Consider the following 136,939-nt stretch of genomic DNA (forward strand, 5'->3'; position numbering starts at 1 on the left):
CCAGGTTGGCTTTGAGCGCGACGCACCCCCTTCAGCCTCCGGGATTACAGGTGTGTCACCAGGCCCGGCCACCCTCCCGTTTTCAAATACAGGTTGTTTAATCATGTCTGCCATGAGGCCCAGCAGGCCTGATCTGACTCAGGAAAGCTTTTGTTATGGGCACACAGAACCAGACACCAGCCTCCTGAGACTGACATGGGACACAGGGGCCTTCCCCCACAGACCTCAGCCTCCTGCTGGCGGCTGGCTCTCGGGTGCTGTGGGCTTGGTGCTGGCGGCTGGCTCTCGGGTGCTGTGGGCTTGGTGCTGGCGGCTGGCTCTCGGGTGCTGTGGGCTTGGTGCTGGCGGCTGGCTCTCGGGTGCTGTGGAGCTGGGGTCGGGCTGATGGCCCCCTCAGGGCCGGCCCTGACCCCACCCTGGCACAGAGCCCCTGGTGCTTGTGTGCTTCTCCACGGCTCTGTGGAGCAGCCATCCTGGGCTGGCGACAGGAGCGCCCCCCCCGGCCCTGTTAGATGTGCTGACGCCAGCCGGGTGCCTACCCCAGCATGTCGGGCCTGGCAGCCGGTGGGCAGCACAGAGCTGGAGGACGACTCCTCGGGTCTGTGGGGCACTGAGGGCCCTCCGTTCCTTTGTCGCTAATTGAAGACGTGGCGTGAATGCTCTGAAAGCCCCTTTGTGTGTGGCTGGGTGGGGGGCGTGCTGGCTGTGGGGGGGAGGGGGCGTGCTGGCCATGGGCGGGGGGATGCTGGTCATGAGGCCGTGGGGGGGTGCTGGCCATGGGCGGGGGGGTGCTGGCCGTGAGCGGGGGAGGGGGGTGCTGGCCGTGAGCGGGGGAGGGGGGTGCTGGCCGTGAGCGGGGGAGGGGGGTGCTGGCCATGAGGCCGTGGGGGGGTGCTGGCCGTGAGCCTGGGGGGTGCTGGCCGTGAGCCTGGGGGGTGCTGGCCGTGAGCCTGGGGGGGTGCTGGCCATGAGGCCGTGGGGGGGTGCTGGCCATGAGGCCGTGGGGGGGTGCTGGCCGTGAGCCTGGGGGGTGCTGGCCGTGAGCCTGGGGGGTGCTGGCCATGAGGCCGTGGGGGGGTGCTGGCCGTGAGCCTGGGGGGTGCTGGCCGTGAGCCTGGGGGGTGCTGGCCGTGAGCCTGGGGGGTGCTGGCCGTGAGCCTGGGGGGTGCTGGCCGTGAGCCTGGGGGGGTGCTGGCCGTGAGGCCGTGAGCGGGGTGGGGGGGTGCTGGCTGTGAGCCTGGGGGGTGCTGGCCGTGAGCCTGGGGGGGTGCTGGCCGTGAGGCCGTGGGGGGGTGCTGGCCGTGAGCCTGGGGGGGTGCTGGCCATGAGGCCGTGGGGGGGTGCTGGCCGTGAGCCTGGGGGGTGCTGGCCGTGAGCCTGGGGGGTGCTGGCCGTGAGGCCGTGAGCGGGGTGGGGGGGTGCTGGCCGTGAGCGGGGTGGGGGGGTGCTGGCCGTGAGCCTGGGGGGGTGCTGGCCGTGAGGCCGTGAGCGGGGTGGGGGGGTGCTGGCCGGCCCTCATGGAGTTCTGGGGACAGCACCCTCCCTTCTCCTGCCATCAGCTCAGGGTCCTGCGATCTGGGTCCCAATCGGGGGAAAGGTCAAGCTGTCTAGACAGGTCTGGGATCGCATTTCTTCTCTGCCTGTGTCCCGGCAACGGGGCTGCAGACCCCGTCCCTCCTTGTGGCCTGGAGTGGGCGCAGAGTGCGGCGGCTGTGTGCAGGGCCACCGCGGGGCCCTGTGGCGAGGGAGCGGGCGGTGACCTCGGGCTGCGGCCGGGTGGCTGGGCCCCCCGGTCCCCTGGACAGGGCCGGCTCCTTCCTTCCATCTGGCTGACCGCCTCCAGGAGGGCCGCCCTCCCCGCTCAGTCTCCCCTTGGCCTGGGTGGTGTGAAGTCACGCAGGCTGGGTGGTGTGAAGTCACATGGGCTGGGTGGTGTGAAGTCACGCGGGCTGGGTGGTGTGAAGTCACATGGGCTGGGTGGTGTAAAGTCACGCGGGCTGGGTGGTGTGAAGTCACACGGGCTGGGTGGTGTGAAGTCACGCAGGCTGGGTGGTGTGAAGTCACAGTCTGGGTGGTGTGAAGTCACACGGGCTGGGTGGTGTGAAGTCACCTGGGCTGGGTGGTGTGAAGTCACGCAGGCTGGGTGGTGTGAAGTCACACGGGCTGGGTGGTGTGAAGTCACCTGGGCTGGGTGGTGTGAAGTCACAGGCTGGGTGGTGTGAAGTCACCGAGGCTGGGTGGTGTGAAGTCACACAGGCTGGGTGGTGTGAAGTCACCGAGGCTGGGTGGTGTGAAGTCACACGGGCTGGGTGGTGTGAAGTCACCGAGGCTGGGTGGTGTGAAGTCACGGGCTGGGTGGTGTGAAGTCACCGATGCTGGGTGGTGTGAAGTCACCGATGCTGGGTGGTGTGAAGTCACACGGGCTGGGTGGTGTGAAGGCACGGGCTGGGAGGTGTGAAGTCACGGGCTGGGTGGTGTGAAGTCACATGGGCTGGGTGGTGTGAAGTCACGGGCTGGGTGGTGTGAAGTCACGGGCTGGGTGGTGTGAAGTCACCGATGCTGGGTGGTGTGAAGTCACCGAGGCTGGGTGGTGTGAAGTCGTGGGGGCTGGGTGGTGTGAAGTCACGTGGGCTGGGTGGTGTGAACTCACAGGCTGGGTTGTGTGAAGTCACTGATGCTGGGTGGTGTAAACTCACGGGGGCTGGGTGTTGTGAAGTCACGCAGGCTGGGTGGTGTGAAGTCACAGTCTGGGTGGTGTGAAGTCACACGGGCTGGGTGGTGTGAAGTCACGCAGGCTGGGTGGTGTGAAGTCACGCAGGCTGGGTGGTGTGAAGTCACACGGGCTGGGTGGTGTGAAGTCACCGAGGCTGGGTGGTGTGAAGTCACGCAGGCTGGGTGGTGTGAAGTCACCGAGGCTGGGTGGTGTGAAGTCACACGGGCTGGGTGGTGTGAAGTCACCGAGGCTGGGTGGTGTGAAGTCACGGGCTGGGTGGTGTGAAGTCACACAGGCTGGGTGGTGTGAAGTCACGCAGGCTGGGTGGTGTGAAGTCACAGTCTGGGTGGTGTGAAGTCACACGGGCTGGGTGGTGTGAAGTCACCTGGGCTGGGTGGTGTGAAGTCACGCAGGCTGGGTGGTGTGAAGTCACACGGGCTGGGTGGTGTGAAGTCACTGAGGCTGGGTGGTGTGAAGTCACGCAGGCTGGGTGGTGTGAAGTCACCGAGGCTGGGTGGTGTGAAGTCACACGGGCTGGGTGGTGTGAAGTCACACGGGCTGGGTGGTGTGAAGTCACCGAGGCTGGGTGGTGTGAAGTCACGGGCTGGGTGGTGTGAAGTCACCGATGCTGGGTGGTGTGAAGTCACCGATGCTGGGTGGTGTGAAGTCACACGGGCTGGGTGGTGTGAAGGCACGGGCTGGGAGGTGTGAAGTCACGGGCTGGGTGGTGTGAAGTCACATGGGCTGGGTGGTGTGAAGTCACGGGCTGGGTGGTGTGAAGTCACGGGCTGGGTGGTGTGAAGTCACCGATGCTGGGTGGTGTGAAGTCACCGAGGCTGGGTGGTGTGAAGTCGTGGGGGCTGGGTGGTGTGAAGTCACGTGGGCTGGGTGGTGTGAACTCACAGGCTGGGTTGTGTGAAGTCACTGATGCTGGGTGGTGTAAACTCACGGGGGCTGGGTGTTGTGAAGTCACGCAGGCTGGGTGGTGTGAAGTCACAGTCTGGGTGGTGTGAAGTCACACGGGCTGGGTGGTGTGAAGTCACGCAGGCTGGGTGGTGTGAAGTCACGCAGGCTGGGTGGTGTGAAGTCACACGGGCTGGGTGGTGTGAAGTCACCGAGGCTGGGTGGTGTGAAGTCACGCAGGCTGGGTGGTGTGAAGTCACCGAGGCTGGGTGGTGTGAAGTCACACGGGCTGGGTGGTGTGAAGTCACCGAGGCTGGGTGGTGTGAAGTCACGGGCTGGGTGGTGTGAAGTCACACAGGCTGGGTGGTGTGAAGTCACGCAGGCTGGGTGGTGTGAAGTCACAGTCTGGGTGGTGTGAAGTCACACGGGCTGGGTGGTGTGAAGTCACCTGGGCTGGGTGGTGTGAAGTCACGCAGGCTGGGTGGTGTGAAGTCACACGGGCTGGGTGGTGTGAAGTCACTGAGGCTGGGTGGTGTGAAGTCACGCAGGCTGGGTGGTGTGAAGTCACCGAGGCTGGGTGGTGTGAAGTCACACGGGCTGGGTGGTGTGAAGTCACCGAGGCTGGGTGGTGTGAAGTCACGGGCTGGGTGGTGTGAAGTCACGCGGGCTGGGTGGTGTGAAGTCACGCGGGCTGGGTGGTGTGAAGTCACGGGCTGGGTGGTGTGAAGTCACGGGCTGGGTGGTGTGAAGTCACAGGCTGGGTGGTGTGAAGTCACGGGCTAGGTGGTGTGAAGTCACGGGCTGGGTGGTGTGAACTCACAGGCTGGGTGGTGTGAAGTCACGGGCTGGGTGGTGTGAAATCACGGGCTGGGTGGTGTGAAGTCACCGATGCTGGGTGGTGTGAAGTCACTGAGGCTGGGTGGTGTGAAGTCACGGGCTGGGTAGTGTGAAGTCACGGGCTGGGTGGTGTGAAGTCACGGGCTGGGTGGTGTGAAGTCACAGGCTGGGTGGTGTGAAGTCACGGGCTAGGTGGTGTGAAGTCACGGGCTGGGTGGTGTGAACTCACAGGCTGGGTGGTGTGAAGTCACGGGCTGGGTGGTGTGAAATCACGGGCTGGGTGGTGTGAAGTCACCGATGCTGGGTGGTGTGAAGTCACTGAGGCTGGGTGGTGTGAAGTCACGGGCTGGGTAGTGTGAAGTCACAGGCTGGGTGGTGTGAACTCACAGGCTGGGTGGTGTGAACTCATGGACTGGGTGGTGTGAACTCACGGGCTGGGTGGCGTGATGCACCGCTGCCCTGGCCGTCCCAGTGCTGGGACAGTGAGGAGACGCTGCCAGAGTGGACAGGGCCCAGCGCGTGAGAACTGCAGAGCCAGTGCTGTGTAACAAGTGGCCCTGCCCTCAGGGCACGGTTCCCGTCGCACGTGGGCCCGGGGCTCCCTGCCTGCTGAGGGCAGCAGGGACTGGACGCCTCCCGGGCCACGTCCTGCGTTCGTCGTGCGTTTCTCGCTCTGGCTTGTGCGGTGGGCGTGGGGGGGTGACGGGAATGAAGACATCAGCCAGGTGTGTGCATCTGCTTCCACGATGGCACTTGGTTTATCTGGGCCTCAAGCTCTTCCCTGGCATCTGTACTCGCTGCGGGCGCACTGCAGGGCTGAGTGGACGGGAGAGGTGGGGGCTGCCTGTGGTGCCCGTGGACGGGACGGGGCTGAGTGGACGGGAGAGGTGGGGCTGCCCGTGGACGGGGCTGAGTGGATGGGAGAGGTGGGGCTGCCCGTGGATGGGGCTGAGTGCATGGGAGAGATGGGGCTGCCCGTGGACGGGGCTGAGTGGACGGGAGAGGTGGGGCTGCCCGTGGACAGGCAGGATAACTCCTGACACCCTTGCAGGGCTGAGCAGGTGAGAGCTGCAGCAGCAGCCTGGACCCTGCTCTGGACCCCTTCCAGTTGTCAGGTGCGTGTTGTAAGGTGCCGAGCAGAAGGTTACCGTCAGGCAGAGTACGTTTCTTTGTGGACGGCGTCACCTCCCTCTCTTTGCTGGTTTTCCCTCCCCGCCCACCCAGGGCCATGTCGTCCGCTCCGGCGCGGTGTCCGGGGAGCTCCAGGCTGCGTGGGCTCGCCGTGGACGTGTTTGCACAGCTATGCGTGTGGGCTGTCTTCCAAACCAGGCCTCCGGGGCATTCATGGGGACCTGGTCACGCCATGTTTGGATGTCGTGATTAATGGCACTTTCTGCTCTGGGTTTTTTTTTTTTTTTTGTCAGCCGTGGGTCTTGAACTCTGGGCTGGGCGCTGTCCCTCAGCTCTTCAGCTCAAGGCGAGCGCTCTACCACTTGAGCCACAGCACCACTTCCGGTTTTCTGGTGGTTTATTGGAGATAGGAGTCTCACGGTCTTTCCTGCCCGGGCTGGCTTTGAACCTCGATCCTCAGATCTCAGCCTCCTGAGTAGCTAGGATTACAGGCGTGAGCCACCAGCGCCTGGCTCTGCTCTGGGGTTTTGATGCTCCTTTGTTATCTCCTCCGTCTGGGAGGCTGGGTGTGGGACCACCCCCAGCTCCCCCCCTCCACAGCCTCAGCCCAGGCCTGCCCTCAGGACGGATGCCCAACCTGTGAGCCTGGGCAGTGCCCGGCTGCCCCTCCTCTACCCCCCACCCTCCTCTGCCCATCCCCCCCGCAGGCCCTCCTCACCCCTGCTCTGCCCATCCCCCCCGCAGGCCCTCCTCACCCCTGCTCTGTCCCCCCCCCGCAGGCCCTCCTCACCCCTGCTCTGCCCATCCCCCCCGCAGGCCCTCCTCACCCCTGCTCTGTCCCCCCCCGCCATCCCCCCCGCAGGCCCTCCTCACCCCTGCTCTGTCCCCCCCCCGCAGGCCCTCCTCACCCCTGCTCTGTCCCCCCCCGCAGGCCCTCCTCACCCCTGCTCTGCCCATCCCCCCCGCAGGCCCTCCTCACCCCTGCTCTGTCCCCCCCCCGCAGGCCCTCCTCACCCCTGCTCTGCCCATCCCCCCCGCAGGCCCTCCTCACCCCTGCTCTGTCCCCCCCCCGCAGGCCCTCCTCACCCCTGCTCTGCCCATCCCCTCCCCGCAGGCCCTCCTCACCCCTGCTCTGTCCCCCCCCCGCCATCCCCCCCGCAGGCCCTCCTCACCCCTGCCCTGCCCATCCATCCCCCCCCGCAGGCCCTCCTCACCCCTGCCCTGCCCATCCCCCCCACAGGCCCTCCTCACCCCTGCTCTGCCCCCCCCTGCCATCCCCCCTGCAGGCCCTCCTCACCCCTGCTCTGTCCCCCCTCCCCGCCATCCCCCCCGCAGGCTCTCCTCACCCCTGCTCTGTCCCCCCCCCGCAGGCTCTCCTCACCCCTGCTGTCCCCCCCTGCAGGCCCTCCTCACCCCTGCTCTGCCCATTCCCCCCGCAGGCCCTCCTCACCCCTGCTCTGTCCCCCCCCTGCAGGCCCTCCTCACCCCTGCTCTGTCCCCCCTCCCCGCCATCCCCCCCGCAGGCCCTCCTCACCCCTGCTCTGTCCCCCCCCGCAGGCCCTCTGCACCCCTGCTCTGTCCCCCCCCCTGCAGGCCCTCCTCACCCCTGCTCTGTCCCCCCTCCCCGCCATCCCCCCCGCAGGCTCTCCTCACCCCTGCTCTGTCCCCCCCCCGCAGGCTCTCCTCACCCCTGCTGTCCCCCCCCCGCAGGCCCTCCTCACCCCTGCTCTGTCCCCCCCCCGCCATCCCCCCTGCAGGCCCTCTCTTGCTCTCAGCTGTTCTGGCCCCTGAGCTCAGCCTCAGCCGGCGTGTTGGGGCAGCGCGGGCAGGCTCCTTCCCGATGGTGGGGCCGGTGTGCTGGTGTCGGTCACGGAGCTGGCCGTCTACACCAGCCTCCTCCCTGGACGGTAGGGCGGGGGCACCGAGCGCCCGGTGCCCGTGCCGTCCTGACCCTCGCGCCACCGTGCTCCCATGCCGCTGCCCCCTCCCCCCAGTCAGCAAGGACGGCAGGAGGAGGCCGGAATGTGCTGGCACCCGGCCCCTCCTGGGCACCGAGCAGGGCTGACTAATGAGGTGACTCACCTCTGTGTCTGGGAGGGAGGCCGGCCCTCGCTCACCCCCTGGGGGGGACGCCCAGGTTCTGCAGAGTGGGAGCCTGCTCAGATCCGCGGGACATCCCTGCCACCCTCCTCCCTGCCCCAACCTCCACTGCGGTCCCAGTGCCCGCCTCACGGCTGTCAGTGCATGCACACGCCCGGCGTCACGGCTGTGTGGTCAGTGCATGCACACGCCCGGTGTCACGGCTGTCAGCGCATCCACACGCCCAGTGTCACGGCTGTCAGCGCATCCACACGCCCAGTGTCACGGCTGTGTGGTCAGTGCATGCACACGCCCGGTGTCACGGCTGTGTGGTCAGTGCATCCACACGCCCAGTGTCACGGCTGTGTGGTCAGCGCATCCACACGCCCAGTGTCACGGCTGTGTGGTCAGTGCATGCACACGCCCGGCGTCACGGCTGTGTGGTCAGTGCATCCACACGCCCGGCGTCACGGCTGTGTGGTCAGTGCATGCACACGCCCGGCGTCACGGCTGTGTGGTCAGTGCATGCACACGCCCAGTGTCACGGCTGTGTGGTCAGTGCATGCACACGCCCGGTGTCACGGCTGTCAGCGCATCCACACGCCCAGTGTCACGGCTGTGTGGTCAGTGCATCCACACGCCCAGTGTCACGGCTGTGTGGTCAGTGCATGCACACGCCCAGTGTCACGGCTGTGTGGTCAGTGCATGCACACGCCCGGCGTCACGGCTGTGTGGTCAGCGCATCCACACGCCCGGTGTCACGGCTGTCAGTGCATCCACACGCCCGGTGTCACGGCTGTGTGGTCAGTGCATGCACACGCCCGGTGTCACGGCTGTGTCAGTGCATCCACACGCCCGGTGTCACGGCTGTGTGGTCAGTGCATGCACACGCCCGGCGTCACGGCTGTGTGGTCAGTGCATGCACACGCCCAGTGTCACGGCTGTGTGGTCAGTGCATGCACACGCCCAGTGTCACGGCTGTGTGGTCAGTGCATGCACACGCCCGGCGTCACGGCTGTGTGGTCAGTGCATGCACACGCCCGGTGTCACGGCTGTGTGGTCAGTGCATGCACACGCCCAGTGTCACGGCTGTGTGGTCAGTGCATCCACACGCCCGGTGTCACGGCTGTGTCAGTGCATCCACACGCCCGGTGTCACGGCTGTGTGGTCAGCGCATCCTGGCTCTGTCCTCAGGCTCTGCCTACATGGTGCTGGCTGGTGATTCCCAGGAGCTCCCTGTGAAACGCCTCTGGCTGGATGGAAGCCTCTCACACCCCACTCGGGTTGGGCCTGGCACACAGCCGCTTCCTTACCCAGCTGTTCTTTCCAGCTGCTCCAGAGCTGCAGCGTCCGAGATCAGCAAGGCCCTGGGCACGGTGCCGCTTGGGCTGCAGGTGGAAGGGGCTCGGGAGGAGGGGGAGGTCTCTGGCCCTGGGTCGGAGCCTGGGGGGGCCTGTGGGAGCCCGTGCCTTGAGCTCGGTCTCTGGAGGGGGCACAGCTCAGGAAAGGGCTGGGTCTGGGAAGATGCCCGGCACTGGCCCGCTCCTTCGTCCACTCATGCGTCCACCGCCAGTGAGCTGAGTCCTGGCGGCTCCGTCTCCGGTCTCCCCCGTACCTGGCCACTCCTGCCCCTCGCCACGGGCCCAGGGGGTGTGGTGGAGACAGCCCTCCCCACACCTAAGCCCCACTTCCCACCCCTGACAGGACTCAGGCGGACGGTCGCAGTGGTCTCACCTTTGTGGAATTGGTAGGTTTGCTTTTTGGGTCCTTATACCCATTGCCTGTGTCCCTCAGAGCCAGGCCCCGGCTCCCTGGGGAGGTGTGTGACAGCGTCCACGGCCCCGGCTCCCTGGGGAGGTGTGTGACAGCGCCCACGGCCCCGGCTCCCTGGGGAGGTGTGTGACAGCGCCCACGGCCCCGGCTCCCTGGGGAGGTGTGTGGCAGCGCCCACGGCCCCGGCTCCCTGGGGAGGTGTGTGACAGCATCCACGGCCCCGGCTCCCTGGGGAGGTGTGTGACAGCGTCCACGGCCCCGGCTCCCTGGGGAGGTGTGTGACAGCGCCCACGGCCCCGGCTCCCTGGGGAGGTGTGTGACAGCGCCCACGGCCCCGGCTCCCTGGGGAGGTGTGTGGCAGCGCCCACGGCCCCGGCTCCCTGGGGAGGTGTGTGACAGCATCCACGGCCCCGGCTCCCTGGGGAGGTGTGTGACAGCGCCCACGGCCCCGGCTCCCTGGGGAGGTGTGTGGCAGCGGCTCCCTGGGGAGGTGTGTGACAGCATCCACGGCCCCGGCTCCCTGGGGAGGTGTGTGACAGCGCCCACGGCCCTGGCTCCCTGGGGAGGTGTGTGACAGCGTCCACGGCCCCGGCTCCCTGGGGAGGTGTGTGACAGCGCCCACGGCCCCGGCTCCCTGGGGAGGTGTGTGACAGCGCCCACGGCCCCGGCTCCCTGGGGAGGTGTGTGGCAGCGGCTCCCTGGGGAGGTGTGTGACAGCATCCACGGCCCTGGCTCCCTGGGGAGGTGTGTGACAGCGTCCACGGCCCCGGCTCCCTGGGGAGGTGTGTGGCAGCGTCCATGGCCATGGCTGCGGCACCCTCAGCCTTCCCGGCCACTCACGGAAGTGTCTGGGCTCTGTCTCAGCACTGGGACGCCCTGGCCCCCGCAGGAGAGCGCCCGCTCTCCCCTTGCTGTGTGGGTCCAGGGCCTTGGGCTTGTGTCCACGGCTCAGGTGTGGATGTAGGGTCAGTGCACACGCCTGCGTGCTGTGTGTGCCAGACTGTCCACGCGGGTGGAGGCCCGCTGGCCCTGGGATGGCTCTGGGCCTCCCGCGGGTGGAGGCCCCTCCCGCCCGGGGGCTCAGCCAGCGGCTTGTTTGCTGAGGGGTGGGCGTCTGAGACGTTTGTCCTGGGCTTCATTCCTCCTGGGCCTGGAGGGGGCTGGGCACAGGGCCCACCCAGGACAGGCTGGGGGTCATCCTCGCTGACCCCGGGTCTCGTTACAAAGGCAGATGGAGAATGTGGGTGGCTGCTTGAGACTCTGGAAGCCCAGGAATGTGGAGAGGGCTCATCCTGGCCTGTCGCTGGGCGGGCGGACCGTGCTTGCTTTTATTTCTAGGCAAAGACCACAGGGAGAGAGCTTTAGAGCCGCGCGGAAGGCTGGGCAGGGCCTGCCCTGCCCCCAGGCCTTGCGCTGAATGACTCTGTCCAGGGCAGGCAGGTCGCTGGGCGGCATGACGGGCCAGAGGCTGAGACACAGCTCATGTAGTAAATGGGCGGCCCTCCATCCCCTCCCCCTTCCCCCTCCCCCACTGCGCTGTGAGCAGGCGGTCCTGCTGGAAGGCTAAGGAAAGGGAAGCTCAGGCCTCTTCCCAGCCCTGGAGATAAGGAAGGTTCCAGCACAGAGCTCAGGAACAAAGCCCTGGCCGCCTCTGTGCCAGGCCAGGGCCCCCTAGGATAGGATGAGGGAGGGCCTTGGGAAGTGGAGCCACAGAGGGCCGGGGCAGCGTGGGGTCCCCGGAGGCTGGCACCGGCGAGTCCTAGGAGGAAGGGGGTTCGAGGTGCTCATAACACTTTGCGGGCCACCCTCTGTGCCTCGTGGCCCTTGGTCCAGTCAAATCACTGTGAGGTTGAAACGGAGCAAATGCTTTTCAGTGGCTCGGTGTGGCCAGAGCTGGCACTCCATCCGAAGCCACTTGCCCTGCCCAGGGTCTGTGAACACTGCCTGTGGCTGTGAACCCCCGCTGCCCTGGGCCTCCGGGAGCCCTGTCCACCTCGACCCCGCCGCCCTGGGCCTCCGGGAGCCCTGTCCACCTCGACCCCGCCGCCCTGGGCCTCCGGGAGCCCTGTCCACCTCGACCCCGCCGCCCTGGGCCTCCGGGAGCCCTGTCCACCTTGACCCCGCCGCCCTGGGCCTCCGGGAGCCCTGTCCACCTCGACCCCGCCGCCCTGGGCCTCCGGGAGCCCTGTCCACCTCGACCCCGCCGCCCTGGGCCTCCGGGAGCCCTGGGGGGAGGGGTCCAGAGCCCCCTGCTGCCCAGACCTGGGACAGTGCCCCCCAGATGCCCGTACTCTGTGAAACTTGACTTAGTAGCTTAGCCAGGAAAATAGCAGCAATGCTTTCATTTAGAAAAACATCCCTCTCCTGTTGGATTTCGTCGGACTTGCCACACTGGGTGAGCTCGTGGTCTGTGCCGAGGAGATAGGAGGTGTGGATGAGGGCGACGTCTGCTTCCAAGTAGGAAATACAAAACCCTTTGTGTTTATAGACCCTAAAATACCAGGTCAGCTGACCTCATCCCAGGGGCTGTGCTGGGCAGGGAGCGTGGCGCTCGTGGGTGACATGCTATGTCTCAGAGCGTGGCCTGGAAGGAGATGTGGCGTGGCGTGTCCTCAGGGAGTGTGGCCCTGGCGGGTGACGTGCCGTGTCCTTAGGGAGTGTGGCCCTGGCAGGTGACGTGCCGTGTCCTCAGGGAGTGTGGCCCTGCCAGGTGACGTGCCGTGTCCTCAGCGTGGCCCTGGCGGGTGACGTGGCATGTCCTCAGGGAGTGTGGCCCTGGCGGATGACCTGGTGTCTGGGGATCTTCCTGGGTGTGATCCCGGGGCCAGGAGCAGAGGCCACCTGGCCCCTTCGCGCTCTGCAGGTGCTGGCCGCCCAGCCAGGCTGGGGTTCTGGGCCACCCCTCTGGCTGCCGTGCCTCCCTGACCCGCGTGTCTTCTCTGACTCAGGTGTCCTGTCCTGCACATGGACCCTGGGAGCAGTGAGTAGGGACAGGGCCGCCAGTCATGGTGTGCACAGGGTCGGCCGTGGAGCAGGTCTGCTGGACGGCGGGGAGCGGCCATCAGCAACGGTGCAGAGTGAGGGCCGCCGGGGGTCAGGGCTGCGGATGAGGGAGCTGAGGGAGCAGGTCTGCTGGACGGTGGGGAGCGGCCATCGGCAACGGTGCAGAGTGAGGGCCGCCGGGGGTCAGGGCTGCGGATGAGGGAGCTGAGGGAGGTCTGCGGCCACCCCAGCCCCTCCGCCCCTAGCCCCTCCACCCCCAGCACCTCTGCCTCAGCCTCAGCCGGGTCGCCGAGGCTCTGCCTCCTGGGACCCCACAGCCCCTCCCTCTCCCCCTGTAAGAAGCGGGGGTGGCTCCCCCCTCCCCTCTCCCCCCTCCATCCCGCCCAGCCCTGGCAGCCAGCCCGCACCGTCGCAGGCCACGCCCAGCCGTCCTGCCCTGCTGAGCTGCGCCCAGCCTCCGGCTCTCCCACCGGGCGGCCAGTGTGCCCTGGGCACGATGTCCTTGCGGAGGACACTGTCCCCTGAAACCCCGCCAGCACAGCCCTCCGCCCCTCCCACCCGCCCCTGGGGCCTGCACAGCCCTCCGCTCCTCCCACCCGCCCCGTGGGGCCTGAGCTCTGGGGCTGATGATGCGGGGAGCTGCGGGGAGAGGTGCTTGGGAAGTGGGGATGGGGGCGGAAGGACACAGCCGGTACCGTCTCACCTTTAACCTGCCCCGGGCGTGCGGCAGGCAGGCGGCCAGGCCTGCCCTGGCCCCGGCTGGACGCACGGAGGGGAGCACACCCCCCACGGGCTGCCTGTGGTGAGGGACCCGTCTGCAGATGGATCCTGACCCCCTCTGACTTCTGAGCCACATTCCTTGTGACGTTGAAGGTCAGCCATTTCCATTTCTACATCGAGCAAGAGTGTGTGTAAATCAGCGGAAAGGTCACCTTTGTTGGGCCGGGCGGCCAGCTCTGAGGGGGCTGCACACAGGAAGGGGCTGTGTGGCCGGGTCACCGTGTCCAGCACCAGACCCCGGGGGGAGCGTGGGACCCGCCGTGCCTGGCCTCCCCGTGGTCTGCACCGCATGGAGCAGGCCTGCTCAAGGCTCTGGGGGAGGACCTATCCTACAGTGCACGCTGGCCCTCACGCGTGCACGCTGGCCCTCACACGTGCACGCTGTTCCCCACGTGTGCACGCTGGCCCCCACGCGTGGACACTTGCCCTCACGCGTGCACGCTGGCCCCCATGTGTGCACGCTGCTCCCCATGTGTGCACGCTGCTCCTCACGCGTGGACACTTGCCCTCACGCGTGCACGCTGGCCCCCATGTGTGCACGCTGCTCCCCATGTGTGCACGCTGCTCCCCACGCGTGGACACTTGCCCTCATGCGTGCACGCTGGCCCCCATGTGTGCACGCTGCTCCTCACGTGTGCACGCTGGCCCCCACGCATGGACACTTGCCCTCATGCGTGCACGCTGGCCCCCATGTGTGCACGCTGGCCCTCACGTGTGCACGCTGCTCCCCACGCGTGCACGCTGGCCCCCACGCGTGGACACTTGCCCTCATGCGTGCACGCTGCTCCTCATGTGTGCACGCTGCTCCTCATGTGTGCACGCTGCTCCTCATGTGTGCACGCTGCTCCTCATGTGTGCACGCTGCTCCTCACGTGTGCACGCTGGCCCCCACGCGGACACTTGCCCTCATGCGTGCACGCTGGCCCCCATGTGTGCACGCTGCTCCTCACGTGTGCACGCTGCTCCCCATGTGTGCACGCTGCTCCCCACGCGTGCACGCTGGCCCCCACGCGTGGACACTTGCCCTCACGCGTGCACGCTGGCCCCCATGTGTGCACGCTGCTCCTCACGTGTGCACGCTGCTCCCCATGTGTGCACGCTGGCCCCCACGCATGGACACTTGCCCTCATGCGTGCACGCTGCTCCTCATGTGTGCACGCTGCTCCTCACGTGTGCACGCTGCTCCCCACGCGTGCACGCTGGCCCCCACGCGTGGACACTTGCCCTCACGCGTGCACGCTGGCCCTCACGTGTGCACGCTGCTCCCCATGTGTGCACGCTGGCCCCCACGCATGGACACTTGCCCTCATGTGTGCACGCTGCTCCTCATGCGTGCACGCTGGCCCTCACGTGTGCACGCTGCTCCCCACGTGTGCACGCTGGCCCCCACGCGGACACTTGCCCTCATGCGTGCACGCTGGCCCTCACGTGTGCACGCTGCTCCCCACGCGTGCACGCTGGCCCCCACGCGTGGACACTTGCCCTCATGCGTGCACGCTGGCCCCCACATGTGCACGGCCATGGTGTCTGTGGAGTCTGGTGTGCACTGGTGTCTCCACCGTCTTCCCTGGCTCTCGTTTCTGTCTTCACTTTGTTCGGAACCGCCCTGGTCCCTCCAGCTGCACCGCTCAGGCCCAGGCTTGGAGCTGTGTGCGCAGCTTCTCCCGGCCCTGGCGGATGTGGCCATGGTGGGATTTTCCCCCATGCTGGGCGCTGGTTACTGTAGGTGTTGGAGGTCTGTTCTGGTGGTCTCTGAGTGGGGCCAGGCCTGGCTCCCTGCATGGTGTGTGAGAGGAAGCAGCCTTTAGTTTCTGCAGTGGGAACAGCTTGTTTATACAATGGCATTAGCAGATTTGCCTGTGGGTCTGTGAGAGTTGGCGGCCGCACATGACACAACCTGCAAAGATGAATCCCAGACCCGAGGCCTGGGGGAGGGGGGTGTCTGCTCTGTGCTCAGGACAGAGTGACGCACTTCTGAACTCCCTTGGCCATGTGCTAGGACCCGCACGTTTTTATTGTGTTTTATGAAAGTATTTGTCAACAGCAGATCAGGGGCAGGACGGGTCCTTCCCACAGTTGGTGGGGCCCCGGCCAGGCGTCCAGATAGGAACAAGGACGCCCTGGACACTCTTGGCTCTTGCTCAGGAGGATGTTTGAGGGCCGGGTGGGGGGAGGGCCTCACAGACAGCAGCTAGAGTGGAGGGATCATGGCATGTGTCTGTCTGTCTGTCTGTCTGTGTTGGCGTGTGTGTTGTTTATGTATTATACCTGTGTGTTGGCAGGTGTGTGTGTGCAGTGTGCATGTTAGGTATGTGTTATCATTCTGTGTTGGCAGGTGTGTGTCCCTGCAATGGAGTGTGCGTGTGTGCGTGTGTGCGTGAGCTCAGTGGAGGTGAGGACAGAAGAGCCCCTGCTAGTGTAGGGAGGACCTTGGTGCTCGCTCCCCCGCCATTCTGTATTATCTACTTGCCTCCCACAGAGAGGACAGTGAAAACAAACTTCTTGAATTCTTGCCCCTGCACGTGGGCGCCTGGTCACAAGTGTTAGGTCTGGGGCCCCCTGGTGGCCGGCGCCGGGCCAGCTTGCGCCGAGGCCACTGCCGCCTGACCCCCGTGGCCACACAGCCTGCTGAGCTCAGGATGCCAGGGCACTTTGTCCTTGCTCAAGTTACGATCACAGTTGTGCTTCAGCTAGACGTGGAGATCAGGCAGAGCAGCTCGAAGTGCCGGCAAAATGACTTCCCAGAAGTTGGAGTCTGCAGGTCCTGGGCAGGGGCAGGGGGGTTGCCAGTCGGAGGCCAGCCTGGCCTCCTCAGTGATTCCCTATGTCAAACAACTGTGACTCAGTAGTAGAGCATTCGCCCAATGTTGGGGGCCTTGACTTCAATCCCTAGCACGGGGTGGGGTAGGGGGTGGGGAATGACTTCCCACAGAGACGCTGGGTGGGACATGCTGGACTGAGAGCAATGGCCAGCCTGCCCTGTGCTGTCCCCTCTCCTGTTGCCAGCAGCTAAGGGAGACACGAAGCCTCTGGAGCTGGAGAGGGAGAGGGAGAGGGAGAGGGGAGATGGAGAGGGAGAGGGAGAAGGGAGTGGGAGATGGAGAGGGAGAGGGAGAGGGAGATGGAGATGGAGAGGGGAGATGGAGAGGGGAGATGGAGAGGGAGATGGAGAGGGGAGATGGAGAGGGAGATGGAGAGGGGAGATGGAGAGGGAGATGGAGAGGGGAGATGGAGAGGGAGATGGAGAGGGAGATGGAGAGGGGAGATGGAGAGGGAAGATGGAGATGGAGATGGAGATGGAGATGGAGAGGGGAGATGGAGAGGGAAGATGGAGATGGAGAGGGAGATGGAGATGGAGAGGGAGATGGAGAGGGAGATGGAGAGGGAGAGGGAGAAGGAAGAGGGAGATGGAGAAGGAAATGGAGGAGGGAGATGGAGAGGGGAGATGGAGAGGGGAGATGGAGAAGGAGAGGGAGAAGGAGAGGGGAGATGGAGAGGGGAGATGGAGAGGGGAGATGGAGAGGGGAGATGGAGAGGGGGATGGAGAGGGAGAGGGGAGATGGAGCTGGAGATAGGAAAGATGGAGAGGGGGGAGAGAGATTGAAAGGGAGACAAGAAGGAGGAAGGAGAGGGGAATAGGGAGGATGAGAGGTGGAGGGAGAGAGGGAGGCGTAGGCTCCAGCAAGGTTGTTGGTTGCATAACTGTGATGGTGCAGTGCTCTGCATTCTGTGGTCCCTAGCGGGAAGTCGTTGCATTTTCTGGGCATGTGCTACTCAACAGCCAGGTGATTAGTGGGGGGGGGGGGACCAGAAGTCAGCCCCCAGTGGCGCGGCCTGGCCTTAGCCTGGCGGCCCCTGAGCCACACCTTGTTGGCAATGCCTCTGGTCACCACCAGGGGGCAGTAAGGCTCTCTGGCTCAGGCCTCCTCCTAGGCGGGAGCCCCGCCTAGTGCTTTTCAGAGCATCTGCCTCAGTGCTGGGAGACCAGAGGTGCTGGGGTCTCGTGTGGGCATGGACACTCCTGGAGTGGGCGCCATCCGTGCCCCCCTCCTCCTCCTGTCCCGCTGCGGCTCTGTCCTGAGGGCCCCGGGTGCGAGAAGTTGGCACCGGCGCAGGCCTTCTTCCTGAGGAGGGGAGACCAGGGGTCTCGGGTTCAGCTGGGATGGCCCACCCACGCCCTCACTCCGGGCAGCACAGGGATCCCCAGCTGCTCAGCCTCCCCAGCCGCCTCCCTGAGCCTCAGGTCTGTGCAGAGTGGCAGCTTTGTCCTGCCCCGCATGCCACGCCCTGCACCGGAGCTGATGGATCCCAAGAGCAGGTTGGCCTGCACGTGCCTGCCCCAGGATGGCCTGGAGTGTGTGTGTGTGTGGGTATGCACATGTGTGTGTGTGCGCGCGCGCGTGTGGTACGTGTGCGTGCATGGCTCACTGGCATAAGAGCTCTAAGGATTCCCTTCCAGGAAAGCAGACGGGGTGGGGAGGAGAGGATTGGGAGCAGGGGCCCTGCACAGTGCCTGTCTGGCCTCCCCTGCCCTGCCTGCGCCCAACCTCTCCCACAGAGCCCAGGAGGGAGGGCGTGGATGCAGAGGCCCAGGCAGGGCCGGAGGAGCTTCTAGGCCTCGGGGGCTCTGTCTGAAGCTACGTCTGGGCCTGCCTGAGCCGCTCTGGCCCCTGTGCCGCATCCTGTGCGTACAGTGGCACAGAGGCAGCGCCTGGCTACGCGGCCATCTCCGCACCCTCACCAGGCGGCTCCTTCCAGCGCCCACCTGGCCACTGCGGGATGGAGCCTGGGCTGACCTCCCGTCCACCTGTGAGAACTTAGTGTCGCTAGCCAGCCCTCCGGCCCTCCATGAAGGGACCCGGTTAATGAACAAGACCGAGCAGGCCTCCTCCTGCTGGAAAGGCTGCCGGCCCCGCAGTGCGGTGTGGTGGGTGAACGTGCCTCCGCCACCCGGGCCCGCACCACGCCGCCCCTCACCCCACGGAGGAGCTCAGGCTTGCCTCCCCTCCACACCTGCGTTCTCCCAGGTCCAGGAAGGCCAAGCAAACACTGGCGGGTGTGTGATTGTGCCCAGGACATGAGCAGAGCTGTGGAGTGTGTCCAGGATGTGGCAGGTGTGGAGTGTGCCCAGGACGTGGCGGGTGTGTGAGTGTGCCCAGGATGTGGCAGGTGTGGAGTGTGCCCAGGACATGGCAGGTGTGTGGAGTATGTCCAGGACGTGGCAGGTGTGAGTGTGCCAGGACATGGCAGGTATGTGAGTGTGCCCAGGATGTGGGTGTGTGTACCAGGACGTGGCGGGTGTGTGCCAGGACGTGGCAGGTGTGTGGGGTGTGTGTGTGTGCCAGGGCGTGGTGTGTGTGTGTGCCCAGGACGTGGCGGGTGTGTGTGTGCCAGGATGTGGAGGGTCTGGAGTGTGCCAGGACGTGGTGGGTGTGTGGGGGTGTGTGTGTGCCAGGACGTGGCAGGTGTGTGGGGTGTGTGTGTGCCAGGACGTGGTGGGTGTGTGAGTGTGCCAGGATGTGGAGGGTCTGGAGTGTGCCAGGACGTGGCGGGTGTGTGGGGTGTGTGTGTGCCAGGACGTGGCAGGTGTGTGGAGTATGTCCAGGACATGGCAGGTGTGTGTGCCAGGACGTGGTGGGTGTGAGTGTGCCAGGACGTGGCGGGTGTGAGTGTGCCAGGATGTGGCAGGTGTGTGTGTGCCAGGACGTGGCGGGTGTGAGTGTGCCCAGGACGTGGCAGGTGTGTGCCAGGATGTGGTGGGTGTGAGTGTGCCAGGACATGGTGGGTGTGTGCCCAGGACATGGCAGGTGTGTGAGTGTGCCCAGGATGTGGGTGTGTGCCAGGACGTGGCGGGTGTGTGAGTGTGCCAGGACGTGGCAGGTGTGAGTGTGCCAGGACGTGGCAGGTGTGAGTGTGCCAGGACGTGGCAGGTGTGTGAGTGTGCCAGGACATGGCAGGTGTGTGAGTGTGCCCAGGATGTGGGTGTGTGTACCAGGACATGGCAGGTGTGTGCCAGGACGTGGCAGGTGTGTGGGGTGTATGTGTGCCAGGACGTGGTGTGTGTGTGTGCCCAGGACGTGGCGGGTGTGTGTGTGCCAGGATGTGGAGGGTCTGGAGTGTGCCAGGACATGGCGGGTGTGTGTGGGGTGTGTGTGCCAGGACGTGGTGGTTGTGTGAGTGTGCCAGGATGTGGCGGGTGTGTGAGTGTGCCAGGACGTGGCGGGTGTGTGAGTGTGCCAGGACGTGGTGGGTGTGGAGTGTGCCCAGGACGTGGCGGGTGTGGAGTGTGCCAGGACGTGGCAGGTGAGTGTGCCAGGACGTGGTGGGTGTGGAGTATGTCCAGGACGTGGCAGGTATGTGGAGTGTGGAGTGTGCCAGGACGTGGCGGGTGTGTGGAGTGTGCCCAGGACATGGCAGGTATGTGAGTGTGCATGCTCTTTCCCCAGCCAGAGGAAGTGCGGGCAGGACGGCCCTGCCCGGCAGGCACCCCCGCATCATCCCGGGCCCTGTGAGTGCGCCGGGCACATAGGAATGCCCTGCGCCAGGCGCGGGGGCCGGTGCCAGCTGGGAGGCCCACCGCTACGGCATGGAGACGGTGCCCTGACCGCTGCCCTGCCGGCCGGACGCACGGACTCTCAGAGCAGGTGTTACCCGTCTAGCTGAAGCCTCCGTGCCTCTCTCCCCAGGGTCGGCTGCTGCCACCAGGCTCTGGCCTGTCCATGAGGGCCGAGGTCACGTGTGGAGAGGTGTGCTCTCCGTCTGCTGGGGACAGCTGCCCAGGCCTGCCGGGGGCCGTGCCTTCCCAGTCCACAGCCTGGTCTGGGCTGGCCACTCCGGGCTTTGTCCTCTCCCACCGGCCTCTGCCCCCTGTGGTGCCTCCCGTCCCCCCTCGCAGGTCACTCTGGGGTGTTTGTCTCAGAGCTGTGTCCACAGGCAGTGGGACTGAGACCTCCCCCTGGACTTAGGACCTGAGCTGGGCTGCACATGGCCTTGTTGCTCAGTACATGTTTGCTGAATGACGAAGGAAAACGTGTGGGGTGGACAGCTAACGCTGCACGGGGCCCGGCTTGTCCCCGCCGGGTGCTGTCGTCTGGGTGGGCCGGCAGGCAGTCTGCTCTGAGGCGTGGCGTGAGCTTCCACAGGGACGCTGGGCGGGCACCGCAGTCTGTAGGTGGACAGTGTTTCTGAAAGATGAACGGCACTGACTGCAGAGATGACTGCCGTTGCCCCGTGTTGCTAAGAGAACGGTAAACACCTCCTTAGAAAATGGGTGTGAAAATTACACAGGAATTTGTAGAAGTATTTTCATCAAAATACACAAAGAAATCAGTCCAATGGTCAAAGAAGTACAAATTAAGCAGCATAAAGGATGTGTGTGGCTTGGAATGTAACCTGCATCTCTTTTCTTAATATAGCATTATGGAGATGCAGTTCATTCAGAGTATACAATTCAGTGGTGTGGGTATGGGTGGGGTGTTAGCATACTCAATGCTGAGTGTAAGTATCATACATTTCATCACCTCAAAACTCAGCTCTCGGGGCTGGGAAGGTGGCTCAGGGGTAAATTGCTTGCCTCACATGCATGAGGTTCGATTCCTCAGCACCACATAAGCAGAAAAAGCCGGAAGTGGCGCTGTGGCTCAAGTGGTAGAGCGCTGGCCTTGAGCTGAAGAGCTGAGGGACAGCGCCCAGGCCCAGAGTTCAAGACCCACGACTGACAAAAAAAAAAAAAAGTTGCTTCTCAAAAAAAAAAAATGGGCTGGGAAGGTGGCTCAGTGGTAGAGCGCTTGTCTTGCACGTGTGAGGCCCTGGGTTCGATTCCTCAGCACCACATAAGCAGGGGAAAAAAAGCCAGAAGTGGCACTGTGGCTCAACTGGTAGAGCGCTAGCCTTGAGCTAAAGAGCTGAGGGACAGCACCCAGGCCCAGAGCTCAGGCCCCACGACCGGCCACCCCCCTGCCCCCCCAGAAACTCAGCTCTCTGCCTGTCACCCGTGCTGCCCCTCCCCCAGCTCCACTCAGCCATGGATGATTTCCTTCCTGCTCGTAGATTTCCCAATTCTGGGTATTTCGTGTGAATGAAGTCATCTGTGGGCTGTGTTCTTCTCCTCCGCATGGTGTGTGTGAGCAGACCTGCTCCTTCACCCATGCAGCGCGTGTGTGCACTGCATCCCTTGTGTGGTGAGTTTGCTCATCCACCCCTCGTCCAGATGTAGTGCTTCTATTAACATTCGTGTGCAAGCATTTGCGTAGGGTGATGACGCTGCGTCACAAACTTCCACACTGTTCTCCAAAGCAGCTGGACTCCCGTGAGCAGGGCTGAGGGTTCTGGCTTCTGAATGTGGTTTTTCTTCCAGCATCTTAATGCTGTGGTTGGTCATTCTGGCCAAGGACACTGAGCGTCTTTTCATTGCTTTTTGGGAGACTATGTGTTCCTTAGAGAAATATCTGTTCAGATTCTTCACTCATTTTAATCCAATGATTAGGCTTTTTATTGATGAGTTATGAGTTCTTACAAAGAACAAGTACTCTAGTATTTTAGCACAAGTGCTTCTATCAAGTATGTGATCTGCAGATATTTTTATCATTCTTGATGTCATTTCATATCATTTCTTGATTGTGTCTCTTGAAGTACAAAAGTTTATACTTCTATGAAGTTCAAAGTAACTTTCCCCCACATGTGTTGCTCAGACTTTTTATGTCTCATCTAAGAAATCTTTCCCAAATTCAGCACATGAACATTTATTACTGTTTGTCTTTTACAAGTTCTATACTTTTTAGCTGTCATTTCTAGGCTTTTGAAGATAGTTTTGATCTATGAGGTGAGGTGAGAATTCAGCATCGTTCTTTCACACATAGCAATCTAGTTGTCCAGAAGGCCCGCTCTTTCTGCACTGAATGGTCTTGGCACTTTTGTCAGATTCTCTGATCTGCATGTCTCTCTTGTCTCAGGACCACACTGCTTGCTTACCACTGTTTTATAAGCGTCAGTTTTGAGATTGAGAAGTGTAAGCCCTCTGACTTATTCTTACCCTGTGCTGTGAGCAACTGTAAACCAACAGAGTAGATGTCCAGTGAAACAAACCTATTCCTAGAAAGATACAAACTAATCAGACAGGATCACTAAGAAATGGAATTTCCTAATAGGTAGATAAAAAGCAAAGAAGTAGAATTAGCGTGATGCAAGTCTGTCCATAAAGAAAGGCCAAGCTAGGGCTTGGTACTGGTGGCTCATGCCTGTAATCCTAGCTACTGAGGAGCCTGAGATCTGAGGACTAAAGTTCAAAGCCAGCCCAGGCAGGAAAGTCTGAGAGACTATCTATCATTAAACACCAAGAAAAAAAAAAAGCCTGAAGTGAGGCTGTGTCTCAAGTGATAGAATGCCTAGCCTTGAACAAAAAAGCTCAGATATGGTGCCCAGGCCCTGAGTTCAAGCCCCAGGACTGGTACACACACAAAAAGAAAAGCCAAACAAGGAACAGTAGCTTAAGCCTGAAATCCCAGGTACTTGGGAAGTAGGAGTGAGGGAATTGTGGTTTGAGGACAGCCTGGCCCCCCCCAAAAAAAAGTGTGTGAAAATCATTTCAACCAATGGAAAAGCACAACAGTGTGCACCTGGAATCTCAGCTACAGGAGAAGTGAAGGTAGGAGGAGCATGACTCAGGTTAGCCCGGTCATAAAACAACAGCCTACCTAAAAAATAACGAGTGAAAAAAGGGGCTGGGCCACAGTTTAAGTGGTAGAGTACCTGCCATGCAAGAATAAGGAACTGAGTTCAATTCCCAGTTATCTCTCCTCCAAAAACCAAAAACAAAAACACCAAAAAATAAAAAACCCAGCTAAGTATCAGAGAAGTTCACAGGTGATTGTACAAACATTTAAAAAGAAGACTTAAAATCCATTCTTCACAAATGAGAATGAGGAAGACTTCTCAATTAATGAAAGCAGAATGACCTGTATGTTAAAATAAGACAAAGGCATCAGAAAACTCCAGATACACTTCTCTTTTGAACCAGAGCACAATGACTCTTAGCATTATATTAGCTAACCAGACCCAGCAGCATTGAAAGGTGTCATATGCCACACTACGTGTCATATGCCACACACCTGGAATGCAAGGTTGGTTCAATATCTGAAAATCGTATGAATAAAATAAAAACAATCACATGATAGTTTGACAAAATCCAGCACCTTCCCTGAAGAAAAAGCTCAACCAATTAGAATAGAGGGAAATTTCATCAACCTGATCAAGAATAGCTAAACAAAACAAAAAACCCAGAGCTAAAGATGGTAATAAAAACACCAGAGCTATCATGACTTAATGGTGAAGGGCTGGGCATTCCCTGAGGTCAGGAACAAGGCATGGCATAAAGCTTAAAAAACAAAGCAGGACATCATTTTGCACTCTGTACTTTGAAGACTACAAAACAATGTTAAAAGAAACAAAGATCTAAGTTAGAAAAAGTCACCCTAACCTGAAGACCTCCCATTCTGGAAGCTGTTCCCCATTATGAGGGGTCAATGCAGACCCCCGGGACTCTACTTGGAAATTCAACAGGCTGACTCCAGTGTTCATAGAGAATAGCCTTGAAAGCGAGCAGTTGTGGGATGTCTTGGGTTTTGAGGGGATGTGTGTCTGTGTGTCTGTATCTGCATCTGCTCTGTTTTGGGGCTGTTCCTGTAATCTGTGGTCAACTCAGAGCAATTTAGGTCTTTCCATTTTGTGTAAGCGAATGTTCGATTGCCATGAGGAGATCTTGAGGACCCTCACCAGCCTAGCCTATCAAGCTTCCCCACTATGGAGTTAATAGAAGACAGAGGGAGCTCCCCTCCCCCACCCCCTCCCCTCCAGCCTCCTCACCCTCCCTTCCCCGCCCACCTCACCCACCTCTCTCAGTTCTCTGCCAGGTGGTTTTGAAGCCTCAGCATTGGGTAACACCCACACTGGGTACTGGGGAAATTGATTAACACCTGAAAAGCCTTTCTTCCCACCCTGTGCTGAGTCAACTTTATGCCCCCCCCATCCCACCCCCAGGTGAAATGAAGGAGTATCTTAAAAGGACATAGGAAAGAACCTCTGTTTTCCTAGCCGACTTTTCCGACTTGCAGTAGACATTCATCCGTGTCTTTCACCTCACTACCTAGTTGGTATTTTCTCCAAGCTTCTTTCTCTTCCATTCATAGTTTCTCCTAGACATACCCATGCACACACCAGCTCACGCATCAAGTAACACATATCCACATACATGCCTATGCATGTACGGGTGTATCCATACACGATGTGTGTGTTCATGCACACATCTGTGTCTGCATGTGGTACACACATAGATGTGTGGCATGGTCTCATGTGCACACTTCTGTGCAACATGAAAATCCATTCATTTGGTGGGACAAGTCATGGTCCCCTGGCCCATTGCCCAGGTCTTGAAGGAATTCCCTGAGAGCACTCTCCTGCAGTGTCACCATTATTCCTTTGAATTTTGCAAGAATTCTGTCCTCTATATTCCAAGTGTCCACTGTTCTAATAATTCCTTCCTTCTGGGCCATCCCAGAATAGCATGTTGGTGTGAGCAACCCTGGAGCCTCTTGCCTCTAGAGTGGCCCCTAGCCTTGTCTTGGTGATGTAGACATGGTGGTGTCTGGTGAGCGTCCCTGTCTGCCATCTCTGCTAAGTCCCTCAACAGTGGTAGCGTGACCAGTGGGACAGGGTGGGAAGGGTGCCCTGGCCTTCCCCACCCTAGTGACCTTCTTCCCTCTGACTACGTTTATAACCACCGAAGATCCTTCTAGACCGTGTCTCTGAGCTGTGCTTCCCTCCGAGGCAGACTTGGTGGGGCTGGTGCCACGCAGGCTCCAGGGTGCCCTCTGGCTCTCCCATTTCTAAAGACCCCTGGACACTCAGAGGGTGAGGACTGCCCACCCACGGGCTGCTGGCTGGTGTTCCGCACGTGCTTAGGAGCTCCAGGGTTCTCTTGTGTCTGGGAGGCCTGGGGGGGGGCTGTGTTTGGGGGAGGGCAGTGGCCTACATACTTTCCAGGCAGCAGGACCCCAGGCCCTGGGGAATGCTAAGGACTTAGCCCAGGCATCCATGGAACCTCCCCTTGGACACAGGGTCTCAACATAGGAGGGAACCTTCTCCATACTCCTGGGGAAGGGTGATCTACAAGACACTTTCCTCCTTCAGGGGCTGAGACGGAAGGAAGATGACGCCAGCTGGTGGTTAAAAGCCTCTGGCTTAGATCTTCAGGCTGTGTGTGTGTGTGCCAGGCTGAGGATGGAACCGGGGCATCTCAGTGTCCCCAGTGGGCAGGGCCCTGGGGACCCGGTCACCAGTGGCCAGCCTCCCAGCGAGAACTTGTGACGGAGAGCGAGGCAGGTGTGCTGGGTTTCTGTGTGTGGAGTCAGGTGCTGCTGCTCTTGGCTGCTCTGAAGTGGGAGGAACTCATTCATTGTCTTCTCAGAGTGACTTGGCGCCCCGAGTGGCCGTCTCTGAGCCCCTTGCTGCTGTACCCCATCTCCCTGGCTGTCAGCAGGCGTGCAGTCCATGCACGCCATGGACACTGGTGGTGAGAGTCCACAGGTCCCGGCTGGCCTGTCCCCTCTGGTTCCAGCTGGTCCATCCCCTGTGGTACCAGCTGACCCGTCCCCTGTGGTGGTGGCTGACCCATCCCCTGTGGTCCCGGCTGACCCATCCCCTGTGGTGGTGGCTAACCCGTCCCCTGTGGTGGTGGCTGACCCGTCTCCTGTGGTGATGGCTGGCCTGTCCCCTGTGGTCCTGGCTGACCCGTCTCCTGTGGTGATGGCTGGCCTGTCCCCTGTGGTCCTGGCTGACCTGTCCCCTGTGGTCCTGGCTGACCCATCCCCTGTGGTCCCGGCTGACCCGTCCCCTGTGGTGGTGGCTGGCCCGTCCCCTGTGGTAGTGGCTGACCCACCCTCTGTGGTGGTGCCTGACCCGTCCCCTGTGGCGGTGGCTGACCCGTCCCCTGTGGTGGTGGCTGACCCATCCCCTGTAGTGGTGGCTGACCCATCCCCTGTGGTGGTGGCTGACCCGTCCTCTGTGGTCCCGGCTGACCCGTCCCCTGTGGTGGTGGCTGGCCCGTCCCCTGTGGTCCTGGCTGACCCGTCCCCTGTGGTGGTGGCTGACCCGTCCCCTGTGGTCCTGGCTGACCCGTCCCCTGTGGTACCAGCTGACCCGTCCCCTGTGGTGGTGGCTGACCCGTCCCCTGTGGTCCTGGCTGACCCGTCCCCTGTGGTACCAGCTGACCCGTCCCCTGTGGTGGTGGCTGACCCGTCCCCTGTGGTGGTGGCTGACCCACCCCCTGTGGTCCCGGCTGACCCGTCCCCTGTGGTCCCGGCTGACCCGTCCCCTGTGGTGGTGGCTGACCCATCCCCTGTGGTCCCGGCTGACCCATCCCCTGTGGTGGTGGCTAACCCGTCCCCTGTGGTGGTGGCTGACCCGTCTCCTGTGGTGATGGCTGGCCTGTCCCCTGTGGTCCTGGCTGACCCATCCCCTGTGGTCCCGGCTGACCCGTCCCCTGTGGTGGTGGCTGGCCCGTCCCCTGTGGTGGTGGCTGGCCCGTCCCCTGTGGTAGTGGCTGACCCACCCTCTGTGGTGGTGCCTGACCCGTCCCCTGTGGTGGTGGCTGACCCATCCCCTGTAATGGTGCCTGACCCGTCCCCTGTGGTGGTGGCTGACCCATCCCCTGTGGTGGTGGCTGACCCATCCCCTGTGGTCCTGGCTGACCCATCCCCTGTGGTCCTGGCTGGCCCGTCCCCTGTGGTGGTGGCTGGCCCGTCCCCTGTGGTCCTGGCTGACCCGTCCCCTGTGGTGGTGGCTGACCCGTCCCCTGTGGTGGTGGCTGACCTGTCCCCTGTGGTGGTGGCTGACCCGTCCCCTGTGGTGGTGGCTGACCCGTCCCCTGTGGTGGTGGCTGGCCCGTCCCCTGTGGTCCTGGCTGGCCTGTCCCCTGTGGTCCTGACCCTTCTCCTGTGGTGGTGGCTGACCCGTCCCCTGTGGTCCCAGCTGACCCATCCCCTGTGGTCCCGGCTGACCCGTCCCCTGTGGTGGTAGCTGACCCGTCCCCTGTGGTGGTGGCTGACCCATCCCCTGTGGTGGTGGCTGGCCCGTCCCCTGTGGTCCTGGCTGACCCGTCCCCTGTGGTGGTGGCTGGCCCGTCCCCTGTGGTCCTGGCTGACCCGTCCCCTGTGGTGGTGGCTGGCCCGTCCCCTGTGGTGGTGGCTGACCCATCCCCTGTGGTGGTGGCTGACCTGTCCCCTGTGGTGGTGGCTGACCCGTCCTCTGTGGTCCCGGCTGACCCGTCCCCTGTGGTCCCGGCTGACCTGTCCCCTGTGGTGGTGGCTGACCCGTCCCCTGTGGTGGTGGCTGACCCGTCCCCTGTGGTGGTGACTGACCCGTCCCCTGTGGTGGTGGCTGACCCGTCCCCTGTGGTGGTGGCTGGCCCGTCCCCTGTGGTCCTGGCTGGCCCGCCCCCTGTGGTCCTGGCTGACTCGTCCCCTGTGGTGGTGGCTGACCCATCCCCTGTGGTGGTGGCTGGCCCGTCCCCTGTGGTGGTGGCTGACCCGTCCCCTGTGGTGGTGACTGACCCGTCCCCTGTGGTCCTGGCTGACCCGCCCCCTGTGGTGGTGGCTGACCCGTCCCCTGTGGTGGTGGCTGGCCCGTCCCTGTGGTGGTGGCTGACCCGTCCCCTGTGGTCCTGGCTGACCCGCCCCCTGTGGTGGTGGCTGACCCGTCCCCTGTGGTCCTGGCCGACCCGCCCGCTGTGGTCCTGTTCAGAGGTGCTATGTGCTGACTTCCATGCTCACGAGGGTGAAGTGGACCTTCCCAGGAGGGGTTCTTGTCCACGTGTGTCCCTGTGGGGAGGCGAGCTTGTGGCATGTGGAGAACACCGGCAGAGGACGGCACCTGCCAGGGCAGGTGCCCGCCGCTCACACCTGCTGCCTGCCTGCCCGCCTCCCGCCAGCGGGTGGCGCTCCCCCAGGAGGCATGGAGACTTCCCCTCGCCACCGTCTCTGTCCTCCACTGAGGTGCTCGAGTGTCAGCTGAGAGCTAGGTGAGTGTCCTCAGCCCGCGGCCTCCCCGGGCACACAGATACCGCCGGGCCTAGCGCGTGTCGGGTCCATCCCAAGGGCCTGAGGCCATTCCTTGCCAGGAGGGAACGGTTCTGCTCTCACTCCACAGCATCTCCCTCCTACCCCAAAGGAGGGAGACACCCCAAAGTCCTGATTGCGCTGCCATGCCCGTCCCTCCAAGTACACAGATGTTGGGATGAGGTGCAGGCAGGACCACTGGATGGGGCGTGGCCTCTTGCTGCGCCAGCATGGATCGGGGGCCCTGTCCACTCCACACTAAGAGAGCACTTGTGTGTATGTGCGTGCATATGTGACTGTGTGTGCAGGAGATCACGTGCACACACATGCACGTTGTGTGAGCAGGTGTGTGCACGTGTGCTTGTCTGTGGGCCAGTGTGCATGTGCTAGAGTGCATACTACGTGTGTGTGTGGATGTATTGTGTACATGTGAAAGTGTGTGAACAGGTGTGTGCATGTGTGTGAGCCAGGTGACTGTGCTGGTGTGTTTAATTGTGTGTGACTGTGAGCACACATGTGTGGGCATGTGTGTGAGCACACACGTGCGCATGTGTGTGAGCCACTGCGTGCCTCATGTGGGGCCTGGTGCTTCCTGGTGGGAGCCATGTCGGGGGCTGGGAACACTGAAGGTGTGATTGTCCTGGGGGGCTTGGGGGGTGGACAGGCAGGGTGGGCCTGGAGCATGGGTGGCTGAGAGGCCGCGCGGCCCGCGAGCTGCTCGGCACGGCACGGCTGCTGCCTTCCCGGGCAGCATGGTCCCGTGAGCAGAGCTTTTCTGTTCCCTTGGTCCCTCAGCCTAGATCTGCCCAAGAGTTCAGCCTGAGTGCCAGCGGCAGGGCTGGCGCAGCCGGCAGAGCCAGGCGGAGCGGTCAGCACACGTAGATGGGGCAGGGGCGGGGACACCCCATCCCGCACCCAGCTGGGCCTCCACAGTGCTGGGGGGAGGGGCAAGGAGGACAGAAGGGGAGAGAGAGCCCTGGAATTTCCGCCCTAGGATCTTCTAGAGACACCTGAGGCATACAATCCTATTAGTGGCAGTGAGTTTCCAGATTGTTCTCTGGGCATTTGAGACCCTTCTGAGCGTCATGGGGATTAATTTGGGGAGCCCAGTCTTGTAAAGACGCAGCTGTTTGCATATGGCCTGCCCTGGCCTGTGAACGGGCGTGGGGTTCAGCTGCTTGGAATGCCGTCTGCTCCTGCGCTGTGCACAGCTGTCCATCGGTGGCCCCTCCGTCCTCTGGGGACAGCGCTTCAGGCCCTCACCACGGCAACGAGGAAGGGTACAGCCCTGGTAACAGTGGCCTCAGGGAAACCGTGAGGAGGGTATGCAGGACGCCGTGTGAGAACTGAGTGTGCGTGTCTGAGTGTGAGAATGTGTGTGACTGCATGTGCACACATGTGTCTGCGTGGAAATGTACATGGCACAGTGTCCGCGCATGTGTGTGCAGATACCCAAGCACCCTTCCATCTCATCTTGAGTGGCCCCTTCAGCCTCAGTTTCCTCATTCTGTAGAACAGACTCATGGGACAGCCGGCGCGAGAGCTCGTGAGCCGTGGTGTGGCTCACACTTTGTATGTAGGACCCCCGTGGTCTAGCAGGGTGGGGTCGCTGGTGGCCCGTGGCCTGGCTGGCTTTGTGGACTGCTCCTGACCAGCCTGGTCCTTTTGTGGATAGGCAAAGGAGGAGGACACCATGAATCAGGCTGTGGAAGGTGAGCTGAGCAGTGATGCCCGGCTGGAAATTGCCCTGCCTGGATTGCCCCCGAGGGCAGGTGCACCTCAGGTGCAGCCAGAGCCCCAGGAGGAGCGCAGAGCCCATGTCAAACACGTGTGTCTCTGTGAATGGCACCCCAGGTAGCTGGCCGGGCAGTGGCCCTTCCTGCCTCTGGCTGCTGGTCGTTGGACACCAGCCTCCAGATTACCCTCTCATTCTCAGGCCTCTGCCTGAGCCCAGGGCTGTGGCTTCTGCAGGCCCCACACCCTTCACCCCCACGGGACCCCAGTTGGTCTGTCTGTCTGCTGCTCTTCCTGGCCTTGGAGCTGCCCTCTCCCTGCTCAGAGTAGGAGCTCAGGGCCCTGTGAACCTTCACCCTGAGAAGAGTCACAGTAGAGCTGGGCATTGAGGGTCTGGAGAGGTCAGAGCAGGAGTTCCCTGCCCCTCAGGAGTGCTGGGCACTCTCCAGGCCTGGAGAGGAAGGGACGTCACCAGCAGGCAGGGAGCTGTTGGCTGCTGGCAGATCCTGACCCTTCCTTCCCTGGCCTTCCTCGGGCGGGAGGGGGTGCACATGGCAGGAGAAGGGGCAGGGGTGAGGCCCCGGGGGACGCCATTTCCTCCCTTCTGTTTGACGCCACATCTTGATTAGTGATGCAGAACTTAGTGGAAATGCAAATCCTGCGAATGGTTAGACTGCCTTGAGTTGGTGTCAGTCTTACATTTGTTGCTTAAAACCTCAAAACGAGCTCGTGGTGCATGCCTGAAATCCTAGCTACTTGGTAGAAGAGACTGGGAGACTCACAGTTCAGGCCAGTCTGGGTAAAAAAAGACATCATTTCAACAGAAAGCATAACTGGGCCTGGGGTGGGTGTCCATCATCCCAGATACAACAGGCAGTGTAATTGGGGGACTGCAGTCCAGGCTGGCCTGGGCAAAAGGTTCTCGAGACCCTGGATGCAGTGCAGTGTCTTGCGTCAGGCCAGGGGTGCTGTCACCCCTCCCGGACCCTGCTACTGCCCAGAGCTCAGGGCCGGGCAGGGGGGCTTCTGGCCTAGGAACCGCTCCCGATCGGAATCAGGGCCGGGCAGGGGGGCTTCTGGCTCAGGAACCGCTCCTGATTGGAATCAGGGCCGGGCAGGGGGGCTTCTGGCCCAGGAACCGCTCCCGATTGGAATCAGGGCCGGGCAGGGGGGCTTCTGGCCCAGGAACCGCTCCTGATTGGAATCAGGGCCGGGCAGGGGGGCTTCTGGCTCAGGAACCGCTCCTGATTGGATGAACCTGGGAAGAGGGCAGGCCTCACCTCTGTGAGGTGCTTGTCACAGGAGCCCACCTGGCGGCGGGAAAAGTGATGGCCTTGCTTGGAGGCTCAGAACCAGCTCAAGTACTGTGACCCAGGGCAGGTGACGCGACAGATGGCGCTATGTGATGGACAGGCGCTATTTGATGGACAGGTGCTACGTGATGGACAGGGCTACTTGATGGACAGGTGTTACGTGATGGACAGGTGCTATTCGATGGACAGGCACTACGTGATGGACAGGCACTACGTGATGGACAGGTGCTACTCAATGGACAGGAGCTACTTGATGGACAGAAGCTACGTGATAGACAGAAGCTATGTGGACAGGTGCTACACTGTAGACAGGCCTGGTGCAGCCCCTTCCTTCCCCAGATGGAATGGAGAATTCTCTGAAGCCGTGTGAAGAGGAAGGACAGCAGGGTGGGAAGCATGCAGCCAGAGACTTCCTAGCAGATGCATGTGCCAACGCCCAGCCACGTTCCATGCTGGCCCCCCTGCCAGCCTCTGCACTCTGCCCCTGAAGGGCACCTGGTAAAGACACCTAAGTGTATCGAGACCCAGGCTCCCACAGCCCTTGTGGCACCAGCTGGGGCAGCCCCTGGGCCTCACTCACGGTGGGCAGGCTCGCTGAGCCATCTTGGAGGACTGGGGTGACCCAGGTGTCCCATAAGCCTCTGAGAAGCCTTGAGCTCTGCATACTGATGAGTGACCCTGTGGGATGGGAGGCAGGACCCCTCCCCCTGCCCTATGACACCCTCAACCCTGATAAGTTCCAGGAATTGTCCTTTGCCATCAAGTTAACGCCCACTGCATGCTGGTTTAGAGCATTGAGAGTAATAGGGAACCAGAGTAGACTTAAGAGTAAAGGGGGTGTGCTTTGTCTACTACATTCTATAGGAGGTGAGGCAGATGGGACTAGGGATCTGGGGACCTGGGGGGGGATGGATGCATAGATGGATGGTGGATAGGTGGATGAGTTGATGGGTGGATGAATGGATGGATAGATGGGTGGTGGGTAAGTGGATGGATGGGTGGGTGGGTGGGTGGGTGGGTGGATAGGTGGGTGGGTGGATAGATAGATGCATGGATGGGTCAGTGGGTGGGTGGATAGGTGGGTGGGTGGATAGATGGATGCATGGATGGATGGATGGATGGGTGGGTGGGTGGGTGCGTGAATGGGTGGGTTGGTGGATGGGTGGGTGGATAGATGTATGGATGGCTAGATGGCTAGATGGATGCATAGGTGGGTGGATGGATGATGGATGGATGGATGAATGGGTTGATGGGTTAGGTGAGTAGGTGGGTGGATAGGTAGATGGGTGGGTGGTTAGATGGATGATGGATGGATGGATGCATGCATGCATGCATGAATGGTTGAGTGGAAGGATGAATGAGTGAGTGAGTGTATAGATGCATGGATGAGTGACTGGATGGATGGGTGGGTCAGTGTGTGAGTGAATAGATATATGGATGGATAGGATAGATGAGTGGATGGGTAGATGGATGGATGGATGGATAGATGGATGGATGGATGGATGGTTGGATAGATGAGTGGAAGTGTGGGTGAGTGGATGGGTTGGTGGGTGGGTGGGTGGATGGATGAGTGGAAGGATGGATGGATGAGTGAGTGGATGGGTGGGTGGGTGGATAGATATATGGATGAATAGGATGGATGGGTGGAAGAATGGAAGGATGAGTGGGTGGGTGGCTGGATGGATTGATAGATGAGTGGGTAGATGGTTGGATGAGTGAAAGAATGGATGAGTGGGTGGATGGGTGGGTGGGTGGATGGGTGGGTGGATAGATGTATGTTTGTATGGATGGATGGGTAGATGGATGGATGGGTGAGTGAATGGGTGAATGGGTGGATGGATGAGTGGAAGAATGGATGAGTGGGTGGATGGGTGGGTGGATAGATGTATGTTTGTATGTATGGATGGGTGGATGGATGGATGGGTGAATGGATGGATGGATGGATGATGGATGGATAGATGGATGGGTGAATGGATAGGTGAATAGATGGATGAGTGGAAGGATGGATGAGGGGGTGGATGGATGGGTGTGTGGATGCGTGGATAGCTTCAAATCTGAGCAGCAAGGAAGGAAATCCCCTCTTCCCTCCTCTCCTCTGTCCAGTGTTTTCATGCTTGGAGGCAACAGTTGCAGCCAGCATTGGAATTGCAACAATCACTTTTTAAAGTTCCAGTTTGACCACAGAACAGTGGCTGGAGGCCAGGACTTCCAGCATTCTCCACTGGGGCTGGGCTGAGGCCTCCATGGGCCCTGGCCTGAAGGCCTGCGCCCACACACCCCAGGCAGACTCAGCAGTTTGGACAGACAGGAGCTCCCCTGGCTGCTCCTCGGAATGCCCTGCCCTGTGGATGTATTGGAAAAATGGGAGGGAAGGAGTTAAATGGAGCATGGAGGTCAGCGGGTCACCTTGGCTCTCAGGACTGGCCCTTCTGCGGGAGTGGAAAAGTAGCAGAAAGCTGCTGGGAGGAAGCAGAGAACTGAGAGTGGGGGTGGGCGGGCTCTGCCCGCAGGCCCCGCCTCCTGGCCCACCGGGCAGCTGCTGCGCTCACAGCCCCGATGGCTCCCGACCCCAGCGGACGCCTCCGCCTGCTGCCGCCGCTGCCGCCGCCGCTGCTGCTGCTGCTGCTGCTGCTGCTGACCTGCCTTCCGCCTGCCGGGGCCAACCTGCTGAGTCTGGAATGGCTGTGGTCCAGTAAGCTCTCCGACTCCCCGGCCACCGTGGTCCCCCGCCCCACACACGCGGGCCCCCGGCATGACCCCACAGAGCCAGCACCGCTCTCGGCCAGCCCCGAGCTGCCTAGGGAACAGCCAGGCCCTGGCCGGCCTGGGGCCTCCGCCCCCCCCACGGCCCCGGCCACCCCGGCCGCGAGCGCCGACACGAAGGAGGAGAACATTGCCGGCGTCGGAGCCAAGATCTTGAATGTCGCTGAGGGCATCCGGAGCTTCGTCCAGCTGTGGGATGATGCCACTCCTACCCCGAACTCGGCTGTGGCGGACCCCCCCACCCACACGGGGCTCTCCAGCAACCCCCAGGAGAGCAGGACTACTCTCTGGCCAAGCAGTGGAGCTCTGGGCTCACCGGACACCCAGAGCCCCGAGGCCAGCACCCTGGCTGCGCCCACCCAGCCGTCTCCCTCTTGGAGCAGGACCCAGGCACCCCAGAGGGGTTCCACAGCACCGCCGGTTCCCACAGGTAGAGCTCCTCCCTCCTCCATGCCAGGCAGAGCGCCCACCTGGCAGCCGGGGCACCTGGACAGGGGAAGACGCTTGCTGGTGGCGGCCGGTCCCAGCCCGTGGCACGGATGCCCCGAAGGACCCGCGGCGCCCATGCTCACGCCACTTCTGCTTCCGCTGGTGGTGGGTCCCCTGGCCACGCACAGCGCCTCCTCCGCGCCTCCCTCTGCCCCCTCCGCCCGCCTGGCTCAGGCGGCAGTGCCAGCACCGCGTGGGGACCGTGGTGCTTGGTTCTCCCACGGGGCTGGCTCCCCGGTGCCTGGTCTCGCTAATAACGCAGCCTTGCTGGGGGCTGCCCCGCAGGCCCCTGCCGGCCGCTGCCTGCCCCTGCCGCCCGGCCTTCCTGTCTGCAGCCGTCTGGGGTTCGGGCACTCCTGGCTGCCCAACCTCCTCCACCACAAGAGCCGCGAGGAGGTGCGGGCTGCGGCGCGGGCGTGGACGGAGCTCCTGCGCACGCACTGCCACCCCTTCCTTGCCTGGTTCTTCTGCCTGCTGCTGGCCCCGCCGTGCGGCCCGGGCCCGGGCCCGCCGCCCGCCCTGCCACCCTGCCGCCAGTTCTGCAAGGCGCTGGAGGACGCCTGCTGGAGCGGCCTGGAGGGGGCCGGGCTGCCCATCCCCTGCGCCTCGCTCCCTGACCAGGAGGAAGGGTACTGTGTGTTCATTGGGCCGGCTGCAGGTAACTGGCTGGCCACCGCCCCTCCTCCCTTTTGCCTTGCCAGATGGAATCAGCCGGGGCTGACTTGACCCCCGGCCCGTCTCTACCCCTCCAGAGCCTGGGGGGGGGGGGAGGGGAGGGCGCAGCCCCTGACTGGGCTCTGAGGTAGGATGGGAGCTGGGCCTGACCCAGGCCTGGGCAGGCAGCCGGTGTCCGGGGTGTCGCCTGCCCCCGGTGATCTCCACTGTGTGTTTGCTCAGTCCTCACAGTAGCTCTCCTGTGTCCATTTTGTCCTGTCACAGGACATAGCCACATCCCTGTTCTCCGACATAGGACGTAGCCTTGTGTCCTGGGTTACGTCTTTGGTCACTGACAGGAAGCTGACAGGTGGAGCCCTGATGTGCGCCTGCGGGGCTGTCATTCCCGCCAGATCCCGCCTCCTCCTGCGCCCAGCGGTTAGGCTGCACATCTCCAGTTCTGTGGCTCCAGCCAGCCACGGGGCGGGTGCAGGCCTGGGCCCCCGCGATGCACCCACGGCCTTGCCATGGGGGGGCCTGGCCCATACCCCGTCACCCTTGCTGCTTGGGGAGAGGGGAACAGCAGGCAGGGACTGGCTCCAGAGCAGAGGCAGTGGAGGCCCGTCTGGCAGCTCCTCCCGTCTGAGCCTCTGAGCCGGGCTCCCCTGCAGCCCTCGGCGCGGCTGTGGTGGAAGGCCTCGGCTGTCTGTCCCCACCTCGTGCCGAGCTGGCCTGACCCTCAGCCCTCAGGCGCGAGCCGGCTCTGTGGGACCCAAGTCGGCGTCTGCAGTCAACATGATGCTGCCCTGCTGACCCCCAGCGAGCCTGGCTACTGCCAGGGGTTCTTCCCCACAAAGGCCCTGGTGGAGGCCTAGGGTGAGGAGGGAGGGCAGTGCTGGCCCTGGGAAGGACATGGGAGCCGTGAGGATGGCCACGCCCCAGCGAGGTGGAGATGAGGAGGGCGGGGTGCGGGGGCAGGCTGGGGGCAGGGGCTCTGGCTGGAGCCTGGGCGGTCACTCGCCGATCATCTGGAGGGTGGCAGGAGCAGCAGCGGGCAGCTGTCCCCCCCGCATCCCACAGCCGCTGTGCCTAGCAGCCCAGAGCCATCCGGCAGGCATGGGGAGGCCCTGTGTCCCCTGCGGGGGCCGTGGCCACACAGGGGCACCCGACCCCCCTGAGCCTTGGGGGCCACGGTGGCACATTGGGGGAGACAGTGGGCTCATCACTGTGACATCCCACGGGTGCCACCTCGCCCTGTGCCCGTGACCCCCCCGGGGACCCCCTCCCGCGGCCCCCGCCCTGTGCCCATGACCCCTGGGGACCCCCCAAGGCCCCCGCCCTGTGCCCAGCCTCATCCCCCATCCCCCGCCCTGTGCCCAGCCTCATCCTCCCTCCTCCCCCCCAGTGGCCCCTGAGGCCCCCGCCCTGTGCCCAGCCTCATCCCCTGTGGCCCCCCGCCCTGTGCCCAGCCTCATCCTCCTCCCCCACAGTGGCCCCTGAGCCCCCCGCCCTGTGCCCAGCCTCATCCCCCATCCCCCACCCTGTGCCCAGCCTCATCCCCTATCCCCTGCCCTGTGCCCAGCCTCATCCCCCATCCCCTGCCCTGTGCCCAGCCTCATCCCCCATCCCCTGCCCTGTGCCCAGCCTCATCCCCTATCCCCTGCCCTGTGCCCAGCCTCATTCCCTATCCCCTGCCCTGTGCCCAGCCTCATCCCCCATCCCCTGCCCTGTGCCCAGCCTCATCCCTCGTCCCCTGCCCTGTGCCCAGCCTCATCCCTCGTCCCCTGCCCTGTGCCCAGCCTCATCCCCCATCCCCTGCCCTGTGCCCAGCCTCATCCCTCATCCCCTGCCCTGTGTCCAGCCTCATTCCCTATCCCCTGCCCTGTGCCCAGCCTCATTCCCCATCCCCTGCCCTGTGCCCAGCCTCATCCCTCATCCCCTGCCCTGTGTCCAGCCTCATTCCCTATCCCCTGCCCTGTGCCCAGCCTCATCCCCCATCCCCTGCCCTGTGCCCAGCCTCATCCCTCATCCCCTGCCCTGGCAGAGCGCAGCAGTGCTCACTGCAGGTTTGCATCTTGCTGCTTTAATCGGAGTAGGACTTAGGGAATGTTACTGTCCTTGACAACGCTTCAGTTAACCTGAGGTTTCTGTTTAACTTTGATTCAGGAAGCGGGCAAGACCGCCTCCGTGGAAAAGTACCTGAACGCTTATCTTTCCCTCCTGGCAATCTGCAAATATTTGTTGTATGGTGCTGACAGAGCTTCCACATGCCGCCAGGCCCTCTGAGGTGTACCAGCCCACCTGCGCTGCCCGCTGCCCGGGGCATCCACCCCCACGGCCTCGCTGGGGCTCAGGGGTCCTGTGTGGTGGTCTGGGAGCCCCTGGCGAGTGTGATTTTATGGACAAACGCATTGCGCATGTGACCACAGTCCAGTGCACTCCGTGTGGATGTGTGCGGTCAGTCCCAGGGCGGGTTGTGAGGTCTGACCGCCGCCCCCTGTGCTCTGTGGGGTTGATCCTCTGCAGCTCCACGCTCTGCTCTCCAGATCACACAGCCATGGTCCTGCGGTGTTGGTCTCTGAGCCTGGTTTCTTAAGATCCACCAGGCTCATCTGTGTCAAAGAGACAAGATTCCCATCGTCTGTAACTGCGTCTGCAACTCCTCCCCAGCTTCCCAGGAGCCCCTGGGCTCAATCCACGGCGTGGCTGCAGTGAACATGTGTGCCTGTCTGTGTGTGTGTCTGTGTGTCTCTGTGTGTGTAGCTGTGTGGATATCAATATAAAACACTTCTTTTCTGCCTTTTCATTTCCTTCTAGTTTGTTCTTTTGTCTGTGAGTCCTTCATTTTGTCTGTTCAGACAGAACAGCAATCCCTGTGGTGTGGGCTGGCCTCCTAGGAGTGTGCACTTTGGTCCCCTAGCTCTGAGTGACCCTGCACACACTTCCATTTGCTCACTGGAAGAGGCGTCAACTCAAGTCCTTTGCCTATTTTTAATTAGGTCATTTGCTTTTTGATTGAACCTAAAGAATTCTCTTAAATTCCAGACATTAATTCCCTCTCAGCACCATGATTCACAGACATTTTCTCCCATTCTGGAGCTGCCTTTTACTCTGTTGTCTTGATGCAATGATGTTTTAAAACTCCAGTTTTCCTACTGTTTCCTACTGTTTCTTTACCGCCTGTGGTGTCATAGCCAACCTTACTTGTCTTAAATTGTTTATTAGTTTTGAGTAGTTGTGTAGAGGGATTTCAATCCAACAGACCTGACTTCTGTTTCCTTCCGCTCACATTCAGTTGTTATGTATGGTACTAAGTCTTTAGGTCTCTGGTAGTATGTGGTGCTGTCTTTAGGTCTCTGGTAGTATGTGGTGTTGTCTTTAGGTCTTGGAAGTATGTGGTGCTAAGTCTTTAGATCTCTGGCAGTATGTGGTGCTGTCTTTAGATCTCTGGCAGTATGTGGTGCTGTCTTTAGATCTCTGGCAGTATGTGGTGCTGTCTTTAGGTCTCTGGTAGTATGTGGTGCTGTCTTTAGGTCTCTGGCAGTATGTGGTGCTAAGTCTTTAGGTCTCTGGCAGTATGTGGTGTTGTCTTTAGGTCTCTGGTAGTATGTGGTGCTGTCTGTCTTTAGGTCTCTGGAAGTATGTGGTGCTAAGTCTTTAGGTCTCTGGTAGTATGTGGTGCTGTCTTTAGGTCTCTGGAAGTATGTGGTGCTAAGTCTTTAGGTCTCTGGCAGTATGTGGTGCTAAGTCTTTAGGTCTCTGGAAGTATGTGGTGCTGTCTTTAGGTCTCTGGTAGTATGTGGTGCTAAGTCTTTAGGTCTCTGGTAGTATGTGGTGCTGTCTTTAGGTCTCTGGCAGTATGTGGTGCTAAGTCTTTAGGTCTCTGGAAGTATGTGGTGCTAAGTCTTTAGGTCTCTGGTAGTATGTGGTGCTAAGTCTTTAGGTCTCTGGAAGTATGTGGTGCTAAGTCTTTAGGTCTCTGGCAGTATGTGGTGCTGTCTGTCTTTAGGTCTCTGGCAGTATGTGGTGCTGTCTGTCTTTAGGTCTCTGGCAGTATGTGGTGCTGTCTGTCTTTAGGTCTCTGGTAGTATGTGGTGCTAAGTCTTTAGGTCTCTGGTAGTATGTGGTGCTGTCTTTAGGTCTCTGGCAGTATGTGGTGCTAAGTCTTTAGGTCTCTGGCAGTATGTGGTGCTGTCTTTAGGTCTCTGGCAGTATGTGGTGCTGTCTTTAGGTCTCTGGTAGTATGTGGTGGCATGTCAGAGCCTACCTCTTTCTTCAGCACTGGGACACCCAGTTATCTCAGCACCATTGGTGTGTGCTGACTTTGTTGGCTGTCACCTGAGAAGCCCCTATCCCAGAAGTCCTGCGTACACTGGTCCCCATCTTTGGGGCTGTCTCTGCAGATGACATAAAAATGGTAACTTCCTAGTACATGAGGAGATCCGACATGACCCTTGAAGTAGAACATTCCGGGAAGGCAGGTGAAAGGCCCAGGGTGGCCTCCTGCCAGAATGGTGCTTGTGTGATCTGTGACGTTGCCGGAGCCAGAGAGAATATCCAGGGACTCCTAAGGCTTGGGGCATTTAGCCAGCCCTTGCTAATTCCTCATTACCTAGAGCCTGCGGTGCATGCGCATGTGCAGGACCCACAGCAAACTGTCTCCTGGCTGGAAACAAGCTTGCCTTCCTGCCGGGCCACACATCCAACACAGATTGTGGCACCAATTGGAGCTGCCGGTGGCTCACGCCTGCAATCCTAGCTCAGGAGGAGGCTGAGATCTAAGGATCATGGTTCAAAGCCAGCCTGGGCAGGAAAATCTGTGAGACTCTTATCTCCAATAAACCAACAGAAAACTGAAAGTAGCGCTATGGCTCAAGTGATAGAGTGCTCGCCACTTCAGCTCGCTGAAGAGCTGAGGGACGGCACCCAGGCCCTGAGTTCAAGCCCTATGACCACCACCAACAACAACAAAAAAGTGACTGGAGGTAGAGCCCCAGCAGGACAGGACCTTGCTATATAGACCAGACTGGCCTCAAACTTCAGACGCTCTTGTCTTAGCCTCCCAAGCTCTGGGATTGCAGGCATGTGCCATTGTGCCTAGTTCTGTGTATCTGTCTGTATCCAGTGCCACACTGCGTTGATGATGGCAGTTTTCTAGGATGTTTGGCAGCTGAGAATTGTGACCCCTCCAGCTTTGTTCTTTTTCAGATTGTTTTGGCTGTTTGAGGTTCCTTGAGATTGTGCATGAGTTCCAGGATGTGCTTCTCTATTTTGGCAAAAACTGTCTTTGCCACATTTTCAGGTCTGCTTTGGGGGTGAGTTTTCCACTCTCAGCATTCTTGATTCTTGGTTGAATGGATGATCATTTTCCTTTCCACCGTTTGAAGATGTTGGCCACGGCCTTCTGGCCTCCAAAGATTCAGGTCAGGAATCCACTAAGATGGTGGTGCGGTGCGGTCCTTTTGTGTGACCAGCTGCTTGCACCGCCGCCTTGCAGTGCCTCCTCTCATCTGACCGCAGTGTGCTTTTCGTTCTTTAGGGTGTCCTTGTGTGTGTCCTTGTGTGTGTGTGTATGTGTGTGTGTGTGTGTGTGTGCGTGCGTGTGCTCCCCTGTGTGTCCCTCCTGTGTGTGTGCTCCCCTGTGTGTCCCTGACACCTCCCAGGTGTCCCCAGGAGGAGGCCTGCTGGCCCCCCTGCCTGCCCGCTTCCCTTTCTGCTTCGTCTTCATCTCGGGTGACTCTGTCACATCCTGCCATCCCCTGCCGCACGGTGCTGTGCGTGCCCGTGCCTGCCATGGCTGGTGCCCTGTGGGGGCCTGGCCTGGGTCTGCAGCCCGGGCTGCGTTCTGCCCACAGGAAGGTACTACCTGTCTCCTCGGGGGACCGCCACCCTCAGACCTCATTGGGCATCACTCTAGGGCATCGCTGACCCCCAGCAGGACAGTCCCGGGCAGGGTGGGGGGGTATCATGCGGTGACAGGGGCAGTGCCAGGCCTCCATCAGGACAGGTGTCTCCTGCTCAGGGTGGTTTTAGTCTTTGTGTCAGGGTTGCTGTGACCCTAGAGATGTTCGTTCTGCAAGTGTTTTCCTTCTGGCATGGGGGGTGATGGTGCTGCTGCCCAGGCCTGTTCTCTGTCATTACTTCTGAGGGACAAATCAGGACTGCGGAGTTTACCATGAACACTGCTTAGGGAAAAGGGGACTGAGCGGGAACCCTAGGCTTTGTCATTGCCAACACTCCCCCCTCCCCCTGCAGAGTCTGGGATCTCGTGGCCAGGGGCACACCTGCGGGCCCTGGCACGCTGTCCCCGCGTCCCCCCGCACTGTCACCCTGACCTCTGTCCCGCTGGCGTCCTGTTGCAATGCTTGCTGTGGAACTGTTTGCCGATGTTTCCCCTTGGCCTGTCAAGGCTGTTTTTGCCGTTTGCTCTTTGCCCCCTGCCTAACGTGGCCCCTGCTTGCCTCGTGCCCCACAGGACAGCTCCGGTGCCTTCTGACTGCCTACCCCACCCTATCATCTTGTGGGTTTGAGTGAGTGATGAATGTTGTGATTTCTGCCTCTCACTTCCGTGAGGATCCTGAACATGTGTGTGTCTTAGAACGGAGGCTGTGGGGCACCCCTGGAGGTGTCACTGAGCCTCCCACCCCAACGTCCTGCGCTATGCCTGGACGGAACCAGACAGACGGGGGGTTAAGACCATGGAGCCCTCCTCAGGCTGAGTCGGGACTCGGGCCCCAGTGCGTCTTACATCTCAGCCCGCTGCCTGGCAGGCGGTACTGTGCTAGGAAGTCTGCTGTGCTCTTGCTCCTGGACTCCTGTGTGTGGTGACACTGGGCTCGGGGTGAGTCCAGCACTGGGGGCTGCCCTGCCCATGTGCACACAGAGTTCTGAACAGACCCCAGGAGTGGGAAATGCTGTGGGACTGCCGTGGTTCCCTATGGGCTTCTCTAGAAGGTCGCACAGAAGTTGTTTGGCGCAGTCCAGTGTCTCAGCCCCGCCTTCTTCTCCTATGCTGAATTATAAGTTTCTGGGCCACTTTGGGCATGCCCCCGGAGGCCCGAAGCAGGATGATGGCTCAGGAGCCAGGCCTAACAGTGGAGAGACCTCCCTGCAGGAGGGGAGACGGGCAAGGGCAAACCCTCAGCAACCCTGCTGCGTGTGGTTACAGCTGGGTGGGCTGGGGGCTGTCTCTGAGCCATGGTCCTGGGAGCCTCTGTGTGGGGCGCTGAGACCTCCCCACCCCACTTGGTGGGGGTCAGGAGTCTGGCTGGGCTGCAGGTCTTGTCCCTGGAGGTGTCCGGTGGCAGCAGGTGTGTCCTCCTATTGCTGGGTGTTTGTGCCTTCTCTTTCCAGGGTCCCTGAGGTAGGGCCTTTTTGTGACATTTGCCATAATCGAGTATTTTCTGGGAGAGCCCTGGCCAAGGCTGGGGCACACGCCTGCCCTCAGTGCCACGCTTGGGCACTGGCTGGGTGAGGATGAGGCTAGTAGTGAAGGCCATGCTTCCGGAAGGGAATAGACTACGTCCCTGACTGCCTCAGGGTAGCCCCCCCCCCCAGGACTGTGCCCCGCAGGGAAGGGCTGTGTTCTCAGCTGTTTGGGGGCACAGGGGAGGGCCTGCTGACCAGGCCTCTCTCCACCATGGGGCAATGCTGGCTGCAGTTAAGGGGGCTTCCAGAGTCTCCGGGGAGGGAGGGTGACGGGATCCTGGGTCTGGGGACAGCCGGAGGGGCTCCATGGGCAGAAAGTCTGTCCTCCTACTCCCAGAAAGGCCTCCCTGGTGCTCTGAGGCCTGATGCAGGCTTTTACCCCTGAGAGAGCATTTGGCCTCCCATCCAAGAGCCCGGGGCCTGCACCCAAGCACGGGAGGCTGTGACCTGCTCCTCTCAGTACCTCAACCACCGGGCAGATCAGGGATCTTAGGGCCCTAGCTTCAGAGGCATAGGGAAGTTCCTGGAAAAGAAATGGGAGCCGCACCCCCGAGGATCTGGGGCCGCTGTGTAACAATGGCGTCTTCCAGCCCGGGCAGCAGCAGTGCTGCGTCCTGAGTTAGGAGGGACCTGGGCCCTGCTGGGTACCACCAAGGCCTGGCCCACGTCGCGGCCAGCTGCACACAGGACCCACAGCAAGCAGCATGATGGGGCCGCAGAGAGCCCCGCCACCAGGCCCGGCGCCCATGCTGCCACATGGCTGTGCTGCTGCGGCCCTGGAGGACGCCGGGTATGGCAATGTCCCTTCTGGCTAGTGTTCTTTGACATGGCCTGATTTGTAAAGTCAGGGCTCAGCATTTCTTCCCTCTCCTCTGTCCTGAGAGCCTATCTACCTGGATCCACAGTGCAGACCTGACATTTGATGCAGTGCATGTGCACACACGGCACACACGCTGATCACTCCTAGTATGTGCACACATGCATTCACAGGCTGGCCCCTCCTGGTATGTGCACACATGCATTCACAGGCTGGCCCCTTCAGCTTTTACAGTCTCTCAGGACACCTGCAGGTTGCTGCCCCTTCCAAGGGAGAGTTCTTGATGCAGGCCTGCTCCCTTCCAGTAGAGTTCTTGACACAGGCCTGCCACAGCCCAGCGTCAACTCCCATGGGACTGTCAGATCTGTTTTTTTTGTTTTTTGTTTTGGTTCTGGTCATGGGGCCTGAACTCTGGGCCTGGGTGCTGTCCCTCAGCTCTTCAGCTCAGAGCTAGCACTCTCACTTGAGTCATAGCACCACTTCTGGCTTTTTTTCTTTTTTGCTTATGTGGTGCTGAGGAATCGAACCCATGGCCTCAAGCAGGCAAGGCAAGTGCTCTACCACTGAGCCACCTTCCCAGCCCTGTCAGACCTGTTGTGAGAAGTCCAGACTCAGACTTTGGGCATGGGGAAGAGGAGCCCTGAGAAAGGCCTGGAGCAGGCCTAGACCAGGCCATGGCACAGGGGCATGTGTGTTAGGGGTGGAGCAGCCCTCCTGGAGTGTTCCTTGCCCATCCTGCGTCCAGCACTGACCATGCTCTCCAGATGTGGTGGGGCTTCTGTCACAGCCCCGTTCCTGAGAGCATTGCAGGGAGGATGTCCTGCGTCCTGCAGTGGCCTCTGGCTTCGCTGGGAAGGACAAGAAGTGAGGGTGAGCACCCAGATGCCAGCAGCAAAGTAACTCTCGTGCGTGTTGCACGGTTGATTCCCTGGAGGACGGGGAAGGCGGGCCTGGGCAGGGGGTGGGCGTCAGTAGCGGCGTGAGTGAACAAGGCAGTCACAGTGACTCGGAGTCCAGACGACCTACCTGTGCAGCCAGGCAGTCTGCCAGGGCTGCTGCTGGGAGCCCCTCCTCCCCGGGCATTACCCATGGCAACCTGTGGGGGCTGCAGAGGGGTTAGGGACCCCTCGCCGCTCAAAGCCTTGTACAGAGACCAGGACCAGCCACTTCCACACCCCGTAAAAGATCCAGGTCTGCACCTCGACTGGCTTGGAGGAGACCTGGGAGGGATTCCTGTGTCAGTGTCAGGTGGAGGCCGCGTGACAGTGGAGACCTGCTAGATGGGACACGGCGTGTCCTGCATCTCTGACCCGCGCTGCGCAGCCTGGAGCTGCAGGCCTTTGATGTGTGCAGCTTAGGCTCTTCCCTCTGCCCTGGCTGCCCCCACTGGGCCTGCAGGCCGGCGGAACAGCCTGCCTCCCAAATGCCGCTGCCGGTGATCACTGGCTAGCAGAGCTCAGAGGGCCAGGTGGAGCAGGGAGGAGGGTCCTGCCCCAGCTGGCTGACTCGCTATCCCTTCCCCCACACCCGACGTGCCCGGGGCTCCACGACCACTCACAGGCATCCTTCTCCTTGCAGAGAGCGCTGTCGAGGAAGTGGGGCTCCTGCAGCTCCTCAGGGAGCCCCTGCCCCCGCAGATCACCCCCATTGAGGACCCCGACGTGGGGCCCGCTTACGACTTTGGACCGGGCGCCAACAGTGGACAGGGTGCACAGAGCCACTTCCCCAGACTCTTCTTCCAAGACTTCTCGCTGCTGTTCCACATCCGGCCGGCCACAGCGGGCCCGGGCGTGCTGCTTGCCATCACGGACGCTGCGCAGGCCCTGGTGTCGCTGGGCGTGAAGCTGTCAGAGGTGCAGGGCGGGTACCAGAACGTCTCCCTGCTCTACACTGAACCAGGCGCTGCGCAGACCCACGTGGCTGCAAGCTTCCGCCTGCCTGCACTTGTCGGCCGGTGGACTCGCTTTGCGCTCAGCGTGGACGGCGGCACCGTGGCTCTCTACTTGGACTGCGACGAGTTTCAGAGGGTGCCATTTGCAAGGTCGTCGCCGGGCCTGGAGCTGGAGCACGGAGCTGGCCTATTCCTGGGTCAGGCTGGAGGAGCAGATGCTGACAAGTTCCAGGTAACCCTGTGCCATCCCACGTGCTGGGCCGGCCTGGGCGGGGTGGGGGAAGGGCCGTCCGCCCAGGATAGAGGATGGCAGGCACCCCCAGCCGTGCTCCATCCTGGGGAGCAGAGCCCCCGGTGCAGGGCATGTGGTCTCTCTGCCCAGGTGGTGTATTTCTCCTGGCACTCTGGCCCCTTTGGAGCCCTGAAAGTCACCCTGTGCTTCTGAGGTTTCTCTGGGGACCCTGGCTCCCCGGAAAAACCCTTCAGCCATCTTATTACTGGGTTTCCAGCCTGCCATGGTCAGCTTGTGCCCCAGTGTGTGCTGTGTTCCATCCAGGCTGCTACTGAGCTGCAAAATGAAGGCTCAGGACCCTGTGAAAACAAGCCAGCAAGCCAGGGGTGGTGGTTAATACCAGTAACCCAGCTCTAGGAGGCTGAGGCAGGAGGATCATAATTTTGAGGCCAGCATGGACTGTCTCAAAAACATAGAAAAACATAAAAACCCAAACCAAAGATATGATTAATAATTTAAAGCCAGCTAACCAAACAAGGCACTTAGGCAGGAACTGCCCACCTGGGGCCAGTCCCTCACACAGTGAGCAGGCCCCAGACAGCCACAGCAGGCTGATGATTGTCTTTAACACAGGCTACAGGGGCACAATGACATGGGACTTGGTCCAGAGCAACCTGGGCTAGTCTTGCCCATGATGGGTGACAGCTGTGTGGCCTCCTGTGCCCCAGGGAAGTTCCTGGTGACCCCCTTACTCTGTAGGCTGTGGGGCCTTTTCCCAGAGCCCCTCGCTGGAGCCCCAGCCTCCTAGGAACAAAGCGTGGGTGCCTGGCCCGCAGTGACTCAGGGCCTGTGAATTCCAGCACACCAGCTGTTGGAGCTGGGGCGCCCGGGTGTGGGGCCAGACAGGGGTCCCTGTGTGTGGTGGCAAGGACGTGTCCGTGGGGGACAGACTGTCAATTGTGACCCAGACAAGGCCTGCTGTGTGGAGTTGTCCCAGCCCTGCTCTCTGTGCTCTGACCTTCCACCTTTGGAGGGAACACATAGCCCTCTGGGTTCAAGAGACACCAAACGGAGCCCCTTTCTGTTTTCCTTTTGATCCTCAAACATGATGGCTGCAATGTCTGAGAGCAACGTCCTCTCTGATGAGGGGTTGGGGCAGCCACCGAGCATCTCCAGTCAATGGAGGAGCCCCGGGGTCTGTGTGTCTCCTGCTGTCATGGGAAACATGAGCCTGGGTTTCTGGGCGTTGGGCCACCAAGTGCCCGGTTGGCCTGATGGTGCAGAGTGTGGGCCTGCGGCCCAGCTGCCTGCGGCCAGGCCGCTGCCCCGGGGCTGGCCGGGGCTGTGTCGGGCAGGCAGCCAGCTGGAGACAGGTAGATGATACCCAGGTGTTTTGATTAGCATTTCAGAAGATAAACTTTCTTTTTCTGTTTGTTAGCTATTTGCATTGATCTATTTATGTTCTTACATAAATGGGCTCAGCCATTTTTTATTGGTATATACAAACTCTGTGTTTGAAAGAAACTGATCTTGGGTTTTGTATACTGAAAATGTTACTTTGCTTAGCCAGACGCCAGTGGCTCACACTTGTAATCCTAGCTACTCTGAGGATCCTAGTTCAAAGCCAGCATAGGCTGGAAAGTCTATAAGACTCTTCATTTCCAGTTTACCACACAAAAACCAGAAGTGGAGCTGTGGCTTAAGGGTAGAGCATCAGCCTTGAGTAGCAAAGAACTAAGGAACAGCACCCAGACACAAAATTTTTATTTCTCAGTTTGTCATTTGCCTTTTTACCTTTTATATTGGGAAGTTTCAAATGTTTATGTGGTTAAATCAGGTTAAAACCCTATGGCTTTAGGTTGGCAGACTCTTTCCCAGGTAGAAAGGTAAGAACGGGGCGTTTCTGGGCCCCGGAGGCATGTCAGGGCCCTGGTCTGGCCAGGCTGGCCCCGGGGCATCTCTGGGGCAGGCTCCATGGCACAGGCTCCCCTTCGGCCAGCTCCAGCAGGCCCTGTGAACTAGAGATCTCAAGAGTTGTCTCCATGGGTCAGATTCCAGCCAGGGGGAAGGAAGTAGGGAGGCATCCTGGTGTCAGAGGAAGAAAACCAATGAAGAGTCACTGGAGAGTTTCCACAGGAGTGGAAGCCCTGGGAGGCAATCACCAGCTGCTGTGATTTGTGAGGCTGGTGCCAGGGGGCCCTGGGCTCCTCCAAGCCCTCCGTGGCTGCATGCCTCTCTGACGACTCCAGTACGTGTTTTTGTTCCCTGCTGTTTAGTTCTTTTCCTGCTTTCCCCTAAGATGCAGCCTGGCCTGGAATTTACAGCTTCTACCTCTGTAATCCCTAATTATGGAGTTACAGGTGTGAGCCACCATGTGTGTGCCTCTAAAGAAAGAAAACTTTGGGTATTGTTGATCTTTTCTGAATTGTTCCTTGGGTATCTCCGAATGCTTTTCAGTCTACTTTGGCTGTCAGTGCTGCCATAAAACATGGATCTCAGAACTCTCCAGAACTCTCCTCTTTTCACGCGCTCTGTACTTGGATCTTTCCACTCTATTGCTCCTGATGGATGTGGCTCCCCTTGTTCCTTCCACCAAACATACCCACCCCAGCCTCCTGTCCCTCCTGCCATGCCAGCCCCCCATACCACCTCCATACCAGCCTCCTGTTCCTCCTGCCACCCCAGCCTCCTACCCCTCCTGACCAGGGCAGGATGTGACATGAGGATCCAGTGCTCTTTGGTGGTCACCTTGCCTCTATGCCCCTGTTTTATTACCAGCACTACAAGCACATTTTATACTGAGCTAAAATGGCCTTCTCTGGGTGCATCCTAGGCACAGTGTCACCACAAGTGTATCATTTTCTTGCTGAAACACATGGATGAGCTGAAGAGTATTGTGTGCAGTGATGTCAGACTGAAGGGAAATGGCGCTGGGGCAGGCACCAGGCAGGAAGCGGTCATTGTGGCTCAGAAATAAGTGTCAGAAGCTGGTCTTAGGTAAGCTGGAGCTGTGCCAGCCATGGGGGCTGAGGACAGAGGAGGGCAGGACTCAGCCTTGAGTGGGAAGGAGAGAGGCAGTCACAGGCAAGCTGGATCCCTGCTGGCCACAGGGGGCTGAGGACAGAGAAGGGTAGGACTCAGCCTCATGTGGGCAGGAGAGAGGCAGTCACAGGGAAGCTGGAGCCGTGACGGCCACAGGGGCTGAAGACAGAGGAGGGCAGGACTCAGCCTTGAGTGTGCAGGAGAGAGGTTGTAACATGGAAGCTGGTGCCCTGATGGCCACGGGGCCTGAGGACTGAGGAGGACAGGGCTCAGCCTCGATTGGGCAGGAGAGAGGCAGTCACAGGGAAGCTGGAGGCCTGCTGACCTCCGGGCCTGAGGACAGAGGAGGGCGGGACTCAGCCTTGAGTGGACAGGAGAGAGGCAGTCAGGGAGAAGCTGGAGGCCTGCCCGCCAAGGGGGTTGAAGATAAAATAGGGTAGGACCAGCCTTGAGTAGGCAGGAGAGAGTCTGTCACAAGGAAGTTGGAGCCCTGCTGGCCATGGGGCCTGAGGACCAAGGACGGCAGGGCTCAGCATCAATTGGGCAGGAGAGAGGCAATCACAGGGAAGCTGGAGCCCTGCTGGCCGCGGGGCCTGAGGACTGAGGAGGGTAGGGCTCAGGCTTGAGTGGACAGGAGAGAGGCAGTCACAGGGAAGCTGCAGCCGTGCGGGCCACAGGGGCTGAGCACAGAGGAGGGCTGGATTCAGCCTTGAGTGGGCAGGAGAGAGGCAGTCACAGGGAAGCTGGAGGCCTGTTGTCCACGGAGCCTGAGAACAGAGGAGGGCAGGACTCAGCCTTGAGTGGACAGGAGAGAGGCAGTCAGGGGGAAGCTGGAGGCCCGCCAGTCATGGAGGGTGAGGACGGAGGAGGGCAGGACTCAGCCTTGAGTGGGATGGAGAGGGGCTGTCACAGGGAAGGTGGAGCCATGCTGGCCACAGGGGCTGAGCACAGAGGAGGGCAGGACTCAGCTTCAAGTGGGCAGGAGAAAGGCACTCACAGGGAAGCTGGAGCTGTGCCGGCCATCGGGGCTGAGGCTGAAGGAGGGCAGTTCTCAGCCTCCAGAGAGGCAGTTAAGGGGAAGCTGGAGCTGTGCCGGCCACAGGAACTGAGGACAGAGGAGGGCAGGACTCAGCCTCAGGTGTGCAGGAGGGAGGAAATCCCAGGGAAACTGGAGCCATGCTGGCCAAGGTTGCTGAGGACGGAGGAGGGCAGGACTCAGCATTGAGTGGGCAGGAGAGAGGCAGTCACAGGGAAGATGGAGTCATGCGGGCCAAAGGGGCTGAGAACGGAGGAGGGCAGGACTCAGCCCAGAGTGGGCAGGAGACAGGCAGTCACAGGGAAGCTGGAGCCCTGCTGGCCTCGGGGGCCTGAGGACAGAGGAGGGCAGGACTCAGCCTCAAGTGGGCAGGAGAGAGGCTGCCAGGGAGAAGCTAGAGCAATGCTGGCCCCAGGGGCTGAGAATGGGGGAGGGTAGGACTCAGCATTGAGTGGGCAGGAGAGAGGCAGTCTCAGGGAAGCTGGAGCCGTGACGGCCAGGTGTGCTGAGGACGGAGCAGGGCAGAACTCAGCCTTGAGAGAGGCTGTAAGGGTGAAGCTGGAGCTGTGCTGGCCACAGAGGCTGAGGACAGAGGAGGGCAGGACGTAGCCTCAAGTGGGCAGGAGAGAGACAGTCATAGGGAAGCTGGAGCCATCACGGCCAGGGGGGCTGAGGCCGGAGGAGGACAGGACTCAGCGTAGAGAGAGGCAGTAAGGGTGAAGCTGGAGCTGTGCTGGCCTCAGGGGACAGAGGATGGTGGAGGGAAGGACTCAGCCTCAAGTGGGCAGGAGAGAGGCTGTCAGGGAGAAGCTAGAACCATGCTGGCCACGGGGGCTGAGAACAGAGGAGGACAGGACTCATCCCAGAGTGGCCAAGAGAGTGGCTGTCACAGGGAATCTGTACCCCTACTGGCCACGGGGCCTGAAGACTGAGGAGGGCAGGGCTGAGCCTGTGGGCTAGAGAGAGGCTGTCAGGGGGAAGCTGGAGCCGTGCCTGCCACAGGGGCTGAGGACAGAGAAGGGCAGGATTCAGCCTCAAGTGGGCTAGAGAGAGGCAGTGCCAGGGAAACTGGAGCCATGCCGGCCACGGTTGCTGTGGACGGAGGAGGGCAGGACTCAGCCTTGATTGGACAGGAGAGAAGCAGTCCCAGGGAAGCTGGAGCTGTGCCGGACACAGGACCTGGGAACGGAGGACGGCAGGACTCAGCCTCCAGTGGGCTGGAGAGAGGCAATCATGGGGTAGCTAGAGCCATGCCAGCCACAGGGGTGAGGATGGAGGAGGGAAGGACTCAGCTTCAAGTGGGCAGGAGAGAGGCAGTCACAGGGAAGCTGGAGGCCTGCTGACCTCCGGGCCTGAGGACAGAGGAGGGTAGGACTCAGCCTTGAGTGGACAGGAGAGAGGCAGTCAGGGAGAAGCTGGAGGCCTGCCTGCCAAGGGGGTTGAAGACGAAATAGGGTAGGACCAGCCTTGAATAGGCAGGAGAGAGTCTGTCACAAGGAAGTTGGAGCCCTGCTGGCCATGGGGCCTGAGGACCAAGGACGGCAGGGCTCAGCATCAATTGGGCAGGAGAGAGGCAGTCACAGGGAAGCTGGAGCCCTGCTGGCCACGGGGCCTGAGGACTGAGGAGGGCAGGGCTTAGGCTTGAGTGGACAGGAGAGAGGCAGTCACAGGGAAGCTGCAGTCGTGACTGCCACGGGGGCTGTCAACAGAGAAGGCCAGGACTCATCCCAGAGTAGGCAGGAGAGAGGCAGTCACAGGGAAGCTGCAGCCGTGCTGGCCACAGGGGCTGAACACAGAGGAGGGCTGGACTCAGCCTTGAGTGGGCAGGAGAGAGGCAGTCACAGGGAAGCTGGAGGCCTGTTGTCCACGGAGCCTGAGAACAGAGGAGGGCAGGACTCAGCCTTGAGTGGACAGGAGAGAGGCAGTCAGGGGGAAGCTGGAGGCCCGCCAGTCATGGAGGGTGAGGACGGAGGAGGGCAGGACTCAGCCTTGAGTGGGATGGAGAGGGGCTGTCACAGGGAAGGTGGAGCCATGCTGGCCACAGGGGCTGAGCACAGAGGAGGGCAGGACTCAGCTTCAAGTGGGCAGGAGAAAGGCACTCACAGGGAAGCTGGAGCTGTGCCGGCCATCGGGGCTGAGGCTGAAGGAGGGCAAGACTCAGCCTCCAGAGAGGCAGTTAAGGGGAAGCTGGAGCCGTGCCAGCCACAGGAACTGAGGACAGAGGAGGGCAGGACTCAGCCTCAAGTGGGCTGGAGGGAGGAAATCCCAGGGAAACTGGAGCCATGCTGGCCAAGGTTGCTGAGGACGGAGGAGGGCAGGACTCAGCATTGAGTGGGCAGGAGAGAGGCAGTCACAGGGAAGGTGGAGTCATGCGGGCCAAAGGGGCTGAGAACGGAAGAGGGCAGGACTCAGCATTGAGTGGGCAGGAGAGAGGCAGTCACAGGGAAGCTGTTGCCGTGACTGCCACGGGGGCTGTCAACAGAGAAGGCCAGGACTCAGCCCAGAGTGGGCAGGAGACAGGTAGTCACAAGGAAGCTGGAGGCCTGTTGGCCACGGGGCCTGAGAACACAGGAGGGCGGGACTCAGTCTTAAGTGGACAGGAGAGAGGCAGTCACAGGGAAGCTAGAGGCCTCTTAGCTACGGGGCCTGTGAACAGAGGAGGGCACGACTTAGCCTTCATTGAAGAGGAGAGAGGCTGTCAGGGGGAAGCTGGAGGCCTGCCCGCCATGGGGAGTGAAGACAAAAGAGGGCAGGACTCAGCCTTGAGTGGGCAGGAGAGAGTCTGTCACAGGGAAACTGGAACACTGCTGGCCATAGGGCCTGAGAACATTGGAGGACAGGACTCAGCCTCAAGTGGGCAGGAGAGAGGCAGTCACAGGTAAGCTGGAGGCCTGTTGGCCATGGGTCCTGAGAACAGAAGAGGGCAGGACTCAGCCTCAAGTGGGCAGGACATAGGCAGTCACAGGGAAGCAGGAGCCCTGCTGGCTCCGGGGCCTGAGGACTGAGGAGGGCAGGACTTAGCCTTGAGTGAACAGCAGAGAGGTTGTCAGGGGGAAGCTGGAGATGTGCCGGCCACAGGGGCTGAGAACGGAGGAGGGCAGGACTCAGCCTCAAGTGGGCAGGATAGAGGCAGTCACAGGGAAGCTGGAGACATGGGGGCTGAGGACTGAGGAGGACAGGACTCAGCCTCAATTGGGCAGGCGAGAGGCCTTCACATTGAAGTTGGAGGCCTGTTGGCCACGGGGCCTGAGAACAGAGGAGGGCAGGACTCAGCCTTGAGTGGACAGGAGAGAGGCAGTCACAGGGAAGCTGGAGCCTGCTGGTCATGGGGGGTGAAAACGAAATTGGGCAGGACTCAGCCTTGAGTGGATAGGAGAGAGTCTGTCACAGGTAAGTTGGAGCCCTGCTGGCCATGGGGCCTGAGGACGATGGAGGGCAGGACTCAGCCTTGAGTGGGCTGGAGAGAGGCTGTCACAGGGAAGCTGTATCCCTGCTGGTCACTGGGCCTGAGGACTGAGGAGGGCCTCAAGTGGGCTGGAGAGAGGCAGTCACATGGAAACTGGAGCCATGCCAGCCAAGGTTGCTGAGGATGGAGGATTGCAGGACTCAGCCTCAAGTGGACAGGGGAGAGGCAGTTCCAGGGAAGCTGGAGCCATGACAGTCACAGGGGCTGAGGATGGAGGAGGGCAGGACTCAGCCTCAAGTGGGCTGGAGAGGCTGAGCCTTGCTGGTAGTGGCATTGCCCAGCTGAGAGGGGAAGGGAAATGACCCACGGGCCACCATGAGCCCCAGGGTTGTTCTGGGGCAGAGGGAGTCCCCGGCCCGCGGGGTCCCATTCCAGGGTCTCAGCACACGGTTTTCACATGAAATGCCCATTCCACAATTAAAATATGTGTCTTTATGCACAATGTATTGCAGGCCTCCACATCTGACGCCCTGTGTTTTGTAACTCCAGGACTGAAGTCCACTGAAAATTTGTGCTGGGTCTCGTTGCTTTTGCACCGCTGACATCTTACCCATTAAACACTGCTGGCAGAGCTCTGGCCTGTGGTGGCTGTGGCAATGGCAGTGTGCTGGGCCTTGCTGCCCTGCATGGGCACTGCTGGCTTGTCTGCGTGGGGGCCTAACTCTCAGGGGACTGGGCTGTCAGGGCGGCTCTGTCTGGCAGGACCCCCCCAGTCCTCTGTCATCACAAATACCCCCAGGGCAGAGCTGCTGTGGGGTGCAGCATCCTGGCACTTGGCTCCTGAGGTTTTTCAAACTTGGGGGTTGAGTCACCATTTGAGGCTCAGCCAGGGCCATGTGTTTGGGAGGCTGACCAGCAGGAAGCCCCCACCCGCCACGTGCCGGGGGGGCAGAGAGGCTCAGCCATGGGCTCAGCCACACAGGGGATAACAGGAGGAGGAGACCCCATGCCCAGTGCCCTGCCCTGGCTGCGCAGTCCCATGTTTGCAGGCTGCTCGCATGCTAAGTAGTTGGGGAAAAATCCAAAGTATGTTTTCTGACATGCAGAAATTATATAAGGGGCTAGAAAGATGGCTTAGTGGTAGACTGCTTGCCTCGCATTCATGAAGCCCTGGGTTTGATTTCTCAGTACCACAGATACAGGAAAAAGCCAGAAGTGGTGCTGTGGCTCAAGAGGTAGAGTGCTCACCTTGAGCAAAAGAAGCTTAGGGACAGCGTCCAGGTCCTGAGTTCAAGCCTCAGGACTGGCGCTATCTACCTATATAAAAGTATGTAAAGCTGGGTCAGCAGCTCATTTGCTGCTCTCTTGTGGTGGGTTTGCCAGCTCCATGAGCAGAGCACTTTGGACAATGCCCTAGGACCTAAGGAGCCTGAGAACATTGCTGGTTCCCTCCCAGACCCTCTATTGAGGCAGTGGCTGAAAGGTCACCCCAACACTGGTGAAACATGGCCTCCATCCAGGAAGCCACAAACTGAGCCCCAGCGGATTAAAATATTAAGTAAAACCAAAACATCATTAAATAAAACTAAGTGTGATACTGCCATGTTCCCATAGAGATGCCTTCCACTGCGATGCCCAGGGCCAGGGCAGCTGGGCTCTTGGCCTGAGGTCCCCTCCTTCAGCCCTCAGCGCAGGGATGCCGTGCCTCGGGCAGCGGCCGACCAACCTGCAGCCTGTCCCCAGGAAACCTGGTCCCAGCATGCTCTCAGGTGCTGCTGTGCCCCTGCCTCGGCCCCAGGGATGGTCACCCGCTAGGAGTGCCCCTCCCGGGTAGCATTCCATGCCATCACCCCTAGGACCGGACATGTGCAGTGCCAGCTCAGGGCTGAGGGGCTGAGACTGACTGTGTGGAAGCAGGAACTGGAAACTTTCCCAGTGCTGTGGGCTCTTTCCTTGTGGTCCTCCACTTGTGGTTTGAGTTGAACACCAGAGGTCTGAGTCGGAGGCCCCTGGGGTCCCCAGCTTGCCCTCCTCTGGCCCCCAAAACCTCCAACCCGGGTACCCCAGACTGAGCCTGCCAGCCTAAGGCCAGAGCTCTTCCGGAGCTTGCCTCGGGAGCGCCAGTGACCTTTTCCCTCCATTTAGGGGGCGATTGCAGAGCTGAGGGTGCGTGGAGACCCCAAGGTGAACCTTGGGCACTGCCTGGATGAAGATGACGATGATGAGGATGGGGTGAGTGGCCCGGGCTGGGCCAGCAGGGCTCAGAGAAGAGCTGTCCACCCCCCGGGACCCCATAGGAGGGAGACAGGGCCTGGAGGAGGGCTCTCCACATCCCAGGACCCCAGATCATGCTCCAGGGAAGGCTTAAAAGATGCCACTGAATCAGGGACACGGACAGCCTTGACGACCTTGTCCTGACCTGTGCAGGCTCCTCTCACCTTCCACATCTGAAAGCAGAGCACAGAGTGAATGTTAGAAACCAGGAACAAGCCACAAATGATAGAGGATCGCCACAGTGAAAGTGTGTGTGTGTGTGTGTGTGTGTGTGTGTGTGTGTGTGTGTGTGTGTGTGTGTGTGTGTGTAATGTGCACATGGCGGGGCCGGTGGTATCTCTAATCTGTGTGTGTCTGTATTGTATGTGGCATGTGTGTAGGATGTGTCTACATGTAATTTGTATCTATAGCTACCTGTGTGTATGCTGGTGTAGTGTGTGTATGTGGTATGTGCATGTGTGTGTTTGTATGTATCTGTGTGCATATACTATGTGTGGTCTATGTCTGTGTTGTAGAGCATCTCTGCTGCAGTGTGCATGTGTGTGTGTCTAGGTGTACCTCTGTATGTGTGCCTGTGTGTCTAGGTGTTTCTGAGTGTGTGTCTAGGTATGTGTGTGCCTGTGTGTCTAGGTGTACCTGCATGTGTGTGTGCGTGTGCATGTGTATGTGCCTGTGTATCTAGGTGTGCCTGCGTGTGTGTATGTGTGCCTGTGTGTCTAGGTGGTTTGGATACAATTACAGGACACAGATGGGAAGTGACACGAGCCACAGAGGCTAGAGGACAGGAGGAAAGTAGCCTTCCCTGGAGACCCCATTCTCTGTGCTGATCCCCAGGGAGACCCTGTCCCCTGCGCTGACCCCTGGAGAGGCCTGGTCCCCCTTCTGCCATTCACCTCCTCAGCTCCACACCTAGGGCGTGTGTGTGTACCTGGCGGTGGGCAGTGCCATCTGTCTCTGCCTGCATGTTCAGCAGTGGTCTGTCCACCTGCATGTTCAGCAGTGGTCTGTCCACCTGCATGTTCAGCAGTGGCGTCTGTCCACCCTCATGTTCAGCAGTAGTCTGTTTGCCTGCATGTTCAGCAGTGGTCTGTCCACCTTCAGCAGTGGTCTGTCCACCTGTATGTTCAGCAGTGGTCTGTCCACCTTCAGCAGTGGTCTGTCCACCTGCATGTTCAGCAGTGGTCTGTCCACCTGCATGTTCAGCAGTGGTCTGTCCACCTGCATGTTCAGCAGTGGCATCTGTCCACCTGTATATTCAGGAGGGACATCAGTCCACCTGCATGTTCAGCAGGTGCCCAAGGCAGCCCCAACTCAGTGTTACACTTGGTGGCTATCCAGTGCAGGGTACCACTGCCCCTCCTGGACTGGCCACCTTCATGCCAGGTCAAGAGTAGGCTTGGATGGTGCTTTTCCAGGAGGCACTACGTTAAAACCACCTTTGTGGAGAGGAGCTCGAGTGTCCAGTCCAGGCGGTGAAGGGCCAGATGCGGCCTTAGGTGCCAGCACTGGGCTCCTGGCTGGGCGGGAGTGGACTCCTGCTGACCAAGCCCTGCAGGCTTTCTTCCTGACTTGCCTCACCTCCCCCAGGCATCTGGAGACTTTGGAAGTGGCCTGGAGGATGGCCATAGGCCCCACGGAGAGGACACGGTGAGTTGCTGGATGAGGCCCAGGCTGCCTCTGGGCCTGGGAGGGTCTACCAGGGCCTACCCGGTAGTGGGGGCCAGCACAGGGCCCATGTGCTCGTGTGGCCATGTGGCGGAGTGGAGACAAATGCCCAGCTGCACGCGGCACTGAGCCGCGAGGTCGCTGGCTCCTCCTGGCTCCCTGTGCCCTTCGCCCTTGGCCCACAGACCCCGATAAAGCAGCTCCCTGGTCTTCGAAGTGATCGTTAACCAGTAGGCCATTGGGAGGGGGCTGTGTCCACGGGCCGTGTCCAGCGAGAGCACAGCCCGTGACTGCACAGCGTTTCTGGGTTCTTACACGTGAAGAGTCCGGCCTGAAGACAGGAGAGACAGAAGCCAGCCGGCAGCCATGCTGGGCTCCATGGAGGACCCTGGCGTGCATGCATGGAGACCCTCTAGGCACGGGACCCCAAGACTCAGGACGATGAAGTCCTGGACAGCTCTGGACTGTTTTTAGTTTTTTTCTTAAATCATGCAAATCGTGTTCAACCCAAGCCTGAGAGCTGTGGCTGCAGCACTGCCCCACCGTCATCCCCGCTCCCCTCCCGCAGGACATACCCCTGCAGCCCGGCCTGCCCCTGCCTTCCCCAGCCTCCCTCCCACCCTTGACCGGAGGGAGCCCCATGGAGAGTTCCAGAACTGAAGAAACAGAGGACGAAATCATGGTGGATTCTTTCGGAGGTGACGCTTCTCGGGTGCCCCTGTGGTGTGTGTGGCGGGTGGCGGGTGAGGGTGGCGGGGGGGGGGGGGAGGGAATCCCCATCTCCACCCACGGCTGCCCTGCCATGCAGTAGGGCCAGGTCCAGACATCTGGGCCCAGCCCCAGGACGTGGCCTCCTTCCTGTGTGTCCCTTCCAATGTTTCTGGCTGGAGCGTGTGGGGACCAGCCTGGGGACCCCCAGGGTGCCGAGAGAAGAGGAGGCCTGGCCTGAGGGAGAGGAGTGTCAGAGCAACGGGCTTTGCCCAGGGTCTGCCACGGGTCAGTGGCCGGAGTCAGGCATGGCCTGGAGAGGTGCGGCTGGGATGGGGCGGGGGGTGGGGGGGACATTCACTGTGATGTTTGTGCCTGTGGGAATCGGCCATCCACTGCTGGACTGCATGCCCACAGACCTACCCCACTTCCCATCTCCTAGCTCCTTGTGGTAGAAGCCAGGCCAGGCCTGTGGGTCGGGGGCGTGCTCGGAGGCTTGGGGACAGCTCAGTTCCTCGTGCCCATCCACCCAGGTGCCTGCCTCCTGCAGGCTTTCAGCATGGAACCACTCAGCTTCTTGGAGACACTTAGCTACTCCGCCCCTGAGTGGACAAAGTGTCCCCTCAGAGGCAGGAGTGGACGCAGCTGGCCGTGGCCTCAGGTCACCCAGCCTCATGCTCATCTGTGCCTGAGGCGGGAGGACAGGATCACGTCCACACCACGGGGCCTCTCCGGCCCCTCGCCGCCCCTCCCGCACCACACTCCTGGCCCCCTTTCTGGCGCCACGAGCAGTAGCCTTTCCTAGGATTTCACCAAACGCATCGCTGGAGGTTGGTTCTGCAGCTCATTTAAGATTCATCCACATCATAGTGGTTCAGCCACATGCCACTGTGTACGCTGACCAGTGTGTCCGTCCTTCCAGCTGACTGGTCTGTCCATTCTTCCCACTGACCAGTATGTTCATCCTCCCCGCTGACCAATGTGTCCATCCTCCCCGCTGACCTGTGTGTCCATCCTCCCCGCTGACCTGTGTGTCCATCCTCCCTGCTGACCAGTATGTCCATCTTCCCAGCTGACCAGTGTGTCTGTCCTTCCAGCTAATCGGTGTGTCCATCCTCCCCACTGACCTGTGTGTCCATCCTCCCTGCTGACCAGTGTGTCTGTCCTCCCAGCTGATTGGTGTGTCCATCCTCCTAGCCGACCAGTGTGTTCATCCTCCCAGCTGACTGGTGTCCATCCTCCTAGCTGACCGGTGTGTCTGTCCTCTCAGCTGTCAGGGCATCTGGGCTGTGTCCAGCTTGCCCTGGGGTTGGAGGACCCAGCTTCCTGGCAGGGCCTGGTGCTGAGGCAAGGGCTCTGCCCAGACAGCTGGTGTTCAGCACCCCTCCCAAGTGGGACCTCAGCTCCTCCACGCCCCACACTGGCCAGCCTCCATTTCTGATGGTCCTCGCAGGTGTGAGATGACTTCTGCTGGTGGCTTGGTGTCCATTTCTGTAATGGACAGTGGTGCCAGGCCCCTTCCTGTATGTCTGTGTCCGTCTGCTTTAGTGAAGTGTCCAGATCTTTGGCTGCTTTTCTAACGGGCTGTGTTTTCCTGTTGTTGGGTTTCAAGAGTTCTTGATGTATTCTGGCGTGAATCCTTTATCGGACTGCGCTTCGCACGTTTCTCAGTCTGCATGTCCTCTCGCTCCAGACGTGGTCCGACTGCCCAGCCCGGCTGGCCTGTCGTGAGATCACCATGCATCTGCCTCCTCCACCAGGCCCAGCCTCCTTGTTTCCCTAACCATATCTTTAGAAAAGCAGCATTTAGCTCTGAAATTCACCACCAACTCACTTCACTAATCTCAAGTTTGATGTCTAAGACTAGTGCCCAGCCCAGAGTCACTAACCTTCAGTCCTGCACTCCCTAGTTTTCACCTACAGGATTTGCATTCAGGTCTATGATCCATTCTGATTCATTGACTTTACTGTTAAATCTTATTTTATTTTTGCTGCTGGGTGCCGGTGGCTCATGCCTCTAATCCTAGCTACTCAGAAGGCTGAGATCTGAGGATCAGGATTCAAGCCAACCCCAGAAGGAAAGCCCATGAGACACTGATTTCCAATACCTAAAGTCCAGAAGCAGTAGAGTGGTAGAGGGCTAGCCTTGAGCATGAAGCATGAGACAGTGCCCAGGCCCTGAGTTCAAGCCCCAACATGTTAAAATTATTCCTATTATTGTTGCTGCTGCTGCTGTTGTTATTTTGCTACATAGGCCAGTTTTTCCTTGCTGCGTATCAGAAAGGTCGCCTTTCTTTGGCCGAGCTGCCTTGTGCCTGTGAAGGTTACTTGTGCACACTGTATCTCTTCCTGGGCTGTTTTCTCTCTAGTGGCTCTGCTGTCTGCATGGCAATGTCACCGACTGCTGTCCTGCACATTTACTACAACCAGGGACTGGGCAGTCTCTTCTTCCAGAACTGTTCTTTGGTGCCCAGGCCCTGTGCACATTCATGGAGAAAGCAGAAGAGCAGAAGCCCAGTGTGAATGGGGGCGTTGACACCTGTGTGGAGTCTCTGGCCTAGAAGAGGCTTTGGTTTTTCTCAGGTGTCTGTAGCTGTGTCTGTGCAGTTTTGCATGGCCTCCAGGCAGGGCTTTGAAATGCACCACCACTCAGGCCTTCTCAGGAGGAGCCTGCTGCCCTCTGCTGGCGGATGCGGCTTGGATGGGGTTGGCCAAGGTGCTGCTGGGCAGGGCAGGGCTGGTGGCAGTGGACTGTCCAGCCCAGCTGTGTGGGGTCTGGCAGTGGTGAGCAGAGGTCAGGGCAGGGCTGGTGGTGATGGGTCCGGTGTTGGTGAGCAGGGGGTCAGGGCAGGGCCCATTGCTCTACAGTGGCCTCAGGCCAGAAGTACATTTGGATTCAGTTGCTTTTGGAAATGGAGGCAAGTGTCTCACAGAGCTCTGAGCACACATGAGAGCTGTGAGCACACCTGAGAGCCGTGCGCACACGCACGTCCATGAGTTCACACGAGAGCCGTGCGCACACGCACGTCCATGAGCTCACACGAGAGCCGTGCACACACGCACGTCCATGAGCTCACACGAGAGCCGTGCGCACACGCACGTCCATGAACTCACGTGAGAGCCATGCGCACACGCACGTCCATGAGCTCACGCGAGAGCCGTGCGCACACGCACGTCCATGAGCTCACACGAGAGCCATGCACACACACGTCCATGAGCTCACGCGAGAGCCGTGCACACACGCATGTCCATGAGCTCGCGCGAGAGCCATGTGCACACGCACAGCCAGGCATGTGGCCTGTGTAGCCCTCCCCCCGCCCCCCTCCCCGTTGGCTGGCACACGTGTTCGGCTAAAAGTCCTCTGACCCCACCAACACGCTCCTCCCAATAGCACCCTGGAATGGGGAGCCCCACAGGTCCCCAGGGATGGTGATACCACCCATCATGTGGTGTCCCGTATCCTGGCGTGGGTGTGCGGGGCAGGGCAGGGCAGGAGGCATCAGGCCTCCCAACCCCGCTCCTCAGCCCACACTCCACGGCCAGGCCCTTGCAGGGAGGAGTGGCCCGTGGGCCTGCCGGGCATCCGCCCTGACCCTGAGCCCTAGATAAGCCGGGGAGGGGTGGCCCGGGTGGGGTCCGCCGCACCCCGCCTCGGCTCTGAGACCTGCTCACCGCTGTAGTCCTCAGCCTTGCCTTGGGTTTACAAATCTGTAAGAGACATGTTAGCTCAGAGGCTGTCTGAAAGCAGGAGACAGCGGAGGGGCCAACACCGGGCCACAGCAGACAGACAGACAGCAGAGGGAGCCGACGCCAGGCCACGGCAGACAGACAGTGGAGGGACCAACGCCGGGCCACGGCAGACAGACAGACAGACAGACAGCAGAGGGACCAACGCCAGGCCACGGCAGACAGACAGACAGCAGAGGGAGCCAACGCTGGGCCACGGCAGACAGACAGACAGACAGCAGAGGGGCCAATGCCAGGCCACAGCAGACAGACAGTGGAGGGACCAACGCCAGGCCACGGCAGACAGACAGACAGACAGACAGCAGAGGGACCAACGCCAGGCCACGGCAGACAGACAGACAGACAGACAGCAGAGGGACCAACGCCAGGCCACGGCAGACAGACAGTGGAGGGACCAACGCCAGGCCACGGCAGACAGACAGACAGACAGCAGAGGGACCAACGCCAGGCCACGGCAGACAGACAGCAGAGGGAGCCAACGCTGGGCCACGGCAGACAGACAGACAGCAGAGGGAGCCGACGCTGGGCCATGGCAGACAGACAGACAGACAGCAGAGGGGCCAATGCCAGGCCACAGCAGACAGACAGTGGAGGGACCAACGCCAGGCCACGGCAGACAGACAGTGGAGGGGCCAACACAGGGTCACGGCAGACAGACAGACAGCAGAGGAAGCTGACACCGGGCCACGGCAGGCAGACAGTGGAGGGACCAACGCCAGGCCACGGCAGACAGACAGACAGCAGAGGGAGCCGACGCTGGGCCACGGCAGACAGACAGACAGCAGAGGAAGCAGACGCCGGGCCACGGCAGGCAGACAGTGGAGGGGCCAACACAGGGTCACGGCAGACAGACAGACAGCTGAGGGAGCTGACACCGGGCCACGGCAGGGCTTGCTCAGCCCAGGAGCACGTGGAAGGAGACAGAACTGAAGCCATGTGTGACCCTGGGGCAGGAGTCCCCAGGGAAGCCCTGGGGACGCCTGGCATGGTGGACGGGGCCCCGTGTTGGTGTCCCTGGGTGTGGCTTTGAGAAGAGGTGGGGTGCACAGGGAGGAGGTCCTTCAGAGGGGAGGGGGGAGGGGGAGAGCCACGAGGTGTGAGGTCGGTGCTGGGCCACAGCCACATCTGGGGTTCGTTCAGCCTGGGGTTTCTGTCCATGTTCAGTGCTCAGATTATATACTGGAAAGGGAAAAGAAGGCATCCTGATCACTTAAGTTCTGTTAAACCCATGAAGAATCTTCTGGAAGGTTTCTGCATCGCTGGCTTGCTTAGGATAACCACAGGGCTGTGTATTAACTTTAAATCTTCTCCACACCTGCCCTGGTCACTGCAGTCACTGCCCCTGCCCAGGGCACTTGGTGGGGGCAGCCCGGGACAGGACAGCATACCCAGAGCAGAGCCTGGGTCACTCGGTGACAAGGGCCCTTCTGTTTGAACAGCTCCAACCCTTCCTGACTCAGAATCAGCTGGGGTGTGGGACAGAGGCGTCCAGAGCCCTGAAGGCAGCCAGGAGACGGTGAGACCTCTCCCCAGCCCCCTCCCCCACCCCCAGCCCACCCCGCCCCCACCCCACTCCTCTCACTGTGACCCCCAGCAAAGCCCCTCAGGCCCTGTCCCCTCCCTGTGCCTGCCAGTCCCTCTGCGTGTCCTCTGCGTGTCCTCCCCACCAGTCCCTCTGCGTGTCCTCTGCGTGTCCTCCCCACCAGTCCCTCTGCGTGTCCTCTGAGTGTTCTCTGCGTGTCCTCTGCATGTTCTCTGCGTGTCCTCCCCACCAGTCCCTCTGCGTGTTCTTCTGTGTGTCCACCCCACCAGTCCCTCTGTGTGTCCTCAGCGTGTCCTCTGCGTGTCCTCCCCACCAGTCCCTCTGCGTGTCCTCTGAGTGTTCTCTGCGTGTCCTCTGCATGTTCTCTGCGTGTCCTCCCCACCAGTCCCTCTGCGTGTCCTTCTGCGTGTCCACCCCACCAGTCCCTCTGTGTGTCCTCAGCGTGTTCTCTGCGTGTCCTCTGCGTGTCCTCCCCACCAGTCCCTCTGCGTGTTCTCTGAGTGTTCTCTGCGTGTCCTCTGCATGTTCTCTGTGTGTCCTCCCCACCAGTCCCTCTGCGTGTCCTCCCCACCAGTCCCTCTGCGTGTCCTCCCCACCAGTCCCTCTGCGTGTTCTCTGAGTGTTCTCTGCGTGTCCTCTGCATGTTCTCTGCGTGTCCTCCCCACCAGTCCCTCTGCGTGTCCTTCTGCGTGTCCACCCCACCAGTCCCTCTGTGTGTCCTCAGCGTGTTCTCTGCGTGTCCTCTGCGTGTCCTCCCCACCAGTCCCTCTGCATGTTCTCTGAGTGTTCTCTGCGTGTCCTCTGCATGCTCTCTGCGTGTCCTCCCCACCAGTCCCTCTGCGTGTCCTTCTGCGTGTCCACCCCACCAGTCCCTCTGCGTGTCCACCCTGCCTGTCCCTCTGTGTGTCCTCTGCACGTCCGCCCCGCCTGTCCCTCGGGGTCAGTGCAGGTAGCAGGAGATGGAGGGGTCACCACAGCGTGTCCTCATTCCCTCCCCCAGGGAGTCCTGAGCAGGCAGAAGGAGGAGTCTGGTGTTCTGAGCCCCGACCCAGTGGTGCAGGGCTCTGACCTTCAACCTGTCCCTGTGGCACAAGGACCCCCAGGACCCCCGGGACCCCCAGGGAAGGATGGCTCCCCAGGACAGGATGGCAAGCCCGTGAGTGCCCCGGTTCCCATGGCGGTCTGGTCCAGTCTGGTGCTGGGGGCCATGGCAGGAGGGGGGGTTGCACTGTGTGTCCCCGTTCTCAGACCCGTTCTCCACCTGGGTGCAGAGCTGGGAGGGCTGGAATGGAGGTGCAGCCCTCTGTGTGGGCTCTGGGGCTTGGGGGCCGGGGTGGGCTGGTCCCCTCTCGGGTGGTCACGGCTAGTTCTCTGCTCTAACAGTTTCTCTTACACATTCCAGGGTGACCCTGGGGAAGACGGAAAGCCTGTAAGTTTGCTTTTCCTTCTGGGCTGGGCTTGTGTTTACTAGGACCACGGGCCCAGGCCCTGGCCAGTGTAGCCCATCCACTAAGAAACTCACGTCCGATGGCTGGGGGGGCGGCTGTGGCTGCATTGGGAGGGTCAGGCGAAGTGCCTGACACCCCCTGGGAGCAGGGGGAGCAGCCAGCGGGAAGCTGGAAGGTCCAGGCGTGCAGGGCAGACAGGGCTCCCCACGCTGGCCACAGTGCCCGCCCGGGGCGATAGGACTTGAAGACAGAGCTGCCCAAAGACAGCATCGAGAGTTCACCAGAGCGTAGTCACTACACAAGTCCACGTGTGTGCGCCGTGAGTGCACCCACGTACAGACACAGGCACACGCTTGAGCCGTAGGCACACACATGCACACGCAGGCAGAGCAGCGCTGTCTGCAGAGAGCTGGGGCCGTGTCATAGCTGAGCTCTGGTGGGGCAGCACACTGGAGCCCTGGGCACGGTTACGCGGACTCGGAGCCCTCCACGGCTGCGTGGCATCTTTCACGCCAGGCCCTGTGGCCGCAGGTCACCTGCCATCCAGACCCCTGTACAGCCTTCTCCCTGTGTCTGCACTGGGGAACCCAGGCTGGGCTGTACCAGGAGAGAGGGGTGCTTCTCCCAGCCTAGCCCCTGCTCTTGTCCTCCAGGGGGACGCGGGGCCACAGGGCTTCCCGGGGACCCCAGGAGATGTCGGCCCCAAGGGTGAGAAGGTGAGTGTGGCTGGTGGTGGGAGGGCCGCCCAGGCCCAGGCAGGCAGCGGGTGCCCATGTGACAGGGCTGTCTGTCCCAGGGAGACCCCGGCGTTGGGCCAAGAGGACCTCCCGGACCCCAAGGACCTCCTGGGCCTCCGGGACCCCCCTTCAGACAGGACAAGCTGGTGAGTCCACCGGCCCCCCCCCCGTTCTGGGACGGACCCTGGGGGGATTCGGGCCTGTGGGGCCCCTCACCCAGCGTCCTTCAGCCCATGCGGGGACACGGGGAGCCCTGCCCCGTGCCTTTACTCTCGTGAGCGCCCAGCACGTGGGGCAGGAGTCAGGGCCCAGCTGGCAGAGCGCCCGGCGCTCGGGGACAGCCAGCGTGCTCCTCACAGCCCCATCTCCCTCCTTAGACGTTCATCGACATGGAGGGCTCCGGCTTCAGCGGGGATCTGGAGCCACTCAGGGTAAGTGGCCACAGCCGCACCCCGGGACGCATGAGGCCTTGGGGGAGGGGCAAAGCGGGTGGGAGGAGGGTCAGTACCGTGTCTCTGTGTCCAGGGTCCCCGAGGCTTCCCAGGACCCCCAGGACCCCCTGGTGTCCCGGGCCTGCCAGGAGAGCCAGGACGCTTTGGAGTCAACAGCTCACACGTGCCAGGACCAGCTGGCCTTCCTGGCGTGCCTGGGAGGGATGGGCACCCCGGGCCCCCCGGCGTCCAGGTGAGTCCTGACCCGGGGTCCTGTGCTGGGTGGGCTGAGCACCATGGGGTCCTGTGCTGGGTGTGGGGTGAGCACCATGGGGTCCTGTGCTGGGCGTGGGCTGAGCATGGGGTCCTGTGCTGGGCGTGGGGTGAGCACCATGGGGTCCTGTGCTGGGCGTGGGGTGAGCATGGGGTCCTGTGCTGGGCGTGGGGTGAGCATGGGGTCCCGTGCTGGGCGTGGGGTGAGCATGGGGTCCCGTGCTGGGTGTGGGGTGAGCATGGGGTCCCGTGCTGGGCGTGGGCTGAGCATGGGGTCCCGTGCTGGGCGTGGGGTGAGCACCATGGGGTCCTGTGCTGGGCGTGGGCTGAACATGGGGTCCTGTGCTGGGCGTGGGGTGAGCACCATGGGGTCCCGTGCTGGGCGTGGGGTGAGCATGGGGTCCTGTGCTGGGCGTGGAGTGAGCACCATGGGGTCCCGTGCTGGGCGTGGGGTGAGCATGGGGTCCTGTGCTGGGCGTGGGGTGAGCATGGGGTCCTGTGCTGGGCGTGGGGTGAGCACCATGGGGTCCTGTGCTGGGCGTGGGGTGAGCATGGGGTCCTGTGCTGAGCATGGGGTCCTGTGCTGGGCGTGGGGTGAGTACGGGGTCCTGTGCTGGGCGTGGGGTGAGCACCATGGGATCCTGTGCTGGGCGTGGGCTGAGCATGGGGTCCCATGCTGGGCGTGGGCTGAGCATGGGGTCCCGTGCTGGGCGTGGGCTGAGCACCATGGGGTCCTGTGCTGGGCGTGGGGTGAGCACCATGGGATCCTGTGCTGGGCGTGGGGTGAGCACCATGGGGTCCCGTGCTGGGCGTGGGGTGAGCACCATGGGATCCTGTGCTGGGCGTGGGCTGAGCATGGGGTCCTGTGCTGGGCGTGGGCTGAGCATGGGGTCCCGTGCTGGGCGTGGGCTGAGCACCATGGGGTCCTGTGCTGGGCGTGGAGTGAGCACCATGGGGTCCCGTGCTGGGTGTGGGCTGAGCATGGGTTCCCGTGCTGGGCGTGGGGTGAGCATGGGGTCCCGTGCTGGGCGTGGGCTGAGCATGGGGTCCTGTGCTGGGCGTGGGCTGAGCATGGGGTCCTGTGCTGGGCGTGGGCTGAGCATGGGGTCCCGTGCTGGGCGTGGGGTGAGCACCATGGGGTCCTGTGCTGGGCGTGGGGTGAGCACCATGGGGTCCTGTGCTGGGCGTGGGGTGAGCACCATGGGGTCCTGTGCTGGGCGTGGGGTGAGCATGGGGTCCCGTGCTGGGCGTGGGGTGAGCACCATGGGGTCCCGTGCTGGGCGTGGGGTGAGCACCATGGGGTCCTGTGCTGGGCGTGGGGTGAGCACCATGGGGTCCTGTGCTGGGCGTGGGGTGAGCACCATGGGGTCCTGTGCTGGGCGTGGGGTGAGCATGGGGTCCTGTACTGGGCGTGGGGTGAGCATGGGGTCCTGTGCTGGGCGTGGGCTGAGCATGGGGTCCTGTGCTGGGCGTGGGGTGAGCACCATGGGGTCCTGTGCTGGGCGTGGGCTGAGCACCATGGGGTCCTGTGCTGGGCGTGGGCTGAGCATGGGGTCCTGTGCTGGGCGTGGGCTGAGCATGGGGTCCTGTGCTGGGCGTGGGGTGAGCATGGGGTCCTGTGCTGGGCGTGGGCTGAGCATGGGGTCCTGTGCTGGGCGTGGGGTGAGCACCATGGGGTCCTGTGCTGGGCGTGGGCTGAGCACCATGGGGTCCTGTGCTGGGCATGGGCTGAGCATGGGGTCCTGTGCTGGGCGTGGGCTGAGCATGGGGTCCTGTGCTGGGCGTGGGGTGAGCACCATGGGGTCCTGTGCTGGGCGTGGGGTGAGCACCATGGGGTCCTGTGCTGGGCGTGGGGTGAGCACCATGGGGTCCTGTGCTGGGCGTGGGGTGAGCATGGGGTCCTGTGCTGGGCGTGGGGTGAGCATGGGGTCCTGTGCTGGGCGTGGGCTGAGCATGGGGTCCTGTGCTGGGCGTGGGGTGAGCACCATGGGGTCCTGTGCTGGGCGTGGGCTGAGCACCATGGGGTCCTGTGCTGGGCGTGGGCTGAGCATGGGGTCCTGTGCTGGGCGTGGGCTGAGCATGGGGTCCTGTGCTGGGCGTGGGGTGAGCACCATGGGGTCCTGTGCTGGGCGTGGGCTGAGCATGGGGTCCCGTGCTGGGCGTGGGCTGAGCATGGGGTCCCGTGCTGGGCGTGGGGTGAGCACCATGGGGTCCCGTGCTGGGCGTGGGCTGAGCCTCTTCCTTTGACACCCACTTCCGAGTGTGGCGTCCTGCAGCTGCTCGTACGCCAGGCCAGGCACCCGGCAGCGGTGGTGTCCACCTTGCCCTCCCCAGTCTGACCAGCAACTCGGAAAGCAACAGAAGGCACCCTGAACGTGGCACCCAGGCTGAGGAGGCCGGGGAGCCTGGGCCTCCTGGAGTCTGGGGAGTGCCGTGTCCCCTCACAGGAGTGAGCGTGCCCACCGTGGCCTGCTCCCCATGGGTCTGTGCGGCGGCCAGGCCCCCTCCAGGCCTCACCCCACGTTCCTCTCCCCAGGGCCCCCCAGGGCCTCCCGGAAGGGAGGGGCCCCCTGGAGCAGCAGGCCAGAAGGGCAGCCTCGTAAGTTGTCTCCTGCATGAGGGTCACCTGATGTGGGGGGCGTGGCTGGGGGCCACTGGGAAGTGACTACACACCCCACCAGGGCAGCGGGCCGTGGCCCCGGGGAGGGGACGGAGGGGGCCCATGGTGGCCTGAGTGTGTTGTTGCCCCTCTCTCTGCCCGCAGGGTGACGTCGGCGCCCCAGGACCTAAGGTACAAGTAGCAGCTGTTCTGGAAGAGCCGGGGCACACGCCTCGGCCCTGGCTGTGACCGGGTTCGAGCTGTCAGTGCGCGTCACGGGGGAGGGCAGTCCGGGCCTCCTGTGCTCTCACCGAGCGCCCGCGCGCGTGCGCGCAGGCTGCTCTGACTCGAAAGATTCCAGCAGCGGCATGGCAGTTTGGACCAGAGAAGTCTCCTGGGGGCTCCATAGAAAGAGCGGGGCTCTCCAGAGCCACCAGGGCCCGGCCCCAACCCCGGCCCCGGCCCCGGCCCCAACCCCGGCCCCGGCCCCGGCCCCGGCCCCGGCCCCGGCCCCGGCCCCAACCCCGGCCCCGGCCCCGGCCCCAACCCCGGCCCCGGCCCCGGCCCCGGCCCCGGCCCCAACCCCGGCCCCGGCCCCAACCCCGGCCCCGGCCCCAACCCCGGCCCCGGCCCCGGCCCCGGCCCCAACCCCGGCCCCAACCCCGGCCCCGGCCCCGGCTCTGGCGGCTCCCAGCTAGCAGCGCCCCCATCCTGGCCCTGCCCACCCACAAGGGAGCAAGGCCATGACACAGACCCAAGCCACGAAAGCAGAGGCTCCCTGGAGGCCTGTGCTTGTCAGAAGCCACCACCCAACCAGGGCTCTGCCTGCCCTGCCCTAGCTGGGCAGCTGGCACACTGACATCCTTGTCTGGGCCAGAGCTCGACCCTGGCATCCCCCACCCAGCCACACGCCGTACCCCAGCCCAGGCAGAAACCGTGGTTGTGTCCGCTTTAGTGAGGAGACCAAGGCGTGCAGCGGCCATGAGCAGTCTCTGGTCCCTCACCAGCCCCTGTCCCCTCGCTTTGGTCCAGGGACCCCAGCAGGTCTGTGCACCTCGGACCTCACCTGGCCGTTTTCGGTGGGTGAAATTGTCTTGTGAAGTCAGGAGAGCACATGTTGGGTGTGCCTGGTTCTGTGGAACGTGGCTTTTCTGAGATTCCAGACTTTGGGGGTGCATCATAAGGAAATGCGTCAGCTGGGGACACGCACAGCCCTGGTTTGCAGCGGTGATGCCGTCTCTCTACCCCTGCAGGGAAGCAAGGGAGACCCCGGCCCCATGGGTGCACCTGGAGAGAGCGGCTCAGCCGGGTCCCCGGGGACACCGGGACCTCGAGGACCTCCGGGCCCCCCTGGGCCCCCGGGACCAGGAGTGCCTGCTGGATTTGTGCGTCTGCTCCGTTCTTCCCCAGGACCTGGGCTTACAGCCACAGCTCCCCTGCCCAGGCCCCTCCCAGGCTGAGCGCCCCTCCCCGGGTGGCCACCCCTGTGGGTGTTTCCTGTCCCCCTGGCACACCCCCCTCCTGAGAGCCCTGAGCAGCTGGCCAGCCGGCCAGGCGCTGGCATGGCCTCGGGGGCAGAGAAGGGGTTTTACGCCCTGTTGCCCGTCACCGTGTCTGCAGCTGGGCACCAGCCCCGCTGCTCCAGGTGCTGGCACTGCTGCATGCACACGCGCAGGTGCATGCTCACCGTCCCCACAGACGGCCCTGTCTAGAGAGGCTGCAGCCCTTTCCCCGTGTGCCCGGGCCTGGAAGCACCTCCTTTAATAGGGGCTGAGACCAGGCATCCTTCCCGTGTCTCCTCCAGGATGACATGGAGGCGTCTGGGATGCTGCTCTGGTCCACCGCTCGAGGTGCCGCTGGCCCACAGGTACTGCCCACCGCGGGGGGTGGGATGGGCCGTGGAGTCCCCAGGGCAGGGACGCCCCGGGACATCCCCCCTCCCTGGAAAGTCACCGAGTCCGGAAGTTCAGGGTGAGAAGCTGGTCCCCGGAGCCGGTCTGTGGGCAGCAAGCATGGGCAGGGGGGCCTAAAGACGCGTGACCCCTTCTGTGGCTCTAATTTTGACAAGTTGTATTTGGCCTGAGCAGGGTTCGAGCCTATGGATGCCCCCCACTTTTCTTCCAGGCATCTGGGTCCTAGTCAGATCTCAGGGTTTGATGAGATAGATGTACAGCACCTAGGACCAGAACCCAGTGCCCTCCTGCCGGGCTCCCTGAGCAGAGCCCCTGCTGCCAGAACCCAGTGCCCTCCTCCGGGCTCCCTGAGCAGAGCCCCTGCTGCCAGAACCCAGTGCCCTCCTGCCGGGCTCCCTGAGCAGAGCCCCTGCTGCCAGAACCCAGTGCCCTCCTGCCGGGCTCCCTGAGCAGAGCCCCTGCTGCCAGCCCTGCGGGTGGCCGGCCGTAAACCCGGCATCCGCCTGGCTTCTCAGACCTACCTGCTGAGAGCACCACACAGTTCTTATCCAGAGCGAAGGCCATGAGGGATTGTGGCTGGCCAAAAGCAAGTTCCGTGGCCAGCTAGAATGGCTTTACTGCTGTTGTAACTTAGTGCTTTTCTTTCTCTTTCCCATCTTTCCGTTTTCCCCCTCCCTCCCTCCCTCCCTCCCTCCCTCCCTCCCTTCTTCCCTCCCTCCCTACTTCCCTCCCTCCCTCCCTCCTTTCCTCCTTCCCTCCCTTTTTTCGAGGCAGCCTCCCTGTGTAGCCTGGTTGGCCTTGTGCTGGGGACCTTACCTCTGCCTCTTTGGTTCAGCTGGACTCTAGTTGTGACCCATGCCCCCAAGGGGCATGCGTTGTCACCAGCCTCAGGCCGGGCGCTGCTGGGCCACCTGGCAGCTATCAGAATCCATCTCCTGTTTAGAATGACGGAACGTGGGTTTATGTGGGTGACAGACAGCAGGACGGGCTTGTGGGGGGATCCCGTGCACCCCAGGCGGGCGCATTCCCCATGGAGAGAGCGTCTCGCGCAGGGCTGGCTGCTCTAATGCTGTGTCTCCTCTGCCCACAGGGCCTGCCTGGTGTGCCAGGACTCCCGGTGAGTGGGGCGGCCTCGGGGCCGTGGGTTTCCGGTCAGGGTTCGTGGGAGTTTCTGCAGAGCACAGCAGAAGCCTAATGGGAAATGGCCATGGCTCCACCTTTCCAGAGCCTTGGGCGATGATGGCTGCGTTCAGCCCGTGTGTTGGCCTGTGGAGGAGCAGCCAGGCTGCCTGCCTCACAGAGCTGCCTCCAGCTTGTGCCGGTGTCCCCGCCTTCCTCAGGCCGGTGTCAGCTCCCCGGGGAAGGGACGGGCCACACCAGGAGTGCGGCCTGCCCGCTGGGGACAGCCCCGGCCTGCTCGCGCCCCATGGGCACCACCTCTCCAGCCGGAGCTGGCTTCAAGGGCAGCTGTAGTTTGTCACGAGACATTTCAGAGGCTTTTGGGCCCCGCGCAGCCGCCCGGTGTCCTGGGACGGGGCAGCTCTGGGCTGGGGGAGGTGGAGCCCTCGCTCACTGAGCCCTCTGTCTGTCTAGGGGGATCCAGGAGCAGCGGGGCCTCCAGGAGCTAAGGTAAGCACTTGGCTCAGACGCGGGCAGCAGGACCAAGGCCAGAGCCCATCCCCACTGCCCTCAGGGTGGGGTCGCTGGGTCCCCTCAAGCAGCAGACCTGGAGGGGAAGGCTCCGGGTGAGACCCCCACGCCCCGCCCTCACCTCCCCGCTGCCTCCTGCTTCCTTGGCCTGCCTGTGCTTCCTAATTCACTACAGGCCTGTCTCAAGGTAACCCCGAGACACCTCCTCCAGACCCCCTTTCCCTGGCATTCTCCAGGCTCTTCTAGTGGTGGTGGAGAGGGACAAGGTTTCCCTGCCCCGCTCTGCCCTCAGAATGCCCACGGCTCTGTGGCCACGCCCACCGGCTCTGACAGCTGGGGGGGTGGGCTGGACCAGCAGATGCTGCTGCGGTCACATCCCCACACTGGGGAAGGGTCTCCACAGACCCTGCCCTCCACGCTGACATGCCAGACCTGCTCTGTTCCAGGGAGAAGCTGGGGCGGATGGAGCCCGAGGATTCCCTGGCCTTCCTGGCAGAGAGGGCTCAGCGGGGCCCCTGGTGAGTGGCTGCGGGGGAGGGGGGGGCGGACACTGGACACCTGAATCCCCTCCAGTTGCTCTGTGACCCAAGAAGCCAAGTGGGACAGTCATCCGGGGTTTGGCACCTTCCCAGCCCCGTGGCCCGAAGCCAAGGACTCTGTGTCTTTATCCCAAGCCCGCCGGGCAGTGTGGTGCCGAACGGCCTCCGCTTCCCTTGGCGATGAACCATGTCCTTCCTTCTCTGCAGGGACCAAAAGGGGACAAAGGGAGCCAGGGAGACAAGGTGAGTGTGGGACCCCAGCTGACGGGCCCGGGGGAGGGGCTGCGCCCGGGGGGCCGGGGCCGGGGCGCTCTCCACGCTGCGCCCGGGGGGCCGGGGCCGGGGCGCTCTCCACGCTGCGCACGGGGGCGGGGCCGGGGCGCTCTCCACGCTGCGCACGGGGGCGGGGCCGGGGCGCTCTCCACGCTGCGCACGGGGGCGGGGCCGGGGCGCTCTCCACGCTGCGCACGGGGGCGGGGCCAGGGCGCTCTCCACGCTGCGCCTGGGGGGGGATGCCGGGACGCTCTGCACGCTGCGCACGGGGGCGGGGCCGGGGCGCTCTCCACGCTGCGCCTGGGGGGCCGGGGCCGGGGCGCTCTCCAGGCTGCGCCTGGGGGGGGTGCCGGGGCGCTCTCCACGCTGCGCCTGGGGGCGGGGGCGGGGCCAGGGCGCTCTCCACGCTGCGCCCGGGGGGGGGGGGATGCCGGGACGCTCTCCACGCTGCGCACGGGGGGGGGGGGGGGAATGCCGGGACGCTCTGCACGCTGCGCCTGGGGGGGGGGTGCCGGGACACTCTCCACGCTGCGCACGGGGGCGGGGGGTGCCCGGGCGCTCTCCACGCTGCGCACGTGGGCAGGGGCGGGGCCAGGGCGCTCTCCAAGCTGCGCCTGGGGCGGGGCCAGGGCGCTCTCCACGCTGCGCCTAGGGGGGGGGCCGGGGCGCTCTCCACGCTGCGCACGGGGGCGGGGCCAGGGCGCTCTCCACGCTGCGCCTGGGGGGGCGGGGCCAGGGCGCTCTCCACGCTGCGCCTGGGGGGGGGTGCCGGGGCGCTCTCCACGCTGCGCCTGGGGGCGGGGGCGGGGCCAGGGCGCTCTCCACGCTGCGCCTGGGGGGGGATGCCGGGACGCTCTGCACGCTGCGCCTGGGGGGGGGTGCCGGGACACTCTCCACGCTGCGCACGGGGGCGGGGGGTGCCCGGGCGCTCTCCACGCTGCGCACGTGGGCAGGGGCGGGGCCAGGGCGCTCTCCAAGCTGCGCCTGGGGCGGGGCCAGGGCGCTCTCCACGCTGCGCCTAGGGGGGGGGGGCCGGGGCGCTCTCCACGCTGCGCACGGGGGCGGGGCCAGGGCGCTCTCCACGCTGCGCCTGGGGGGGCGGGGCCAGGGCGCTCTCCACGCTGCGCACGGGGGCGGGGCCGGGGCGCTCTCCACGCTGCGCACGGGGGCGGGGGCCGGGCCAGGGTGCTCTCCACGCTGCGCACGGGGGCGGGGCCGGGGCGCTCTCCACGCTGCGCACGGGGGCGGGGCCAGGGCGCTCTCCACGCTGCGCACGGGGGCGGGGCCAGGGCGCTCTCCACGCTGCGCCTAGGGGGGGGGGGCCGGGGCGCTCTCCACGCTGCGCACGGGGGCGGGGCCAGGGCGCTCTCCACGCTGCGCCTGGGGGGGCGGGGCCAGGGCGCTCTCCACGCTGCGCACGGGGGGGCGGGGCCGGGGCGCTCTCCACGCTGCGCACGGGGGCGGGGCCGGGGCGCTCTCCACGCTGCGCACGGGGGCGGGGCCGGGGCGCTCTCCACGCTGCGCACGGGGGCGGGGCCGGGGCGCTCTCCACGCTGCGCACGGGGGCGGGGGCCGGGCCAGGGTGCTCTCCACGCTGCGCACGGGGGCGGGGGCCAGGGCGCTCTCCACGCTGCGCCTGGGGGGGCGGGGCCAGGGCGCTCTCCACGCTGCGCACGGGGGGGGCGGGGCCGGGGCGCTCTCCACGCTGCGCACGGGGGCGGGGCCGGGGCGCTCTCCACGCTGCGCACGGGGGCGGGGGCGGGGCCGGGGCGCTCTCCACGCTGCGCACGGGGGCCGGGCCAGGGTGCTCTCCACGCTGCGCACGGGGGCGGGGGCCGGGCCAGGGTGCTCTCCGCGCTGCACCAGCACAGTAAACACCCTCAAGTCAGCGGCACCTGAGGCCGGGTGGCTTCTGGTGAAGGCGCCCGGGCCTGGTCCATGGCCCCTTTGCAGTACGTCCGTGGAGTAGGGGAGCCCCTTGGCGGCTTGGGGGCTCAGTCCCGGACAGTGCAGTGGAGGGGTGGACACTGTGTTCTCTTCCAGGGCGATCCAGGAAAGGACGGAGTCGGGCAGCCGGGCCTTCCTGGACCCCCAGGACCCCCGGGGCCTGTGGTCTACGTGTCGGATCAGGACGTAAGGACCTTGGAGCGTGGGCGCGTCGGGGGCCGGTCCCTCAGGCCCTGGGCTGTTGTGAGCACCGGTACTTTCTATGGTGCCAGTGTCAGCAAATCCGTGGAGATGGGCCCTGCCAGCCCTGCCTCCAAACCCAGCCCCAGGGCCGCCTAGCACCCCCCACCCCCTCACCCCTGGGTGCACGCATGCGTGCACGTACGCGTGCACACATACACACACACGGTGGCCACGGGGACACAGCGCCTTGGGACACAGTCTGGGCCCAGGTAGCTGATTGGCCAGCTGGTTGGTGTGTGTGGCCGTCCCATGGTTAGATCCCTGCTGCCCTGGCCTCTGGGAGGGGCGGCCTGTGCAGGCCAGAGCGGGGATGGGTCTCTAATCCCAGCCCCTGCTGTCCACTAGGGGTCTTGAGCACATCAGCCTCTCTGTGCTCTGTCTGGTGTTCAGGACAGGGAGCATGAGTTTGGGAAGAAGCATAAGAATGGTCCCAGGCCTGGCTGCCAGGTTCCTAGGCACGGCTGACTTTCACACAGGCAAGAGAGATGCGGGGGAGGCCCAGGAGAATGGGGCTGCTGGCAGGGGTCAAGGCCCAGAGGAGCGCCAGGCACCGCTAGCCGGTGGCCACGGGTTGGAGGACGCTGTCAGAGAAAGGCCCCGGGACAGGGCTCCCCTCAGGTCCGGCAGGGCCTGAGAAGTTGGTCTGCAGTGCTGAACGTCATCTTCTGCCTCTGGGACTCCAGAGTGGCACCGGCCCAGGTCCTAGTGCTGCTCGGGGAGGGGCCACTGCTCAGGCTGGGCCCCAGGGGCAGAGGACCCCAGAGGTGAGAGACCCAGGGCGCAGCCTCGTGGCAAAAATAGGGCAGTGGCAATAGTTTTCCTCCCCGGTTTGGATTGCTTTGCTGGTGTATACCAGTCACACGGCAGGAGCTGATTTAACTTTGAAGGGAGCTCTTCTTCCCTTGCTTCTCTTCTGATTTTTGTTTTCTGTTGGCTTAGGGGCAGCCGGCAGTGGCAGGTGTGGCGGGACCTGAGGTACGTGAGGCCTGTGTCTGAGAAGATCAGCTGTGGCCTGGGCGGTGGCCGTGGCCTGGGCGGTGGCCGTGGCCTGGGCGGTGGCCATGGCCTGCGTGGTGGCCGTGGCCTGCGCGGTGGCCGTGGCCTGCGCGGTGGCCGTGGCCTGCGCGGTGGCTGTGGCCAGGTGGTGGCTGGTTCAGTGTGTCCAGTGTCCCCCGAGCCTGGTGTTCCCTGCACTAATGCTCCCCCTCCCTCCGCAGGGCAGGACTGGGCACTCAGGCTTGAGGGTGAGTGATCGCAAGCTTGCCTTGCACCAGCTGTGCGTCAGGGTCTCCTTGTACACTCGGACCCCCCTGGGAGCTAGAGGTCCTTGTTAGGGCTGAGGTTGGGGTGGCTCGGGCACCGTCCCTGAGGTGCGGGGCTGGCACACCACCAGGAGCAGCCCCTGGACAGGGCACGGGCCAGACATCCTCACTCCTGCTTGGTCTCCACTCCAGGGACCCACTGGACCCAAGGGTGACCTGGGCTCCAAAGGCGAGCAAGGCCTCCCGGGCCCCAAGGTGAGCAGCTGCTATGGTGTCCACCGAGCGGGGCTGTCTGTCTGTCTGTCTGTCTGAGACCCTGGGGAGGGGGAGCTGTGCTGCCTTCAGCCACGGCCATGTGGGAGCCTGGCCTGACCCCCCGCCCTGCCCTTCCAGGGGGCGAAGGGGGAGCCGGGTGGCTTCTACGGCGCGGATGGTAGAGCCCTGGGCCCTGCCCAGAAAGGAGCCAAGGTGAGGCGCGTCTCCTTCCGGGTGGGCTCGGGCGTCGGGGTTTCTGGTGACAGCACTACGTGGTTGGCTTCCCGGAAGAGGGGCTCAGATGTCAGAGCCAGGGCGTTGCAGGCCCGACGGCCCCGGGCCTGTGCCCTGGTGCACCACAGTCACACCTTGGGAGGAAGGGGGGCCCACGGGTGACGGTGCCTCTGGTCTTTCATTCAGGGAGAGCCAGGCTTCCGAGGACCCCCGGTGAGTAGCCCCGGCCCTGTGGAGAGCACGTGGGCATGGTGGTTGGGCAGGAAGCTGTCAGCCCGCGTGCAGCCTTGCGAGCTCACCTGCGGCTCGGAAGCCCAGGGATGCCGGGAGAGGCCGCAGGGAGAGCCCCTCGTGGGTGGGGGCCGGGGTCCTGGCCTGGGGGGGGAATCAGCCCCCACTGCAGCCTCAGCTCACTCCTCCTCTCCACAGGGTCCCTATGGGCGGCCTGGACACAAGGGTGAGATCGGCATTCCCGGAAGGCCGGTGAGGACCTGGGGCCAGTGAGGGCCGGTGAGGGCCTCGGGGCCCTGCGGGCGGTGGGCTGGCCCGAGAGGTTGGAGAGGCCCAGCCATGGGGGGACGGGCCTGGGGGTCGTGGTCACTTGCCTTCACACATCCTGACCGGAGCACAGCTCTCCTCTGAGTGTGGTGGGGGTCCCCCGGCCGTGTCCGGGCTGGGGCCTGGGGCGGCAACGCTCCCCGGAGCCTGGTAGGGGAGGAATGGGGGCTCCGGCCCGCAGGAGTTAGGATGGGTGGGTGTGGGAACCATCTCCACCGGAGCCCAGCAGTTCTTCTGCTTTGCTGTGCTCCAGGGTCGGCCCGGGGTGAATGGATTGAAGGGCGAGAAGGGAGAGCCCGGAGACACCAGCCTGGGGCTCGGCATGAGGGTAAGCGCCAGCCAGATAAGGTGACCACGGCCTGCGGCCTGGCACACGGGGCACATGCAGGTACACACGTGCACGCACCCACCACCCAGCCCACCAGGAGCAGAGAAGCCACCTGGTCCTCTGGGGCCGTGCGTGGTGACTGCGCAAAGCCTTCCCTTGAGTCTCCCAACTCCACACTGGGGCAGGCAGCCGCTGGGTCTGGGGTGGAGGCCTAGCCCTGGGTCAGCTGGAGGCCTAGCCCCGGGTCTGGGGTGGAGGCCTAGCCCCGGGTCTGGGGTGGAGGCCTAGCCCCGGGTCAGGTGGAGGGCTAGCCCCGGGTCAGGTGGAGGGCTAGCCCCGGGTCTGGGGTGGAGGGCTAGCCCCAGGTCTGGGGTGGAGGGCTAGCCCCGGGTCTGGGGTGGAGGGCTAGCCCTGGGTCTGGGATGGAGGCCTAGCCCTGGGTCTGGGGTGGAGGCCTAGCCCCGGGTCAGGTGGAGGGCTAGCCCTGGGTCTGGGGTGGAGGGCTAGCCCCGGGTCTGGGGTGGAGGCCTAGCCCCGGGTCAGGTGGAGGCCTAGCCCCGGGTCAGGTGGAGGGCTAGCCCCGGGTCTGGGGTGGAGGGCTAGCCCCGGGTCAGGTGAGGGCTAGCCCCGGGTCAGCTGGAGGCCTAGCCCCGGGTCTGGGGTGGAGGGCTAGCCCCGGGTCTGGGGTGGAGGGCTAGCCCTGGGTCTGGGATGGAGGCCTAGCCCTGGGTCTGGGGTGGAGGCCTAGCCCCGGGTCAGGTGGAGGGCTAGCCCTGGGTCTGGGATGGAGGCCTAGCCCTGGGTCTGGGGTGGAGGGCTAGCCCTGGGTCTGGGGTGGAGGGCTAGCCCTGGGTCTGGGGTGGAGGGCTAGCCCCGGGTCTGGGGTGGAGGGCTAGCCCCGGGTCTGGGGTGGAGGGCTAGCCCCGGGTCTGGGTGGAGGCCTAATCCCGGCTCTGGGGTGGAGCGCTAGCCCGGGTCAGGTGGAGGCCTAATCCCGGGTCAGGTGGAGGCCTAGCCCCGGGTCAGGTGGAGCGCTAGCCCCAGGTCAGGTGGAGGCCTAGCCCCGGGTCAGGTGGAGCGCTAGCCCCGAGTCAGGTGGAGGCCTAGCCCCGAGTCAGGTGGAGGCCTAATCCCGGGTCAGGTGGAGGCCTAATCCCGGGTCAGGTGGAGGCCTCGCCCTCTCTCATTGCTGCCAAGACTCGCCCAAGCTCCCGGCCACTGCCTCCTCCAGACCGCTTCCCTCCCAGCCCTCCACCCGCTCTGCCCGGGCGGGGCACCTGCCGTGGTTCAGAACCTTGGACCGTGAGGCTGTCGGTTCTTTCTTGGGCTTCATTCCTTTTTGTGGATGAAAATTTGGCAGCATCAGCAAAACTCCAGAACCAGCTGCCAGGAGTGCAGCATTCTAGAGGACGGAGGCCGCGGCTGGTCACAGGTCACCCTTGTCAAAGAGAAGCACCGGCCTCTGGTTTTGCCCTTGTTTTGACTTTGCAAAGTCGGTGGCAAGGCTGCTTTCCTCGCGAGGAGGGAGCCTCTTTACGGTGGATGCAGGCAGGCGCGGCCCCTCCGGTGTGGCCTCCGGGAAGCTGCGTCCCCCTCCCTGGGTTGGGATGCCCGCCCCCTCCCTGGCCCAGGAGCTGTCCCGAGGCAGGCAGCCAGGAGGGGAGACCCCTGGCCACACTCCCACATGGCCAGCACGGTGCCGTGTTGCTGTCTTACCACCTTCCTTCCTTAAGCAAGAAACAAACAGAAATCCGGCTTCCCACGTGCTCACCTGGGACGCTCCTGCGCTTCCTCCCCGGAGCTTTGCCGGGGTGGCAGGAGGGTCCGGCCCGCAGTGCACAGACAGACATGCCGACAGGGCCAGTGACCCAGCTCTTCCGGAAGCGGTGTCGGGGCTCTGCCTCAGGACCCCTGTGGTGTCGGGGCTCTGCCTCAGGACCCCGGCGGTGTCGGGGCTCTGCCTCAGGATCCCAGCGGTGTCGGGGCTCTGCCGCAGGACCCCAGGCCAGAGCCAGCTCGCTGCTTTCTCTGTTTAAACCGGTCCTGTCTGTGCCCTCACTGCTCACTGGCTGTGTCGCTGCCCTGGCCACTCCCTGGGTGACATCTGCCTCTCCACAGGGAATGCCTGGGCCACCGGGCCCTCCGGGCCCCCCAGGCCCTCCTGGGGTGCCGGTCTACGACAGCAACGTAAGTCATCTCACACCGCGCTGCGCAGCCCTGCCAGCCGCCCCAGGCTCCAAGGCCACCCCCATCCCAGCCTCCCTCCCCACGCACCCACCCCTCCCCCGGCCTCCGAGTCTGTCCCTGCACATCTTGGGACATGGGGCTGTCTGGTGGCCACATCTGGCAGTGGATAACGTGGGTTCCCTGGGGAAAGCAGGGACAGGGAGGGCAGGATGTGTATGTCTCAGGCCAGCCCTAAGCTGGTCCTGAGTATGGGACCCCAGGTCTGGGGGAAGGGGGCTCCCATTCCACCAGCTCAGCCAGGGGAGTGGCCAGAGGAGCAGGCCTACCACGGCCCAGCTCCCAGCTCCGACAGTCCTGAGGGGAGCGTGTCCGTGTGTCCTCTGGGAGGGGCCGGGACTTGCCGGGATTCCGCACCCTGGGAGAGTGGCTGCCTCAGTTTCCACAGCCTGTCCCTACCCTGTCCCTCAGTAGTCACCTCTGGACTGTTCGTTGCAGGCATTCATGGAGGCTGGCCGCCCTGGGCCCAAAGGACTGCAAGGTGAGCCCCGGGGCTCAGCACGGGCAGCGGTCCCCCAGGGGCGGGTGGCAGTGAGGCCGTACTGAGTGGGCTGCGCTAGCCCCGGGCACCCCGGCCAGGCCTGTCAGTGCCACGTCCTCTCCCAGCTCGGCCTCCAAGAGGGACCCAGCGGAGGCTCAGGTGGCCGAGGCCGCAGCAGAGCCAGGTGTGCACCTAGACCGGGCCCGCCTCACGTCTGGAGCGGGGCACCAACGCCTGTGCGGGGCGTCCCCCCCTCTCCAGCTGTGGCTCTGACCCCATTCACCCATGGCCGGCCCCCGCAAGCCTCAGGAGCGCCGGGGAATGGAGGCCCTGCCCGACTTCCCCTGATGGCCTCTCTTCCTCTAGGGGCACAGGGGCCATCTGGGCCGAAGGGGGACAAAGGAGAAGTGGGTCCCCCGGGACCCCCAGGTGAGCGAGCCCTGTGTGTCTCCTGGCTGTGGAGGCAGCCGGGCTGAGGGACAGGAAGCCAGGTGCAGGTCCCTGGCAGGGCCGGGCCTTGGGGATGCCAGCCCCCACCTTGCCCTCCATGGGGGGGGGAAAGCCTCTTCCCGCCCCCGCAGTCCCGACGGGACCTGGATCTGGGGACCGGAGGGCTGAGGGGATGGGGCTCCAGATAGCTCCTGCCGCCCTCCCGCCCTGTGGAAGAGCTGGAGGCTGGACCCAAGTGGGCACCATCAGGATCCACAGGCCCCTTCCTTCCGGAAGGAGGTTTGGGATGTCAGAGTATCTGTACTAGGCAGGTGCCCTGTCTGAGTTGTATTCCCAGCCCACAAAAGAGCACTGAAAAGGCTCTGTTAGTAGAACGTAAGTATCGTATCGACGGGTGAGGACCAATTACTGACGCGCATGTCATAAACCCTGGCACAAGAGGGGCCTTGGTGGGAGGCACCGGCCCCTTTCCCAGTCTCCACCGCCCTCCGCAGGCCAGTTTCCCTTGGACCTCCTTCACTTGGAAGCTGAAATGAAGGTGAGCGGGGCCGCTGGTCAGGCGGGAAAGGGGGGCCGTCTGAGGGGCAGCCGGCGCCAGGACGCTCCCTGTGTGGTCTGTGCTGGCATGGCGTGTGCCATCTTCTCTGTGTTCCTCCCCGAGCGGGCGTGTTCCCGGGGAGGGGCCCCCTGAGCCGGGGAGGAAGCGGACAGGGCCCTGGAGGGTGGGCTCTGGGGTCGGGAGACCGCACAACGCCGCCCCTTCTCCACGGACACTCACTTCCCGCAGGGGGAGAAGGGAGACCGCGGGGACGCCGGACAGAAGGGCGAGCGGGGCGAACCGGGGCCCAGCGGGGGCTTCTTCGGCTCCAGCGTGCCCGGCCCCCCCGGGCCTCCCGGCCCCCCCGGCTACCCCGGTATTCCGGTGAGCTCAGACCCCCACCAGCTTCCAGTGTCCACACAGCTCCCGCCTGCGTGGAGCTCAGGGCCAATGTGGCCCTGGGGGGACAAGGTGGGGAGGTGTGCGGCCACCGGGTGGTCACGTGAACACAGGCCCTCACGCGTGTCTGCCCTGCCGCTGCCCGCCCGCCCCACACGCAGCTCTGGCCCCCAGAGCACAGGTACCGCTCTCTGAGGGGTGCTGGGCAGCACCTGGGCAGCTCTTGTCCGTGGCCAGGGTCCCGGCACCTGACGCTCAGAGACCCCTCCACACGGGGCGCCCACGCGGATGCAGCCCGGCCTGGGCTAGAACGTGTCTTCTTGTCACAGGGTCCAAAAGGAGAGAGCATCCGGGGCCAGCCCGGCCCGCCCGGACCTCAGGGACCTCCCGGCATTGGCTATGAGGGGCGCCAGGGCCCCCCCGGACCCCCAGGCCCTCCGGGGCCCCCCTCATTCCCCGGCCCTCACAGACAGAGTGAGTCTGGGGAGTAGCCTGGGGCAGGGCCTGTGGAAGGCACCGCACGGCCACCTCCCCGGTCAGGCCTTGCCGCGGCGGTGGTCCAGGCTCACCGGCTTCTCTCCTGCAGCTGTCAGTGTGCCCGGTCCCCCAGGCCCACCCGGTCCCCCGGGGCCCCCTGGAGCCATGGGGGCCTCCTCAGGGGTAAGACGCCTGTGGGACGTCTGGGCTGGGCACGGGGAGGCGGGTGGGCTGTTGGGAAGCTCCCACAGCCACCCACTGGAGGTGCCAGGGCGCACACACCACCTGCGGCCCCTCCACGGGCAGCCAGCGGGCGCCCGGGGACCTCACGGCTAGCTCTCCCAGCCCAAAGCCACGCCCAGCCAGGACGCAGGGTCCTGTCTGCCCTCCCCCTGCTCTTGCGGCCAGCCCCAGGCCCGGGGTGGGGGCAGCGGGACCCACTCGGGCTTGGGACTCCAGCAGGTGAGGATCTGGGCCACGTACCGGACCATGCTGGACAGAGTGCGCGAGGTGCCCGAGGGCTGGCTCATCTTCGTGGCGGAGAGGGAAGAGCTCTACCTCCGGGTCCGAAACGGGTTCCGGAAGGTCCTGGTGCGTTTTCACCTCCAGAGCAGACGGAGTTGGGCACTCACGGGGGTCCACCTCCGGGCAGGGGCGCTGCTGCAGGGGTGGGGATCCCACACCCACCCCGCCACCGCTGGCCCGTGGCCTACAGCAGGAGCTGGCATTCACCAGCTGCTCCTTACGCATGTTGGCTTTAAAATTTCTTCTTGAAATGAACAGACTTGTTTTCTGGGCCGTCTGTGTTGCACAGGCTGCAGGGCCCGGCGCTAGGCCTGGGGCCACAGTTTCTGTGGCCCGTGTGGGGACGGGAGACAACTCGTGTGAAAGCACCACGGTCCCCCGGGCCTGAGGAGCCCTGTAGCCGTTCTTCCCGCCCCGGCCCAGCTCTCCCCTCGGCAGACCTGACGGCCTCTGCCCGCGTGTGCCGGGTGTAGAGTCACTGGGGTGCGGCAGGCCCTGCCACAAGGCCTTCACTTCTGAGGAAGGGGAGCGGGGGGAGGTGCCACGGCCCTGGGCGCTCCGAGCCTTCCGCAGTGAACCCCGCTCTTGCCTTCCAGCTGGGGGCCCAGACGTCACTCCCGCCAGCATCGGTAAGTGGTGTTTTTCCTTTGCGCCATCGCCAGTGTCTGAGAGTCTCGTTTCTGGGCGTGCTCGGTGCTTGGAATCCCCAGAGGGTCCCTGTGGGGAGGGCGTGGGCAGGGCCCGGGCACCGCGGGCAGGCCCCGGGCAGCGCTGTCCACGAGGCCCTGCCTCTTCCTCTGCTCCAGGTGTCCGCCACTCCTTGTCAAACCACATCGTGCCCGTCTTGGAGCGCTGGTGTGGGTGGTGTGGACAGATGGATGTGGATGGATGGGTGGACACATGTCATGTGGTAGATGGATAGGTGGGCAGGTGAATGAATGTAAAGGTGGGTGGGTGACGATCAGACAGATAGGTGGACGGAGCTGGATGCCAGTACAGTGGGAGGAGGCATCTGCACAGCTAGACAAGGCACTCTGTGATCCTGTGGACCTCTGTGGCCCTGGGACCCCCCCTGGGGCCCACCCCGTGGCCCTGTGGATTCCCTGGGACCCACTCCGTGGTCCAGTGGACCCCTGGGACCCACTCCGTGGTCCAGTGGACCCCTGGGACCCACTCCGTGGTCCAGTGGACCCCTGGGACCCACTCCATGGTCCAGTGGACCCCTGGGACCCACTCCATGACCCTGTGGACCCCTGGGACTCACTCTGTGACCCTGGGACCCACTCTGTGACCCTGTGGACCCCTGGGACCCACTCCGTGGCTCTGGCCCCCACACAGGGTAACGAGGTGGCGGCCGTGCAGCCTCCCGTGGTGCAGCTACATGAGGGTGGCCCGTATGCCCGGAGGGAGCACACGCACGCCACAGAGCGGCCCTGGCGGGCAGACGGCGTCCTGGCGGTCCCTCCGCGCCTGCCGGACCCCCAGGCGTACCCTGGCGTCCCACACCACCACCACCACAGCTCCTACGTGCACCTCCGGCCCGCCCACCCCACCAGCTCACCTGCCCACACCCACCAGGACTTCCAGCCGGTGGTGAGTGCCACGCCGGCGGCGCCTGTCCTCGGGGCTGGGTGGGGAGGTGTCCAGGGAGGAAGCCTGGGCAGGGCTACTAGTGGGTTTTTTTTTGTAGTACTGAGACTTGAACTCAGGGCCTCATGCACTCAGCTTGGTTGTTCTGATGGTGCTTTGCCACTTGAGCCACACCTCCAGCTTTTGCTGGTTACTTTGGAGGCGGGGTTTCATGGAGTTCTCTATACTAGCCTCAACCCCGAGGTCTGGACCTCAGTGACTAGGACTACAGAGCCCAGCACAAGTGTGGTGGTGGCCGGCCAGGCCCATTCCGCTGGCCATCATCTAGGCGGAACAGCACTGGACCCAGCAGGCCCTGCCCACGCTCACTGGACAGGGCACTGGAGGCTCCTGGATGGCTGCCACGCGCCAGGCCGGGGTGGGAGAGGTTCTGCTGGGCCAGGGCGTGGGCAGGACTGCGGCGGGTGTCCCTGCCGCCCACACACCGCCAGGCGGCACCCCACATCAGCCCCAGACGCAGTCTCCCCGGTTAACGAGACTCAGGGACCTCGCCGCAGGCTGGACTGCGGGACCTTTTGTGACGTGACATGGCCTCTCTCCCAGCTCCACCTGATCGCGCTCAACAGCCCCCTGCCAGGCGGCATGCGTGGCATCCGAGGGGCCGACCTCCAGTGCTTCCAGCAAGCGCGGGCCGCGGGGCTGCCCGGCACCTTCCGTGCCTTCCTGTCCTCCCGGCTGCAGGACCTGTACAGCATCGTGCGTCGCGCTGACCGCGGGGCAGTGCCCATTGTCAACCTCAAGGTGGGCGCGTGGTCCGGTGGGGCCCAAGGGGGCTGCGCCCGGGGCTCGGGAGACTCCAGCGTTCACAGCCCCTTCCCGGCCCCGAGGCCTGTCCCACCCCTGCCCGGCCGCCGCGTGGGATGGCGCCACACACGGAACGCACCCAGGACCAGGTCCTGAGACACCTCGGTCCCTCTGCTGTGTGCCTCGCTGGGTCTTATGTCCTGCTGCTTCGTGCCAGGGTCTGGGGTTCCCATGGCCTGGGGCTGTAGATGGACCTTCAGAGCTCCCGGGAGGGGAAGTGGCCCCGGATTGTGGGGCCTCCCTGGCACGGGTACCTCGGGCCTAAGGAACCCCCTTCTCGGCAGGACGAAGTGCTGGCCCCCAGCTGGGAGGCCCTGTTCTCGGGCTCCCAGGGCCAGCTGCAGCCTGGGGCCCGCATCTTCTCTTTCGATGGCAGGGATGTTCTGAGACACCCCTCCTGGTAGGTCCTCCAGCATGCCATGCCCCAGCTCCCGGGCAGCCCCGCACGGGAGGCCACGCGTGCCCCAATCGCTCACCCTCCCCTCAGCCTCGACTGATCCTGGAGTTACAAACCCGTAGGGCGTGGTGGTGCTGATACCCCTGTAATGGTATTTCTAAGAGCAACGTGGCTCTCAGCACACTTGAATACATGCGGACTGGTTCCGCACCCCCGATGCCCGCTTCCTACCACGGGAACAGCAATGATTACTGTCCCTGCAAAGGTCAGCTCAGAGCAGCGGCCTCGCTGCAGGCCGGTGGCCACGCTGCCATCACGCCGGCCTCACGGGCGCCGCTCCAGCCGCCAGCTGTGATGGTGCCCGCGTTCCAGTGTCCTCGCGGGGCGGCGGGGGCCGGGGGGGGGGGGTCCAGGCAGCGGCTGGGTTCTGGCCAGCCGTGCAGGGCCTTCCTGGCCCGTGAGCCACGGGGACCCTGCGGGTGGCTCTTGCTCTTAGCATCCCCAGGATGCCGTCAGGCGGTGTCACGTCAGGCCGGGCGTCCACCCCACCAGGAAAGGCCAGCTCTGAGGCTGTCTGGCCCAGGCCGCTCTCCTCCCACTGCAAAGCGAAGTTCTCCAAACCCCAGGGCCCTCTCACTGCCCCAGGGAGCAGGTCTGGAGGTGGCTGACAGCCCGTGCACTTTGCAGGCCTCAGAAGAGCGTGTGGCACGGCTCGGACCCCAATGGGCGCAGGCTGACCGAGAGCTACTGTGAGACGTGGCGCACAGACACCGCCTCGGCCACGGGCCAGGCCTCCTCTCTGCTGGCAGGCAGGCTGCTGGAGCAGAAGGCCGCCGGCTGCCACAACCCCTACGTCGTCCTCTGCATTGAGAACAGCTTCATGACCTCTGCCTCCAAGTAGGGCCTCTCCCGGCCAAGACGCTGGACAGGCAGTGGTCAAAAGGGCAGGACAGGGCAGGGAACATCTGGCCAGCCCGGAGGACAGGACTGGGTCCTCTCCTATATAGTTCACATTTCATGTAATCCTCAAGAAATAAAAAAAAGCCAAAGAATATATTTTTTAGAAAGTTTAAAACAGAGTCTGATGCCAAGACTTCCCGTCCTCGCTGTGGCACGGTGGCCCTCCAGTCTAGACCTCGGCTGAAGTCGGCAGGAGGACAACTCAGGACAACTCAGCCAGCAGGCTGCCCGGGTCCTCGGGGCTAGGAAGGGGCAGACAGCTCTGCCTGGTGCCTTTCCATGTACAAACTCAGGTCGGTGCTAAGGGTGGACAGGCTGGTCAGAGGCAGTGGGGCTTCTCTGGCCACGTAGCAACCCAGGCTTTTCTCACCCATGGGCCTCGGCCGTGTCCCCTCCATACCCACCCCGTCCAGCCAGCCCAGCTGGGGCTGGCCCAGAGCCAGTGTGACCTGTGAAGCCCACCTTCAGGCTCTTGAGACTGTCTTCCCAGGGACCCACAAGGTCAGGTCAGAGCAGGGCCTGCCCCAAGCCGAGCTGGAGCAGGGCACAGGTCAGGCCTTCCGTCCCCGAGCCCAGGCCCAGGGCTCCTTTCTGCAGTGAAGTCCAGACTTGGCATCTTCACAGAGGTCTGGAGGACCGTGCACGGGGCCACCCAGGCTGCCCGCAGTCTAGGCACGGCGGTGAAACCAGCGGTGCTGGTCCTACAACTGTGATGTGAGGCCACTTCCAATAAAAATGGACCGTTTACACAGACACCTGGTTTGTAAATTGCCCTCCCCGTCAGGAGGGGCAAAGTTCTTCAGAACGGGTGTGTGGTATGGCTGTCTCTGCACTTCTCACTGGCAGGCTGTGAGGCGCACACGCGTGCCAGGCACGGGTGTAAAGTGTGCATGCGGGTGTGGAAGCACAGACGCAAAAGTGCAGACACAGGTGTGGAAGTGTGCACGGGTGTGAACACACACAGGCAGGTGCAGGAGCCTCCTGACGGCTCCCGGTGCCCCGGTGCCCTACAGGATCCCCGGCACAGCGCAGGAGCAGGGAGGCGTCTGTCCTCATCCCAGACTGAGGTGGGGAGGGCTCCTGGGAGAGGGGCCGGGCAGCCCCGCTGCGCCGCGGCCGCAGTGGACAGCTATGGGGTGGGTCAGGCAGGAGACAGCCCCTCTGCTGCCAGGTCCAGCAGGGCTGCAGGACCGCTGCGTGGCTCATGTGGCTCCACACAGGGCCGCTGCCCGTCTGACTCACCCGCGTGCAGCCTCTCACATCTAGGGTCCTTCCCGTCGATCTTGGGGAGTGGAGGCCCAGCTGGCTCCCGAGTCCTCCGCCTGACTGCCAGGTCTACTTCCTGTCTCATGCTGGCTTGTCCTTGGGCCAGCCAGCGGAGCTGCTACTCCAGGGCAGGGGCATGGACTGGGCGGGGGCCCCCGAGGGCACTGAGTCCTGGGTTCTTGGTTCCTGACCCTGGTCCTGGCTCACTGACCATGGCCCTCAGCTGGGCTTTGTGGTACTCACCATTTACGGAGATAGCACTCAGGATAGGAACCACACTTCCTAAGTACTGCCCAGGAAGTAGCCCTCAGCTCCCACTCCACAGACACCTCAGCTCCCACTCCACAGCCCTCAGCTCCCACTCCAGACACCTCAGCTCCCACTCCACAGACACCTCAGCTCCCACTCCACAGACACCTCAGCTCCCACTCCACAGACACCTCAGCTCCCACTCCACAGACACCTCAGCTCCCACTCCACAGCCCTCAGCTCCCACTCCACAGCCCTCAGCTCCCACTCCACAGCCCTCAGCTCCCACTCCACAGCCCTCAGCTCCCACTCCACAGCCCTCAGCTCCCACTCCACAGCCCTCAGCTCCCACTCCACAGCCCTCAGCTCCCACTCCACAGACACCTCAGCTCCCACTCCACAGACACCTCAGCTCCCACTCCACAGCCCTCAGCTCCCACTCCACAGCCCTCAGCTCCCACTCCACAGCCCTCAGCTCCCACTCCACAGACACCTCAGCTCCCACTCCACAGACACCTCAGCTCCCACTCCACAGCCCTCAGCTCCCACTCCACAGACACCTCAGCTCCCACTCCACAGACACCTCAGCTCCCACTCCACAGACACCTCAGCTCCCACTCCACAGCCCTCAGCTCCCACTCCACAGCCCTCAGCTCCCACTCCACAGACACCTCAGCCCCCACTCCACAGCCCTCAGCTCCCACTCCACAGCCCTCAGCCCCCACTCCACAGACACCTCAGCTCCCACTCCACAGCCCTCAGCCCCCACTCCACAGACACCTCAGCTCCCACTCCACAGCCCTCAGCTCCCACTCCACAGCCCTCAGCTCCCACTCCACAGCCCTCAGCTCCCACTCCACAGCCCTCAGCTCCCACTCCAGACACCTCAGCCCCCACTCCACAGACACCTCAGCTCGCCCTCCAGGGAGACCCCCAACTCCCCCTCCGCAGGAAGTAGAGCCGCAAGTACGGCCTATTTACACCCCCAGCCTCCTGGGTCGCCAGGTAGGCTTGCTGCATATGCTGCGGCGAGCTGCCCCGGGCAGTACTGACACGTTGGGAATGGCTGGAGGCCTGGGCAAAGCTAACGTCTATGCCATCTGATCCCAAGCATCTGCTGCCCACCTGGGACCAGCTTCTCGTACAACAGAGCAGCCAATTGGAGCTCTTCATTTTATGTCAGATTTTAAAGAAGACCATCCGAACATGCAAGCAGTCTGGGCAGCTGGAAGTGTCACAGTTTAGTTAGGGACCTGAGAGAAACTCCTCCCCCACTGTGGGGGGGTCGGGGCCCTGGCGGGGGTCCGGGCTTCCTCCCCGGCCCTCGTACAGACGCGGTTAGCCCGCAGACCCCCCCAGAGGCTCCTCAGGCAGGGAGGCCTCGTGGACGGACAACTCACTCGGGCAGCCCAGTCCACGGCGGCTGATGTGTAGGCCAGGCAGCTGCTTCAGATGCTGCCAGCAGGCTGGAGTGTGGAGGACGCCACCGGCAGGACACGCCGGCCAGCCAGCCGCTGGGAGGTGGTGCCGAGGTGCGGGCCACTTGGACTCCTGCAAAGTACCAGAGGGACCCCACACTCGCACATCCAGACTGGATCACGGCACGGCGGCAGCCAGGCCCAGAGGGTCAGGATGGCACAGACCACGCACCTGTTCCTGGGCAGGGCAGGTCAGGCCTTGGCCTCGTGCTCAGAAGGCCCCAGGCTGGCCTTGGTGCCGCCGTCCGGGGCCAGGGGCACAGCTGAGGGCTGCAGGCCGCCCTGGCTCCCGCCCAGCACGCTTGGCATGGGGGGCGTCTTCTCCCAGGGGCTCCTCAGCTCCTGTGCCTGGGGCAGCGGCAGGTGACAGCCCCTGTGGCCTTGCGGCCAGCGCTGCAGGCAGGACAGTGGCCGGCGGGGACCCCACTGGCAGGACTGCAGGCCGCCCAGCACCGCCCCGGTCAGGTAGATGACAGACAGCACCAGGAAGTACATAAAGTAGACGAAGAACTGGAAGAGAAAGGCAGACGTGAGGGTGGGCAGAGCCAGCCGGGAGCTGCAAGCCCCTCCTTCAGCCGGGGTGGCCACGGAACACGGCCCCAGGTTACAAGCGTGTGGCCCGAGCATGGGTGCCCACTGCTGTGGTGCCCACCACCCTTCCTCCTCCCTGCACGGCCCAGCCACCCTGCAGGGGCTCATACCACCCTTCCAACAGCCCCCAGAGGAGGTCAGGGCGCACAGGGCACCTGCGCGGCCACCACAAGGCACAGCTCTCCAGCCCTGGGCTGAACTACCACACTTGCCAGGAGGCTCCAGGGCGTCTGGAGTGCCGGGACTTCCCCAGGGCACACAGCAGGCCAAGGAGCACACAGCAGGGGCCACAGCCCACTTCCGGGCCGGCCCCAGAGCAGAAGCTGCACAGCCATGACCAAAAACCCAGAAAGGGAAATGTCCCCTCCTCATCCCCAAGGCCTCCAGGGAAGGACCTGAGGAGGCCAGTGCACACTCGCGTGTGTGCGTACACACACACAACACAGCCCCTGCCCCACGCCCTTACAGACAGTGCAGCTTTGGAAGCAAACCCAGACACGCTCCACGAACCCCTTTGTTCCCACAACACCTCCCCAGGCTAGAGACAGACTCTGTCTACCATCCGCGGGTGTGGGAAGGCGGGCAGAGGGGACGCAGGGCCTGACGGCACGGCCCAGCAGGGACACTGCGGTGGGGCCGGGCAGGGAGGCTTCGTTCCTTGTCCTCGTGTGTTTGGAACTGGAAACGCCAGCCATTTAGCGAGACCAGGATGAAGAGCCCAACATGAGCTGCTCCCTCAGAACGAGGCCAGGGCCACCTGGTGAGAAGGACCCCAGCAAGGCCCCACGGGACACAGTCTGTCCTGGCACTGCCACCCACGAGAGGCCTGGCACTGGGGGCCTCTCTAAAAAGCCCTTCCGGTCCCACCCAGCTGCTCTGACAGCTGGAGGAGGAAAGGAGACGGGACATGGTTCTCTGGTGGCCACTGGAGCTCTCCATGGCCACCCACATCAGCAGCACCACGCTTGGGAGCAGGAGAGAACCTGGGGCCCGGGGGCAGAGATGGCTCTCCCAAGCGCCACAGCCCCTCAGTCTGGAGTCCTCGTGCAATGGCCAGGTGAAGCCTGGCCGTCCTGGGGCAGCTGGTGCAGGGGCTGCTAAGGGCAGAGTGCTGGCGTCCTTCCAGACCCGCCAGCAAGCCCCAGCAAAACCGTCGCCCCCACCCCAGCCACCACCTCCACCATGAGGGTCAGCTCCCACACAGCAGCCACAAACCCGTGCAGTGCAACCTGGGCTGTGGGAAGGTCACCCTAGTCAAGGTCAGTGTCCAGTCACAAGCTGGACACTCACCGGAGCCTAGTGACCGTCCCTCTCTGTTGCTGCTACCTTGGCCCATGCCCCCAGCTCTGAAAGCCTGCCTTGGTCAGTGAAATGTCCCCTCACACACGTCAAACTTCTGCCTTGGATAGGAGAACAGAGGCGTGCCCGAGGGGCCAGTGTGCCCGCACCCACTGAGCCGCTCCCCACTGGGGCTTGAGGCCAGCAGATCCTGACAACCACACAGACGGAACGTGAGACAAAGGGCCATGTCGGCTGCGGCCGGCCACAGGGGGCCCACACAGAGCCCGGGCATCCGTGCACGCAAGCCCAGAGGTCCGAGCGGGAGAGCCGGGGCACAGGCTGGGGGGGGGGGACAGAGACAGTCTACGTCTAACGGGGGGCTTACGGGAGGGCCGGGGCACAGGCTGGGGGGGCAGAGACAGTCTATGTCTAACGGGGGGCTTACGGGAGGGCCGGGGCACAGGCTGGGGGGGGGGGCGGAGACAGTCTACGTCTAACGGGGGGCTTACGGGAGGGCCGGGGCACAGGCTGGGGGGGCAGAGACAGTCTATGTCTAACGGGGGGCTTACGGGAGGGCCGGGGCACAGGCTGGGGGGGGGGCGGAGACAGTCTACGTCTAACGGGGGGCTTACGGGAGGGGCACAGGCTGGGGGGAGACAGTCTACGTCTAACGGGGGGCTTACGGGAGGGGCACAGGCTGGGGAGGCAGTGTACATTTAACGGGGGGCTTACGGGAGGGGCACAGGCTTCTTCCCTCCCGCGCTGCACGCCTGGTGGTAACGGGTTTGAAGTCTGGGCACCGAGTAGGGATCCACAGCAGGTGGAGCACAGTGGCCCCTGGAACCCCACAGCGCACTCCCAGAGGGCTGCGTGAGACCGGCTCACCTGCGACCTGACCTCGAGGCCCAGGACCCGCTTGTCAACAACCACAAGCGTGATGGAGCTTTTGAGAACGGTAGCAAGGAACGTGTTGATCCCGAAAACCAAGGCACAGAGCTCTTTGGACAGGGAAGACGCGATCTGAAAACTGGGTGGGGATGAGGCCCTCGTCAGCCTTGCTGAGGACAGGAAGCCAGAGCGGGGGAGAAGGGGGGCTGGTCCGGCCGCCTTGCCTGCACCCACAATGGCCCAGAGGCCAGGCAGCGGGGGCCCCGCAGAGGGCCCCAGGTGCTCAGAGGGTCCCAAGAGCTCCCGCCCCGCCCCGGCAGCCCGCAAGCCCGCCAGACGGTAGCAGCAGCACCTGGGTCAGGCACAGGTGCAGCACCAAAGACCCGCCACCAGGCAGCTGCGGAAGCCACGCCCACCCACCACGGCGCCAGCACAGGGTCTGCAGGAAGCAGGCCTGGGAGGGCTCCAGGCAGTTCCCTCCAAACCCTCAGGAGCTCATCCTGAGAACCTCGGGGCACAACAGGGTTTGGGAATGGATGGCCACCCAGAGAGGATGCACAGGGTGAGGGCCCTAGGGACGGGGGGAGCCCAGGGACGGGGGGAGCCCATGGGACGGGGGGAGCCCATGGGACGGGGGGAACCCATGGGACGGGGGGAGCCCAGGGACGGGGGGAGCCCAGGGACAGGGGGAACCCAGGGACAGGGGGACTCAGGGAGGACGCACAGGGTAGGTCCCGGAACTGAGGTGGTGGGCCCCTCCTCTGTCCCGTCTCTGAAGACAGGGTCACCAATGGAGTCCAGGCACCAGGACCAAGCCCAGGGCGGCCAAGTCAGCCCCCCCCAACCCTGCCGACGCCGCCCGACAGAGCCCGGTGAGGCCCTGCCCGTGACACTCACGTGGCGATGGGCACGAGGAACTGGTAGGCACCCCGGAAGAGCACAAAAGCCGCGTAGCAGAGCCAGATGTTTTCCGTGACCGACAGGAAGTAGACCAGGCCAGCCTGCACAGCTGTGACGGCTGCAATGACCAGCGTCGACCACGAGGCCCAGCGGATCTTCACGAAGCCCGCGGAGAAGGACGTGATGGCGCCTGAGGAGAACCGGCATCCGTCTCACCGCTGTCCCGGGCCGTGGCAGGGGAGGGGGGACGGGCGGGGGACGGGCGGGGGGGGAGGGCTGGGCATCCGTCTCACCGCTGTCCCGGGCCGTGGCAGGGGAGGGGGGACGGGCGGGGGACGGGCGGGGGGGGGAGGGCTGGGCATCCGTCTCACCGCTGTCCCAGGCCATGGAGGGGAGGAGAGGGGCGGGGGGCGGGGGGCGGGGAGGGCTGGGGGAGCGGCGCCTCACTCAGCAGTGTGGAGGCCGCGTCGGCACCGCCGTTGTAGGCCTGGGCGCTGTCGGTGACCGGGTGCACCACATTCCACAGGATGTGCACGTAGGACACCACCAGGTAGTAGCCGGCGGAGCTGAGGACCCACCAGAGGCACCAGAGGCGCAGCTGCGGCCGCCGCACGCTGTGCCCTAGCTCGGACAGCATGCGCACCAGGAAGGAGTCCCTGCAGGCGCCCAGCGCGCGGCCCAGCTTCCCGGGCCCCGGGCAGGGGCGCGGGCGCATCTGGTCCAGCTCGCAGGGGGCGGCGCTGTGGGCCGGCGCGCTGCGGTTGAAGAAGAGGCTGCGCTTGGGCCGCTTCAGGAAGACGGTGAGACCCAGGCTGAAGGTGAGGAAGGCCAGGGTGATGTAGTTGAGCAGGGAGAAGGACACATGGCCCACCGTGACCAGCAGCTGGCCCAGCACCGAGCTGGTGAAGACGCCCAGCAGCACCGCAGCCCGCGAGTAGCTGGCCATGCGCTGGTAGAGGGCCGGGCGCACGAGGGAGAAGATGTAGGAGGAGTAGGCGATGCGGGCGGCCATGGTGACGCTGAAGCAGACCTCCATGAGCTGCATGTGCAGCACCGAGTCCCCCAGCAGCAGCAGCACCCACACGCACACGTAGCTCAGGCCCTGCAGCAGCAGCACCGGCTTGTAGCGCAGGTAGTCGGTCAGCAGGAAGATGGGCACCAGCACGGCCAGGTAGGAGTAGAACAGCACGGGCATGATCTCATTGGTCACCTGCACGTGGGCGGGGGCCAGCCGTCATTGATGGCCAAACAAGGACCTGCCCTCCTCCAATCAACCCCACTGCCCGCAGCCGGCTGTGGACACCCGTGAACCCCTCCCCTACCCCGAGGCAGCTTCTCCCTGTCCCAGCCTGTCCAGGATGTAGGGGGTCTGAGAATCTAGTCAACTGGGCTGAGCAGCCATAGACCCCGGGCACACAAGCAAGCATCTGCCCACAGAGAGCTGCAAGTATCACAGGAAAGCATTAACTACATATACCACAAGGAAAATCGGTGTTATTAAGCACAGAAAATTGCAAACACCACAGAAATGTTAATTACATATGCCACCAAAAAGTCAATGCCAATCAACACAGCAGTGAACGTGTGTCACATCTCAAATCACTTGTGTATGTATAATATATATCATACATCCTAGGGGGTGGCTCAGGTTCTACTGTCCACCACCAACTCCACACCGTACCCATGCTGGTCCCCAGAGGCCACGGAGGGCCCGTGGGAGGGGGGGTGTCCTTCACCTCCTTTGCCCTATTAAATGTAGCTTGCAGTGGACCTGGAGAACAAGCAGCCCAGGGAGAGTGCGCTGTGCACAGCGTGGCTTCCCCTTGAGATAAGCTTCTTAAGATTTCAATGAAACTCTCTGTTCCCTCGGCTGGAAGGAGGAAAATTCCTTCAATAATCTCTTCTTGCAAACAGTTGTTAAGTCTTTGCTGGAGGCAGGTGTCCAGCTGGGCTGGGTGCAGCTGGCTGGACATACACGGGCTTTCTGACCAAAATGGCAAATGATCTGCCTGGCAAGGGCAGGGGCCAGCACCCACAAGAGAGCCCAGGGGCAGCTTTTACCTCACTCAGTTAACATGCCTGGACCCTCAGCCCAACTGCTTGGAGGGTGAGGCGAGTCGAACACAACCCAGGATGCAGCCCGGGACGCAGCCCAGCCCCTTCAGGGCCTTGGCTACAGTCTGCAACCACCAGACTACCCCAGCATCAAACAGCAGTTCCCCAGTCCTACCCGGAGGCTCCCCTGCCACAAGCCCCACCCATGTGCCTGCTCATTGGTGAAGCTACGTGCCTGCTCATTGGTGAAGCTCTTGTCGACCCCACCCACATGCCTGCTCACTGGTGAAGCTTTTGTCAGGGCCCACCCACGTACCTGCTCTTTGGTGAAGTTCTTTTCTGGCCCCAAGAGGTAAGGTGTGATAAAGCTCTCCCCAGGCCGCATCTGTGCCATGAAGCCGTAGAAGCAGAGGTAGGACACCAGACACTGCCATGACTGGAGCTGGTGGCCCAGAACAGCCTCCTCAGGCACCTGCTTCTCCACAGCCTGGTCCGAGGGCACCATGCTGCCCAGGCCCTCACAGGACCCCGGAGAGGAGAGACGCTGGCACTACCTGCAAGGAAGAGCTGAGAGTCAGGACAACTTGGCAAAAATCCACAGGCGCCACCTCCTCCCAGAAGGAAGGAGCCTGGGTGAACCGCTCTCCTTCCGGTTAGGCTGAAGCATCCGCTGGGAGATGGCTGCAGCCCCCCACACCCATGTCCCCCTTGGACTGAGACCCACCTGGAGCCTGCTCTGGGATCAGGCTGAGACCAGTGCCTGCAGGCTCCCAAGCAGCCACATGAGCCACGTAGATGTTAAAGCTGGGTTACATAGGTCACCTTATCCAAGCTCAGGTTTGGGGCACATCCAATACCCCAGGTGTTTGGCAGGCTGTGTCCAAGGCTTCCAGTTAGCCTACCTCCCTCTCCCAGCAGATCTTGGGACCCCGGTTCCAGCCGGTGTCCCACGGCCAGTGTGCCCAGGCACCCTATGTGGGCTACTGTCCTGGTGGAACCCGGGGAGGCAGAGGGTGGACAGGAAGAGGCTGCATGCATGGATCTGCTGGGTACCACAGGCACTCCGCAGAGAGGCCGTGGGCACAGCCACAGGCTGAGACATTTAAGGGAAACTGTCGTCACAGCGGGAGCTCAGCTCTGGAGGACGGGCCAGGGAGGGGCAGTGGGAGGACCAAGGACGGCCGAGCAAAGCCAGCAAGCTCTGCATGAGGAGTCAAAGTAGAGTCAGACCTGAGCTCAGAAACCCCAGTGCCTGGAAGGCAGAAAGCTCCCTAGAGGAGCAACCAGAGGCCTGAGCTGGGAAGAACATGCTGGGTGGTAAGCCAGCCCGCCAGGCCTGACTCACACGCACCCTCAGGCCTGGGTGCTCTGAGGGCCTGCTGAGGGCACTGGTCCTAATTAATACCTTTCATCTTCCTGATTCTGTCCAGGACAGAGCTTTGTGCACTGAGGCCAGAAGGGCTGGGGCTGTACCCGCTGATCTAACCCAAGGCATCTACAGCTTCTTTTCACTTCTACCAGTTTTTGTGTAAGGCACTAGATGGGCACGTCAATAAAGAAGTCAGGTGGGGTTGCTGCTACCAAGCCACTGCAGGACAATCACATCCGGCCACTGCTCCCTAACTTCAGGGTGATGCTCCCCCAGAGGCTGGGCCTGGCGTACACAGGACATGCACTGCTAGGGAAGGTGTGCGGATCCTAATCACAGAGGACAGAGTGGGCAGCAGGGGGAGGAGGAGCACTTACTGCCCAGGCTGCCCTTCTGCACTGGCTCAGGTGGAGGACAAGCCCCAATCCTCACCACCACTGTCTGAGGTGATCACACAGCCCCAGTCCTCACCACCGCTGGCTGAGGTGATCACACAGCCCTGCTCCTCACCACCACTGGCTGAGGTGATCACATAGCCCTGCTCCTCACCACCACTGGCTGAGGTGATCACACAGCCCCAGTCCTCACCACCACTGGCTGAGGTGATCACACAGCCCTGCTCCTCACCACCACTGGCTGAGGTGATCACACAGCCCTGCTCCTCACCACCACTGGCTGAGGTGATCACACAGCCCTGCTCCTCACCACCGCTGGCTGAGGTGATCACACAGCCCTGCTCCTCACCACCGCTGGCTGAGGTGATCACACAGCCCTGCTCCTCACCACCACTGGCTGAGGTGATCACACAGCCCCAGTCCTCACCACCACTGGCTGAGGTGATCACACAGCCCTGCTCCTCACCACCACTGGCTGAGGTGATCACACAGCCCTGCTCCTCACCACCACTGGCTGAGGTGATCACACAGCCCTGCTCCTCACCACCGCTGGCTGAGGTGATCACACAGCCCCAGTCCTCACCACCACTGGCTGAGGTGATCACACAGCCCTGCTCCTCACCACCACTGGCTGAGGTGATCACACAGCCCCAGTCCTCACCACCACTGGCTGAGGTGATCACACAGCCCTGCTCCTCACCACCACTGGCTGAGGTGATCACACAGCCCTGCTCCTCACCACCGCTGGCTGAGGTGATCACACAGCCCCAGTCCTCACCACCACTGGCTGAGGTGATCACACAGCCCCGCTCCTCACCACCACTGGCTGAGGTGATCACACAGCCCCGCTCCTCACCACCACTGGCTGAGGTGATCACACAGCCCTGCTCCTCACCACCGCTGGCTGAGGTGATCACACAGCCCCGCTCCTCACCACCGCTGGCTGAGGTGATCACACAGCCCTGCTCCTCACCACCACTGGCTGAGGTGATCACACAGCCCTGCTCCTCACCACCACTGGCTGAGGTGATCACACAGCCCTGCTCCTCACCACCACTGGCTGAGGTGATTACACAGCCCTGCTCCTCACCACCACTGGCTGAGGTGATCACACAGCCCTGCTCCTCACCACCACTGGCTGAGGTGATTACACAGTCCCAGTCCTCACCACAGCCAGCTCAGAGAGGTATCTGCACAGGGCCCTGGCTTGTGGAGATTCTGCCAGCCCTTGAGCAAGGGCAAAGGAATGGAGCCAGCCTTGGGAGCCCATGGACCATGGGCTAAGACCCCTAAGCACTGTAGTGCGTCTCCCCACCTCCTCTTCACACAGCCAGGAAGCAAGGTGGCCTGATGGGGCCTACTGTGGACAGACTCCTCAGTCTCTGCTTGGACAAAACAGAATGCGTCAGAACTGTCTAGGACGCCACCCTCCAAGTCCCAACGTATTAGACTGTGCCTCGGCAGAAAGCAGGTTAACAGCAGCACTCCTGAGGCCGAGGCGGGGAGCGTCGAGGGAGGGAGGCTGAGAGAGTCCCTGGGGAGCCATGCCTGGGAAGATTCTGAGACAAGGGGAGGCAGCAGTGACCGGAAGTCTCAGGGCCTGGGACAGGACCCATCGTCTCCAGGGACAGAACGGAAACCAGCATCTACACAGGGGTCCAACGAGCCGCTCCACCAGAGCCACCAGGAAAAACCGCCCATGGTGCAAGCTGGCCACATGCTGCAGCTGAAAACACTGTGCCTTGCTTTGCTTGGCCCACACGTCCAAACCTCCCGGGAGCTGTGGGAGCAGCTGAGAGCCAGGAGGGGCCGTCCTCAGTGACCTTGCGCTACTCAAGGCCGGCCTCGGGCGGGCCAGGCACGCAGAGCTCAGCCCGCGGCACCCGCACCTGCCAGCACAGGTGGGCAGGCAGGAGGCTCACCAAGGCCCGGGTCCTGAGCCCCGTCCAAGTTCAGAGTCCCAGGGTTGGCCCTATGTGGAAGATGCCCTCCCTCCTTGGTGCCTCTTGAAGTGCAAGGTGCTGGAGAGCACTCAGATGCCAACACAGAGGCTCCAGAAGCCCTGGGGCAGCTCATCTGCAACCACCTAGAGAACTTGCCAGAACTCAGGCCTGTCTGAGCCCAGAGCCACCTTCCAATGTGCCCCACAGGGAAGCCAGAGCAGGGGGCCACCACCCTCGGGCTGCTGGCCTCATACGGGTGAACACCAGGATCAACAGCCCTGGTCTGGCCGCCCCTCTGGACTCGGGAAGTCCATCCCCTGGGATGGTTTGTCCCCTGCGTGTTTACACACACACACACACATACACACACACACACACACACACACACACACATGGCCTGGAAGGAGAGGGCTTGTACAAAGCACCCCAGAGCTAACTCCTGAGGGAACACGCGTCTAACCCACACTGGCGGCTGCCGAAGGCTCCCTCCAGCCCCTCCCTGCCGCCTGGGAACGCTGGCCTCACAGATCCAAATCCTGTGGGGACCACCCAGCAGGCTGGCAGGGACCTGGGCCACCTGAGCTCTTGGACTACATGACCTTTAGAGGCTTAGAATGTTCCCACAGTGTGGGTTCTGAAACACATACACGTCCCCCTCCTCTGGGGACAAGCTGGCACATCTCCTCCACAGGGCATGTGTCTTTCACCAGGCCCATCTTTATAAACATCTGCCTGGAAGAGACTCTCAGCTGCCTGGGGACCTCCGCAGGAACTCGTCTCCTGCCCTCCCCTCCACCCCTGGCTCTTAGGATGCTGGCTCCTGATGTGAGCCAGGTACTGCCCAGCTCTGGACAAAGTGCCTTGTGGGTCCTAAGAGGACCTTTACCTCCAACGGCCCAACAGAGACAGAAACAAGGGCAGCCAGTAGGGAGTGATGGGACATAAAGCTGACAGCCCCCACGCCCTCCAGACGGCCTCACACTCTGCTTTAAATGAGAGAATCAGTGCAAGGGCGGTGTGAATACCCGGGCCTGGCTCCCCCTCCTCACACCCAGGTTTCATACCAGGGGCCTCGGATACATCAGGAGTCTAGCAATATACATTTCCAAGAAACAACAGTCTGCGGCTGCTAAGTCCAATGCTTCTTAGGTCAGAAAACAGTACCTCTGAGAGCAGGGCTGGGGCAGAGGTCACAGGCCAAAGGAGGACTCACTCCTGTCCAGCCGCCACATGGGACAGGGCCAAAAGTCCAGGGTCTCACTGGAAATCTGTCATTAACGCCGGCCCTGATGGAAAAAATGTTGATGAGTACCAAGGGTCCAAACTATGTTTACTCAGCCTTCCCCAGCTAGGGCAGGGCTCCTTGGGCCACCTCCCGGCCCTGCAGGAGGGAAGGCCCGCAGCCCGCTCTAGACCACTTCCCGTGCAGACCTGGGCCAGGATCTCAACAGCAAAGCCAGAGACACAACAGGCCGACCTCCCTGCCGGCTGTCCTAGCACCCCTGAAACGACACATTACTCCCCCATAGTCAGCAGGCCCGGCTAAGATCCAAAGTCCTGTCTAAAGTCAAGCAGAACCTGTTTTCCATCTGGCCATATTGCACATACTGTACTCTCAAAGCAACTGGTAGGAGGCAATGGACTCACAAAGCCATGTGTGGATTTTTAGAAATGACTCCAATTAAAGCACTGCATTCAACAGCTTGAAACTTCCTTGAATTTAAACCTTAATTCTGTTTTTCTTGACACTGAACTTTTGTGTGGCGATAAACTCAGAGTTATGACTATGAATGAGAGCCAAGCCAGGTGCTCACATCTGTCATCCTAGCTACTCAGGAGGCTGAGACCTGAGGATCACGGTTCCAAGCCAACTGGGGCAGGAAAAGCCTAAATGAGATCCTTACCTCCAATTAACCACTAAAAAAGCTGGGAGTGGAGCCATGACTCAAGTGGTAGAGCACCAGTCTTGAGCAGAAAAAGTTCAGGGATGGTGCCCAGGTCCTGAGTTCAAGTTCTAGGACCAGCAAAAAGAAAAGCTCACGGAAGGAAAAAAGCACGAAGGCACTGTGCTGTTGAAGACTTGTGCTCCCTCTCCATAAAAGACAAACAGGGGCCCTCCTTCTGAGCCCGTTCAATTGCCCGAGTGGTAAGTGTGCGCTGGGATCCAGGCAAAGGTGGCGTAAAGGAGGGTACGCATCATAGAAAACTTTTTAGACTGGGAAGATGACTCCTTTGTTGGCAAAGTAAAATACCTCACTCGGAGAGGGCCTGGCTGGGTGGAGCAGCAACAGGGTGGAGCAGTGACACGCAGTCACACGGCCACAGGTGTCCCCATGTCAGAGGGGGGAGTGGGGAGGGGGAGGGGGAGGGAGGGCCCTCTGGTGAGTTTGGCCAGCCCGCCTCGCCTGCCCTCTCCCCCAGAACTCATGAACAACTTTGAACACCCATGGACACTTGTGAACATCCACAAACACCTGCGAGCCCCCACGAGCACCCATGAACACCCTGGTACACCCGTGGACACTCATGAACACTTGTGAACACCCGTGGACACTCATGAACACTTGTGAACACCCGTGAACACCCGTGGACACTTGCAAACACCATGAACACTCATGGACACACACGGACACCCATGAACACCCATGGACACTCATAAACACTTGTGAACACCTGTGGACACTCGTGAACACCCTGGACACTTGTGAACACCATGAACACTCATGGACACACACGGACACCCATGAACACCTGTGAACACTGATGGACACGAACACCGTGAACACTCATGGACACCCGTGAACACCTGTGAACACTGACGGACACTCACGAACACTGTGAACACTCATGGACACACATGGACACCCGTAAACACTCATGAACACTTGTGAACACTCATGGATACCCATGGACAACCATGAACACCTGTGAACAGCCATGCACACTTATGAACACTGTGAACACTCATGGACACACATGAACACCCATGAACACCCATGGACACTCATGAACACTTGTGAACATTTGCGCTGGTGAGCGCTCCCTGAACCTGCCTCCAGAGCCCGGGCCTGCGTGCGCTGTCTGTCTGCCCGTCCGTCCGTCCGTCCGTCCATCCATCCGTCTGTCTGCCCGTCCGTCCATCCGTCCGACCGTCCATCCATCTGTCTGCCCGTCCGTCCATCCATCCATCCGTCTGTCTGCCCGTCAGTCTGTCTTCGCTTCCCTTCGTTAGTCCGCGTTTTGGTCTCCACCTCCAAGTGTCCTAAAATCCCCGGCCGGCTGCCCGGGGCCGGGCGGCCGGGGAGCTGTGCGGCCCGGTCCCCAGGCGGGCTGGCGGGGCCGGGGCCGGGGCGGCCGGGCTGGAGCGCGCCCGGGGCTCCGGCCGGCACCGACGGCGGGGGGCCGGCGCACGTGGTCCCCGCGGGGCGCGGGGCGCGGGGCAGCCCGGCCGCAGGCCCGCTCGCGAAGGCCCTGCGGGCGCGAGCCCGGACCCCGGCCGCCCGCCGCCCCCCACCGCGCCGGCCGAGCCCCGCCACGGCGCCCAGGGCGCCCCGGGACCTCCGATGGGTGCCGCGTGCCCGGCGGCCGGCACCCGCGCATCCCGGCCTGCGCCCGCCCGCCCTCCTCGGACCCCGGCCCCGGCCCGCCAGGACCCCACAGACCTCGCCCGCGCCCGGCCCCGTGCCCGGCCCGCGCTCGGCCGCAGGTCCCCGGCTCGGCTACCAGCGCGCGCCCGGCCCGCGCTCGGCCGCAGGTCCCCGGCTCGGCTACCAGCGCGCGCCCGGCCCCGCGCAGGCGGACTACGGTACCCGTCATGCCTCGCGCCGAGCGTGCGAGACACGCCCCCTGAAACAGGCTCGCGGGGCGGAGCCAGGGCTCCAGGAGGCGGGGCGTGTCCCAGACCACACCCCGGGCCGCGGGGCTCGCGCAGGCGCGCTCGGAGCTTGGGCGCTCGGCGGGCCCGCCCGCGGCCCCGGCCCGGCCCAGCTCCTGCGCGCCGCCCTCCTCCCCGCTGACGCCCGCCCGCCCTCTCCCACGCCGCCCCGGGCCGCGTTCCGGCCGCGGGCCCTCCCGAGGTGCGGCCGGCTCGCCGCTCCCGGCAGACGGCCTGGGCCTGGCCGGGCGAGCGCAGTGCGGCCCCTGCCTGCCCCGAGTGACCGCGGGGACGGGACGGAGGCCCCTGCCCGCCCCGAGTGACCGCGGGGACGGGACGGAGGCCCCTGCCCGCCCCGAGTGACCGCGGGGACGGGACGGAGGCCCCTGCCCGCCCCGAGTGACCGCGGGGATGGGACGGAGGCCCCTGCCCGCCCCGAGTGACCGCGGGGACGGGACGGAGGCCCCTGCCCCGAGTGACCGCGGGGACGGGACGGAGGCCCCTGCCTGCCCCGAGTGACCGCGGGGACGGGACGGAGGCCCCTGCCTGCCCCGAGTGACCGCGGGGACGGGACGGAGGCCCCTGCCTGCCCCGAGTGACCGCGGGGACGGGACGGAGGCCCCTGCCTGCCCTGAGTGACCGCGGGGACGGGACGGAGGCCCCTGCCCTGAGTGACCGCGGGGACGGGACGGAGGCCCCTGCCCGCCCCGAGTGACCGCGGGGACGGGACGGAGGCCCCTGCCCGCCCCGAGTGACCGCGGGGACGGGACGGAGGTCCCTGCCCGCCCCGAGTGACCGCGGGGACGGGACGGAGGCCCCTGCCCTGAGTGACCGCGGGGACGGGACGGAGGCCCCTGCCTGCCCCGAGTGACCGCGGGGACGGGACGGAGGCCCCTGCCCGCCCCGAGTGACCGCGGGGACGGGACGGAGGCCCCTGCCTGCCCCGAGTGACCGCGGGGACGGGACGGAGGCCCCTGCCTGCCCCGAGTGACCGCGGGGCCTGGACGGAGGCCCCTGCCTGCCCCGAGTGACCGCGGGGACGGGACGGAGGCCCCTGCCTGCCCCGAGTGACCGCGGGGACGGGACGGAGGCCCCTGCCTGCCCTGAGTGACCACGGGGACGGGACGGAGGCCCCTGCCTGCCCCGAGTGACCGCGGGGACGGGACGGAGGCCCCTGCCCCGAGTGACCGCGGGGACGGGACGGAGGCCCCTGCCCGCCCCGAGTGACCGCGGGGACGGGACGGAGGCCCCTGCCTGCCCTGAGTGACCACGGGGACGGGACGGAGGCCCCTGCCCTCAGTGACCGCGGGGACGGGACGGAGGCCCCTGCCCGCCCCGAGTGACCGCGGGGCCCGGACGGAGGCCCCTGCCCGCCCCAAGTGACCGCGGGGACGGGACGGAGGCCCCTGCCTGCCCCGAGTGACCGCGGGGACGGGACGGAGGCCCCTGCCCGAGTGACCGTGGGGACGGGTCAGAGGCCCCTGCCTGCCCCGAGTGACCGCGGGGACGGGACGGAGGCCCCTGCCTGCCCCGAGTGTCCGCGGGGACGGGACGGAGGCCCCTGCCCCGAGTGACCGTGGGGACGGGTCAGGGGCCCCTGCCCGCCCCGAGTGACCGCGGGGACGGGACGGAGGCCCCTGCCCGCCCCGAGTGACCGCGGGGACGGGACGGAGGCCCCTGCCCTGAGTGACCGCGGGGACGGGACGGAGGCTCCTGCCTGCCCTGAGTGACCACGGGGACGGGACGGAGGCCTCTTTCCTGGTGACCGCGGGGACGGGATGGAGGCTCCTGCCCTGAGTGACCGCGGGGATGGGACGGAGCCTCTTTCCTGGTGACCGTGGGGACAGGGCCTCACCCTGTGGGTCTGCCTCCCTGGACCACAGGTCCTGGCACTCCCGGTCCTGGCTGGCCGGGAGCTCAGAGCTCTGTCCTAGGGACGGACGGCGTGCTGGCCTCTGCAGGCTGTCAACACCATGTGTCTCATCTCATCTTTGGTTGTGCATGTGTTCGACTCCAACTAGGGCATTCATGTTTGAGGTGAGTACACTGACAGGGCCCCTGGGCCCCAGAACCACACCTGTCTCCAACCTCAGGCCTTCCCCAACCAGCCAGTTCTGTTAAGGGACAAAAACAGTGAGAGACAGAGAGAGGGAGGGAGGAGGAGAGGGAGAGGAAGAGGGCCCCGGCTGGAGGGGTCTGCAGAATGCCGGAGGCAGGGCAGAAGCAGGGCTGGGCTTGGTGTTATGCCTGGGTCTGGGCAGGCAGAGGTCACTGTGAGCTGGCCACCCTGAAAGGCCACCCCAGAGCCTCACCAGCTGTAGAGAGGCAGAACAGACAGGCAGGCGGGAAAGTGGGCACAGGAGGAGGGACAGGACCAGAGGGCGGTGGAGTGCCACTTGTGTGAATGCAGAGTCCCAGGCCTGCAGAGGTGAGGAGCCTCCAGTGGACACCCACTTCTCTCCTTAGCACTGCCCACCCGTCCTGGCGGGCAGCCTCCATCCTTCAGCGCTGGACCTCAGTGCTGTGTGCAGGAGTGAGTCCCCTGGGTGGGCAGATCTGCCCCACACCCGAGCCCAGGGCAGTGCCTGGGCCATCGGCAGACACAGCAGGGACTGTCCCCTGTCCTTCTCCGTGTGTGGCCCATGCTCCTACACTTCTGGGCCTGCTCTTCTGTCTTCTGGTATGCAGGCTGCCCATCTGCTCTCACCGGGCCAGAAATCTTGGGTGTGTTTGCCATCTGCCAATCTAGGCTGGGTCCCCTCCTGTAGAGACAAGTCTCAACACTCTGGAGTTGTCTGGTGAGTGGCCACTTAAGTAGTTTGCTGAATTTTAGGGGGCAATAGCCCCTCTCACAGCTGTGCTCACAGACCAAGGACCAACGCTTAAGACAGCATGTCCCCCTGTGTGAGTAGCCCAGAGGAGCCCTGAGCTCCACAGGGCAGCAAGGACAGTGTGGAACAGAACAGAGACAGAGCAACGATGGGCTCAGCAGGAAGCCCACCGTGGGAGCAGGCCGTGGCCGGTGCTGTGCCCTGCAGGAACATCGTGTGCCTCTCAGTGGCCTGGGGTACTGCTGAGTGTCCGAGGCAGTGAGGTGCACAGCTCCTTCCCTTCCCCGCAGCCCTACTGCAAGAACACAGGCTTCAGAGGCAAGGCTTAGGTCAGACGCAGGTGTGCACGCACGCATGCACATATACACACTCACAGCTCCCCACATCTGGGCAGCCTGCAGATGCTTCCTGGCCAGAGAACCTGGGCTGGAGCTGGTGCCCGTGGGCTCTGCAGACCTCTGCAGAGCTCCCCTTCGCTCCCCTGGCCCCCAGGGCCCCTAAAGAAGGCCCCGTGCCCCCAACACCATTGGTGCTGTGGATGCGGGCTCAGGAACACACTGCTGTGTCCTGGCACACAGGCCTCATTCGGGGAGACCGCATTTCCTCCCATGCAAATCGCAAATGCTGAGGTGGAGATCAGGCTGGGTCTGCTCTGGGTCCCTCTGCTTGCAGCCAAAGCAGCCTGCTCCACTTGCTCCACTTAATTATAAAGTGGTTTTGACCTGGGTTACCCAGCACAAGTGCCAAGATAGAACACACTGTGTCTTGTTTACACAAGTCAGACTACACCTGACATCACACCCAGAAGCACAAATTGATCAATACCTGATTTGTGCCGACAAACAGTTGCAGCTGTGAATGCACTAACTCATTTCAGAAACTCCAGCTGCAAACTCTCACCTGAGGCTGTAACGGAAGGAACGCCCCATGATTGAGACACACAGAGATGGCGCAGCGGACCTCTGCCTCACCCCGGTCTCCAGCTCCAGCAGCTTCTCCCGCTTGAGACACCCCACTTCAGCCAGACCTGGCACTGCACCCACACTTGACACCCCTGTGCACAGAGAACTCATCTGCCCCCCTAGAAGCCTTTGCCTATATCCATGTCCGGCACAGCCCAGCAAACTCCGCAGCTCTTTAACCTGTTCTTCTCCTTGCCTATGTTCTGTCCCTGGATAAAGCATGATGTGTGATCTGAGAGTTCATGTTAGTCATTAAGGCTGTGGTGTCAGTGGCCCCGGCTAGTAAGTGGACTCAGGGGTGCTCGCCAAATTAAAGCCAATGAGCTGGATGCAAGGGCCAATTTACTGTTGCTTAACCAGTTCTGACTGTGTGGAGACACACAGTGTGTCTGTTTCTGACCTAGCTTGCTCATGACAACCACACCCTGGTACTGCCTTGATTGTCCCAAAGGCTTGGCTGTGAAGGCCAAAGGAAGTCCGGCCACTTGTGATGTGAGCACCTAGCCAGGGATAGGTGCTGGCCACTGCTTCTGGACATGAGTCCTGCTGAGCCTGTGGCTGGTCAGGGGCTGTGGGGCCTGGGGCGGGGGCTGTGAGTCCTGCTGAGCCCTGTGGCTGGTCAGGGGCTGTGGGGCCTGGGGGGGGGCTGTGAGTGTGAGTCCAGCTGAGCCCTGTGGCTGGTCAGGGGCTGTGAGTGTGAGTCCTGCTGAGCCCTGTGGCTGGTCAGGGGCTGTGGGGCCTGGGGCGGGGGCTGTGAGTCCTGCTGAGCCCTGTGGCTGGTCAGGGGCTGTGAGTGTGAGTCCTGCTGAGCCCTGTGGCTGGTCAGGGGCTGTGAGTGTGAGTCCTGCTGAGCCCTGTGGCTGGTCAGGGGCTGTGGGGCCTGGGGGGGGGCTGTGAGTGTGAGTCCTGCTGAGCCCTGTGGCTGGTCAGGGGCTGTGGGGCCTGGGGCGGGGGCTGTGAGTCCTGCTGAGCCCTGTGGCTGGTCAGGGGCTGTGGGGCCAGGGGGGAGCAGGGCAGGGGCAGCCAGTTCCTGCCCACGAGGGCTGGTCTTTTCCCCAGTGTGGCTGCCCACAGCTTCCCCGGTCTCAGGGACGCTGTGTGTCTGCCATCTGTCTGAATGCGTCTCTGTGGGGTCGGCCCAGGCACAGGAACCTGGGAGGACACTCAGGAAACCCACTCCCCCTGTGGTCAGATGCTGGCCCCCAGCACCGCCCTCCTGTGGCGTGGCCCACCCCATGACTGGCCCGGGGCCCTGTGGCCACAGTCCTGCATTTCTTAAGTGTCAGAATGCCCCTGGCTGAAATGTGTGATTTTGACCGTTCTCGGCAGACAGCTGAGTAGCGTGAAGTCCGGTGTGCCCTGAAGCCGTCACTACCGCCTGCAGCTCTTCTCCATCTCCGAGCTGAATCCGATGATGCGGGACGTCCGAGTAATGAAATCACAAGGAGTTTGTCCTTCTGTGACTGGCTGTGTCACCGCGAAATCTTCTCCAGGCTCTTCTCTGTGGTGGAGTGCCTGCTTCCTTTCAAAGCCGTGGAGTGGTCCATCCCCAGACGTGGCGCTTCCGTTCTGCCCCTTCCCTGATGCACAGCTTCCACCCTTGGCACTGTTGCCTCCTACTCCTACTCTCGTGACAATAAATTGAGAGGGAAGAATTTTTCTTTTCTTTCTTTCTTTCTTTTTTTTTTTTTTTGTCAGTCATGGGGCCTGAACTCTGGGCCTGGGCGCTGTCCCTCAGATCTTCAGCTCAAGGCGAGCGCTCTACCACTTGAGCCACAGCGCCACTTCCGGCTTTTTTTCTTTTTGCTTATGTGGTGCTGAGGAATCGAACCCAGGGCCTCATGCATGCAAGGCAAGCGCTCTACCACTGAGCCACCTTCCTAGCCAAGAATTTTTCTTGATGTGTGAGTTTTTTCCTATTTAATTTACTTCCAACCATCTATCATGATCTGTCCACTCTTAGCTTACACCATTTCCCTGTCTTGCACGAGCTGCGGGAGGCTGGCCTGCTGGTCTCCCCCTCCCCTCTCCCTCCTCTCCTGTTCCCAGGAGCTCTGTCACAAGACCAGGGTTCACAGGCCATGCCTGGGTTTCGTATTTCCAAAATATTATGCTGGGCAGGCGTTTTCCTCGGCAGCCCTCCTGCTGCGGCTCTGGGACTGCGTCTCTTGTCCTGTCTCTGACTTTGGCCTGGTGGTGCTGTCCAGCCCTAGGCTCGCAACCCCTGCTTGGCATTGGCCTCTGGGCTGTTAGAGCCGTGGCTGCATGTGGGGCCAGGCAGGCTGTGGTGGTAGAAGGCCAGAGGATGCTGTGAACCTGGGCTGGAGGCTAGAGAGTGGAGAGGGAGGGGGCGGGGAGGGAGGAAGGCAGGGGGGAGGGGGCAGGGAAGGGAGAGCAGGGGTGAGAGGGGCTGGGGAGGGGCCCTGTCCCCCTGTCAGTCCCTGACCCACAGGGCTGGGGAGGGGCCCTGTCCCCCTGCCCCCCCCCGGTCGGGCCCTGTCCCCCCGTCAGTCCCTGACCCAGAGGGCGGGCCAGTGTCAGAACACTGAAGTCCCGGCCCCTTCTGGCCCCTGCTGCCCCAGGCAGGTGACAGTTTCTTTGTGGCCCATCTTCCTGGCTCTGGCTGTTCTGCTGGGGGGGGGGGGGGGGACGCAGGGCGAGGGAGAGGATGAGGAGCACAAGTCATGGGAAGAGTCACACACCGCACACCCTCTGGGGTGGAAGCACACACTGCAAACAAGGTCCAGAGGCCTGAGTGGCCGCTGGCCATCCCCTGCAGCCTGGAGGACCCTCAGCGGCAGAGCAGGGTGAGGGCTGACATCCTACCACCCGCCGCCCCTGGCCAGAACCTTCAGGGCCTGGGTGGCCTGGGTCCCCGGCGGGCACCGGCACTTCACATCCCCATCCCCGGGTGAAAATGCTGGCCTGGGCGGGCAGAGGGCCGGGAGGGGAGTGGCCCCTGGCCAGTCCCCAGGGCCTCTGACTCTTGTGAAAACCTGCCTTGTTCACTAGGAATGTTAAATTAGCTAAAGCTAATTAAAATGGATGAAATCCGGACTAATGAAAACTCGTTGAATTCTTCTCAAAATGTGACACGGACTAAACCGTCCGCCGCGCTGGCTGGCAGAGGCGGTGCCTGGATCTGCTGGGAGAGCGGGACTGCGTCCCGGGCCCTCACCCCCCAGAGCGCGGGGACTGCGCTGGCCGGCTGAAGATCCTGCCAGAGGTTTGCAGGCTCCCCGCCACCAGGCCGGTGAGGTCTGCTGAGCCCTGCACCCCGACCTCCGCACCGGAGCCGCGGCCGCCGGCCCGGGCAGCCCTGCACCCCGACCTCCACACCCGAGCCGCGGCCTCCAGACCGGGCAGCCCTGCACCCCGACCTCCACACCCGAGCCGCGGCCTCCAGACCGGGCAGCCCTGCACCCCGACCTCCGTATCCGAGCCGCGGCAGCCCTGCACCCCGACCTCCGCACCAGAGCCGCGGCAGCCCTGCACCCCGACCTCCGCACCCGAGCCGCGGCCGCCGGCCCGGGCAGCCCTGCACCCCGACCTCCACACCCGAGCCGCGGCAGCCCTGCACCCCGACCTCCGCACCCGAGCCGCGGCAGCCCTGCACCCCGACCTCCGCACCCGAGCCGCGGCCGCCCTGCACCCCGACCTCCGCACCCGAGCCGCGGCCGCCCTGCACCCCGACCTCCGCACCCGAGCCGCGGCCGCCCTGCACCCCGACCTCCACACCCGAGCCGCGGCCACCAGACCGGGCAGCCCTGCACCCCAACCTCCGCACCCGAGCCGCGGCCGCCGGCCTGGGCAGCCCTGCACCCCGACCTCCGCATCTAAGCCGCGGCCGCCGGCCCGGGCAGCCCTGCACCCCGACCTCCACATCTGAGCCGCGGCCGCCGGCCCGGGCAGCCCTGCCCCTGGTGTCAGTGCTAGCCACTGCCCACCTAAGTCCAGGTCCTCATAGGTGAGCTCTGAGAGGCTCCTCAGGGGGCTGGGCCTGCAGGTGCACATCCCTGTGACAGGCAAGGCCACAGGAGAGGACCTGCGGGGGGGGGGGGGGGGTACTAGTGATAAGGAGACCAGAAGTGGGCGGGACCAGAGGGACAGATGCCTCCCTCCCTCCTGCCCCCATATCACCCTGTGTCCCCACAGCTCCCATCTCTGCTCCTGCCCCATCTGGTGAGCCAGGTCTGCGCCCTGGACACCCCCACCCCCACCTCCACCCCCACGTGTGCCCACCTAGAGCAGGGGCCAGGAGAGACAAGGCCAGGAGACCAGGGCTGGGCTGCAGAGGCCCACGCCAGGCTCCCTCGCGCGTCACACAAGGCAGGCTGGGCTCAGGAGCCATGAGGGCCCGTCCTTCAACACACAGCACCTGGCTGGTGCCACACCTGTAGAATGGAGCCAAGCGTGTGCCCTTTAGCTCCAGTGACTCAGTACTGACTCACCTGGAACAGGGAACACGGATGTGGACAGGCAGCCTAGAAGGAGCCAGGGACTCCCCTGTCCTCTGATCTATGACGCTGGGCCCTCACCGTCTTCTGATCTATGGACCCTGGGCCCTCGCCGTCCTCCGTGCTGTGATCACTGGGCCCTCGCCGTCCTCCGTGCTGTGATCACTGGGCCCTCTGTGATCACTGGGCCCTCTGTTATCACTGGGCCCTCGCCGTCCTCCGTGCTGTGATCACTGGGCCCTCTGTGATCACTGGGCCCTCGCCGTCCTCCGTGCTGTGATCACTGGGCCCTCTGTGATCACTGGGCCCTCGCCGTCCTCCGTGCTGTGATCACTGGGCCCTCTGTGATCACTGGGCCCTCGCCGTCCTTCGTGCTGTGATCACTGGGTCCTCGCCGTCCTCCGTGCTGTGATCACTGGGCCCTCTGTGATCACTGGGCCCTCTGTGATCACTGGGCCCTCTGTGATCACTGGGCCCTCTGTGATCACTGGGCCCTCGCCGTCCTCCGTGCTGTGATCACTGGGCCCTCTGTGATCACTGGGCCCTCGCCGTCCTCCGTGCTGTGATCACTGGGCCCTCGCCGTCCTCCGTGCTGTGATCACTGGGCCCTCTGTGATCACTGGGCCCTCGCCGTCCTCCGTGCTGTGATCACTGGGCCCTCTGTGATCACTGGGCCCTCGCCGTCCTTCGTGCTGTGATCACTGGGCCCTCTGTGATCACTGGGCCCTCTGTGATCACTGGGTCCTCGCTGTCCTCTGTCCTGAGGACTCTGGGTCTTCACCCTCTTCTGTCCTGAGGACCCTCAACTGGCCAGCCCTGTGCTGTCCTGGGCGATTGATCATCCACCAGGAGACAAGACGTTATACCTGCTCAAGCAGAGAGCCTCACAGTGCTGTGACCTGCCTTGGCCTGGAGGACCAGAGACGCCCGCTTTGTCTTCTGTGTCGATGTGTGTGCTCCTTTCTCGGGCAGTTTTGGGTAAGCTTTCGGTGGGACGGTGGGAGGGGCTGGCATCCAGTGGTGGCCAGGCCTGAGCTGGCCTTGCTCAGGGGTACTGACCCCAGAGGGATTGTGGACAAGGCCCCGGCCGGTCCAGTCCAGCTCTGAACAGCAGGTGGCACCCCAGGCCCAACGTGGCAGGGGAGCTCCAGAAGGCCAGGTGAGCGGCTGCTGCTGAGAATCCCCGCAGAGCCCTCGTCCAGAGGGAGAGCAAAGTCCTCTCCGGTGCCCTGTGGTCCTGAGGCTGGCACGGTCCTGTCCAGGCCTGCCATGAGGATGAAGGCACAGCAGGGCTGAGGAGCCCATCTCTCCCGGGAGGGAAGTGCCCGAGGGCGGGGTGGGGCGGTGACCCTCAGCAGTTGGGGGACCAGGCGTGGCTGAGCTCGCAGACCCTGCCTGCTCAGAGGTCGGGGCTGCAAGGGCTGCCACAGGTCCCGACACGGGACCTCTTTGCTCCGCTGTGCAGTCGGAGTGGCTCGGGCTTGGGATCCTGGCAGGGGTTAGAGGGGATGTCCTGGGATGCAGCTTCCCACAGCTGAAACGGCCCGGAAGGGGTGCAGAGGTTTGGGGGGCTGGCCCTGCGGTCTGCTCCTTCTACCCTGGGCGGCCTTCTGCTTCCGGCCCCACCCAAGAGGCAATGGTCCTGGGGTACCCAGTACTCATTGTGTTCTAGCATTCTCTGCAAGGAGAGCAGGGGTCCCGTGGCCCTGGCCCCGTCTAGTGGGTAGCCTACCCCTGGGCATTAACATCTGTTTACCAAGGTGACCATCACAGGAAGTGACCGCTTGGCATAGTGGCCCCCCCAGCATTGAGGCCTTTGTGCTTCTGATGCCCCCACTGCCAACCCCAGCAGGTGACACTCCTCCCTTCCCTGAGGACTCTGTCCTCAAGCCTGCACCCAAGAGCTGTGGCTCAGGCCGCCCAGAGCCGCCGCCCGAGGACACGCTGCCGATGCCGGAGGCTTCCAGCCCCCTGGGCCCAGCAGAGTGAAGCAGAAGACAGGCCAGGCCCAGCCAGCAGCCCAGACCCCAGCCCAGGCCCAGCCAGCAGCCCAGGCCCACCCAGCAGCCCAGACCCAGCCAGCAGTCTAGACCCCAGCCCAGACCCAGACCCCAGCCCAGACCCTAGCCCAGGCCCAGACCTCGGCCCAGACCCCAGGCCAGGCCCAGACCCTGGCCCAGACCCCAGCCCAGACCCCAGTCCAGACCCCAGCCCAGGCCCAGATCCTGGCCCAGACCCCAGCCCAGACCCAGACCCCAGCCCAGACCCAGACCCCAGCCCAGGCCCAGCCCAGGTCCAGACCCCAGCCAGCAGCCCAGACCCCAGCCAGCAGCCCAGGCCCAGCCAGCAGCCCAGACCCAGCCAGCAGTCTAGACCCCAGACCAGACCCAGACCCCAGACCAGACCCTAGCCCAGGCCCAGACCTCGGCCCAGACCCCAGGCCAGGTCCAGACCCCAGCCCAGACCCCAGCCCAGACCCCAGCCCAGGCCCAGATCCTGGGCCAGACCCCAGCCCAGGCCCAGCTAGCAGCCCAGACCCCAGCTGGGTGTGATCAGGGGCTGGGCATGAGCACAGGCCGGGTGTGAGCACAGACTGGGTGTGAGCAGGGGCTTGGTGTGAGCACAGGATGGGCGTAATCGGGCTGGGCGTGAGCAGGGGCTGGGCGTGAGCAGAGGCTGGGTGTGAGCAGGGGCTGGGTGTGATCAGGGGCTGGGCGTGAGCAGAGGCTGGGCGTGAGCAGAGGCTGGGTGTGAGCAGGGGCTGGGCGTGAGCATGGGCTGGGTGTGATCAGCGGCTGGGCGTGAGCAGGGGCTGGGCGTGAGCAGGGGCTGGGCGTGATCAGGGGCTAGGTGTGAGCAGGGGCTGGGTGTGAGCACGGGCTGGGTGTGATCAGGGGCTGGGTGTGATTAGGGGCTGGGCGTGATCAGGGGCTGGGCGTGATCAGGGGCTGGGCGTGATCAGGGGCTGGGTGTGAGCAGGGGCTGGGTGTGAGCAGGGGCTGGGCGTGATTAGGGCTGGGCATGATCAGGGGCTAGGTGTGAGCAGGGGCTGGGCGTGAGCAGGGGCTGGGTGTGATCAGGGGCTGGGCGTGATCAGGGCTAGGTGTGAGCAGGGGCTGGGCGTGAGCAGGGGCTGGGTGTGATCAGGGGCTGGGCGTGATCAGGGCTGGGTGTGAGCAGGGGCTGGGTGTGAGCAGGGGCTGGGTGTGAGCAGGGGCTGGGCGTGAGCAGGGGCTGGGCGTGAGCAGGGGCTGGGTGTGAGCACGGGCTGGGTGTGAGCAGGGGCTGGGCGTGATCGGGGCTGGGTGTGAGCAGGGGCTGGGCATGAGCACGGGCTGGGTGTGAGCACGGGCTGGGTGTGAGCACGGGCTGGGCGTGATCAGGGCTGGGTGTGAGCAGGGGCTGGGTGTGAGCAGGGGCTGGGTGTGATCAGGGGCTGGGCGTGAGCAGGGGCTGGGTGTGAGCACGGGCTGGGTGTGAGCAGGGGCTGGGCGTGATCGGGGCTGGGTGTGATCAGGGGCTGGGCGTGAGCAGGGGCTGGGCGTGATCGGGGCTGGGTGTGATCAGGGGCTGGGTGTGAGCACGGGCTGGGCGTGAGCAGGGGCTGGGTGTGAGCACGGGCTGGGCGTGATCAGGGCTGGGTGTGAGCAGGGGCTGGGCGTGAGCAGGGGCTGGGCGTGATCAGGGGCTGGGCGTGAGCACGGGCTGGGCGTGATCAGGGCTGGGCGTGAGCAGGGGCTGGGCGTGATCAGGGGCTGGGCGTGAGCAGGGGCTGGGCGTGAGCAGGGGCTGGGTGTGAGCACGGGCTGGGTGTGAGCAGGGGCTGGGCGTGAGCAGGGGCTGGGCGTGATCAGGGGCTGGGCGTGATCAGGTGCTGGGCGTGAGCACGGGCTGGGCGTGATCAGGGGCTGGGTGTGAGCAGGGGCTGGGTGTGAGCACGGGCTGGGTGTGAGCAGGGGCCGGGTGTGAGCAGGGGCCGGGCGTGAGCAGGGGCTGGGCGTGAGCAGGGGCTGGGTGTGAGCAGGAGCTGGGTGTGAGCATGGGCTGGGTGTGAGCAGGGGCTGGGCATGAGCAGGGGCTGGGTATGATCAGGGGCTGGGTGTGATCAGGGGCTGGGTGTGAGCAGGGGCTGGGCATGAGCAGGGGCTGGGTGTGAGCAGGGGCTGGGTGTGAGCAGGGGCTGGGCGTGATCGGGGCTGGGTGTGAGCAGGGGCTGGGCGTGATCAGGGCTGGGTGTGATCAGGGGCTGGGTGTGATCAGGGGCTGGGCGTGAGCAGGGGCTGGGTGTGAGCACTGGCTGGGTGTGATCGGGGCTGGGCGTGATCAGGGGCTGGGCGTGAGCAGGGCCTGGATGTGAGCAGGGGCTGGGCGTGAGCCGGGGCTGGGCGTGAGCAGAGGCTGGGCGTGAGCAGGGGCTAGGCGTGAGCAGGGGCTGGGCGTGAGCACGGGCTGGGCGTGATCAGGGGCTGGGCGTGATCAGGGGCTGGGCGTGATCAGGGGCTGGGTGTGAGCAGGGGCTGGGCGTGATTAGGGCTGGGCATGATCAGGGGCTAGGTGTGAGCAGGGGCTGGGCGTGAGCACGGGCTGGGCGTGAGCAGGGGCTAGGTGTGAGCAGGGGCTGGGCGTGATCGGGGCTGGGTGTGAGCAGGGGCTGGGCGTGAGCAGGGGCTGGGCGTGAGCAGGGGCTACTCACAGTGCAGCAAGCCCCAGCCTTGGCCTGGGAGGTGGCAGAGGTCTGGGCGCCATGTGCCTCTCAGTTCTCTTGGACTGTGCTCATGGCGGACTCCCGGCCTCTCAGCACGGGGACAGAGGCCCGTGTGGCTGGTCTGGTGGGGTGACCAGAGCTGGTCCCCAGCACACACATAGAAATTTCCAGAGGTGCTTTTTTCCCTTGTCACGTCTTTAATTTTTCAAATGGGCCTCTCTCTTGCTCCAGCCGCCAGGTTAACTGAGCTGCCAGGCCAGGGAAGGCTGGCAGGCTCCCAGAGAAGCATCTCCATCTCCAGCGGAAAGCCAGACCCTTCTTCCCTCCGTCTCCCAGCTACCTTCTTCCAGAGAAACCAGGGCCAGCCTAATCGGATCACCGGCTCCTGTGACGCGCTAATCAGATTGCTTTGCCCACCAGCTCCCGTCAGGCAGCCCTGCAGATCCCCAGATGTGGCCTTCCTCCCTGACAGGATTTGTGCAGGTGGCCTGGGTTCCCGGACTCCGCGTGACTCTGAGGTCTGCTTTAATGGAATTTGTTTGGGGTGAGATCCGGCTGTCTGAGCTTGAGAACATGATTTGCTCTCTCTGGGCCCAGCCTCCTGAGTCTGGTTCTCCTCCACAGGTTCCCCTCTCGGCGGCCCTGCCAGGCCTCTCTGGATGCTGATTTCATGTCTACTACACGGAGGTTACACATCTTTTGTGGCCCCTGCTGCTTTGTTTTCATGGAGAACAGACAAAACTTGCCTAGCGTGAGCTGGGCAGCTGCACCAAAGGTCAAAGTCAGCCACGGACAGACCTGGGGATCAATACCTGGGCAGAGCTGTAGAGAAGGAGAGCGGGAACACAAACGGCACCGCGCCTGCTCTCCCCGGGCTTCCTGGTGTCTGCCTGCTTAAGGCAGTTAGAGCCTGGCTGCCCTGCGTCCACCCTAGTGGTTGCTTTCTAGCCCTACAGCATGCACTGAACTTGCAGAGTTGCTGTTTTCCTTCTGGGGGTCCAGGGAAATGGACATGGGGCCTGGCGCACAGGGGAGCGGTGCCAAGGTCTGTGTGTGCTCAAGTCATCTTCCCGGCAGCATCAGGAAGGGAAGCTATAATCATCACTTTGCAGACAGGAGGCCTGGAGAGGGAGTGGGGCTGCTTCGAGGTCTGGGGGGGGAGTGGGGCTGCTTCGAGGTCTGGGGGGAGGGGGAAAGCGGGAAAGCGGGGCTGCTTCGAGGTCTGGGGGGAGGGGGAGTGGGCAGGGCTGCTTCGAGGTCTGGGGGGAGGGGGAAAGCGGGGCTGCTTCGAGGTCCGGGGGAGGGGGGGAGGGGGAGTGGGTAGGGCTGCTTCGAGGTCCGGGGGAGGGGGGGAGGGGGAGTGGGTAGGGCTGCTTCGAGGTCCCTGGGGCGGGGAAGGGGGAGCGGGGCTGCTTCGAGGTCCCAGGGGTGGGGAAGGGGGAGTGGGCGGGGCTGCTTCGAGGTGGGGGGGGCGGGGAAGGGGGAGCGGGCAGGGCCGTGGCTCTGGAGCTGGGGTAGAGGAGGAAGCCGGCTCTCCCCTGCACCCCCCACAGCAGGTGCACAGGGGCAGCTGGGTTCAACCTTTTCAGAGAGCTTTTTTTTGCTCCCTGCTTTTCCCACCATTGGGGTCACATGGGTGTTTCCCAGTCCATGTCTATGTTCCCAGCATGCATCTGTGACTCAACTTTCTAAGGCGGTACCATAAATATTCCACTCTGAAGTAATGGCTTCCACTTTAATAGTCTGAAATCATTTTTTGTTTATTCCTCAAAACATCTGTAAGTCCTGTTTGTGCCTCCTCTGATAATTCCCCTCGCCGTCCTGAGCAGACGGTGCCTCTGGCCTGCCCAGCTTGCAGGTGTGAGTTGTGGTGGTGTCTAGTGCGGTGGGAAGTGTGCGCAGAAGGGCAGGCTCTTAAACATCTGCCTCTCTGGAGCTCTCCCGCGGGACGTCACCGGCCGGCTGGAGGCCACGCCCAGGCCTCTGCTCCTTCCTGACGCAGTTCCAGGCAGACACCGTGAGTGCAGCCTTGCTGTACCTTTCTTGAGAACAGTAGGTGACAGTCACAAGTTTTTAAATTTCCATCTTTTTATCTGAGACAAAAGAACAAGCCCCACACTGTGGGCACTTAGGTCGAGTGCTGGGGTTTGGGGAGGGTGCTGGCTGCCACGGAGGCTGGGGCTGAGGGAGGCAGGTGGAGGAACACACATATTATCAGTAGTAGCACATGCAGCACTCGTGACATGCGTGCTAGGGGGGTGTGCCAGCCCTGCAGAACCACGCTCATGGCTGTGCGGGTGATGGGGCCACACGGGCTGGGGACAGGCTCCATCCTGACCCCACGTGGCACAGGCTGCTCTTCCTGGCCCTCCCAGGAGGCTGGTGGGAGGTCGGAGGTCAGGCCCCCGGCTAAGCCATCCCCCACTGGGCCAGCTCACCAAGCTCCTGATAGCACTCCCTGCCGAGCTGGTGATTCTCTGGGGAAGACAGTTACCTGACCTCTCACCTGTGAGAACTAACACCTCCGGGCACGGATGGCGCACGTGACCCCACAGGACACGCCTGTGCCCCACGGAACAGAGGACAGGCACGTTCAAGATGGCCACCCACATTTGGCCCCCGAAGAATCCCCCCTGCCCGCCGCGGGCACAGAGGCGTGGAGCCCGGAGAGGCCTCCGAGTCTCGGAGGGGCAGCTCGGCCCACGGTGCTCCAGTGCACTCCAAGTGCCTCTGGGACACGGGAGTTCACGACGGCCCCGCAGCAGACAGAGTAGAAGTTCGGTCCACACTGCTTTATGTAACATGCCTCCCTGAAGTTAATGACAGGGTTGTAGCTCACCTTGTGTGTGTTTTGGGGTTCCTTGGGTGGGTGTGGGTGCTTTGAGATGGGGGGCGTGGGGTCTGCGGAAAGTCACCAGGGGCTCTTGTGCAGCCCAGCCCGTCTTGGCCCGCAGGTGGGGGAGGGGCCTGCGGCTCCGGGTCTGGGCCCCGTGTGGGTGACCCCCTGGGTGGTACCTGCCAGGCACGGCTGTCACGTCCGCCTCAGTGTGTCCGCTGGCTGCGCTGAGTGGCCTGGCTGGGGGAGTGGGGACTCTGGTGAGTGGGGCTCCGCCATGGTGACTTCCGTGGCTGATTTGTATGTTGAGCACAGAGCTGCTGTCAGATCTCGGCCCTTTCCACCCTGCCTGGCGGCTCCATTAGCTGATTAGGCCCTTTGTTGTCCCTCATTTGTGGAGAGAGAAGTTGGCCAGTTCTCTAAGTGTCCACAAGTCAGTCTGTCTTGTCCCTTGTCTTCCCCATCTCCACGTCCTCTCCATTCCTCTCCTCCAGACACTCTTGGCTGCTTTTGCCTTGCCTGAGGCAGGGCTCAGCTCCAGCCCTTTGGTGAGGGGCTAGAGCCGGCCGGGGACTTCTGGGGGGCCGCAGGGTCTTTGGAACTATTCTGAATGGCACCTTCCTAGTCAAGACTCGCACTTCCCCAAGTCACCGTCCTGCAGGTCATGCGCACCTTGTGCTGCAGAGGCCAGGCACCCTGAGGTGCCCCTGACTCCACTTCGGGCAGGCCTGGGGACACCGGTGGGAGGGGGTAACACCTGCAGCTGACCACGGTTTGTTTGCGGTCTTCTGGCCAGAATGACTTGGAAAAGCCTCCCTGTTGCGCAGGGGCATTCACTACTTCCTGCCTGTCAGGGCACATGCACACACGTGCGCATTCACTACTTCCTGCCTGTCTGGGCACATGCACACATGTGTGCGTTCACTACTTCCTGCCTGTCTGGGCACATGCACACACGTGCATGTTCACTACTTCCTGCCTGTCTGTGCAAATGCACACACGTGCGCGTTCACTACTTCCTGCCTGTCTGGGCACATGAACACACGTGTGTGTTCACTACTTCCTGCCTGTCTGGGCACATGAACACACGTGTGTATTCACTACTTCCTGCCTGTCTGGGCACATGCACACACGTGCGCGTTCACTACTTCCTGCCTGTCTGGGCACATGCACACACGTGCGCGTTCACTACTTCCTGCCTGCCCGGGCACATGCACACACGTGCGCGTTCACTACTTCCTGCCTGCCCGGGCACATGGACACACGTGCGCATTTACTACTTCTTGCCTGTCTGTGCAAATGCACACACATGCACGTTCACTACTTCCTGCCTGTCTGTGCAAATGCACACACGTGCGCGTTCACTACTTCCTGCCTGTCCGGGCACATGCACACACTTGCGCGTTCACTACTTCCTGCCTGTCTGTGCAAATGCACACACGTGCGCGTTCACTACTTCCTGCCTGTCTGGGCACATGCACACACGTGCGCGTTCACTACTTCCTGCCTGCCCGGGCACATGCACACACGTGCGCGTTCACTACTTCCTGCCTGCCCGGGCACATGCACACACGTGCGCGTTCACTACTTCCTGCCTGTCTGTGCAAATGCACACATGTGCGCATTCACTACTTCCTGCCTGTCTGTGCACATGCACACACGTGCGCGTTCACTACTTCCTGCCTGCCCGGACACATGCACACACATGCGCGTTCACTACTTCCTGCCTGTCTGGGCACATGCACACACGTGCGCGTTCACTACTTCCTGCCTGCCCGGACACATGCACACACATGCGCGTTCACTACTTCCTGCCTGCCCGGGCACATGGACACACGTGCGCGTTCACTACTTCCTGCCTGCCCGGGCACATGCACACACGTGTGCGTTCACTACTTCCTGCCTGCCCGGGCACATGGACACACATGCACGCGTGTGCACATGCGCGCGCACACACACACACATCTGCTCTTCCGCATGTACCTCTGGGAGAACAAGACCCTGCTCACCTTCTGCCCTGTGAGGTCCAGGGCCATCTGTGGCTCTCTCCTGTGCTGCTCCTCCACAGAGCTCAGGTGACATGGTGGCTCTGGCTCAAAGTGCTTTGGCCCGGGGCATGGAGACCGTGCAGGCATCTGTGCCAAACCTTCCCCGCAGGACTTATGAGTGTCAGGCAGATCCACAGCAGCGGGTGAATGCTTTGACTTAGGGAATAGGGAAAGGACTGTCTCAGTGGGCCAATGAAAGAAACTTCCAGAATTCAGGTGCGTTGAGGGCCAGGCTCTGTGTCGTCAGTGGCCACAGCATGCGATGCCCCTCAGGATGGCAGGGCTCTCTGGCAGCTCCCCAAGGCCTTCAGGAACAGGTGCAGCGCCCCCCTTCCCCCCAAAGCTTCCAGGCTCTGCACCATAGGGCTGCACCTCCCACTGGGGGGTAATTTGCACCTTTTTACCAGGAAGTAGGAACAGCTGTGGCCTGCCCCTGGGAGTCACAGCCTAAGAACACCCTTCCTCTCCTCCTTCCTCAGCATTTCAGCAAGCATGGGAGATGCTCCTGTGCACATGAGAGCCCTCGGCTCCTGCCAAACACCATGGAATGAGGGCCAGACTCCCCCGAGGGGCGTGTCCTGCCCTCAGCGCCAGACACCACCCTGTGTGCAGGGACCCAGGGGTCCTGTGAGCCAAGCCCTTTCCATCCACATGGGTCCTTCCTGCCAGAAATGGATTAAAATTTCTATTTTCCACTGTGTTCATAAAGAGGCCAACGTGTTAACTCCACAGAGGAAACATTTTATTCAATCTAAAGTGAATTTTCCTTCTGTTCTTGTGAGCCTGGGCCTGACTGCGAGTCCTGAGATTGGCAAAGGAGCTTGGGGGGGTGTCAGGATGCAGCCTGGGGTGGGGACAGCCAGGCCCCAGGTGCAGGTGTGGAGAAGCATCTGAGGTCTGGAACGGCAGGCAGAGGGGCTGCCACATGACCTGTGGGGCAGGTGCCGGGACACGGGACTGTGATCAGTCTCCCAGACCTGCTTCCCGGTGACACCAGAGCTTTGTGTTTGGCCCTGGGACTGGGTGAGCAGTAGCCACTCCAGGGTGCATACCTCGTGTTTCAGCAGTTCAGGTCCTGTTCTTTGACCCAAGGTGACTGTGCTGATGTTGATCCACACACACATACACACACTGGCTTTAATTATCTGATGCTGACATGAGCCCTGCTCAACTACCTCTTAAGGCATCCCCTGAGGGGAGCAGAAGGGGGTCCCGACTCGCACAGAGCCAGGGATTCCTCCACCTGCCTAGGCAGTGGGCAGCTTGGCCCAGGACATCCTGCTGACTCTGAACCTCCAAAACTTAAAATCCTCAAGGAGCAACAAGAGAGCTTCTTGGGAACTGAACCCGTTTGTGGACGCTCACACTGCTCTGCCCTTGCTGTGAGGACTAGAGGGAGTAGACACAATCAACGATGGGCATGGCTTCTTAAGAAGGCAACAATCTTGTTCTAGAACTTTCTTTAGGGGCCCGGCTTGAGCATTCGGTGCCATCTGCACCTTCCCCACCGCGGGTGTGGTCCGGAGAGCCAGGCACAGAGCCTTGCCCTCAGTCCCCGCTGTGAGCAGGGCTCTCCTCTGTCCCTCAGCCGCTCCTCTGACACCTTCCAGAAACCCCTTCCAGGCCCAGCCCGACGGAGCGTCGGATCCTTCACCCTCGCTGCGGCCCTCGTGGAGGCTGCACGGAAGACCAGTGACGGGTGTGTCGGGGGCCAGGTCTCTGGGGAGCAGGTGGGTCGGGCCCTGTCCAGCTGGGGGCAGGTCTGGGGGAGGAAGTAAGGGCGGGAGTGAGGGGAGCGGGCCTGGCCGGAACTCCTGGGCAGGGAGGAGGCAGGTGTGGGGGCTGAGGCCCGAGCGGCCGTGCCAACCGGAACAGCTCGGTGCGCTGGTCCGCCTGGCTCCGTCCAGGCGGCTCTTCCGCCCCAGAGCAGCGGCAGGCGTGGAGGGCAGCGGCCCGTCTGCAGCCAAGGGGAGCGGGGTGGCGAGGCCTGCAAGAGCCAGCAGAGGCCTGCAAGAGCCAGCAGCGGGGCCGTCTGCAAGCCAAGGGGAGCGGGGTGGCAAGGCCTGCAAGAGCCAGCAGCGGGGCCGTCTGCAAGCCAAGGGGAGCGGGGTGGCGAGGCCTGCAAGAGCCAGCAGCGGGGCCGTCTGCAAGCCAAGGGGAGCGGGGTGGCGAGGCCTGCAAGAGCCAGCAGAGGCCTGCAAGAGCCAGCAGCGGGGCCGTCTGCAAGCCAAGGGGAGCGGGGTGGCAAGGCCTGCAAGAGCCAGCCCCGGCCCGCCCGGAAGTCCCCTGCGAGCACCGCCCCCCCACCCCGGCTTCCGGAAGTCCCCTTGAGAACACCCCAACACCTTCCGGGAGAACACCCCAAGACCTTCCGGAAGTCCCCGGGAGAACACCCCAAGACCTTCCGGAAGTCCCCGGGAGAACAGCCCGCCTTGCTCAGAGGAGAACAGCCGCACGCCTCCGTCGAGTCCCGCGGCGACAGCTTCAGTGGAGGCCCGAGGTGAGGAGGGGGTACCTGGCCGGTCAGGACGGGGCCGCAGGGGGGGGGGTCGGCGGGAGCCGCGGCCGCCGGTCACTCTCGGCCCCGACTCCCCCCTCCCCCGTCGGCCTGTCAGCTGGGAGCAGCAGCCCCATGGAGACCCTAGGGAGCAGGTGGGCCCGGCCCCCCTCCCCCTCCCTCTCCCCTCCCCCTCCCCCTCCTCCCCTCCCTCCCCTCCCCCTCCCCCCCCCCCCCCCCCCCCCCCCGTCGGCCTGTCAGCTGGGAGCAGGAGCCCTGTGGAGACCCTAGGGAGCAGGTGCACCGGCCGGGCCCGGTGCAGAGCTAGCCTGGGGTCTGAGCCCAGGACTGTGCACGGGGGAGCATGGCCGCCAGCCCCGCCAGGCAGGGGACGAAGAGGAGGTAACAGATCAGGGGGCAGAGAGGGTGGCGGGTGGGCGGAACGGGGTCCCCAGTAAGCTCCTCAGAGGAGCTAGGAGCCCCACGCGTGAGCGGGCCGCGGGGCCCAGGGCGGTCCAAGGCCGTGGCAGACTCGTCTGTCTGGGACTGCAGGGTGGGTGAGTTAGGGACCTGAGGCACAGGTCTGTCTCGGTTGTGAGCAGATGTGGCCAGGGCCACTTGGAGACATCAGGGTCTTAGACTATCTTTGCCTCACCCTACAGGACACAGTGCTAGAAAAACAAGACCAGACAGAATTCACAGAGACGGGCAGACAGAGGAGGAACACAAGCCGCTGCTTCTGGGAAGATCAGTGGTAGTTTAGAATGCATGTCAATTTTCATATTAAGCAATTTGATGCTCAAATACCACATTTCTTTCCAGTTAAAACCAGACTTGTGATTCCTTCTATAACCAATTTGACTTGACAAGTATTTGGAGAACTAGTTGAGAACCTTTCACAAGGAAAGCTAGATTCTTAAACTGATTTTTCTCCCTCATTTCCCTTTTTTAAATTAAATTGGTCTATAGCTAGTTAATATATGTGCATGGTAGTTTAAACATGACAGTGTGTAAAATTAGAGATGTAAGTCTCTCTCTACCCTAGCTCAAAGACTCTAACCATATCAAGCATCCTGTCAGAAAATGTATGTACAGGATTTGGCCCTTATTTGGTGAAGTTTCTTTGGCTTTCTCAAGACTGCATATTTTCCTGCGCTTCTCAAAAGCAACCTCTCCACTGCCAGTGGACCCCTCTGAAGTCATCAACCAAACCTCGACCCCCTGAGTTTGTTCTGATGGCTGAGGAAGAGAGGGTTCCCCAAAGACTGGAGCCCTCGCCACCTCTTACAGAATCTTCAGAATCCCTAGTAATGGACCTTCAGAGTTTGAACCCAAGTACCAACCTTCTGTCTCCGTGGCCAGAAGTTCAAGCCCAAGCCCCCAGTACAAGGAGAGAAAGGTTCTTACAGCCAGCCAATGCTGCTTTCCCAAGGCTGGGATCCGGAGAGTGTTACTGGAGCAGAAAAATCTGGCACACTTGACATCTGTGCTTAAAAATAGATACTCGCAAATACAAGGGCTTCTGGAGGACCTCACAGTATGCTTCCACAGACCTTGACCTGGGCGGCCTCTCCGATGTCACGAGGACAACTAAGCGTGCAGGTCAGTGGTCCGCCATCCTCATCATCCTCTCACGGAATTCTCACCAAGTGTGATGGTACTATTTCCGAGCTTTGTTCTCTAACCCTGCACCTCCCAGCACATGGGAAATGGTGACCCAGAACAACAGAGATGGATAGACCTTAAGGCAGAAGAGATGAAGCTGGAAAATTGGACATCTTCTCCAACTAAAGAAAGGCCATTCAGATATACCTGCAGTTTCTGCTTGGCTAATGATGAGGATCCTTCAGAAAATGCAAGCTTAGGAGGTAACAATGTTTGACAAGAAGTGTACTTGCGTTACTTGTGTAACTATAACCCCTCTGTACAACACCTCTACAATAAAATTGAAAAGAAGGAAATGCAAGCTTAGAAGCTGGTAAAGGCAGAGTCCTAGCTAGTGATTGATACCTGTCAATCACTTGCTGATAATTAAATACAGCCTGTTGGCAAAGCTCCTGGATGCTACAAGACACTGATTTTATATGCCAAGAATTTTGAAGAACCCATTAACCTTTGATTCAGCTTTCTAGTTTTGGAGTTTTCTTTCTTTTCTAAAAAAATATTGTTAATGTAGAGGTTATGCACAGAGGGGTTACAGTAACGTAAGTCAGGTGGGTACATTTCTTTATGGACCATGCTATCCCTTCCCTCACTCTCTCCCAGTTTTTTCCCTTCCATCCTCACCTACAAAGTTTTGTTTTTAATTTGGGCCTGTGGACGGATCTCTTCCTACCTCAATGCCAGTGATTTGTTTGCTAAGTCTAGGAGAGGTGAGATAGTCATTTGAAGGTATATAAACCATACTGGTTAGTTTAGGTGTTGGGTAATTAGGAATGATGACTGACTTTTCTTATTTTCAAGTGTTTGAGCTGTAGTAAGTGGAGAGACTTGGGTGCATCAATGTAATTGTCAATAATAAATGTGTGTATAAGGAACTTTTTTTTTTTTGGTCGGTCATGGGGCTTGAACTCTGGGCCTGGGCACTGTCCCTCAGCTCTTCAGCTCAAGGCAAGCGCTCTACCACTTGAGCCACAGCGCCACTTCCGATTTTCTGGTGGTTTATTGGAGATAGGGGTCTCACGGTCTCTCCTGCCCGGGCTGGCTTTGAACCGAGATCCTCAGATCTCAGCCTCCTGAGTAGCTAGGATTTCAGGCGTGAGCCACCAGCACCCGGCTTGTGTATAAGGAACTTTAAAAAAAAGAAAATGTATGTACAGACTGGCACCAGTGGCTCACAGCTGTTGCAATCTTAGCTACTTTGGAAGCTGAGAATGGGGGAGGGGGAGATTTCAGTTTGAGGCTAGCTCAGGCACAGAGGGTAATGAGACCCCTCCTCAGAAAAGTTAACAGTGGAATGCATTTGTCATTCTAAGCTACCTGTGAGGCTTGGGGTGATCTTGATGCCAGGCCAACCTGTGCAGCAAAGTCCACAGATTGTCTCCCTAGAAGGGAAGCAGGATGTGAGAGTGTATGCCTGTGGTCCCAGTGATGATGAGGAACCTAAAATTAGGCAGAGCATGGCCCAGACACACACGCTAGTCTGAAAATACTGAGTGGAAAACGGGGCTGGAGGCTTGACTCAGCAGTACCGTGCCAGCCTAACAAGCTCAAGTCCTCTCAGGGCCCCTGGATAGGAGCCAGGTCACTGGGTCTGGAAGCTATGGCCACAGTAACTTTGGCCCTTTGGGTGATCAGACTGGTGTGGTGTAGAGACCACAGCACATAGCTGCTGGACTGGAACAAAGAAAACTGTGACCAGCCTGAGGGCATTACACATCTTTGCAAGAAATACCCCAAACCCATCAAAGCAATTGAGCTTTCTGGTTAGTGTCAGACACATGGGGTGTTGTTAAAATATGACACTGAATAATTTGATTTTTACTGAGACATTTCCTAAAAAGATACAGTCACTTTAGTCATTTTCCTGTTCCGAGTACTCTTCTAAGCTATCATTTTCCGTTCCCTGAGTGGGTAGATTTTATGGCTCATGAATGTGTTCCTCTACACGCCCATCACAGTAACGAATAACTTCCTAGTTTGTCTTATTTGACTAAGACGGTAGAGAAATGGATGCTTCGCTTGGTTGAGGTCAACCCAAGTTCCTGCTGAAAACAGGATGGGAAGTGCCACGGAGCAGCACCCGTGCTGGCACAAGTAAGCATTGCAGTCCCAGCGTGAAATACGCGCATTCCTGCCTGGAGGCCTCATCTGGGTCAAGTCCCTGAACCCCCTTGGTGCAAGCCCAGGTGGCCTTCCAGAGCTGGAGCCTGCAGACCACAGCGACCACACTCCCTTCCACTCTCTAACGTGTCCAGGGAGGACAAGTCTGGGAGAGGTTTTTCAGATGGGAGAGGGACAGAGGTGGTGTGGGATGGGGTGGGGGGCAGCTAGCATGTGAGGTCCAGCTGCTAGGGCTCCCTCGCGCTCTGCAGGAAATGACCTCTGTGAGGGCAGAGTGGTTGGTCCTCTGGCCTTACCTCTCCGCTCTCGACCCCTTCTTTGACCTGAGCAACTTTCTTGTCTGCTTCCTGGGGATCGCAGGCTGGCTGAGGACCCATTCACAGACTTCTTTCTATTTTGAGCTCTCCCTTTACCCACACTGACAATGTTTCCGTCATTACAATTCTAAGAGCTTTGTGGGTTTACCATGAATCTTAAAGGCTCACTTCATTAGATTGAAAACATGCTCACACACCCCTAAATCTCATTGAAAGAGTGAAGCAGCCAGGTGCTGCTGGTGCTCATGCCTGTAATCGTAGCTGAGCCGGGGCCGCATGCCCACGTCCCCTCAGCCTGGACACTGAGGGGGAAGCAGTTGCTGCTGCCCATAGTGGAAGTGGACAGTTCACTGTCCTTTCCAGGGCCGGGGATCTTACAATGGCCAGCTAGAGGTGACCGAGAGCCAGGGAGCCCCAACTTGGGGACTGTGTGCTGCTGCCTGCTGAGCCTCATGACCTGGAGTGGATCTTCCACCTCAGAGCCACGGGGTGTCCCCGTCTGCCCGTTCCTCCATACCACGGGGTGTCCCCGTCTGCCCGTTCCTCCATACCACGGGGTGTCCCCGTCTGCCCGTTCCTCCATACCACGGGGTGTCCCCCACTGCCCGTTCCTCCATACCACGGGGTGTCCCCGTCTGCCCGTTCCTCCATACCACGGGGTGTCCCCGTCTGCCCGTTCCTCCATACCACGGGGTGTCCCCCACTGCCCGTTCCTCCATACCACGGGGTGTCCCCCACTGCCCGTTCCTCAGTACCTTGGGGTCCCCCCACCCATTCTTTCCAGACAGACCTTCTGGGTTTCTTTCCACAGGACACAAGCATGTACTTAATTTTACTTTTATTCAGACAATACTTTAGAAACACAAACCCCTAACCTGCCAGCTTCTCTTGGGGGGGACAGATCATTCTGATTGGAGTGGAGGCTGCTGCACCCGCTCTCTGACAAGGACACGCGGTGCGCCTCCATTCCGGATCTGAGTGCTCTGAAGCCTCTGGGGAGGAGGACCTATGAAATATTCAGAACTGAAGTGCATAAGACAGAGAGGAGGAGAAGGCCCATCTCACGACTCCTCCTTGGGACATTTGTTCAGTGAACCAGATGCTGAGTGTGGAGGTCGTGTTTGGTGCTGCAGTGTCATGCCCGGCGCTGGCTCTCACGACACTGCATGCCACCCCTGCAGCTGGCCCCTGTGCAGCACAGCCCGGTGGAGGGGGGCTGAACCCAGAGCAGCTCAGAGCCCACCCACCCCTCATTATTGAAGCAGAGTATCAGTTAGGGGAAGGCATCATGCTGCTTCCTGAAATGAGGCCAGCAAACTGTGCTGAAGCTGTGCCCTCCGTTCTGTAACCGGGCTGCACCTGTGGCTCTAGAGCCAGCCCTTCCAGCAAGAGTGTCTAACTGCCCACCCCAGGCCATGCAAGCACTGCTGTCCTTCAGGCTCCCTGGGGAGGGCCTGCTACCGTGTCCTGCCTGGAGGCCCTGCATCTCTCAGGACCTCTTCCTCGTCCTTCTGGATGTCTTGGAGTGGGTTGTAAAGCAGCAGTGTGCTGCCAGTGGGAATGTTTCATGATGGAGAGGCTGCTATTCGAGAATGCTGGCCTCTCAGTCAACAGGGCGTGCGTACCTGCAGACCCTCCCTCCTCCAGTGCTGGAGTCCAGAGGGTGACGCTGGGGTGGAGGGTGTACCAGGTTTGCCTTTTGGCCCCCAACATCCCGTAGTCAATTTCAAATTCAGGGCCAGGACTAGAGCGTGCAGGATGTAAAGAGCTGTTTGCTGAAGGGTGTGACTTTACTTGGGATCCCTGCTGCTCTCCACCCCTGGGCCTTGGTGCTCCACTGACCTGGCCACAACCCAGCCATGTCCTTGTCCCTACACACACCCTTGTCAGTCTGTGTAAACTTAGTCATCCTGAGCAGCGACTTCTCGTTGTGATTTTAGCTTACATTTCCCCGATGAGCTATGATGTCATGCATCTTTGATATGCTCGTTGGCCGTCTTGATTATCCCTCTTGTGAAGTGCCTGCCCAAGTCTTTGCTGTTTTGTTGGTTTCTTTCATCTTTTCCTTTTTTTTTTTCTTTCTGATACTGGGCTTGACTTTGGAGCCTTGTGTTTTCACTTGGCTTTTGCACTCACAGCTGGCACTCTACTACTTGAGCTGGCCTCTACTTCTGGCTTTTTTCTGGTTATTTGGAGATAAGAGTCACTTGGATTTGTCTGCCTGAGCTGGCTTTGAACTATGATCTTCAGGTGTTAGCCTCCCGGGTAACTAGGGTGATAGGCCTAAGACCCTGGTGCCCGGCTATCTTTATCATCACTTGCAGTTCTTTATTTTGGATAGAGGTTTGTTACAGATATCTTCAGCCCACAGCTTGATAACTACATTTGTCAGTGGTGATTATTATTATTTTTTGTTGGTCGTGGGGCTTGAACTCAGGGCCTGGGCACTGTCGCTGAGTGTTTTTGCTCAAGGATAGTGCTCTACCACTGAAGCCACAATGCCACTTCTGGTTTTCTGGTGGTTAATTGGAGGTAGGAGTCTCATGGACTTTGCTGCTGGGTCTGGCTTCAAACTTGGATCCTCAGATCTCAGCCTCCCGAGTACCTAGGATTATAGGAGTGAGCCACTAGTGCTCAGCTAGTGGTATTTTTCGATCATCAGTTTTAGCACACATGTAAAACGTCATTTTGATACAGCCCAATGTATCAATTCAAAAAACTGTATTATTAGTATCATTTTATCCTGCACAAAGAAATCTCCACCAATGCTGAGCTTGGAAGGCTTTCTCCTGTGCTGCTTCTGAGGACTTGGGTTTGTGTACCTCTGCCCACGCTTTCAACTCTATGATGCTTCAGATCATTCTTTGATGTGCACTGAGGGCCCTGGTTCTCGCTCTCCTGCTTAACGTCAGCTGCTGCAGCAGCTGGTCAAAGGCCCCTGCTTTTTCCTGCACGAGACCGTGACTGTGCAGGGGCCGCTGTGGCTGCCTCAGAGCAGACATGCTGTTAGATGCAGGTTTCCTAGAGAGACCCAGTGTCGGTGCGGGGAACTGCAGCTTTCGGTCTGCTGAGAACTTTTGGTACCAACAGATTAAACTTTGTAAAGTTTTCTGTCAATTTAGTTGACCGTTGTTTCTCTTCTTTATTATGTCTGTCAATATGTTAAAACGTTCCATTCGTTCCTGGGAATGATGTATCCTTGCTGGCATTGTATTGAGGATTCCTGCGCAGAGTAGGTGATCAGCTCTGGCTGGTGGGGTTTGGGGAGAAGGAGTGGTCGTGGACCCTGTCTGCTTTCTGAGTGAACATGGGCAGTGGTATGTAGAGCCTATCTTCATGGTAAGATTCCTTTTTTTATTTATCTTGTGTGCTGTTCCTGGGCCTGGAACTCAGGGCCTGGGCATTGTCCTTTAGCTTTTTTGCTCAAGGCTGGTCCTCTCTCACCTGAGCCACAGCTCCATTTCCCACTTTTTAGTAATTAATTGGAGATAATGTTGTAGGGTGAATCATCCCAGAAGCCACATTTTGAAAGATAGAATATTGGAGTCTTTACTATACAGTTAATAGGCTGCAGGCTGCCCGTTGTTACAAAGGCCTGCAGCCCCTAAATACACATAACACAGCTAGGAAACATGCGAAAGAGGAAAGAGAGAACAAAAACAATACCAACAAGCCAATTCAGCTTCAATGGAGAGCTGAGTTGGGACGCCATGATGACTGGAGACGAGCCAGGAGACAGGACACAGGACACGATCACAGACGCATGTGGCATGGCCCTGGCGGCTAGGCTGGTCTGGGCCTAAATGGGTCCACGCAGGGGGCAGATCCTCAGGAAATTCCCAGTCCCAGGCACTGGACTGACAGAGTCAGTAACCTATCAGCCAAGTGCCCGTCCCTGGGGCACACCTATTGCCTGGGAGGCAGGTCATGGGCAGGGGTTTTCTCCCCCCAGCATGAAGACAAGACGCCAGACCCTCCCATCCATCATGTGGCCAGTATAGCACCAGCCAGACCTGACCTCCTTACTTCAATAAGAGTCTCATGGGGCCGGGCGCTGGTGGCTCACACCTATAATCCTAGCTACTCAGGAGGCTGAGATCTGAGGATCGAGGTTCAAAGCCAGCCCAGGCAGGAAAGTCTGTGAGACTCTTATCTCCAATAAACCACTAGAAAACCAGAAGTGGTGCTGTGGCTCAGGTGGTAGAGTGCTAGCCTTGAGCTGAAGAGCTGAGGGACAGCGCTTAGGCCCAGAGTTCAAGCCCCACGACTGACCAAAAAAAAAAAAAGAATCTCATGGACTTTCCTGCTCAGGCTAGCTTTGAACTGTAAGCCTCAGTCTTCAGCCTTCTGAGTAGCTAGGACTATAGGTGTGAGCCCTTGGCTTCCGGCTCAAGATTTCCTTTCTGTAGCACCCAGGACCTTTCAGGCTTCTGCTGTCTCCAGGTTGCATGGCTTGTGTTCCTGGCAAAATAGGTCCATTTTGTGTCACTGTGTTGGCTATGAGATCCTTGCCATAGCGCTCCAGCGCCTCACACATCTGCAGGGATGGCCAGCGTCTCTCCTGATGACAGCAGTACCTTGGGGTTTTCCCCTCCTTTTCTCCTCTGTGCTGTTAGTCATCTCAAGAACGAAGTTTGGGTGTGGGTGACTCTGTCCATTGACCTTAGCCCACCCACCCCTTTCCTCCTGTTCCATTTTCCCTGGGCCTCACTCCATATCTTTCAGCCCCTCGAAGGGGTCCCCTTCCTCTGACTCCCCTCCCAGACCCTGGTCACCTTACTGCCTCTTCACTCCACAAGTGATCTACAGTTGCCTCTGCACTCTTTTGGGATTTGAAGGCTCCTGCCAGACCCCAGAAGAGGAGCCCAGAGCAGTCAGCAGTGCAAGTGTGTACTCAGAGCAAATCAGCGGTGATGCTACATATTTGAAGTCAGGAGCCACACAGAAACAGCACAGTGCACAGCATTTCTGGGGAAGAGGGTGGACTTGCTGGTGCTGGTGACCCATCTGGGGGATGGGGATGGGGACGGAGCGGGGGGGGGCTGGAGCTGGTGACCCATCTGGGGGACGGGGATGGAGGGGGGGGCTGGAGCTGGTGACCCATCTGGGGGACGGGGACGGAGCGGGGGGGCTGGAGCTGGTGACCCATCTGGGGGATGGGGATGGGGACGTGGGGGGGGGGGCTGGAGCGGGTGACCCATCTGGGGGATGGGGACGGAGGCGGGGGCTGGAGCTGGTGACCCATCTGGGGGATGGGGACGGAGCGGGGGGGGGCTGGAGCTGGTGACCCATCTGGGGGACGGGGACGGAGGGGGGGGCTGGAGCTGGTGACCCATCTGGGGGACGGGGACGGAGCGGGGGGGCTGGAGCTGGTGACCCATCTGGGGGATGGGGATGGGGACGTGGGGGGGGGCTGGAGCGGGTGACCCATCTGGGGGATGGGGACGGAGGCGGGGGCTGGAGCTGGTGACCCATCTGGGGGATGGGGATGGGGACGTGGGGGGGGGCTGGAGCGGGTGACCCATCTGGGGGACGGGGACGGGGACGTGGGGGGGGGACGGGGACGGAGCGGGGGCGGGGCGGGGGCAGAAGCCTGTGTAGACCGGCAACGCTGCAGCTTCTCTCAGACACCTTCCCACTGAGGGATCTAACGTCAAGCCGGAGGTGACTCACCGTCAGTCTGACAGGATCTGGCTCCTGAAACCCCAGGGTGAAAATGAACAGGGCATGAGTCAGGAATCTTCAGAACAGCAGGCCGCTCTGCCGTCTGGGTGCCCTCTGGGGCATCCAGGGTGCAGGTGGTGGCACTGTGCAGATTCCGTGGGCTTCTGGAAGTGCTCGGAGAAGGAGCAGATGCATTTTTTCCTCACTCACCTGGACAGACCTCCCCAGGTCCCCGCTTGGTGTGTGCGTGGGATGGGGAGACATGGGACCAGGTCCAAATGTGGAAACAGCAGGGTTTCTCCATAGCCATCCCAGCACGAGAAGTCCCAGACCTGCCCCAGCTTCCATGCGCAGACTGGCAGGCCAGCGTAGCACAGGCCTGTGATACATGGACACACCACACCTCGTAAGACCAGCAGAGTCTGGTGGGACAGGGGCTGGACAGTCTACCAGACCTACTGGGGTATTTATGGGTTCCTTCTTGTCACTGTCCCATGTCACGCACAGGACAGGCCCTGGCCTTCAGACCCCAGAGAAAGGCAGGTGAGAGAGTATGAAGCAGGAGAGAATGGTAAAGATCCCGGCTGTGGAGGCAGGTGGCTGCACACTCTGGAGAGGCTGCATGCTGGCCCCGCAGGAGCTGTGGTCCAGGAAGGCTGCCCGGCACAGATCCCTGCTCGGCCTGGACATCCACTCCACAGCAATGCTCTGCTCTGCTCTGTGATGACTTTGCTTCCCTCTCAGGAAGAGACAGAAACTAAGGGTCAGGCAGCTGGAGGCAAAGCTGAGAGCAGACTCACCCCTCACCAACGCACGCCTTGCCTCGGGAGAGGGCCCATGTGCTGGAGAGCAGGACAGACTGGAACGCACGGCAGTCATCTGACGGGATAATGTCACCTGACCTGGGATGCTGTCCTGTGACCCTAAGCAAACAACATAGTCATGCTCATGAGGTGAAGATTGTCCCGGGGTGGGCATCAGCTAGGTGGCCCTGGGCCCGGAGCTCAGGGGCCTCATCGCACAACCCAGCTCTTCATCTAACTTTTCACATAAGCAGGTCACTCGGAGGGGGCCAGATTTCCAGGTCTCCGGAAATAAATATCTTTGCTTAGTAAAAATCACTCTTGGGGTAGTGTATGAGCTGGACAGCTTAACGAGAAAAATAAGCTTAAGCCAAATACTTGGGTTTCAAATGACAGGCAGCAAGAAGCACAGCGTTTCATGTTCCTAGGAGTGAGGACTTTAATCTGAAGCTCTCCCTGTGCTGAGACTAAACTCCCAGAAAGGATCAGCCTCTTCATCCCTGTCAAAATCATCTGCAGATTTTTTCCCTTGAACATTTTAATGCCAGTTTTGTCCCAAGATGAGTGTCATCTTTTTTTATCGCGAGTGGAACACAGGGTGGCAGGCATTCAGAGGTTAGCAGGCTCTGATGATGGAGATCTGGGGTGGGGGGAATCTAGAAAGGAGCCACGGGTGTCTCAGGACTGTGGGGCTGTGATACTGAGCTGCTAATCTCAGGCTTATGGAGGCTTGTCCTGGCTCCACACAGTTAAGACCACTCTGACAGTGCTTAAAGCAGCAGGAACACAGCCAGTGCTGTGTTGCTTTTGTGTGTGTGTGTGTGTGTGTGTGTGTGTGTGTGTGTATTTAGTAAGTTGTGGTCTCTTGGAGGCTAGGCCCTCACCAGGTGACCTGGAATGATCAGGGGCCCTTGTAGGTGATGGTGCAGGGGGGGGGGGGGGAGAATGGGGGGGGAAGGGCGAGAGAGGGGTCCCGCAGTCTAGCAGCATCCCTTCCTCAGGAGTCAAGGTCAAGAACCTTAGGTGTGACCGACTGATTCCCCTTTACACCGCAGGACCACAGGCCTGTGGGCTGGGCTGGGCATCGGGCCGCTTGTCTCCTGTGGAGACAGAGACATGCTGGCACTGTCTATGTGAACCGGGCCGCCGACCGGCTCTCCCGACAGCCCAGGGCACCCAGTTACTAGGGATGGTGTTTTTCTTTCTGGTTTTGGAAGCCAGAGGTGCTGTTTTTAAATGCCATCCATGGAGTCCCTTTACGGGCAAAGCTTTGTTTCAGCTCCCCAGCACTGACTCGGTTTCTAGTCTTCTTGTTTCAGTCCTGAGATTGGCCTGGCCCAGCCAAGCAGCTCTGGTCATCTCACCTCTGACCCTGCGCTGGGGCAGGGGGAGCGCGGCCCTCCGTGCGGCCTCTCCAGCCTCGCAGTGCATATTCAGTTCCAAATGGCCGCAGGGACCCCAAGAGAAAGTGCAGCACCGCTGTCTTTTTTAGCCAGGCCTCTGGGTCAGGACATCACCCTGCCATGGCCTGAGGGGAGCATTTACAAAGCCCATCAGAGGGAGGGGGAAGCCCAGGCCTGGTGTCTTTAGGGGAGAATAGCAAATTCTGGAATGAAGTACGGGCAGGAAACAGCATCCCCACTTAAAAATCCAAGCTGCCACACTGACATCTTGGTGACTTGTTTCCTCACCTCCACAGCGCAAGGCTGATGGGCTGATGTACAGGGGACATGGCTGAATGCTGGTCGGCTCGAGCAGTTCTACCTGGTGAAAGAGCAACATTCCCATGGGCATGACCAAGTGCCAGACACTGGCGATTCCTGTCTGTGCCCTGGATCCTCCCAGCAGCCCTGAGTGAAGACTGCTCCTTTGCCTGTTGGTCAGTCGAGGGGCTGAGGGAGAGCTGCTTCGCGTGCTGCTCAAGAGAATGGAGGCACCCATCTGCAGTCCCTGGCCCCAGGCTCCAGAGGCCTGTTGGTCGTTTGTGTGTTTAACCTCAAACAATGAGGAGAAATATGGCCAAAGTGCCTGGCATGCATGGATAGAAGTGCCCCAGCGAGAACCCCTTTGTACTTTAATGCATGCTAATAAACATTTATTTAAAATAATTTAAAATCCTTTAGCCTGATAGTCTTTAAACTCTCTTGATTAGCCAGCCCATAGCTGGAAAGCAGCTGAGCAAATTCCCCCATTTAATAGAAAATATTAAGTATACTGTTAAACATGCATGATGAAAAAGGATGAGATAAAGTGAAATAAACAATATTTCAAAAGGATTCATCTACTTTTAAAAGCACTGAGCAAAAACTTAGGTGCAGGGCTCAAGCCTAGGCCCCAGCTAGTTAGGAGGTAGAGATTGGAGAATGGTAGTTGGGAGCCAGCCCCAGCAAAAAGAAATTGTAGAGACTTTGTCTCAACCAACGATTGGGTGAGGTAGTAAGTACCTGTTGTCCCATCTTCACGGGGAGCACGGTGGCTGGGCACAGTCATGTGTATCTGCTTTCCCGGGGACCCAGGGAAGTACAGGCAGGAGACAACCCAGCCTGCTGGCCTGGGCATAAAGTGAGACCCTATCTTGAAAATGGGGTCAGAGGCATGGCTGAAGTGGAAGAAGGCCTCTCTAGCAAGCACACAGCCCTGAGTTCAGTTCCCAGCACTGCAAACAAAGCAAAGAAAAGACACTGTGCAACCAAGCACACAGCCCTGAGTTCAGTTCCCAGCACTGCAAACAAAGCAAAGAAAAGACACTGTGCAACCAAGCACACAGCCCTGAGTTCAGTTCCCAGCACTGCAAACAAAGCAAAGAAAAGACACTGTGCAACCAATTTAACACTATTGCTAACCTAAGTTAGAGTTTTAGTACTATTTAGGGAGGCTAGTGTGAATGGATATGCTCTATTATTTTAAACACCTCAGTTTAGTACATTGTGAAACTTGAGATTTCAAGGGTCTTGTCTGAGACAGTTGTTTCAATAGCTGCTGTCATAACTAAAAAGAATACCTCGGAAAAATGCAGATTCAAATTTTTAAAAGTGTTGGCTGCACTTGCCAAACCATGGTATTC

General features: G+C 62.1%; 3 protein-coding genes and 1 long non-coding RNA gene across 9 annotated transcripts; 2 read left to right on the plus strand and 2 right to left on the minus strand.

The window, feature by feature from the left end:
- Positions 1–33,814: 33,814 nt before the first annotated feature.
- Positions 33,815–87,436, plus strand: Col18a1 (collagen type XVIII alpha 1 chain). 4 transcript variants are annotated; one of them, XM_070030817.1, is made up of 41 exons: positions 33,815–35,283; positions 45,103–45,647; positions 55,277–55,363; positions 56,993–57,052; positions 57,639–57,768; positions 62,965–63,041; positions 64,069–64,224; positions 64,471–64,497; positions 65,170–65,232; positions 65,313–65,399; positions 65,631–65,684; positions 65,779–65,937; positions 68,494–68,556; positions 68,722–68,748; positions 69,810–69,941; positions 70,361–70,423; positions 71,560–71,586; positions 72,063–72,098; positions 72,566–72,637; positions 72,866–72,901; positions 74,975–75,064; positions 76,061–76,096; positions 76,339–76,365; positions 76,576–76,638; positions 76,777–76,851; positions 77,059–77,085; positions 77,302–77,355; positions 77,684–77,758; positions 79,877–79,945; positions 80,441–80,483; positions 80,850–80,912; positions 81,428–81,471; positions 81,721–81,855; positions 82,200–82,344; positions 82,457–82,530; positions 82,810–82,938; positions 83,469–83,501; positions 84,211–84,465; positions 85,066–85,263; positions 85,611–85,726; positions 86,411–87,436. In XM_070030817.1, the coding sequence occupies exons 1-41, from the start codon at positions 33,930–33,932 to the stop codon at positions 86,622–86,624; spliced, it is 5,220 nt and encodes a 1,739-aa protein (XP_069886918.1). In that variant the 5' UTR covers positions 33,815–33,929; the 3' UTR covers positions 86,625–87,436. The 4 variants fall into 4 exon arrangements, with proteins under 4 accessions (XP_069886918.1, XP_069886916.1, XP_069886919.1 ...); XM_070030815.1 differs by having other exon boundaries at positions 33,816–35,283; positions 82,807–82,938; XM_070030818.1 differs by having other exon boundaries at positions 33,823–34,566; positions 82,807–82,938.
- Positions 87,437–89,085: 1,649 nt separating this feature from the next.
- Slc19a1 (solute carrier family 19 member 1) lies at positions 89,086–102,896 on the minus strand. Its single transcript, XM_070030836.1, has 8 exons — positions 102,761–102,896; positions 100,263–100,384; positions 95,708–95,945; positions 93,784–94,546; positions 93,334–93,526; positions 92,434–92,575; positions 89,849–90,186; positions 89,086–89,749 (listed from the first exon to the last, which is right to left on the minus strand). Exons 3-7 carry the CDS (start codon positions 95,894–95,896, stop codon positions 89,869–89,871), a joined length of 1,605 nt encoding a protein of 534 aa, XP_069886937.1. The 5' UTR covers positions 95,897–95,945; positions 100,263–100,384; positions 102,761–102,896; the 3' UTR covers positions 89,086–89,749; positions 89,849–89,868.
- On the minus strand, positions 97,164–102,914 carry LOC138831914 (uncharacterized transmembrane protein DDB_G0289901-like). The gene is made up of 2 exons (XM_070028920.1): positions 102,488–102,914; positions 97,164–98,293 (listed from the first exon to the last, which is right to left on the minus strand). The coding sequence occupies exons 1-2, from the start codon at positions 102,912–102,914 to the stop codon at positions 97,164–97,166; spliced, it is 1,557 nt and encodes a 518-aa protein (XP_069885021.1).
- A 184-nt stretch (positions 102,915–103,098) lies between these two features.
- Positions 103,099–108,399, plus strand: LOC138832603 (uncharacterized). 3 transcript variants are annotated; one of them, XR_011373586.1, is made up of 4 exons: positions 103,099–103,174; positions 104,856–105,009; positions 105,661–105,770; positions 108,095–108,399. It is a non-coding gene; the product is annotated as an uncharacterized lncRNA (long non-coding RNA). The 3 variants fall into 3 exon arrangements; XR_011373585.1 differs by lacking the exon at positions 103,099–103,174 and having other exon boundaries at positions 104,044–105,009; XR_011373587.1 differs by lacking the exons at positions 103,099–103,174; positions 108,095–108,399 and adding an exon at positions 106,681–107,268 and having other exon boundaries at positions 104,044–105,009.
- Positions 108,400–136,939: the final 28,540 nt, after the last annotated feature.

The sequence above is a fragment of the Dipodomys merriami genome, unplaced genomic scaffold (genome assembly GCF_024711535.1).
Source record: "Dipodomys merriami isolate MVZ:Mamm:240054 unplaced genomic scaffold, mDipMer1.0.p SCAF_2, whole genome shotgun sequence".
Lineage (NCBI taxonomy): Eukaryota > Metazoa > Chordata > Mammalia > Rodentia > Heteromyidae > Dipodomys > Dipodomys merriami.

Bases quoted from the DNA above. Each gene is read 5' to 3' on its own strand.
- Col18a1 (XM_070030815.1), top strand. From the start codon at position 33,930: ATGGCTCCCGACCCCAGCGGACGCCTCCGCCTGCTGCCGCCGCTGCCG. The intron at 64,225-64,470 runs GTGAGTGCCCCG...TACACATTCCAG, and splicing joins CAGGACAGGATGGCAAGCCC to GGTGACCCTGGGGAAGACGG. The intron at 77,356-77,683 runs GTGAGGACCTGG...GCTGTGCTCCAG, and splicing joins TCGGCATTCCCGGAAGGCCG to GGTCGGCCCGGGGTGAATGG.
- LOC138831914 (XM_070028920.1), bottom strand. From the start codon at position 102,914: ATGACGGGTACCGTAGTCCGCCTGCGCGGGGCCGGGCGCGCGCTGGTA. The intron at 98,294-102,487 runs GTGCCGGCCGGA...TAATCACCTCAG, and splicing joins GCGCCGGCCCCCCGCCGTCG to CCAGTGGTGGTGAGGAGCAG.
- Slc19a1 (XM_070030836.1), bottom strand. From the start codon at position 95,896: ATGGTGCCCTCGGACCAGGCTGTGGAGAAGCAGGTGCCTGAGGAGGCT. The intron at 94,547-95,707 runs GTACGTGGGTGG...GCCCACGTGCAG, and splicing joins AGAACTTCACCAAAGAGCAG to GTGACCAATGAGATCATGCC. The intron at 90,187-92,433 runs GTGAGCCGGTCT...TTTCTCTTCCAG, and splicing joins GCCTCGAGGTCAGGTCGCAG to TTCTTCGTCTACTTTATGTA.